The following is a 112301-nucleotide window of genomic DNA, read 5'->3' as shown; positions in this document are numbered from 1 at the left end:
ATATATTATCGATAATATAATATCATATACTCGCAAATTGATATGACTGTGGCCTAAAATTCAAATCAGTACTGTTTAAATTTCCACGTGAAATAAGTGAGTTAAACCGTAAACGCTGCAATGGTGATCATCACAGAGGGCCTATATATTGTAGTATTTGAATGGGGTGGAACCAGTGCGGGCCTGATTGATTCTCTGCTAAGCACCACTCTTCCCCCTGTGGGTACACACACACACACACACACACACACACACACACACACACACACACACACACACACACACACACACACACACACACACACACACACACACACACACACACACACACACACACACACACACACACACACACACACACACACACACACACACACACACACACACACACACACACACACACACACACACACACACACACACACACACACACACACACACACTGATGCTGTGGACGTGGCTGAGGCACCAAGCAGCAGCTCTGGACAGATCCAAATCGATAGGAAATTCCTCTTCTTACATTTTTCTCTCTTTGTGTTTTTTTTTTTTGGCCGTTTGCAGACAGTGGAAAATACACTAGAGAGAGCCAGTCAGGAAATAGATGAAATGGATAACTTGACTTTTAGGGGGGAACAGAGACACACACACACACACACACACACACACACACACACACACACACACACACACACACACACACACACACACACACACACACACACACACACACACACACACACACACACACACACACACACACTGAATAGGGTTTGGATGGCTAAAGGGATTATTGATGCTCCCTCACTGGCTGTTAACTCCTTCAAACTTCTCTCAGCCCACTGTCAGCAGATGCAACACACACACACACACACACACGCACACACATTACTGTTGACAAGTGTGTGTTTTAATGCTTTTGCTTCAGGCACATTTACCTTTGCACTACATAATGGCATGTCCAACATCCGTAAAATATCTTTAGTAGCGCTTCTGTCAGTTTATATGGAAACTTTGAAAACAGCTCCTTGTCTGCCTGTCTGTCTGTCTGCACCTTAAAGTGATTAGAGAGTGACTTCTGTTAATCCTGTTTATTCCATTCTTTTCCACTTAAACAGGACTCCATGAACTGATAAGCTTCTCCCCAACAACTCCATCTGAAGCTAATGGTTTACAGGCAAACAGTCGCGATCAAAGCACGGGAAAGAATCCTTATCTCTCGCTTTTAAAGGAATAGTTCAATATGTTTGAAGTGGGGTTGAATGAGGTACTTAGGCATAGTTAGTGTGTTACTTTATGGAGATGGCGACCAGTGCAGTCATTTTAAGGAGTTTGGGTCAGACAGACTCTAGCACAAGTCATCATTGAACTGTTGCGAGGGAGGCAGAATTTTTTTTTCTCCGCCACATATATAAAAGCTTACCTAAAAATAGATATCCATTCAATTGTACACTTAAATGTAGGATTTTTTCACTGCTCATTTGCGGACTGATAAGCTGCACTGCAACTGCGCAAGTTGACGAAGTAATACATGGCTGAACTCGATTGAAAAAAAAGTGCAAAAATAAAACGGCTGTCGTAAGCAGTTTCTTTAAAAAATTCTGAATTACAATTTTGAACCTGAAAAATGAGGGAATATTGAGCAATATCAATGGCATGAAAACACACCGACAGACACATAGTAGTTAAGTTCCACAACAAGGTATCATGTCTCTGCCATGCTGCTGCCCCTGAACCCCTCCCCCCTCTCCTTCCATCCCCCCCCCCCCCCCCCCAAAAAAATAGTTCCGTCATCACAAGTGGTCGTCCGGGCAACACAACAACGCCGCCAATTGACACTCTTTGTTCAGCCGATTGCAGCCTCGCTGAGACGTTGAATGAATGAGTGGAGGAGAGTTGAAATGAAAGAGTCGCAGAGAGAGAGAGAGAGAGAGAGAGAGAGAGAGAGAGAGAGAGAGAGAGAGAGAGAGAGAGAGAGAGAGAGAGAGAGAGAGAGAGAGAGAGAGAGAGAGAGAGAGAGAGAGAGAGAGAGAGAGAGAGAGAGAGAGAGAGAGAGAGAGAGAGAGAGAGAGAGAGAGAGAGAGAGAGAGAGAGAGAGAGAGAGAGAGAGAGAGAGAGAGAGAGAGAGAGAGAGAGAGAATGCAGCGACCCCAGACAAACCTCTTCCAGCTTTGTTCCCCTCACACAATGGCCGAGCACTGAGAGAGAGAGAGAGAGACTCATCTGACACATGAACTCCCCGCGCTCAGCTGTGTTCAACAGGCTGAGAGAGAGAGGATAGTTTATTACTCACTAAGCCATCCCTAGTCTTGGTCTTTCATCTGCAAAACAATTCAATCTTCATGAATATTGGCTGATTAGATAAAAATACATTGGTGTAATCAAAATGGCATCACATACAGTATTTGTCATTTTAAGGATTTTTTTTTCCATTTAAAAGTGGAAATCCCTGTAAAAGCCCGTTCCTCCACCCACCTGTTATCTTGTTTTAATCTAAAAGGAGACCCACATACGCTAGCAGAACTAACACAGTAAAACCTGTTTTTTTCAAAGCGGCGTCCCATCTCTAAATACCAGCCACTGTCTGCTGCCATTCATTAAAGTTTCAGAGGTCTGTGGTGTGTGTGTGCAGCCAACAGCCACACAGCTGCTGCCCCGAAGACGCCTGCTCCTCACCTGTCACCGACACTTGAGAACCCACGCAAACAGTTGTGGTAGTTGAGCTGTTAGCTTGACTTTGGCTGCTCTAATTACTCTGGGCAGTATCTGTTTGTCGTGTCTCACCTTTACTGTCGATTCGGCCCTTACTGTGTGTGTGTGTGTGTGTGTGTGTGGGGGGGGGGTCATTTCAGTTTTGGTTTCGCAGTAAAATATGTGTTAAGGAGGAAACCTTAACTAACGGTATTCCTACATGCTTTGTCTGAGTGCTGTACACATTTTCTTCTATTTTGTGTGTGTGTGTGTGTGTGTGTGTGTGTGTCTGTCTGTCTGTCTGTCTGTCTGTCTGTCTTCTGGACGTGGGCTCAAGGAGCTCAGACAGTAATCTCCAGAGTAGACATTACTGGTAAGATGCAGCACTACAGGGGGTCATACATCTAGATTGTTTTTTTTACTCTTTGTTTTGGCTCTAAGCGATATGTCTCGCTCATTTGACAGAGATGTGACACACTTGGATATTAGGGCAACTGGGCTGCCTCATCCATCAAACAGGAATACTCTCATGTTTCTGGTTTACAAAGTTCAGTGTGAATGAACACAGCCAGGTGTACTCTACAAGTTCATATAGTGTAGTGAGTGAGTGAGTACACAGTCTGTTTGTTGTGTAATGTCCCATGTACATCTGGAGGAACTCGTTTTGTAGAAAGTCACAGGCGACTCAAATTAAATTTTTTCTTGGGAGACTACTATAAATAGCCAGTTACTCGTAGTAGCACCGTCAAAAAATATGAACAATACCATCCACAGGAATTACAGTAATGAAACAAACTAACCCTTATTCTAAAGCTTTTAATTTGAACCGAACAATAGTGTTTAATTGGCTGTGCTGACATTAGTGCAGTCTTTATGAATCAAGTGTGCTTCAGTGACATCATGTGAAATTGTAAAATCAAGGCTGTCTGTTGCTCGATAAAGGTTAAAGAGAGACACGCGGCGCCTGCAGTCAGAATCTTTTAATTTTTAATTTTTATCATTTGTACCTGAAGGAACCAAATGACCTTATATCCCAATCCCTTTGAGTTTTTCAGCTCCTGCACATATATAAGGCCGTATCATGTACGTGCAGATCATATTCCCAGTGTTGCTGTCAGCGTCGTTGTCTTATCAGTGTAATAGCAGTATCCAAACACGTTACCTCAGGCAGCAGATGTCCCTGGTAGCAAAAACTGGAAGAGGCTTATGCGGCATGCTGTAATAGCTCTGCCAGCCCAATGCCCAATACCCTAGTGTGTGTGTGTGTGTGTGTGTGTGTGTGTGTGTGTGTGTGTGTGTGTGTGTGTGTGTGTGTGTGTGTGTGTGTGTGTGTGTGTGTGTGTGTGTGTGTGTGTGTGTGTGTGTGTGTGTGTGTGTGTGTGTGTGTGTGTGTGTGTGTGTGTGTGTGTGTTGATCCAGTCCAGACTAGATGGTCTCTCCCTCCTCTCTCACTCACCGAGCCGAGAACCTTTCTGTGCCACTGCCAAATGTTGAAGCATGCTGCCTTGCTTGTATAAGTGTGTGTGGCTGACCGTGTGTGTGTGTGTGTGTGTGTGTGTGTGGGGCTGACTGTGTGAACCAATGGGTGGGCCTGTGTGATGGGATGCTATGATTGTGGTTTAAGGTAAGCCAAGTGTCTGGGTGTAAATGTGTGTGAAGAGGAGAGACAGGTGGCTGCTCTGTTTGTCCATCTGTCCCCTCTTCCCCAGCAGCTGTCTGTCCTCTATCCTTTCTCCTGTGTGTGTGTGTGTGTGTGTGTGTGTGTGTGTGTGTGTGTGTGTGTGTGTGTGTGTGTGTGTGTGTGTGTGTGTGTGTGTGTGTGTGTGTGTTGTCTCTGCTCAGGTCGAGGGTCACAACTACAGTCTGTACAAGTCGGTAGTAAAACACACTAACTGGTGTTAGGCTGCCTAGTCGTAGTAAAAGCCTTGTGTCTTCTGGTGGTAGCAGTGAAGCAGTAATGTGCTTTTGGGTTTGTGAGTGTTTAAGGAGCACGAGTGGATGTAGCGAGTTTATGTACAGCTGCTGTGCCAGGTTTACTATAGCCATGGTGCCACTTAAAGGTGCAGTCAGAAAAATTAAGAGAATCCTTGTTGACAAAATAACTTCGTCATCAAGCAGTGAAATGAATGAATATCTCCTCATGATCCGATACCTTTCCCCACTGTGTGTGTGTGTGCTAAAAAAGAATGTATTTTGTAATACAGGGCCTAGGCTCTGTAGCCATATTATATTAATTTCCTTTTTGTTAAAGGTCAATGAAATACCAAAATTATCATACGAATGCATCCTACTAATAAGTATTGTGTGTGTGTGTGTTCCCAGTAAATGAACTATTCCCTGCTGAGCAATGTTTGCTAGAAAAACTAGTGCCCAGCTGATATAATAATGAAGTGATATATGTGTGACTGGGCTTGAGTGCTACTGATAAGGACAGGGAGCTGGGGAGTATTGAGACCTAGAGCAGTGTCTGTCCTACATCACCCACTGTGTGTGAGCCCAGTCTGCTCTTATCAGCTCAAGATAAAGAGAAACAATTCACTTTCGCCTCACAGCTAATGTCTCTCTCTCTCTCTCTCTCTCTCTCTCTCTCTGTCTCTCTGTCTCTGTCTCTCTTCCTCCATCCCTCATTCTCTTAGTGTTATTCTCTGTCGTTCACTATCTCTCAATTTCAGTATTTTGTCATTTTCTCCATTTGTTGTAAACAGTTAAATATATCAGCTTTGTTGGTGTTAAAATGTAGATTTTTGTTACCGCCCCAGTCTCTTCACATTAGGAAAAGTCTCCCTTCCTGAAAATCATTGCTATTAAAATGATTTAAGCGAATATTCCACCTTTTTTTATCGTGTTATTTATCTTCATCAAAATGTGTGTATTCATCGAGCAGGATGCATTATAAGCTCTTCGGGAGATTTTTGAAAGTTGAATTATGTTTTCAGCTTGTAAAAATACAATCCGTTGTTCCCTCTCTCCCTCCTCTTTTCCACTGCCATTCTCTCCATTCATTCATGTGTTGTCGTTCCTCTGTCATCTTTTCCTATTCTGGCGCTGCACATCTCGATCGATCGCCTCCCTCAGTTTTCTCTGTCTTTCTCACGCCCACACTAACAGATGGACCGTAGCTATTGTTTCACACAGCTAACGTGGCCAATTCATCAGGCCCCTGACAACTGTTATGACGACTGTTAATATCTCTAAATGTTCATGTTTATTGGAGCCTGAAATAATTTCCTCAGCCCGGTGTTTGTTTATTGTCAAAATCAGTAAATATCTCGTCACGTTCTGCTACCTGTCTGTATTGTGTGTGCCCTGAAAATAAATATGGTTTTAAATACACAGCCTAATCTCTGTAAACTGTTGCTACTAGCTATGGTGGGTCCCCTTTATTTACATACCCTTTGTTTACGCACCAGTTTACAGAGCCTAGGCTGTGTATGGACAGAGAGGAGATATTCACTGACATTGACAAAAAGTGGTTTTGACAACAAGCTTTCTCCAGAATCACTGACTCCATCCTTAAAACAACAGCGCTGATAAATGCAAACGATGTAATCAACCATGACTAGGGCCAAGATCCACCCACGTAGTTTAATTCCCTCCATTGTGAAATTGGAAAGTGGCGCGTTAATCTATTTGTGAAACAGTCTGCTCTACTTTGACTCTTTGTTTATTTATTTACCGTTAATTTAGTGCCTGGAATTTGGGCCCAATTAGAGAACAGTTTATTTTGCGCATCACAACATGTGTCCACCAAAACACAAGGCGGTATGCACCATTGTAACAAATTGGTCCCTGATTCGTATCGCAACGATAGATGGGAAAGTGCCCTGAAATGACACACCAAAGCTCACAGACACATTCTAACACACACACCCAGGCTTAAAAATGTCTGGATGCTTAGCAGCGCTGTCTGAATATTAACACTGTTGTCCCACTTGTCTTCTGTTTCCTTCTCTGTGGATGGGTTATTATTATTCTATTGATAAAATGGCCGCCTCAAAACATTAAAAACTCCCACCCCAGCCGCTCATTATGTCCCATAAAATCAAGGGCAGGATCAATGCCGTTACAAGTCTTTAATAGGCTGAGTCAATTTATTGGCAAGTTAGCCAAATTAAACAGCTGTAATTGTGCACTGCAAACCGCTCTGTACCGTTTTAATAAATTGGCAAGGATTATATTTTTTTGGATCTTCTAACAGAGTAATGAGTCTGTTGGTCAATAAACAACTTAGTATTACCTTTTGGATGGCACTACAAGTCCATCTCTGGCCCAGGAGAAGTACAGTGGCCAGGCTCTAGATTAGTTCTTAGCAGATATGTTTGTACATATAGGTTGGTTGGCCCATAAGTTACAAGAAATTGCTCCGACAACATTGTTCATCTGTAAAATCTTCTGCTTAGTAGAAAACACACAAGAAGATCACAAGAAAATCAAAGGGTGTCCAGACTATCCAAGTTATAATTTTTTTTATATATATAATTTTGAATCAGTCAGTACAATGTTTTCAGAATAACTCCCAGATATATCAATATCATTAAAACTCCTCATACTGCCTGTAGGCTACTGGACTTAAGAGCATATCCACATTAGAGACTTCTCAAGCTGAGCTGGATGACATTGTGCCGGCTCTCTGCGCACATGATTGGCATAAAAAACACTGACATCAACACATTCAAATTTAATTGGACCTAAGGGATCAAACCACCCGTTTCAATGTACTGATCTTGTTTGGAACTACATGGTGTGCCCACTAAACCAAAATCAACTCAGAGCCCAGAGTTGTTTAGGGAGCTTGTTATCGGCCAAGCTTATGTAAAATATGATATGTCTATTATTTTTTCACACTCAATTGGTGCACACTGTTTTCATAGTATTGCTTGTGTCCACTGTAGAAACAGCAGTGAGCTCCTAGACCTAGAATGATGTATCAGAAGGGGAGGGTTGGCAGTACAGGGTTTATAATAGACTAAATGGGGTTTTCTTAACACGGGAGCGATGGGGAGGCTAACAGCTACTCCACTACTCCCATAAATATTTTCACTAATTGAGAAAATGCAAAGCCAGGGGAGGGGAGGGCGAGCTGGCAGCTTCATCAGGGATTCTTGTGTGTTTTGCTGATGCTTTGGCTGAGCTCCTGTTGTCATTGAGACATTCCTTGCTGAGTCAAGACCGACTAAACACACAAATACGGCCAGCGCACTTTCACTCTTATCGGCTGTTTTGTAAGACTTGAGAGGGGAATAAAACATACAGAATAGAAACAAAGAATCCAGTTACTCACGTTACGGAAGCCTCATAATACTTTGGTGTGAGTGTTGTTTTGAGTGGAAATGTACGGTTTCTGCTCTCTGCAATGTACAACATTGCAGAGAGCAATTTTAACATTTCAAAAAACACAACAAATTTACAGAAAACGGGGCGCTCTGGTGGCGTAGTGGATAGAGCGCGTATCATATTGGCTCCGGCCTTCGTTGCAGTGGTTGCGGATTTGAGTCCGACCCGTGGACCTTTACTGCAGGTCACCCCCCCGTCCCCTCTCTCTCTCTGTCTCCCCATTTCAACTCTGAACTATCTAATAAAGATTGAAAATGCCCAAATCTAGAAATAAATAAATTAAAAAAAATTACAGAAAACACAACATTTAAAAAAAAAAATTGTTTTGGGAAATGTTGTTTTTTTCTGATCTTCCGTGTTAGCTCCATGAAACACTGTACCGTCAGTTGACAGTGCACAGTGCAGAGGATGGGATTTGTGATGATGCATGTCAAAGATAACCAGTTTGTTTTTCGATTCCCAGTATTCTCCCCACTATATACACTGTTACCTAACATGGAGGATTCAGCTTGTTAAAAGGGGCCTTTTTTTAATCAACCCACTACTTATGTAACATTCTTTTTATTCTTAATCCCATTCTATAACAAAAAAAAAAATGTATGCACATGCTCTGTTATCGTTCAGAATGTGGCTTCGCAAACAGCAGATGTTAAATTTGGAACCAAAATGTTTAGCTGCGTGCTTTTTCTCTTGATACCGCGGAAAGCACACAGTATTACAAACCCAAACATTGAAAGCTATTACTTTATTTTTTTTACTTTCACCCGTTTTGTGTTTTCAATTCAGTTTCTCCAGAATCTGTCCGCTGGATATCTCAAACACTTGTGAGCCCGACTGATGTGGCAGCAATCAGACATTTCTGCCAAAAGAAGCTAGTGGAGTTTTTTATTGATCTTTTTTATTTTATTTTTTTCGAAGCCACAATTCCTTTCAAACGGATCTGTAACACATCACAAGTTTCTTTCAAAATGAGAATGTGGCAGTGATAAATGGGATTGGAAAGTAAAAAGCAGAAAGCATTCCTTTGACTACTTTGTTGTGTGGTTAGCTGGTATATTATGTTGCAGCTAGCTAGAAAACTGCTGTGGCTTTTCCATCCGATCCTGGGCCTCACTGACTCACTGGGAAAACCCATAAAGAATGTGTTTGTTGTCACATGGATCTTCATGTGAGCCGATGGCCCAAGTCGATTATATTTCAACTGTCGGTAATAGTTTAAAAAAAATCTTTTCACATGGGCTTTAAAGGTGCACTATGCAGTTTCTGGGTAGGGGAATTTGTTTACATTGGCAGAGCCTGCAGTTAGTTTACAAAACATGTCATTCTTAGTGTTGAACAATTATATCATCATAAATCAAAAGAAAACTATTTTTGAGGCACCTGGAACCAAATAAGACTAGAATAAGACAATCATTTTTCAAGTAGCTTTCTTACTTCAGTCAGTGTTCCAGGGATCCAATATTCCTGTTAGTAAAGTTTGATTATTCAGATATGACAATATACCATTGAAAAAAAATTCACTTCTTTGACACCCCCAAAGTTACATAGTGCCCCTTTTAAGGTCCTACAGTACCTGCACACATGTTCTGTCAAGGCTTTGTAAAGGAAGCAGGAACAAGATATGTGCACACACACACACACACACACACACACACACACACACACACACACACACACACACACACACACACACACACACATGTACACTCTGTCAGCCTACCAGTAAGTTTAATAACCCCCCAGATGATTTATATTTGTGTGTGTGTAAGGTCGCTCTCATCTCATCTGGACCTAATCTCACCACTGTAAACCCCAGCGGGTACGGAGGCCTGGCACAATCAATCTGGTTTTCACCTGTTCGCCTCAAGGTTGATTGCAACATGGATTGTGCAACTCAGAGTTTCTCCTTCCAATGTCTTCCTCAGTGCTGTAAAACATCCCCGAAACAAACAGGCACGGTGACGGGGTTCAAAAATACTTATAGTTTTCTCTTTTTCTAGAGACACAGCAGCAAAACAACAACACACAATTAAAACCAAGTTAAATAGCAGCCTCTTAATTATAATATTTTGTTTGTGTAACACTTTTTCCACAAGTGTCAAAGTCTGAATGAAATGAGGGTTACGAAGCAGTCAGGTAAAATAAAAGGACTAAGAAGATTATTAATGAGGGCTTGCACTGCTGGCTGTTTACAGTCTTTAAAAATGAGACAGTGCAGTTAAATGTTTGAATAAATATGCAATTTGGAAGCAAAATGTTATGGAAGCAAAATAGCCCAGAAAATGAATCTCAAAATGTACCGGTGCTTGACTAAATGTGTTTGCCTCCAGTATCTCGCTTGATTTGAAAATAATTATCGTTTTTTTTTTTTTCTCCACGGTGTGTGACAGTCAGTTGCCTTAGGAAAAATAGCAACAACAACAACACATTAATAAGACCAAGTGAAATAGTAACATCCAATACTTTTCTGCTGTAATTATAACATTGTTTGTGTTACACTTTTTCTACAAGCGTGACGCGTCAAAGTATGAATGAAATGAAAGTGATGAAGCAGTCAGGCGAAATAAAAGGACTAAAACGATTACACCCGGTACAATATAACTCGGTATATTTTTTCATTTGTTGTACATTTTTCCAAATGTCCAGATATTACTGGTCAGTAGCTTTTTTAAAAACAGAGCTGAACTTGTCATGTGGTATTATATTATTGATCTCTCTGAACTATGCTGCTGTATATGAACCAAAATGACTTGTGTATATGTTTGTCGAAGCAAACTTAGTCTTGTAATACAGTTGTGGGCAATGCCTGTGCACTGTCTTAACACTTTTCTTACGGTCCCTTTGGTAAAACAGAAAGATGGCAAAGTAACTCACACTAGATGTTGGCATAGCGACCTGTTCTTCTTCTTGTATTCTATTAATTATAACCTTTGGCCTAGTTTTTTGGCTTGTGTGTGTGTCTGTGGATTGTAGGATGCAAGACTGTGGAGTCTCCGTGGTTGAGCTCTCATCTGGTCATCATCAAGTCGTTGCGAAACTATTGAGACCGTCTCCGATTCTGATGAGTGTCTCCATTTTGTGTCACGGAGCTTATACTTCCTGTAGCTGGTTGTCTTCCACGTCTGCAGAAGCCTTCAGCCTTTACAGCCTTGTTATGGGGATGGGGGGGGGGGGGGGGGGGGGGCAGGGGGGGCTGGCAGCAGAAACAGCGTAACAAAACACAGACGGCACTCACACTCGCAAACCCCAGGAAACGGCCCGTGGAAGTCCTAAATAAACCACCAACACACTCGCAAACACACTCACCCCTGTGTGAGTGCTGGAATTCCACAGGCTCAGCACTAACTGGGCCAGGCAGAGGGGGAATGGTCCCAAACAAATCTTTACACAAACTGCTTTCCCTTCATACATTTTTTTTTAAAAAGCACATCAGTTGGAAAGTTGACACACGTTTTTGTTAAATGATGCTTGAGGGAATATTTTTGAAAAGCTGTGCCTGTCAGTAAACACAACCATGTTCTTGCCCTCCTCATCTGATGTACAGAAAAGACATACAGTCAGTGGTGTGTTTTGATATTGAGAAATGGAACATGGCTTTGTATGCATTGTTCCCTGTCTGAATTTTATTGGTAAAGAGGCAATATCTGTATGCAAACTGGATGAGATTTTTTTTTGGTGGAATATTACGCTCACTGCGGTTTATCTTTATCACCATGCAGGCTCTCTGTAGCTGCATGTCCCTCCAGCGCTATTTGACCTCAGCATTTTTCCTATGAGATAGAATCCTGCTGATATTCAGAGGCGCTTATTATTGTGTAAAATTGTGCGACTGATGTGGCAGAAGTCTGTGAAGATAATTTCTGTCAGCAAAGCAGCGGTAATGCTGTGGATTTCTTCAGGTAGAAAACAATGAAAGCTCCCGTTATCTTTCAATTTGCTTGCAGGAGCCGCCTGAGAAACCTTTTGTGTCCGATAGAGAAGCTGAGAGAGGCATTAAAGCCGCTTAGCTACTTTTTATGAATAAAACTATTCTAAATTCAATTTAACTAAATAATTGAGGTTTGGGTTTAGTGAGATAACGTGTCCAATTCTCCTTATCTTGATCAGATACTACATCTGCATTCAAACAAGCTCTGTGTGCTTCTGCTATTGGATCAATCTTCCTGAATAACTGTTCACTGTAATGACATCATAAGGGGAGAAGCCACGCCCCCTCATTACAAACCTAAGTTAGCCCTACCTCCACGTTGGATAAGAAAACCCCCCAGATACCCCTGAATCTAACTGGCAGTGAGATTCAAACCCGCAGTTGGATACAGGGCCAATCAAAGCAGACTGGACTTTTTGGAAGGCGGGGCTTAAAGAGAGAGGCTCTAAAATTGAGCGTTTCAGACAGAGGCTGAAAAGAGGAGATTCAGGAATGGCACTGTGACTATAAGGGATATAAAGAGTTTTGTGAACACTTCACCAGGAAAACAGTTTCTAGTAGAAAACCAATTTACAATTTTGAAAATGAGCATAATATGTGACCTTTAAAATAATTCCACATCTCATTCATGGTTAGCAAAGTATTATCCAGTTTAATACTTTTAATATTCATTGCTTTCACATTGATGCATTATTGCAGGACAGGAAATTCTTTCACTCTATTTTGTCATTCTTTCGCCCACTCATATTCTCGAGTGTGTCCACAATGTAACCACACTGGAGTTTGATAGATGGGAGTCTTGGAGCTTACTGTGGCAACAGAGTGTTGCTACCAAACACAGCTAACGCTTGTTGTCCTGCAGACAGATAGCCGAGTCAGCACCACCATGCTGGCAGAGCTATGTTTTTCATATACACACACACACACATGCTCAAAGTGTTGGCGAAACTTTCAGCAGGTTTCACTTGTCAGACTGTTACTGTCATATGTTCTATATGACTGTGTGTGTGTGTGTGTGTGTGTGTGTGTGTGTGTGTGTGTGTGTGTGTGTGTGTGTGCGCGTGTGTGCTTACGGGGATAAAAAGGTTGTTAACAGAAACTGGCTTTTGTGTAGTGAGATCATTGATTGAACTATCAGTTGACTTCACAGATAAGTGGAAGAGGAAGTTGTTTTGAACTAAGTATTGAATCACAATTACACAGAAGCTTAGCTCACTGATTTAAATGGGAGAACCTGGAATAATTGTTTTCTCACTAAGTGTAGCTCAGAGCCTCTTACACAATCATGCCCCCCCTCCCCCCCCCCGACACACACACACACACACACACACACACACACACACACACACACACACACACACACACACACACACACACACACACACACACACACACACACACACACACACACACACACACACACACACACACACACACACACACACACACGTTCCTCTCCAATGCAACCAAAAGCACATCACCATAGAGACCAAATCAATGGCCTATTAGCATGGGAGGTGAGCTGAGGAGAGGAGAGGAGAGATAGTGAATGAGGGACGGAGAGAGAGAGAGTGCAGAGTTTAGGACGGACCGAGTGGGAAAAGGGGAGATTCTGAGGGAAAAAGGGAGCAAAAGAATGGGCCGGAGGGAAAGAGGGAGGGATGAATGAATGGAGAGTGTGTTTGAGAACGGGAGAGAGGAGGAGGGAGTGGGGGAACTTTAAAAGAAGTGATACATTGGCTCTCTCTCGGTTTAGTCAAGGAGGAGGTTTGTTGGCATGGATAATGGTTGTTTCCGTGCCACGGCCTATCTGCCTTCCTTTCTGACTGTTCTTTCTCCACTGGTTGTGTGTAGTAATTGCTCCTGTAAAACTATGGGTTCACAGTTCCTACCTCTTATTTCCTAAAATATATCAGGGAGTTGTATGCATTTAAAATTATATTAGTCAACCTAACTTAATGAAGTGAGAATCATAGTTTACCATTGCATTGATATGAATATAAATCCGATTTACAAACTCCTGTTTAAGAGAGTATTGATGGATAAAACAAGGACTACCTTGAAAAGCTTCCATTTCAAGGTTAGAATGCTGTTTAGTAATATTTATCCTCGCCCAGAAATGCTTCCCAGAAATGGTGTCAGATGAAGGTCTTGCAAATGAGGACTTGATCAATACATGGCCTTGTTCTGTACATCAAATAACCTAAGATTGTTCAGTGTTGGGGCGGGGTTTCCAAAGCAATTTGACCATCTGGCAATCAGTCCTCATAGACTACACTGCTGACAGCATACAAACCTCACGTCCAGTTAGGAGTGTCCTTGTAAATGTATGTACAGCATATGCCTTCAGCCTGTGTTAGATTTTATGTGGAAAGGGGAGAAACCTCATGCATTTTGTTTTTCCACTTTAACAGCAAATGAAAACACATTTATTGACAGTAAAAGGACAAGGCCAGGACTTCATTACCACATCAAGAGATGGGAAAGAACTGGAGGCAGGAGAGGGCAGACTTCAGAAGGCAAGAAGCCAACAGTGTTCCATAAATCAATGGGATCATATTTCATCAGGTTTCATTTAGGATATCCTTGGTTAAATCCACATAATGTGTTGAGAGGATGATTCTGCAAATTTTTACTTTGAGTTCTGAATTGGAATGGCATAAATTGGTCACGATGAAAGACATACTGTTTCTATTTGGGTCTTTGGTGATGGATAGATGAGGAATCCATACACAGCCCGGTCTATTTAAGAGCTGACATACTGTAGCAGTGGGTCACACCAGCCAACCTGGCTGACTAGGGTTTGTCCTGAAAGACGGACATGGATACATTTGACCTTTGACCTCTGTGGTGTGTTTTACAGGAACCCCATGACTTACATATCCTATTAGGGTCAAGGCCATATGCAACCGTGAGATAGACCTATAAATCATGTGTTTGCCGTTCATCTGGAGAATATATCCATGTCATTTGAAACTCAAATGATGAAAAGTCAGTGATGGCTCTTCACTGCCGGATCATGCCCCCCGCAGGCACCCTCCGCCTCTGCACCCACAATCCACTGGCACCCACTTAATGACAGTGTAGAGAGTTTGTATTGAGCTGAAACACCTTGGAGTGCGATGTATAGAATGTGCCTAAGAGTTATGTGTTATTGAGTCCCTGTGGGATGCCTGAAAGCCTGACATTTCTATTCCTGCCTTTCCATTGATCAAGTGGGCTTCACATTGATCCTGAACTTGAGTGCAGCCCGGCTATTTACAGTGGACACCGCTGTGCTGTAACTATAACTCAGGGCTGAGAGCACTTGTAAACATACCGTCATCTCAAAAGCACTCTGGCTGAGCATTATCAACTGAGCCATATTTTCACATTGAACAATACACATTAGTTGAACCTAATTGATTGAAACTATTCACTTTCTTGGCAGCTTCCGTTTCAGTACTTCTAACTTCAATGCAGTGAAAGCGTCCATATTATTGAAACAAGCTAGGTTGTACAACTGTCGTCAATCACTTCAACAAAACAGGTCTTAAGGCAAAAGCTTTATTCCTCTTCTGATTGGCTCAAATAGAAGCCTGCCTTGTTGTCATCGCACTGCCTTCCCAAGCACAGTCTAAAACTTTGGTGTCTTTTTGTATCTCCTGTCGCCGAACGCAATACATTGTAGTATGGGTGTGTACTTTAAGACCCTTGCAGGCATTCTTGGTCTTGAACCCAATTGTACAAACCAAACAGGAGGCAAGTAGTTGTGAGAAAAGTGAAGTTTGAGAACTTAAGAATGAAGTTCACACCTGTCACTTCATCGATTGGCCGTGTTAGTGGGATTGTCTGTATTGCAAAGCTTCTAGATAGATGGTTCGACACGCACTTGGTTTGGAGAATACTGAAGCCTTCTGTGCACACACACTGCTGTCCTCATGGGGCAAAAACACACAGCTGTTTGGATTAGGGGGGAAACAATTACACTTTCTATTAACAAATGAGCACATTGCCTCCTGTTCAGTGTTTGAAAGACGATGACTACATCACTGCAGCCGGACATCTGCAGAACTTCCAAAACTGAAAGGAAAAATGGACTCCCATCATCCCATTACAAATGTTTATTGTTCTGTGAAATGTGAGTGAAGTGTGAGCTGTTACGTTGCATGTGAACCTTATGATGTCATCAAACCCCGCCCATTACCAACCTAACTTGGCACTAGACCTACACCTGTGATAAGCACAACCCCAGATATCCCTGCATCTAACTGGCAGTTAGATTCAAATTCAATTAGATTAGGGATTCAATGCTGAGTACATCCCAAAACTGGTGAAGTAACCTTTATATGGAAAGGTGGAGTTCAGGTTAACACTCTAAAGACCATCACTGCTACAATACGGGCCAGGTTTTGTTTACTGCAACTTGCACGGATTATGTCACTGATATAAATATTGTTCCATCTGTTTTGTATGGCGTGCTTCCTTCTTTGGTAACCGAGGGTAACATCTGTAACGGGGTGAGTCATCCTTGTAATGGTGGGGGCTCCAAGTACCCCCCCCCCCCCACATAATCCAGGCTGATGACGTGTGGAGGTCGGAATAGCTATTTCTGGTCAGAGCAGAGAGACATTCTTTTGGGGGGGGGGGGGGGGGGGGGGGCGGTAGTTGGCTGCCCTCTCCGATGACCCCCAACTGTAGATTAACTCCAAACCTCCCCCCACATCCACTCCACAGCTGATCCACTTTTAGCCCTGGCTCCAGTGAGGTGAGTGAGTGTGGGTAGGGGGATTGGGGAGGGGGGATTGGGGGGGGGCTTCCAGCAGGCCTTGCGGTTTAGTTGGTGGGTGGGTGTGAGCCTCGCCACTGTCCCTGTCCGTCTTGACGTCGGTTCACTTTCCCCGTCTCTGAAGTCAGCCATTGGGTCGTGGAGCCAGCCAAGCAGCTGTCAGTCCGTGGTGGAGAAAGTGGACACTTGAAGAATTAGACCAAGCGCTTCCAACAGCAGACTTTACTTTGAGGTGGAGGTGCCGGATTCACCCCTTTACCGACGCCAAGATGACTCGGGACTCGTAAGTTTCTTCGGGCGCTTGAGAAGCTGTGGAGCTACTGTAGGATTTAGGGGTCAGAAGATTGCATTAACTCACACTGTCGAATAAAGGGAGGCTTAATCGTCTGGGTTCTACATTTTAGCTCTTCTTACCTTCAGCATTAGCACCTCTAAAGCAGGTTTAGAACTCATTAAACGGGCCCTGAGGTGATCTTAGAAGCCACCTGATGAGGATTTAGCCCTGTCTTTCTTTATGTCTTTGTCAGTCTATTCGTACCGTCTATTGTTCGTCTCTTTGGCCACTCAGATGAAAGTGCTAGCTGTAGCTTTTAGCGCCATCCACCTTTTCATTCATTATTTGGGAGGCTCTCAGATGAGAAGCGTCTGTATTTATAGAACGGCATGGGCTGTTGAACCCTGTCGTAACAGGGTATTCCTCTTTCCGTGAGGTGACAGGGCACTTTTCCCCTTCGCTGCCTCGAGAGCAGCTGTTTTCACAGGTCTTGTACAGAAGCAGAAATGTACATAAACAAACAAACAAACTTTGTGGCCTTTCTCCCTTGGGTGATGATGAGGAAAGTGTGTGTTTTTGTTGTGGTGTTTGCTGTCTCTGCGATGGTAATTTGCGTTTTGCAAAATGAGCATCAGCTGTCGTGTCTGTCGGTGTGAGCGCTGGAGTGGAGACGCTGCTGATTTGTGCCTTTGGGTCCATTTGCTACGAATTGAGGCATTTTGTTTTTTATGTGTGAATGAGTGACAGTGACCTGTAAATATATGCGTCCCATCATGTCCGTAGCTATCTGCATCGGTGCAGTTTCGACAGTTGGCGTTTTGAGCTTTAGTGGAGTATTTACATCTTTTCCATGAGCCCTCTAATGGCGCTTTTCCACCGCATGGTATCAGCTCGACTCGACTCGACTCAACTCGCATTTTTGGCTTTTCCACCGCAATTTCATGGTACCTGGTACCACGTAGCGGCTGCTTTTTTGGTATCGCCTCGCTCTAGGGTCCAAGCGAGCTGAGCCGATGCTAAAAGGTGACGTCGGCAGACGGCCGGCCACTGATTGGCCAGAGACTATTGTCTGGCCAATCAGTGGCCAGAGACTACCGGCTTCATTCTGTTGTTTATTCTCCCCAACTCTCCGGGACTTTTGAGTGTATTTACGCCGCGTGCAGCCTTCCCTGGCTCTCTTTCATTTGATTTGCATCACAGATCTGAATTTATTTTCCATATATTCGCTAAGCTCACCCAGTGTTGGTTGTTGGGGAAGTTACTTATCATACGAGAGGAGACATGTAGGGCAGCTAGCAGCTAGGCTAATAGTAGCCAGCTGGGACAGACATGATAGCGAGCGATTACATTACAAGCCTCGGACTGAACTGATTACCTCAATAAAATATTCAGGCTGAGACACGGCTTGCATTTGAAAACACGTATCCTGAAACAAGCACTAAACAGTCAACTTTATCATGCCCGTGTTTACGTGCATGATGTACGTGACGCATCCCTACAGCTGACTCTGCCACACAGTCACACATCGGGACAACAACCATCCTTTTTAATGGCCCGTAGCAATATTCTTCTACTTCTTTTAGCAAACAGATACAAGGGGGGTATTTCTTAAACATTTTTCATCCATGTTTTTGGCGGTTGGTTCAGTTAATAGTGCAACAACTGCTCGCAATTTCTGCTCTGCTACTTTGCTCCGGAGTAGGCTTTCAGCCCCTTACGACGACCCCGCCCACGTTCAGCAGGTACTATTTGCGGTGGAAAACGACCCGTGCTGCTACCAAACCAAGTTGAGTCGAGTCGAGCTACATTTGCGGTGGAAAAGCGCCATAAAATGCCCTCTCACTCTGCAATATGTTTAAAGGTGCACTGTGTCATTTTGGGTTTGTCAGAGAAATTAAGCATTTCTGAGGTTTACTCTGATATCTGTATAAACAAACTTTCCTTATGGGAACATTGAATCCCTTGAACACTGTTTGAAGTTAGAAAGCTAGCTCAAAAATAACTGTTTCACTGTTATTGTCTACAGCAGCAGGGCCCACTGTTTTGTTTACAGTCATCTTCTAGTCTTACATTTTTTTTTCAGGTACCATTTATAATGATACAAATATTTAATAATAAGAATTACATGTAGAGTAAATATGTTTTGTAAACTAACTGCAGGCTTTGCAAATGTAAACAAATCCCCTCCCCTCCCCTGAAACTTCCTAGAGCACCTTTACCAGTATCTGAGCTGAAGTAGTTATTTATGTTTTCATTGATTGATTGCTCGGAGTGTTGTCACCTCCATTTCTTAAAGCTGCAGTGTTGACTTGGCATCTGTTTACATGTCACCTGTTGTCGCCCTTCTTCACCCAGCAACAATGACATCATTGTCCAGAATGGACAACAGTAGCAGACAGTGCAGGTCGAATGACAGCAACACTGAGTTATTCCCCTGACTGTCCCGCAGAGGGTTGGCGCGCCCCGCTGTCTGTGCCCTCTGGCCTTGAAAAGTGATTTGGGTCTGATACTTCCGATAAACTGTCTTTGTTCAGTGTAAGACTATTTAGATACAATTTTAAACTATGATCTTAATTTGTCGAGCACAAGGAACTCACTATACAAAGTGTTAAAAGGATAGTCTGATACTCATATATATATTTTTTTTGCTACATTTCATGTTGTTAGAGTGTATTGATTTTTATGTTGGATCTCTTTCTGTTAGTTCAGGCCATATAAAATTAGGGTCAAGATTTGTTTGAAATGTTTTAACTGCAGCCCGGTTACCATCTTAAGTGACCACGGTCACTTAAGATGGTAACTGTTAACCACCTAGTGCAGATATTTGTGTAAATTCTGCTTTTATCAAGTCCTTTGTGAATCATATTTTTGTCGGCGTGTAAAATGAAAATTCTTCTTATCCAACAAAATCCCTGCTTTCCAAATCACATACTCTTTCTTTTTACTACACTACATACTAAAGTACAGAAGAGTTTTAGGGCCACAGGAGAGAAAAACAAATCAGATAAGGAAGATTTATTTTCATTATGTCGAGAAATGTCAAGAATAAAGACGAATACTCCAAAATGCTATTGGAGTTAGTGCGGCATTTATGTATTTTCTGCATACTACAAATGACGTGCATGTATTGGGACATCCTAATTCTTTTTCTGGCATACTATATAGTATGGAAGTATGGGGATTGGAACGCAGGGTATGTTTCTTTTTTCTCTCTATCGAGTTAGTCACCTGACACACCTGCCGTCTGCTGACATGATGTCACTGTTGGCAGAAGTGTTGATGATGTTTGGCCTCCGGTTGTATGGCCAAGGGGAACTATTTCATGGTAGAGATACAGAAGACACTAGGAAATGTTAGACCCCAGAGCTGAGAATCAAGGTTGCATTGTACTTCTCTTTATCTAAGATCTCTGTTGCCATTTCAGTATTTCATCAAATGTCAAGGTCTCCTTCACGCCTTTTGGTTTCAGGGTCAAGCTTTGGATGAGAAATAGAATGATGAGAAAAATACATCTGCTGTTTCATCACAGTTTCTGGTCTGTGTCGTCGTTTTCACATGTAAACTGATCCGTGAATGTTTCAGTCTACCTGAAATTTCCTGTGGGAGTTTCCTGCTTTTTTTTTTTTACCCTGTATTCCGGTCAGTTTTGCAACCTAGGCAGTAATAAGAAGCGCTGCGTCTATTGTACGAGAATGTTCTTCTCACGCCCTGTGTTTTGTGTGAGAACATAGTAGGTGTATTATGTATGGTCAGGATCCCTTTGTTGAGAATTAAGGTGACACACTGCAGGTGAATAGGGTAACATCTCAACCTATAGATATCATCCTGAAACATTGCTTACAATAAAACAATTATTTTCTTTATTACAATTTATTTTAGAAATGTTTGAATAAATATACAAAGGCAAAATCTAGCTCATTAAGTGTGAATCAAATCTTCTTCAACCAAGAAATGTAGAAGTTGGATAAATCCAGTGTCAAAATCATTTATACTAGTATCAAAGAAGACATGTTCTGGAACCAAAATAGCCAACAATCTCAAAATTGACCAGTGCTTGCAGTTCTTGACTGCACTGTGTCTCGCCCTTAAACACTTCACTGTTATATGAGCTGTCTTATGGACACACTTGCACCTGTCTGCCACTTGACAGGGAACTTATTAGTAGCAGTGTCTGTCCCATGAGAGAGGCACACGTCTGTGTTTGGGCCGCAGGGTTTGTCTGTGAGGGTCAGACAGTTTTTTGTAATTACCTGAGCAAACAGGGTTTCACTGCCCACTCAAGGACACTATGACAGCAATAGCAAACATATGGATTCAGCCTGGGACCTCGCTGTCACCTCGTCATCCATCTTGTTTTACAGTAGCTATCTATCTTTTCACTTTGCCACAATGTCTTTCTTTTCGTCTGTCTACCTTGTCCTGTCTAACCTACTCCTATGAACTTACCAGTCTCATTACAATATTTTCTAGGTTATGGCATCTCAAATTAATTAGGACTTCTGCTAGTAGCCTATGACAAATGTATTAACATAGGTATCAAAATTCCTATTGTATGGGTGCCCTTAGCTCAATTGGTAGGGCGTCCCCCCCCATGGGCCTCGGCCAGCAAGCGGACCTGGGTTCGATTCCAGCCCGCGGCCGTTCTCTGCATGTCACTCCCCTCTCTGCCCCATTTCACCTCTGTCTCTACACTATCAATAAAGCATAAAAATGCCAAAAAAAAAATCCTATTGTACCAGTATCGAAACAAACATTCTGTTATTGTGACAACACTAGTAGATGTTTAAATCATAGTTTCCTATATATCAACACTATTTTAAGTGGAACCTCAAACTATTTCCTACCTCTTTTGTTAGCATTGGACTTAGGACTTTCCAAACGGCACAGTAGACACCGCAGCCATAGCCAGTCATGATGTGTGATTTGTTGGATGTTACAAAGCCAAGTTTCAAACTTAGTACTGTGACTGTGACTGTAAATAAATGGAGCGTGCCCAGTGGTTAAGCTTCGGGACAAAACCGGCACTTATGCATCCAAAAAGACCGCCATGATGGAAATATCTGAGTGATCACCCCCTCCCCTCTTTCCTCTTTCTTCCTCCTCTCCTCCCTCGCATCGTCTGTGTTGCTAAAAGAGGCAGGCGCTCATTACAGGTACCCCACGCTGCTCTCTCATTTTCCCTCTGGGTGCCCGTCCCTCTGCGCCATTCTCTCTCCCCTCTAATTGATTGTAATAGCTCTTGATGTGTGCACAGTGTTTCGACAGCTTTTGACTGTGTGCTTAACCCCAGTGTGACAAACTGCTCTCGCTGTAGACCTTCCATCCATCACCGCCTCTTTCATCTGGGCAGACGCTTGCCTCTCCCTGCCTTTTTTAAAAAGTCATCTTAATGGTTCCGGCTTGTTAGTTTGGCAGCTCCAGTTATAGGACCTCACCGGTAATTACAAGTAATCATATGCCATCATTTCTTTTACAGAATCTAATGGTAGAATACGGATACATTAGCAGTCTACTTGTCTGTTCAAACAGTGCTTTAAGCAAGAAGACTGAGTGTATATGTGTGTGTGTGTGGGTTCACATGTGTCAGTCAGTGATGTGGTGTGTTGAAGGCTCCGTTAAGCTAAGAGCGTCAGCGTGCCGTGCGTGATAATGTGCTGAACAAAGGCACAAATGTATTTCTCTCCTCCAGCCCTTGTTGTTCCGACCTCGAAACTTTGGTACAGCCTTCCCTCGCAGCCCTGTGTGTGTGTGTGTGTGTGTGTGTGTGTGTGTGTGTGTGTGTGTGTGTGTGTGTGTGTGTGTGTGTGTGTGTGTGTGTGTGTGTGTGTGTGTGTGTGTGTGTGTGTGTGTGTGTGTGTGTGTGTGTGTGTGTGTGTGTGTGTGTGTGTGTGTGTGTGTGTGTGTGTGTGTGTGTGTGTGTGTGTGTGTGTGTGTGTGTGTGTGATTACCCTCCTATATTTTTGCTGTGCTTCGTGCCCTACCCTGAAAACATAGCACAGTACATGGCAGGCCCTCCGCATGCTGATAGCAATTCACTGCCTTATTGTGGCTGATTCCATGCCAGCTGTCCAATGGAAACATGGGGGAAAAGCCCTTTTTTATTTCCAATAATTGTAGTAATTACACCAAGCCTTGAATTAGTTGTGTAGCTTCGAGGGTGAGTCACAAGCATAATTCAAACCCTGTGTGAAACATGTGTGGAGCATGTATGTCGATCCGTTGTCGGTAACAGCGGAAGCCCCACGTAAATAGAACCTGTGCAATGAGCACCATTATTCTGGAATGACAGAAACAATCAGGTGCAGCACATTATCCTGGACTGAACTACCGGCATCCAAAAATAGCTGGAATTGCTTAATAGAGTGTATACATAAATATGAACTTTAGTTTTAAAAGATCATAAGCATGTTCCAGGTGTGTTCTAAGCTTAAGCACTTTTCCAGAATCTCCACTTTGACCGGACTTTTCACAAAGCTCCGGTTTACGAGAATACCCGTGTACGTGTGTGGACATCATGGCATCACACTAGAGAATAATCTCCCCTCTGTTGGCTACAGAAACATGATGCTGATGTTACCATGTTAAGTATCGACCAGGTTGGTAGGATCACACAGTGACAGTTGAGTGATTTAATACATTTCACCCTGTCATCACCTGGTAGCTTCAAGGCATTCTTGGCGCACGCCCAACAACGGCTTTGTTTTGAAACTGATCGACACTGGAAGCTCTGTCATCATCGCTGCTGTTGAATAATGCACAAAGCTAATGAATGGCGCTTGAAGTGTGAACCCTTTTGCTTCAGGAGTTCCTTACACAAAACCAAAAAAAACACAGCAGAGAAAATAGACGGTAACCGTAAGAGTTGGCATAGCAACCAGTTAAAACCCAGCGAGGGTTGCAGTACAGCACATAACAGCTCAGTGGGAAAGCCCAAATATTTGTCTGAGAACACTCTAAATATAGGCCACCGTCTAAAGATATCAGATGATATAACACTGTGCTTTTTATTAGGATTTCAGATGAAGCTGTTAGGCATAATGATGACTAATGTGCATATTATTAGGTAGCCTTATAGTTATATGATTGAGTTATTACTCATTGACTCCTTTCTGTTGTATCTTTGGTGCTCTGATGCATGACTTCCATAGATATACTGCACCTTTTTTACACTGCACAATGCCGGTGGACTGCAGCGTTGAAACGTTGATCACGGTAAGATATTAGATCGATTCATTGGACACCGATACAGTATTTGCCGATATCACAAAGTCTACTGTGATTCTACTTTGATTCGATTCAGGGTCCTGCCATCAATATGAGCCGATATCTAACGCCCATTTAACACAACTTGATACATTTATCAACTTACAAAAAACAGTTGCAATAACATTTTACCATTTAATTTCTGAGCTCTACCAGATATTTAAATGAAGAACAATCCATTCTTTGAGTGGAAATAGTGTCCCACACAGACATAGTGCAGAGAGACATTCATAAAAAAAGCATTAATTAAGGCGGTGATATGCATCGATGTTTAAGTGTTGCATCCATCTGTCGCCAATGAACGGTAGAACGATCTATATTATCGATGTATCGTCACACCCGTACCATAGACGGCAAACTCAAAGCCTTTCAATGCTGCCTTCAGTGTCTGTGCGCTGTGAAAAAAGGAGAATCCCTCCAGTCAGGACTGTGCGTTTGGCAAATGCTGGGAGATAAAGATAAAGAGAGAGAGCGCGTGGAGAGTCACACAGATAAAAGAGCCAGCCAGGATCTGGGAGGCAGGACGTGTGGGAGCCTCCACCAGCAGCTTAAAGTGGGGGAGATCAAGAGAGAGACACACAGGCTTGGAGATAGATGAAGCAGTAAGACTGACACAGAGCCATAGAGGAGAGGAGAAGGAAGGAACCCCCCTAACCCCACCCCTACTTGAACCATGCTGAGCTGAGCCGATAACCAGCGCAGTGATTTCCCCCCCAATAACATCTCCTCCAAGCAGCCACCGCAACGGAACTCCGAGAGCGGGGAAGCAGGAGCCTGTTGCCTGGATACCCGCGCTTGTCTGTCACCACGGCGGAAAAGCAAGGACCGAAGAGGCGTGTATGTGTGTATTTCCCTGCTATGGGAGAAACACAGCTGGGGTGAGCTTTTGGAAGGCTCCCCTCCTTCACTGACATCGAGCGTATATGAATTAGGAAGGAATCACCCCGACACTGAGTAGACGAAAGGCTGTGTGGGGGTGGTGGGGGATCGGGCACATCAACACTACTGCTGCTGCTGCTGCTTTGGAGGATGAAGAAAGACGTTTGCTAGAGATGGGAGAGAAACTATAGAGAGAGAGAGAGATTACCTCGATACCGGAGAGCACAGCAAGGCTGACGGGGGGAGGAGAGGAGCTGGCTGTGTGTGGAGCCATGCAGGTCCAGTCTTCTGCTCCACAGTCCAAAGCCTCCAGCTTCATCCTCAGTCAGAGATGTGCATTGCTGGCCTCCAAAATGGAAATCCATCGGTACGTATCTGATGTCACAACATTCTTCTTCTTCTTCTTCTTCTGTATTTATTTGGCAACTCCAGTCTTTATTGTTGCTCATTTATGACCAGCGAGCAGTGGAGGCTTTGTGTCATAAGAATGGGTGTTGATGTTTGTTTGAAGACACAGCTGCATAGAAAGTGGCTTTAGGCAAACTGTGTGGTAGAACCCTTTTTTACTCTTTGTGTATAGATCACATTTTATATTGAAATGTAAGGTACCAACCTGGTAACAGTCTCTATACTGTATGTCCTTCCTCTGCAGTGTGCTAAATTGTCAGAGTGGTGTTTGTCAGACGTTTAACTAGAATTGATCCTTGGGGGTATTCTCTGTTTCACAAACCTCAAAAAGCCCAGGCTCTGGTGAGAATCATTAAGTTCTTAAAAGTGACAATACCGGGGCGCTCCGGTGGCGTAGTGGATAGAGCGCGTACCATATCGGCTCCGGCCTTCGTTGCAGTGGTCGCGGGTTCGAATCCGACCCGTGGACCTTTACTGCAGGTCATCCCCCCTCTCTCTCTGTCTCCCCATTTCAACTCTGTACTATCCAATAGAGCTTGAAAATGCCAAAAAAAAAAAAAAAGTAACAATACCATCATGGACTTTCTGTGTTCTCAATACAAAAAATGACTTCCATCCACATGAATAATAGTCAGAGTGCTTAATTGAAGACTTGCCTTCAAATTTCAAATGCTGTGTTGTCATTCAGATGCTCATGTTTGGTTTCAGGGCATCAGTTTCATATTGAATCATGGTCTGTGAGAGCAGGATGCTCCGGTATGAGTCAACATTTGGAGCATTTCCCTTCTCTATCCCTTTGTGCTTGTCTCCCCAAGAGCTTGCTTAGGATTAAGCTACTGACAGCACTAACCTCTACATGTAGAACATGTTCAGCAAGAAGACATTGCTAAATAATTGAAACAGCTTGGTAAAATGTCGGGAAACATCTGTCTTTTGGCTGAGCGGACCGAATGTTGTGTTCACCTGGAGGAAGTGTTCCGTTTGAAGGATGGCAGGGAAGGATAATGGCAGGATTCAGGTGGTTTAGTATTTTCTTTTAATAATTTTTTTTTTAAATCAGAGAATGAAATAAACTTTTGTTGTAAAGTCATGATCAAAGCAGATCCGGGTTCCATTCAGAGTAACTTTGTTTGCACCATTTCTCAAGCATTTACATTTAGACTAGTCGACTAGTCTATTAAAAAAAACTGAGAAAACCAAGCTCAATGTTAACGCTTTTGGAGCCCTTCAGCCTTAACCTTCTTCTAGACAGTTACCACCACTTTAGCATTTACCAATGTAAATGCTGTTACAATGTGCGCTGCGCTGTTTAATATTAATAAAACGGCCCATCATCAGACACACCAGATGGATTTACACATCGATGGCTAATGTGTCTCAATGGCCTTATAGACATGACATGACATTTAGCAGACGTTTTTATCCAAAGCGACTTACAACTGGAGCACACATTGCAGCAGCTAACACACAGGGTTCAAGCTAACTACCGGGAGCAATTTAGGGTTCATTGTCTTGCCCAGGGACACTTGTACATGTGGCAGGGAGACGGGGGATTGAACCGCCGACCCTGCAGTTGTGGGTCGACCACCCTACCCACTGAGCTACATCCCCATAGACCAAGTGAGCTTCCTTAAAGGCCAGCAAGGATCTACACTGTCTCATTGTCCTTTAGCTCCTCACTGAATGCCCCAGCTCCAGGCATATGATATGGTCTATACCTGACCTATGACAAAGGCAAACCACACACACACACACACACATACACACACACACACACACACACACACACACACACACACACACACACACACACACACCCTGCAGCATCCGTCATGCACTGCATTACATCACAAGAGAATATTTTTTTTTATAGCAACTGCGTAGCGTTCAGAACGCTGACTAAACTCAGAGTGGGGGCTCGGCCAATTAGGAGGACAGAATTATTGGGATTGTTATTTTCCAAATCGTTTCACCAGCGATGTGTATCCCTTTTTGTATTAAGACTTAATGATTTTGTGATTAGCTTGATGGAGATTATCTAGTGATTCCAGTCTGTCTGTTTGTTTGTCTGTCTGCGTGAACAACACATTCTCTCAGTGTTGCTGTGTGTTTTTGTGTCTTGAGAAAGGATTGAGGCCCGACATTATAAGGTGATATACACATGGCATATAATGTGAAAATGTTTCCACTTGTGCCGATGTGTACACGTAAACCCAAGCACCTCTCGCTATACGTTTGACTCAAACTCATTAGTGCTCCTTAGAACATAGTCTTAGTTTAGTGATTTAAACAGAACACAGTGATTAAAAGCGACATTAAGTTAACGTCAGGCTTGTAAAGACACAATCAATTAAACCAAAGAAAAACATTATATTGTCTTATCACAATGACTGACTTAGTTGCAGATGTATTTTATTTTTTATTTTTTTTATTTAACTTGAATTCTGTCTTATGTGTCATTAATGAAAGGCATACATGATACATTCTTGGCCAGACATATTTATTGTTTGTCATGTTTGATTCTGAGCTAATAAGGGATGATCATTGGCCTGATCACAGCACACATCCTGACATGTCTCAGTAGGAACAGCTCAGGTGTTATAAAATGTGACATTAATGAATAATGGCTCTGTTGAATAATGAAGTGTGTTCCAGTGAGTCACGCCGGTGAGCCAGCATGAACAATACATGGGATTCAGCCCTCATCACTGATATATGATAAATCACACTTTTTCCTTCTTGGACATGTCAAAATAGATTGTGTAAAAAAAGAAGCCCATTTAATATGAGTTCAGGTGCCTCACAAAGGTTACCAGAAGTCACCTATGGTTGCCCATGAGGGACAAACGTCCTATTCACATGGGGATATTTGGCAGTGCAACAGAATTTAACAGGTATTTTTATGAACTTTAAACACCTCTTGGCCTCAATCCACCTTTGTGTTGAAACAGGCCGATACAGTTGTCCATCTGAAGGCTTTAATTGTTGGTTTCCATGGTTATATACTAGGAGTGAAAGAGAGTGCCACTAGGTCCAATCCAGACCTGCTCTGATGTCAATGTGTTCCCTGTCCCGGTGTGAATGGGGAACGTGATTGGACTCTGAAAAAAAAAAGTGCCAGTAAACACCCAGGCTGCACTCTTGCATACACTACCGTGTGTGTAAATGTAAAAGTCACACAGTTCACATGCTACATGAACACACAGTGACCCAACATGCTACATGAACACTTCCACACAGATGTTGTGTTAGGTAACACAGTCTGCGGTGTGCTGGCGTCCCATAGTCGTGCTGGAGTATGTATGGTACAGTGCTTATTGGCTTATTTTTTCAAGAGATTGTAAGAATGTTATCAAAATGTCTTAGTGATATAAGTGCATTTGGCATTTGTTTGATATAGTATGTCTCATCTTTCTCCCTCCTCACACTTTCTCTCACTTGGAGGATAGTTGCCAAAGAGTTGCTGCTCTATTTTACGGCCGCACTGGTAAATGGCAGCCAGATGCATCGTAAAGCCGTTGTTTTGCTCTGTTTGTTTGCGTCTCATTTGTAACAAAGTGTGGCAGTTTATTTAATGAAAGGTCAGTCGGGCCTGTCCAGGGGTTTCCCACCCCGCTCTCCAGGGGGCGATCAACAATGATGCCGGTTGCCATGGTGCTGAAAAGGGCAGAGTCATTATACAGAGGGAAGCCACCTGTGGATCATTCCTCTGCTTCTGCACTTAGCTAATGCTTTCTCTGTCTGAGCTTCTTATAGCCTCAGTGAATCCAATAGGGGTCTACTGTGTATTGGTCCCAGCTACATCTTAAACAAGCCTGGTGTTTGAATGTGCCAGTCCATAGTCTAGTCCTGTCCAGGTAATAACTTGGAAACAATGTTTTAAAATTTACACCATTATAAACTTGCATAATTTTTTTAGGGAATATACAGCAGCACTAATGTAGCAGTGATATTAGCTTACATGTTATTCTTGTTAAAATAGTCTTAAGAGTGTAAAAAGCTTTGAAGACCTTAGAGAAATAACATTTTCTATAATTATTGTTAAGAAAAATTCAGCTATGATTACAATGTAGACTAGAGGTGCATGTACTTTTAGTGTTAAATTTCCCATTTGTTTTTAGTTTTTTGTTGCAAAATGCAGATGGGTCTGTGCCTCAAAGCAGCACACACTTGAGTTGAATCTTCACTATATTTTATCACACTTCCTTTCTTAACATGAGGAACAATGCAGGAAGACTACCGCAATCTGTTCTGCTGCCTGTGCTCATGGAGTGTCCTTGCTGATAGTTGCATCTGATTACATTTAAATACTGTAGCAGAACGGACTCAGAATAGGCGCAGATTTATCCCTTGATCTTGCACTGGTATTGTGTTACCTTCTTCTCAGCATTTTTTCTCCCTGGCTGTTCCAGTTTAGATTAAGCGGAGATGTTGTTAGCTACCCAGTCAGGACTGTGTGTTGGCTACAAAATGAATTGGATAGTGTCACACCTAAATTAGGATTTATTTTGGAAGGGATTGCTGACAATGGTGATGATGCTCTCTCTCTCTCTCTCTCTCTCTCTCTCTCTCTCTCTCTCTCTCTCTCTCTCTCTCTCTCTCTCTCTCTCTCTCTCTCTCTCTCTCTCTCTCTCTCTCTCTCTCTCTCTCTCTCTCTCTCTCTCTCTCTCTCTCTCTCTCTACACCTGGCTTTAATGTGTGTTTGACTGCAATTGGACCCAGATGTGAACACGCATTAGACACTTTAAAACAGGATACACAGTTAACTGATGGTGTGTGGATCAAGTCTAAATGCCTCCATCCTGCTCACCCTGCAGCACCTGAACCTGAAGTACTCAAACAGAATGAAATCTGCCAAAGCACCACACACTTTCTTTTTTGCCATCTGTTATTTTGCCAATAGCTTTCCAGGCAATACAATATAACAATACACATGTCATTGTAGCAGTTTAAAATGACATTACTTTATAGAGGATTTTATCCACCGTGCTGTTATTTTTTATTTATTTTTGTTTAGTGAAGTTATAGCTGATATACACTCTCACCGGCCACTTTATTAGGTACACCTGTTCAATTGCTTATAAAAACAAAAAGTTAATCTTCCAATCACATGGCAGCAACTCAATGCATTTAGGCATGTAGACGTAGTCAAGACAACATGCTGAAGTTAAAACAGAGCATCATAATGGCGAAGAAAAGGGATTTAAGCGACTTTTAACATGGCATGGTTGATGGTGCAAGGCAGGATGGAGCCATGCTTTCATGTTTGTTTACGTCAAATTCTGACCCTACCATCTGACTACCGTTTTTTCCCTATTTCCCTGTGCCTAATAAGCTTTTACTCCTGGATCAGTTAATATAGTGAGTTGTCATTTTTAGTCACAGTTCCGGTGAGGAAGAGGGGGGGTTATGAAGCCCTTTTGAGACTGTGACTGATTGGGGCACTGCACCAACTATAAGCGACAAGTGTGAGTCCTTATTGAATCCTGCTGGAGCTATTGGCCACACTCTGACCTTTACTCACGGTAACAGAGCCGGGAATCATCACTTCATTTCTGAAAGGAGCTGTGTCTGTGCATCTGGCTGCTAAACACACACACACACACACACGCACACGCTCGCTGTGGGCTTGCTGTGGGCTGTGCTCGGTTATATATAGCCACTAGTGGTGATGGCTTCTTTGTCACTCCTCAGCTGTTTTTACTGCTATCATGCCACACACTGGTCGTCTCCTGCTCAATCTCTTTCCCTGCCACCTTCTGCGAGAGTGGATGACTCATTCTCATAAGTGGAGGGTATTCTCTCAAGGCTCCAGCTGTGTGTGTGTGTGTGTGTGTGTGTGTGTGTGTGTGTGTGTGTGTGTGTGTGTGTGTGTGTGTGTGTGTGTGTGTGTGTGTGTGTGTGTGTGTGTGTGTGTGTGTGTGTGTGTGTGTGTGTGTGTGTGTGTGTGTGTGTGTGTGTGTGTGTGTGTGTGTGTGTGTGTGTGAGTGAAAGAAGGTAACCGCTATGCAAACACACAGCTGTTAATTTCTATTTGTTATGCTTTATTAGACAGTGCGGAGAGACAGAGATGGAATGGGGCAGAGAGGGGGATGACATGCAGAGAACGACCACGGGCCGCATTCAAACACGTGGTCTGCTGCTTCTGAGGACTGAGCCTCTATTGTGGGGGGGGCTTTAAACCACTACACCTTGAGCGTCCTCGCACACAGCTGAATGTTGAACAGGCACATTTCTACACACCTGTACTCGTGCTCTCTTTTTAGCAGTCCACCAGCCTGCGCCCGTGCACGGCTGTGTTGCTACGGTGAATACTGGGTTTACACTCCCTATAAAATGGCAGCGGGGTTGGACAGGGGAGAAGATAGGGAGTCCAGTGTGGGACTGTTAATCACCATCTTACTGACACTGTGTCCATCTTTATTTAGAGGAAGGCTTTGTTTGTTTGCAAAGATGCTCTCAGGTGGTTTTCTTATGATTTGGGTCCCTTTTGTGGAAAGAAAATTATATTTTTATCAGCCCATATTAGGCCATGTTTTTAAATGGTGTCACTATCAATGGATCGTCCATCAAGTTCACTTTTCAAACCGTCATTCTTCTATCGATTCTGTCTTTGGGATTGAAAATACTGAAGTCAAGTGATTCTGAATGTTGTGAAGAAACAATCATCTGAAACCATTGGAAACTGAATCTGATGGTCTCTTGAGCCCACTTTGGAATCCCCGGTCTTAATTTACTGTGATTCAGACAAACCATTCGGCCCAATACCTCCAGGCAGCGCTTCACAACACACAGGGACTTTCTCTTGTCCGTGGGGCCTCTGCTGTTCCCTCCCTGCCCGCCCCTGATCACTTCCACATGGGCTGGAAACCCTCTGCATACTCTGTACTCTACATGAGGGACCGCTGATTAACGAGAGAGCAGACAGGAGGCAGGGAGAGAAAGATAAGGAATAATGGCTTTGAACTAAAGACGGCGACGGAAGGGCGAGTCAGTGAAGCGGAGTAATAAATAAGAATACAAAACATTGGGCTGTCCTGAGTACCATTTTACAGGCTTCAAATAGTCGTAAGCAATGTAAGACAACCTTGCAGAGAAAGGATGCAGATGTGGCCGGGATGCTCTCCAGAGTTCCTCCATCCTTCCGTCCAAAGCAGCTGCTCAAAGCCCCGGGTCAGCCCTCTAGTTCCCCCCTGTGCCTCTCCTCCTGACTCCCTCTCCTGTTGGTTCATAACATTAGGGACGCCCCCCCTCCACACCCAGGCTAGGAAAAGCCTTCTTTAACATCAATATTTATTAGGATTCTGCGTGCATGTTTGGTTCCAGCATCACGGGATTTATAGCCCTTCCTCCCCCGGAGCTTGGAAAGTGCTGACTGTGGCCTTTCAGAGGCAGAGCATCAGTTTATTGTGGGGACGGTCCCGAGCCAAAAAGAGCAAACTGCAGAAAACGAGTCAATTTGGAGAGAGAGAGAGAGAGAAGAGAAATACCTCCGAAATGAGTTTCTTACTAATGAATCTAGAAGCCGGTGGATGACAGGGAAATAGACCTGTGTGTGTGTGTGTGTGTGTGCACTGAGGGTTATAGATGAAATTAAATGGGAGAGGTGAAAGGGAGAATAGCGCCGTAATAGAAAGCAGCTGATTGAGTGAATGCGAGCAGCTGAAATGGTAACGGTCTCAGTGATTTCATAGGAAGCTATGTGAGAAAAATGTGCATCTGTTCAGGCCCAAAAGAATCCCCCAGAGAGTTCAATGAAATTGCCCCTGTAAGTGTGAAATGAATGAACGCTGTAAACAAACAGTTGCTCGTAAAGTGCCATTACACCAATGCTTTGATTGTGTTGTCAACGCTGTGTGAACTGGCATGTAAGCAAAGGAGGCCCACCGTAGCTAGAAAACATGCCCGTTGGCGTTTACAGAGCCTAGGCTGTGTATAAACACTAGATTTTTTTTCAGCACACACACACACACACGCACAGTATGGACAGGTAGCGGATCGTGAGGGGATATATACTGATTTTGCCAAAAAGTGATTTTGACAACAGGCGTTCTCCAGAATTGCTGACTCCACCTTTTAACTGACATAAAATGATTGAAATGAGCAGCAGCACTGAGTGAGGACACAAGAGAGGATCAGTGCTCTCAGTATTATTATCTGATACTCTGCGTAACATGAGGCCTCAAGCCCGGCCAGGTCAAGGTTGTTGGATTAGTCTGCCTGTCCTTCAGCATCTGGAAATGAGATGCTGGCATTGCTATGGCCCTCTAAATTCTTAGTATTTTGAGTATTGAATGAAAAGAGTTATTTTCTTGTCAGACAATCTATACCAGATCATCTACTGCACAGCGGAGTGGAGAGGAGAGAGGAGACTTAAGTCATCATTTACGGCCCGGGTTTGTCACATTGTGTTTGCAGACACAGCCAGTGAGATTTCAGTTATTCCCCCCTTTTTTGGTTTTGCTCCTATTTTTAGACTTGTCAGTTGGTTGGTTATGTAACTTTGGCCTATCATCAGCAGTGAAATTAGTCACCATTTCCTCCCATCCCATAGTAGTCAAATAGAGTGACATTAAGCGTCAGCTTCTATCTAGTTCATCTTCTCCACTGCGATCCATTGCTCTCTGCACACACACACACACACACACACACACACACACACACACACACACACACACACACACACACACACACACACACAGACAGCAGGATGTGACATCATAGCGGCCCCCCCAGAGCTGTTCTGTTCCTCCTTTGAAGTCAGAAGCGTTCCTAACTCGGGGAGCTTCATTAACATTAATGAACCAGATGAAAATATTCTCATCTCATATCACATTCACCATTCCTATTCTAGTCAGAACTGCAGATTTTTTCTTCTTTGTGTGTGTGTGTGTGTGTGTCCTTTCACTTCATAGGGGCCTCTCTTAGGTGCAGTGTGTAATATGGGAGTATTTAGCATCATCTAGTGGTGAAAAAAGGAGATGGCAATGCTCTGTTGCTATTGTAGAAAAATGGCGGTGCAACCTGGCTGCTCGCCCCGCTCCTATGTAAAGGCTCATTCTGGGCTCTTCCTTTACACACTGCAGCTTCTGCTTCTGAGGACTGAGCCTTTATGGGGCGGGGTGGGGTGGGAGGGTTAACCACTACACCTCGAGCGCCCGCTGTACTGCGCTGTTTTGATTTGTACATAGCTGCTATCAAGGCCACCACTCTGGAAAAACATAAACATATTTTTTATATTTACATACATCTGGGTGGAAGGTAGTAGTCATTTTGTAAATTGGCTCCCGGAGAGAAAGACAGAGTAATAGCTGGTGTTTTCAATGGTAGGGTTAACAAGGAGATGAGGGGGTGAGGGGGGAGGTCAACAGGACTAAATTACACCAGTCAATTACATAACAAGTGGACATTCACATTTCACTGGGATTTGTCTCTGACTTTATATCCCTAGAGTAGCTGCAGGTGCATAGGGGGCAACACACCAACTCATAATGTGCATTAATCCCAATGAGCAATGTTAATGATGCTGCCATTAACGTTAATGAAAGATAATTGTACACTCTGACTGTCTCTTGTGCGTTGTTTGTTTGTGTTTGTGGCTAAGCGAGGGAACCAAAGCATAAATGTCAAAGTCATTCAGTAACTGTGTCATGTCTGCTTTGCTCTGTACACAGATGCGTTTGAAGGATTTTGTAGTCGTGTCGCATGTTGTTGTTTTCTTGTTCTTTTAGTCGCCATGTTTTCCTCTTCATAAAAACACCTTCTGATGGTGGACTCCTCTGGCGCTAAGCCCGCAGTGATTATAAGGAAAATAGAGTAATGGGCCTTTTAGCTGAGTCACACAAGCTTATTACCACCCTCCACACACAGCAGAAATGTCTAGTCAAGAGGTGTGTGTGTGTGTGTGTGTGTGTGTGTGTGTGTGTGTGTGTGTGTGTGTGTGTGTGTGTGTGTGTGTGTGTGTGTGTGTGTGTGTGTGTGTGTGTGTGTGTGTGTGTGTGTGTGTGTGTGTGTGTGTGTGTGTGTGTGTGTGTGTGTGTGTGTGTGTGTGTGTGTGTGTGTGTGTGTGTGTGTGTGTAAATCCCATAGACACAGGCACACTGCGGTGAAGGTTTGGGACCTATACACCAGTGTTCCTGGAACTTGAATTTAGAATTTATTCCACGGTATCATGGAGGCACATAGAACACCAACCTCCCATCCGACCACAATCAACAAACAAGCACTCGGATGTCGTGCCCCTCTTTGATTGGCTGCATGCAATCAAGACAATTTCCCATGCAGTCTCTTTTGTTAGACAGTGGAAAAGGCTCCGGGATGTAAAATCATTCAGAACGTTTTCCAGCCCAGCTCACTCATTAGCCCAGGAGACTAGTAAGGGGCATTTTGACATGTTTATGGCATTTTGAAGACTTAACAATGAATGGAATCGAACAAAAAAACATATTTAGCATATTTTGTTCAAATAAAAAAAAAATGAAGTCATGGAATGTGGACTTTTTGGTACGTTGTAAAAACCAAACTATACTTCACTTCCATGGACAAAGACAAACTCAGCTGCCGAAGTCTCTACTGACTGACTGAGCCACGGCGAAAAAATAAATAGATGATTCTTAACCCACTCCGCTCCATGTTTAATAAAAATGAAAAGTTTAATCATGTAGAAAATTGTAATATCCTCGGCGTGAGCCATGAATTAATGTTCCTGCCTTCATTCCTTCCCTCCTCTCTCTCTACATTGCCGGCTGCAGTGTGCTTGTGATCTGGGCTCAGGTGTTCTCAATGTAGCATGTTGGGAGATTTTCGATCGTAGCGCGAGTTCACAGGCTGCTGTAGTAGAGTGTGAGCGGCACAGCTCAGCTCCTGTTGTCCGAATGGGAACACATTAGCAGAGGTGTGACTGTGTTACTAGTGAAGGCAGGGTGTGTGAAGGGGATGTTCACATGGATACATCTGGTTCTTGTGTGTGTGCCGCCCCGTCAGCTTGACTCAACTCTTTTGTTTTTACTTCCACAAGTCATTTTGATTTACTCAATATTTTATGCTTTCTGCGTCTCAAACTATGCTTTTTTTCTGCTTACTTTATGTCTCTTTCTCTACGACATACAGCAGTTCTGAATAGCTTTCTTCTCCACGGCTTCCCCCCCTCTTTCGTTGTGTGGAAGTCTAGCGGTTATAATTGCACAATTCAAAATGAACTGTTTCTGTCCAGTTCTTTCACACAGTCACACACTCTGTGCACAGTGGGTGAGTGGAGCCGTTTGAAAGGATAGCACATTAATAGAGCACTCCACCAATTGTAAAGGTCAGTTGACTTGTCAGGAGGAAGAGTGCTACACAGCCTGTGAAAAAGTTCAGTACGTTTTTTTGTGTTTCAAAGTCTGAGGAAATTACTCACTAGGGTTATATATAATTCTTTCTCAGATTGGACTTTAAATAGTAGAATTGATCGCACAATACGCAGATTGTGACTGTCTATTCAAATATCTTAAATAATGTAACTGCCATGGCATCTTGGGAAATGTAGGATCACTGCTTTAGGAGTTTGAAAAAGCATTTAAAATGTTTGATAATTTTGAGAAAAAAAAAAAAATTTTGCTTAATCCTCCCAGCTTTATGAAAACCGCAGTACTAAATAGCCGGAGTGTCCCTTTAAACTCATGGCATGCTGCTAGGTGTCCAGCTATTAATTACTACTAAAGCATGTCACCGAACCCTCTGTGAGATCCTGTAGTTATTTAGTTGACGGCTACAAAACACAGCCAGACTCCCATGAAGAAGAGTTCATTATGTTTGTGCTCGAGGGCTGAAATGATTGTAAATGAAATCTCAAATGGATTCACTCCTGCTCGTGCTTGTATGCTAGTCCTCGCACTCTGTATACTGTAGAAAAATGCTAACGGCGATAGCAGCGATGTAGTGCAACCAAGCCAGTGTTTCTATCTTTTAAGTATTCCCCTGTTGTCTCGGTCTATTCTTCCCTTTTCATTAATCCCATCTTCTTTTACGGACATATTTATATATAAAGTGGGTGACTATCAAAATATGTCATTGTGGAAGCATCTGAAGTGCTAGCTGTGTAGTGGACTCTAGGTTTATGAATACTTTCTGTGTGAATACTCTATGATTGGCTGGAGAACATTCCATAGGTGTGGATTAACCCCTGATGTATGGACACCTAGATGGAACTGTTGAACATTGCTTGCTACATAGGAAAGTCAATATGTTGAGTTATGAATGTCGTTACTTCAGTTTAGTGGAAATCATGAAATCACGAGTGCCGTTTCAATAACAGAGGTAAACATGTGTCCAACAGAGAGACCAACACTGTGACCATACAGTTCCAAAAACAGAAAAAGGCTGAAAATAACAAACTCAGAAGTATCCACCATGATGTAGTTAAATGAAGTTAACGGGCATTCATCTGCAGTGTGTCTTGTTTGTTTGTGTGTAGCAGGGTCACACTGACCGGAGGTTAAGATGTCGGCTGTGTGTTCTCAGTTACAGCAGTATAGTCCTGTCTCTCACATGACTCGTCTGCATACCTGCTCTATCACCATCATCATACCAGTAACACCCACAGAGCAAAACGTCCCTCAGGCTATTACCACTTGAATACAACTTGTGTACGATTTAAAAAAAAAAAAAAAAAAAAAAAAAAAAAAAAGTTTACTTCAAAGAGAAAAAAACAGGAGAAAGCACGGTTTGTTAACATGCTCCTCAAGGCCACATTGGGTCGGCTTCAGTAAACCACAGTACATTATCAGATGAATAGCATTGGTTGACCATCATATAGGATTGTATAATGAATTGTTCTTCTGTGTGTGTCTTGTTGTTGCAGTGAACAGAGTATCTGCCAGGCGCGAGCAGCGGTCATGGTCTATGACGATGCCAATAAGAAGTGGGTCCCCGCCGGAGGCTCCACGGGCTTCAGCAGGGTCCACATCTACCATCACACGGGCAACAACGCCTTCAGAGTGGTGGGCCGCAAGATACAAGATCACCAGGTCAGTGGATGATTAGACCACTATGGCTGATTGCCCTCCTAAGACCTGTACAGGCTTGGGTGGGTAAATCCTTAAAGGGGTAGTTCGGAATTTTGGACATTGGACCTCATTTCCAAGTTACCCTGGGTGTCATTGGAGACAGCTGTCAACACATTTCATTTAGTCCTTCTTGTTGCAGAGTTTGCTGCTGCTAGGCTAGTGCAAGGCAACAAGCAATGCTAGCCTGCTTATAAAACAGTCTTACCCACTCCACAGTACACACCCAAATCAATTATAACGCCAGACTATCGATGTAAATGTCTGTGTTGATAGAATAATGTTAAATAAGTGTGTCCGTATCCAGCAGCTGCACCGATGCCTCTGTTTAAAGATGCTATAAAAGTGATGACGGAGCTCCTTTAAATGATTGATGCCTAATTTGTCAAATAAAGAAACCCATCAAAAAAGGACAAAGCTATTCAGACAAAGCACTCACAGTCGCTTTATGGCACGTGACAGCCTCATCTCAGAAGGGGTAATAAGAAAGAAAAGATGGCCAACGTAAACTGAGTGGGTCCAAAAAACAATCTTCATCATAGCATCTTTAATGGAAGATTGCAGCCTAAAACACTTTACATGATGTAAGTGACATGCAGTGTTTTAGTTTGTTACTGTATTGGGTTACATTGGGATGTGTTCGAGTGCTGTTCGATAAAAATCTGTATTTCGCGAGGGTAACTGTCTTCATCTTGAAGTGTTCAATGTAATCTTGTAATAATTCTACATGTAAAATGTAGAAACTGAACCAAATGGGCTAATCAGTAGCAATGGGTATCAGCTGACCTTAATACCATGTTCTGGGGTGTAATTTAGGAAAGGTTTAAAGGGATCAAAAATTGGATACTGGCCGACCCTAGACCTCTAGCACACACATGGAACCTTTCGTCATTACGTGCATGAAGTCAGTTGGTCTGATGTATGGACTAATGATATGCAGCTGCAGAACAAGCTTGGCTCTATTCCTAACATTTCAAATCTTTTTAAATATGTCATAGAACATACGTAGTAATAGGTCCCATGTGGTTACAATCCAATGGCCACCCATACAGCAGACTGGACCATGTCTGAGTGTGAATGCCCACCAATCAAACAGTGGGCTTTAAAGATCATAGTGACCGTTAGATCTGAGAGGACCATGGAAAAGTGGACTGCTTACCAAACATGGTCTATGAAAATATTCAGTCATAGGTACCTGTCTGTACTGTTTGTGTGCTGAGAAAATTGTTGATATACACAGCCTAGTAAACGGGCATGTTGCAAGCTATGGTGCCCCCCCCCCCTTTTTTTTCTACTGAATCGCTGTCCCCACATGACTACATGAACAGACTGAAGATCTTGTGGTCTTCATGTGTCACATGTAAAGCTTGTAAAGCTGCAGAGTGCCTTATTTTGAATTCTTAGTTTAAACTTATATATAGGGACAGCTCTTAATGAAATGATCTCTGAATGTATACTTGTAGTGTGTATGTATGGTGCATGCAAATGTATTCTGTATGCTTACAATATGAACCTTTAGGCATCTAATGTGGGTAAGCGGGTGTGTGTATGCACACGGTATGATGTAGGCTATGATTTGAGTTTCTTCTTTTTTATGAGAAAAATGTAATTGCTTTTTTCAGATTTTTTTTGTGTATGTGATTCCTATTTTGGGAAAACTGTATAGGAATTGTTTTGCTTTTTAGGGACCCCAGGAAAAATAGCTGTCACAATGGTGACAACTAATGGGGATCCAACAAACAATAAACAAACAATAAACATAATACAAGATATTACGTGTATAGCCTCAGTATGCGCGTTGTGGACAAGTTATACAGTTTAAAGAAGGTGAAGTTGTCAGCAGGTATGGGTATGTGGGTCTCATATGTCATATGGGGTCCCAGGAGCCAAACACTAACTTTAAAGGTGGAGTCAGCGATTCTGGAGAAAGTTTGTTGACATTGACAACATCACTTTTTGTCAAAATCAGTGAATATCCCCTCATGATCTGCTATCTGTCTGTGTGTGCGCGCTAAAAAAAGAACTTGTGAATACACAGCCTAGGCTCTATAAACGGGCATCTTGGCCCCTTTGTTTACATACCTGCTTACAAAGCCTATTTTTTTTTTTTTTTTTTTTTTTTTTTAGGGATTTTGTCAACAAACATATTCCAGAATCACTGCCTCCACCTTTAAGGGCCAGGAAATGGATACAGTGTTCCATGTATCTTTGTGTGTTGCCATTTTATCTATTGTAAAAGGCTTTGTTCCCCCCAGCTGATCGCAAAGATCCTTGAGAGGAACGAGTGTGTGTTTAGTTGCCATCTGCTCGCTGGAGTACACAGACAGACAGACAGTGTTTTCCTCACACTGCGCTGGAGCTTTGCTACTGTGTGAAATAGAGACATGATGGAAGGCGCTTCTGACATGGAAATTGAAATTAATAGTAGCCATATTAGACATGGACACACACACACACACACACACACACACACACACACACACACACACACACACACACACACACACACACACACACACACACACACACACACACACACACACACACACACACACACACACACACACACACACACACACACACACACACACACACACACACACACACACACACATCGGCCTTACCACTGAATCATTTTCCAGAGTCTTCTATTTGACTTTCCGACTCTCAGTCCAGTGGATGTCAGCACATCTCACGGACTGCTAAACTATATCTGCTGCACATATACGTGAGAGCATGAGCACACGCACACACACACACACACACACACACACACACACACTGAAGCTCATATGAATACATACATATACATTGACAGGATCCTGGAAGACGGAGGAGAAGGATCGGATCAGCTCACAGCTTAATCCTCCATTTATATAGGAGACTCTCTGGCAGGACTGATACACTGTGGGTCCATCCGTTGTGTGTCTATACAGTATACCCCCTCCCGTGTGTGTGTCTGTGTCTGTTTGTCTGTTTGTCTGTCTGTCTGTCTGTCTGTCTGTCTGTCTGTCTGTCTGTCTGTCTGTCTGTCTGTCTGTCTGTCTGTCTGTCTGTCTGTCTGTCTGTCTGTCTATCTACATTTTCCGGTACAACTCCACCTACTTCCAAAGTAGATGGAAAAGCGAAATGTGAAGTACATTTAAAGATGCTCTAAATTCTCTGTGATGTTTTTCATGGCGACCCTGATTAAGTACTCACGCTGAAAGACATTATTCTCACAGCTCTTTCTTTTGTGTGGAGTTCTGAGCACTTCAAACATCATCTCAACTCAAAAGCAGATTCCATCCACTAATCAACTCCAATCTCTTTGCATTTTTTAAAAAATCATTGTGGAGCTGATTGAAACTCAGCTCTTCATGTGGATGTTTTACAGACAAAATGAACTGGGAGAGGGATTTGATTCAGCCCATTGTTCCCGTGGAGAGCTTTCAATTTGAAATTACTGTGCAGAAAAAGTTCCATTTTCCTGGCAGTAGAATAGATTTTTACACTAGTCCAAAAAGTGTTCGAGTGGAACTGAGTGGAATTATTTAAGAATTACTAAATGGAACTCGCACTCAACTGTATTCCTTTTAAAAGCTGAAAGTGATGGGAGTATATATAATGGCTCTGTCCTTGCACTGAGGGAGTTCTAGTCTGGGTAATTGACATACTAAATGAATATGGACATGAGCATCAACAGCCAATTACAATGATAAGAGATCAGAAAATAGGGAGATGTTCTGTTAAAATCTGATTAAATATACTTATACATTATACTATATAAAGGTGGATATAAAGGTGGATATAAAGGCACCAACCTACCCGAGAGTTGACTTGCACTGACACTGGAATGTATGTATTATATTTCACATGTAATCATTTGAAATACTGGTCGACTGTGATTTATTTACTGGACATTTAATAAAAGTGAATTTGGGAGTAAGCGGTCGGACCGGCTGTGTTTTGTGTCGCAATTCCCACTCTGAGTATCAGTGTGTGTGTGTGTGTGTGTGTGTGTGTGTGTGTGTGTGTGTGTCAGTGTGTGTGTGTGTGTGTGGCAGCGCTCTCATAAGATGCACATCTCCTCCGTTTGTTTTACTCACTGCCACCTATAATAATCATCTAGTGTTACAGCAGCTCAGCTCCTTGTTTTATTACCCGGCCCTTCAACAATAAAAGACCGGTTATGTGAATCCCTTCCCTGGCTGCTACAGACTCAATATAATAACCACAGAAATTGACAGTAGATTATTTCTTGCCGGGATAAAATAAATTCTGCCGGCACCGGAGCTAGTCCTTGTTTTTTCATAAGCTAGCGGATCGGTTACAGGCTTTAGTGCTAGGAGAGCTATTTATTGGCCAAAGCCATATTTTCCTCTCAGGAGAAAATATCACCTTTTTTTAAAAAGAAAAGCTGGTCTCAGTACAGTTTAATCTCCCATTTTCAACATTGGCTTTTCTCACAAAGGGGCCCAGAAGATAAGCTTTGGGCAAACTGCAACGGAATGTTTTGGATTCATTCATAATTGTTAGGACATTAGATAATGCAGTAAATATTACACTATCTCCTGTCCACCCATGTTATTGTCACTGTCTTGTATGTTTCTTGGAGAGGTGTGTACTGAAAAGGCAAATTTCATTGTGCTGTAACGGTGCATATGACAATAAAGCTATCTATCTATCTATCTATGAGATTGAGTCAAATTAAATCAAATTCTTTTTTTTGTTGTTGGCGTATTTCAACTATATCAGACCAAAAGTCACACAATAATGCACTTGTGTGTGTTTACACCATCCCCACGTTTCAAGGTGCCAAAAATGCAGTGGTTAGACTGCAGATTTAAATCCTTTAGTTTAAAAAAATATTTTCACACTCGGATATCAGAAGAAATAAACAGCCACATCCAATATGATCCATTACCCTAAATCAAAATAATGCTTATCTAGGCTACTAACTTAGCTTTGAGCGACATGCCGTTAATTCCTAAACCAGAGCTTGACATATATGACAAACTATGTAGTTGTATTAGTTATTCAATAACTTGTTATGGGTAAACTTTTACGTAGATGCATAGGTGGAGGGAGGAGGATCTGTTGTGGTTGCAGTCCCTATAACAGTCCTGAGGTTGCCAGTTTGAAAGTCACTTCTCTGTCTCAGTAACACATTCAGGAGTACCACCTGGCGTTTTCTGCCTGGCCCTGTGCCCAAAAGCACCTGGAACACAGAGTCAGTGCTTCATACAGTCACTTTACAAGCAGCTAAAAATGCCCTATTAAGTATTAACACAATACGGCGGTTACATAGCCTTGTCCCATTTTGTTTAATGAGATTGCGGGTTCTCAATGGGAAAACATCAAGGAGTGTGTGTGAGTGTTTGAATCAACTTTGTGATTTGTTCAGTTGCTTTACTCATTGGCAGTGAGACAAAGGTAGTGTCATGAAACACATAGTGATGAATAGACTTTGACTCCTTGTTTTCATGTATATTGTACTAAGCCGTAGAGCTGGGAATCGGAGTTCAATACTTTTTTTGGCACCGACCGAAATGCGTTAATCTCAGGGCTTGATCTCATCAACGTCAGTGAGCCAATAAGCGTGCAGCATACTAAATGTGCCAAGATCTAAAAGGGCTGGTGATTGGCTGTGTGGAGGAATCCAGGGAAAATACATTAGGTTACAACATGGGTTACGCAGTATGCATCAGTGAGCCTTACATTCTGACCGTCGCCTTTTCATTTTGCACTGAAAACTCTTTGTACTGATTCATTGTATGGTTTCCATTTTGACTCTTTTTGCTCATATCAGCCATTTGTGCCAATCTGAAATGATGTGAAAATGCGAAGGAGCTAAAGAATAAAGAGGTATTATCTTCTTCACTATAATGTGTAATGTTATCTTGTTAAAACCGGATTTCATGAAATTGCTATCAAAAAACTGTATCGTTCAGGAACTGGTTTTGGACTTTTCAAGTCAATGTATCGGTATCCGTCTTGATATCGAAAATGGTTGAACATCATCCAGCCCTACTAAGCCATACATCTCTAGTCAGCCTTGAAACACTGTCACTATCAAGTTCTCAAAATTAGGGTTAATACCATTGCTAGTTATCTCATTAATTTTTCATTTCCCTCTTTCCCCCCAGGTGGTGATAAACTGTGCCATTCCCAAAGGGCTGAAGTACAACCAGGCCACGCAGACCTTCCACCAGTGGCGTGACGCCCGCCAGGTCTACGGACTCAACTTCGGCAGCAAGGAGGACGCCAACGTGTTCGCTAGTGCCATGATGCACGCCCTGGAGGTGCTCAACTCCCAGGACACAGGTAATCCTGCTTTCCCTCTCTCTGTGTGTGTGTGTGTGTGTGTGTGTGTGTGTGTGTGTGTGTGTGTGTGTGTGTGTGTGTGTGTGTGTGTGTGTGTGTGTGTGTGTGTGTGTGTGTGTGTGTGTGTGTGTGTGTGTGTGTGTGTGTGTGTGTGTGTGTGTGTGTGTGTGTGTGTGTGTGTGTGTGTGTGTGTGTGTGTGGTGCTGAGGCAAGTCATCAGGCGAGTCAGCAATCCTTAATTGCTGCAGTAGGCAAGAAACAGCAACTGCAGCTGACTAAATAGAGATAGATTGCATATAGATTGAGATATTTTATTTTCTGGTCTTTTCCTCTAGTCTGTTCAGCCATGGTGTTTTTGAATACTTTCATCCGGCCAAATATGCAGAAAACTCCTGCATTAGACCAACACGAACCCTTGTGCAAAAATGTTTAACAACCGCTAGTGTGAGTGCTCCCATAGAGATAAAGCCTGTTTTGATTATCCTGGTTTGCAAAATATCCAACTATCCAATCCCTACCCCAACTAAAATAACAGATCAGAGCTGTATTTGTTTTCAGTTGCCTAGTAAGAAGCTAACACAAGCAGAGATGATAATAGCTTTATAACATAACAACTTAATGTACTCTACAGGCACGAGGGACTGACATTAAAAGCAACTGCAGTTCCAAACAGATATACTGTGGCTGAATTAGCTGTGTTCATCATAGTTACTGTGAGGTGCTCAGGCAGGAAGCTTGTACCACATGGGACCAGGCCACGGTATGAAAAAAATGCAACCTAACTAAAGACACATGTCAACAATAAAACAGTTTTTGGAAGTGAGCAAGAGATGCTAATGACTTTACCAGAAAAGCACGATTACAGTGAAACGTCCCTAATTCCTCCCGGGGAGCTTGCCACAAAGAAAAGAATGGCCGCAGGTCTTTACTGGCAGTTCAACGGCTCTTCCACTCGTCTCAATCCAACTTCCATTCAGACGCCCGCAGTCTGAAAGCTCAGCGGGCAACTGATGACAGCCGACTCCCGCTAATGGCGTCAGTTAACGTGCCGATGTATTCTTAGCATTGTTGAGCGTGATAAGTGCTCGTTGCTACCAATGTATTCAACCTTTTGAATGACAACAGGGCCAAACACAGGAAGCGGATAATGTCACAGGGGCAGAGAATTCATACACACAGACAGTGTTGTCACAATACACCAAAATATCCGATACTAGTACAGATAGGAACTTTGTCACTTGTTGGCACTTGTCCATATTAAAAAAAATATTAGAACATTTATTGTGATACTTTTGTTATACTAGCAGAAGCCCTTATTAATTTGAGATACCATAACCTTTAATATGTTGATGAGACTGATTAGATAAAGCCTATCATATAGGACGAAGTTCTGTCTTATTTTTGGCATATATTTAACAAAAATTAAGTTAAGTTCAGCGCTTTTTTCCCCTTATCATTACCTCATATTTTATAGCTTTGATTACGGCAACGTCACAGCTGACAGTTTTGTGCTCCAATAGCAAGGCATTTGCATAACAAAATTATAATTGATAATAAATATAAATATATATTGTTTTTACAAATGCAGTATAGTACCTTTTTGAATATGTTAGTACTGTGGCAGTACCGTTATGTTATGCCGTATGGGACTACAGACACCCATACAATTATGCCACAAACGCTGTAACTTCAGTGGTTACCCGCCACCTTTGTTTCCTGAAACAGATCTTCTAAGTGTCAGTGTTAGTGCTCAGATTTACACTCCCAAAGTGAAGGCTAATCTTTAGCTGACATAACTCAGGCCAAAAGTTGCTGCTGATTCCTCTCACTGAGTCTCTATTGTAACTGTGTGATCTCAGTATCCAGAAGCCGCTTCTCTCTCCCCTAAGCCATGCGTCTCATCACACTCTAATCCCATCCACTAATTAACCTGATAGTGTTGCGCCTCATTATGCTAATCGACCTACTGTGTGTGTGCGTGTGTGACTGTGTGTGTGACTGTTTGTGTGTGTGTGTGCGTGTAAATGCTTTAAATAGCTTTGGTGTTGGGTCACATCACAGAACGTGGCCGTGTTAATAGTCCGTTAAAAAGATCTGAAGCTTTCAAAGGAATATGCGTTAACTTAGTCAGCCCTAAAAGCCATCCAGCCCTATGGAGTCTGACATGAATCTATATATCAGGGACAGCTGCTCTGCTGAACACTCTAGTATTAAATAGTGAGAGAACCTCTCTTAGAAGGACAGTCTTCATAATGAGCAGCACAGCCAAAGACTGATGCCTCGGGCTCCTTACTCCACACTTCCTTTTTACTTTTCATTTTTCTCTATATCTCACATCCCCCCCTCCTCTCCAAATTTCACTTCATCTCTCCAGCCTCTCTCTCTCTCTCTCTCTCTCTCTCTCTCTCTCTGTCTAATCTTGGTCCCAAACTCCCAGCAGCCCCTATGTGCGCTCGCTGCATACAGAAGCCAGAGTTAGGCTACACGGTTTTTCGCCCCCTCTTTTTGTGCTTCTGTATTTCTGTCCTGACAGCTGCTCTCTCTCCGGCGCCCTATTCCAGTCGCACTGGTCCGTGGACATGACAATCCCCTCTCTTTACTGGGCTATCCATCCATCCATCCATCCATCCATCCATCCATCACTCACACACTTGTGCTTGTTTTAGACCAACGTTTGTTGTGTGTGTGTGGTTCTGTGCTGCGTAAGCCACTCAGCAGAAGCTTTTAATGATGGCTTTAATGTCTTATGCCTGATTTATACTTGTGCGGCTTTGCGCCTCTGCGTTCTCTGCTGGGTAGCATGGACACCGAACGTTCTCTTGAACAGTTGGTAGTAGTTTCGCCCGTGTCGCAGATTGCACACTGCACTTTTGATGTAAATCGGCGAAATCCATTGCTAAACAAATGAAAACTGGACGATTTTGAGTTTGATGACAATGAGGAAGAGCTCCTGTGCTGTTGAAATCCCTCCTTGTTGCTTTGATGCCCAGCCAAACCTCTGCGGCGTCTGCGGCATCTGGCGCATAGTCACAATTTTCAGTTGGTACGCGACCCGGCTCTGCGGGGGTCTGAGGCCACCGCACAGGCTCTCTGCGGCTCCGCGGAGGCTCTGCGCACGCGGTACCGCACAAGTATAAATCAGGCTTTAGCCTTTCGTGGGCCTTTCTGGCTTATATTAATATCTGACTATATGAAGGTGGAAATAAAGGCATATGCTATTTCTAATAATGACCATGTTCCATTTGAGTGGGTGATGGAGGCAACTGTCATCTGTCATACCTAAAACACAGCCTAGGATCTGTAAATGGGCATTATGCTAGCCAAGGTGGGTCCCCTTTGTTTACACCCTTTATTTACCAGTTTACAGAGCATAGGCTGTGTGTATTAACATGATGACACATGACGGAGCGGAGGAATCACTCATTTTAGACCTCTGTTGTGTGTGTGGTTCTGTGCTCAGCGGAAGCTTTTAATGATGGCTTTAATGTCTTAGCCTTTGGGGCCCTTTCTGGCTCAAGGCCAACATCTTTACTGTATTCCGCCGACATGTTCCATGTAAAGGAATATGGAGCGCATGCACACACACACACAAACACACACACACACACACACACACACACACACACACACACACACACACACACACACACACACACACTGAATACATACAGTAGCTGCTGCCGTCTGGGTGACTTGTTTCGTGGGTGATTTACGGTGTATGAGTGCTTGGGACCGGCCATCTAAAGCTCTTATCTAAATTGCTTGAGAGTAGCAGTAAATATGAGTGACCTTAAACCAGGCCGAGTTCACACTATGCAGGAGCAGCTCAACAATGAGAGCAAATGTAAATCATAAGGTATGCAGGTTTATGCAGCGGCTTCAACATTCACACTATAATCACTTAATAGGCATTACACTATATATATATACAGTATCTCACAAAAGTGAGTACACCCCTAACATTTCTTCAAATATTTCATTATATCTTTCCATGCGACAGCACTGAATAAATGACACTTTGATACAATGTCAAGTAGTCAGTGTACAGCTTGTATAACAGTGTAAATTTACTGTCCCCTCAAAATAACTCGACACACAGCCATTAATGTCTAAACTGCTGGCAACAAAAGTGAGTACACCCCTAAGAAAAAATTTCCAAATTGGGCCCAAAGTGTCAATATTTTGTTTTGCCATCATTATTTTCTAGCACTGCCTTAACCCTCTTGGGCATGTAGTTCACTAGAGCTTCACAGGTTGCAACTGGAACCCTCTTCTACCCATTCACGACGACATCAAGGAGCTGGTGGATATTAGAGTCCTTGCGCTCCTCCATCTCCCGTTTTAGGATGCCCCAAAGATGCTCAATAGGGTTTAAGACTGGAGACATGCTTGGCCAGTCCATAACCTTTACCCTCAGCTTCTTTAGCAAGCCAGTGGTCGTTCGGAGGGGTGTTTGGGGTCGTTATCATGTTGCAGTACTGCCCTGCGGCCCAGTTTATGAAGGGAGGGGATCATGCTCTGCTTCAGTATGTCACAGTACATGTTAGAATTCAATGAACTGTAGATCCCCAGTGCTGGCAGCACTCATGCAGCCCCAGACCATGACACTCCAACCACCATGCTTGACTCTAGGCAAGACACACTTGTCTTTGTACTCCTCACCTGGTTGCCGCTCCACACTCTTAACACCATCTGAACCAAATAAATGTATTTTGGTCTCATCAGACCACAGGACATGGTTTCAGTAATTCATGTCCGTAGTCTGTTTGTCTTCAGCAAACTTTTTGTGGGGTTTCTTGTGCATCATCTTTAGAATAGGCTTCCTTCTGGTATGACAGCCATGCAGACCAGTATGATGCAGAGTGCGGCGTATGGTATGAGCACTGACAGGTTGACCCCCCACCCCTTCAAGCCCTTCAGCAATGCTGGCAGCACTCATACGTCTATTTTCCAAAGCCAACCTCTGTGTACGACGCTGACCATGTGCACTCAAACTTCGTAAACTGGGCCGCAGGGTGGTATTGCAACATGATAACGACCCCAAACACACCTCCAAGACGACCAGTGGCTTGCTAAAAAAGCTGAGGGTAAAGGTTATGGCCTGGCCAAGCATGTCTCCAGACCTAAACCCTATTGAGCATCTTTGGGGCATCCTCAAACGGAAGGTGGAGGAGCGCAAGGTCTTTAATATCCACCAGCTCTATGATGCTGTCATAAATGGATGGAAGAGGGTTCCAGTTGCAACCTGTGAAGCTCTAGTGAACTCCATGCCCAAGAGGGTTAAGGCAGTGCTGGAAAATAATGGTGGCCACACAAAATATTGACACTTTGGGCCCAATTTGTAAATTTTTTCTAAGGGGTGTACTCACTTTTGTTGCCAGCAGTTTAGACATTAATGGCTGTGGGTCAAGTTATTTTGAGGGGACAGTAAATTTACACTGTTATACAAGCTGTACACTGACTACTTTACATTGTATCAAAATGTAATTTATTCAGTGTTGTCCCATGGAAAGATATAAAGAAAAATGTGAAGAAATGTGTGGGGTGTACTCACTTTTGTGAGATACTGTATATAGTATATACTTGGTCTGTTCGACTCCCCTTCTGTTATCCTACGCCTGAGAGCACTTCAACACGCACCAGCCTTCCCACAGTTAGAAGACTTTAAAAGAAATGTTCACAGTGGAAAGATATGGAGACATACTGTATCTCTTCCTAACAACAGGGTCTCTGTGACTGACTGAGTGAATGTTCATTTTTCCGTTTTACTGCACTTTAGGAATGTCGTTTCTTTTCCCTCGTCCTTTTTTGACCGTACCTCTAGCTTTTTGCTTATTAAGTCCCAAAAAACAAATCCACTACAACACTTGGATAAAAAAAGGTTTTAAATGAAGTGCACCATCCTCTACTCTATTCCTATCAAGAGTATATTTACAGCAGCAAATTAAATTGTAGCTTAGGTGGTTCACCTACTTTGTCAAGCAACATTTTTCAGCTCCAGATGACTCCATTCACTTCTGTTTTTAAGAGCTGATTTGACCAAACTAACTAACAACCAGCGGGGAGTTAATCTGTCCTAGCAAAGCTTTAATGGTGAGGGAAATGTTTTGGTTGTTGAACGTGTGCAAAAAAAAACCACGAAGCTCAGGCACTGGCACGTGGGAGTATTTAGAGTTTTAATAAAAGCCTTTATTGGTTGGGAGCCTCGTTCATTACCGTTTAATTAAAACGCCCAGGTCTGACCCCCGACAGGCTTTTAATCAGCACCACAAATGAAGAGACAATACCTGACCTGGCCCTTTTCATACATTCATTATATATTTTAGACATTGATTTAATTTGATTTGTCCCTTGTGCCATGTTTGTGTGTGTGTGTGTGTGTGAGTGTGTGTGTGTGTGAGTGTGCTCATCTAAGGCACCAAGGAATGTGTGAGTAAGCCATTGAACAAAGCACAGCATAGTTGACTGCTGACATGTGGAAAGTTTGTGTGTGTGTGTGTGTGTGTGTGTGTGTGTGTGTGTGTGTGTGTGTGTGTGTGTGTGTGTGTGCACGCACATCTACAGTCATGGCAAACACTCATAGCTTTGATGACTCTCAGCCCGTTAACTATGCATACAGTACGTGTGGGCACTTATGATAACACACACACACACACACACACACACACACACACTTCATCACCTGGTCTGACATACAACTTAATTGAATCCAGCTGTGTCCTCACTTCGTTGCTATGTGTGAAGCAGTAGTTGGATCAGAAGGGGAGCCGACATTCACACACACACACACTATGTGTTTATCTACGTTTCTCTTTTCTCCTAAAAAGGCTACAGCGGAGCGGGACGGGTGGAGAGGGAGGGACGGGTCACAGGCCGTCTGTCTGACCAGTTATCCACTGCTGTCAGCTAGGGACAGGGAGGAAAGAAACCAGATAAAAAAAGAGTGATGGATGGATCGTGGTCGTGTAAACATGTGACACATCTCATCCCTAATTCTCAAATAAATAGTTCAACATTTTTACATCAATATGAATCAAATACATACTGTATGTGACCGTCACAGGCACTTCCTGGTTCCCTCTCAGTATGTATTTTTTTTTAAATGACATAAAGTGTAAAAACGTAGAGCTCAACATACGGTGGTAAATAAAGAAATCACAGGAGCTTTTAGTGATGTTGCCAAGTTTATCTTTTGACCTGCTCCCCTTAACTAGCAGAGTTTGAGCTAAGCTAACCTGGCTGGATGATCAACCTTTGCCCATTTCTATATAAATAAATGCACGCTGAGTTACAGGAAAGGTTTCTGTCACACCTTTTTTCTTGAGCCTGAGAGTAACGCAAAAAGTGTTGAACTATTCCTTTAAAGGCAACAAAGTGAAAATGATTTGTCAAATGTAACTTGATATGATAACACGTAGTCTCGTTGTACAAAAGGGTCAGAAAAACAGACCCGGGTCCTCGTATTAGACGTGTGGACAGCTGAGGCTCCCAGCCTATAAAAGCACTTTGGTGTTGAAAAGGCTCCGGGAGGAATGTGAGTAGCAGCATGATGATTGCCTCATCTATCGGTGGGAAGTGCAGCAACAAGCCCGCAGCTAAATATTTATGCCTGCTTCTGTTTTTTCCCCCTCCGTGTGCCTTTTGTTTATTTGGCTGATGCGTGAACACACACGTACACACAGTCACACACAGTCACACACAGTCACACACAGTCACACACAGTCACACACAGTCACACACACACACACACACACACACACACACACACACACACACACACACACACACACACACACACTAGATAAAACTGTACAGAGTCTTTTAGTTCTGACATTTAGTGAATGTTTATTTTCGCTAGCCCTAACCACTGTAGCTTTGATTTAACATTTTATTTATATATCAGTGACATATATAAGTGACATTTTCAATTGTGTGTCAGTTCTGTGAAAAGAAAATGACTCTCGGAGAACCAGAGAATGTTTTGCTGTTTTTTTTGCCTGAGAAATGTCTGATGCTTCTGGCATAAACAAACCACTATCACAATGATTTAAGCCAAACTTTGACATATCGGAGGGTTTGAATCCAAATATTTCAGTTTTTAAATGCGCTTCCTAAACGATTGATTGATGCCTTTGAGCCAACCATGCCTCCAAGAATTGCACTCAGACTTGCTAAATGAATAAAAGACAAAAAGGCTGCATTCTACAGTGTTGCCAGTCCATGTCAAGTATTTCACATTGGGTAGAAAGCAGCGATAAGACCACAGTACTCATATTCTTAAGAATGTTAAAATGTAAAAAAAAATATTTCTCGCAAGTAAAAGTTTAGCATTCAAATACGCACCAAAGTTAAAATAATATAGAACGTTCCCTTCCAAAATGGTATATAATATTATATGTATATTGTATCGTTGCTATTGCTAAAATATTGTGCAGCATTTTAGTGTTAAAGCTAGAAAAAGCAGTAGCATTTCACCAAACAGGTGAGCAGAGGTATGGATGAGTCATGAATGAGGTATTGGAGTCTTTACTATCGGGTCTGTTTGTCTGGACAGTCAGACTCAGACTGCTGCCAAGCCCGACGTCTCCACAGAGACACTGTAAAAACTAAGTAATTTTTTATTTTGGGTCTGTATGCTCCCTGCCAACAGCACGCCATGGGGTCCACTATCGTGTGTGTGTGTGTGTGTGTGTGTGTGTGTGGGTGTGTGTGTGTGTGTGTGTGTGTGTGTGTGTGTGTGTGTGTGTGTGTGTGTGTGTGTGTGTGTGTGTGTGTGTGTGTGTGTGTGTGTGTGTGTGTGTGTGTGTGTGTGTGTGTGTGTGTGTGTGATGGAAACCTGAGAGAGTTATAGTTGGGACACTTCACCCCGGTCCCACAGAGACAGCCTACGTCCCGACCACCAAAATGAGTTTGTTTTTGCAGCAGGTCAGGGTGATGAAAGCTCGGTGTAAACATGTGAGAGGTTACTGCACCACATCAGTCTGGCATGTGTTTGGCCTCTGGATGGGTCGCGTGACCGGCCGCTCTGGCACCAAGACACACACACACACACACTCCCCCAAATATGTCCGCCCGACACACTTTTGCTTTTCTTGATGAGCTCATGGTCTCTGGCATCAAAACCCTGGGATGGAAATGTGTCTGACTTCACACTGACATAGACATTGGAAGGGGAAGAGAAAGGAATACCAGTGAGAGAGAGAGAGAGGCTGCGGAGAGAGTGAGAGAGAGAGAGAATAGCAAAAGCTTAGTTAAGTGGACAAGACAGAAAGACAAAGAGAAAGATCCAACAAGTCGACTGGAAGGATAGATTTAAAGAGAGAAGTGGAGGACCCCCCCTAAAGCCCTGTCCCTGAGGTGTCCACAGACATGCCTGCTATCACAAGAGTTCACCAACTTCACCAGGGTCGACAGAAAATCAGCTGCGCTCAAATCATCCTCAGGAGTGAGTAGTCAATCTGGCAGAAGGGTTTGATAATAGTGGGTTGTTTGGATTGTTTGTTCATTTTCCAACGTTGTATTCTATCTTCTTCGTAAAGGCAAGTGTATGTTTGTATCTGTTTCCAATTGTATGAATGACATGACTCGGAAACACATCTGATTTTACTGTGGTGTTGTTTTTTTGTCTAAGTTCCATCATTATGTGTCATCTTTTAATGGAAATATGCCAAACATTCTCTGGTTCATTGTAAGTATAGTGTACAGTGTATGTGAGGATTTTGCTACTTGGCTATCTCTGAATATTATTCGTTGAATATCTTTCCGGACTGGGTCAGACAAAATCTGCAATATGAAGGCATTGCTTTGGCCTTTTCCTTTTTTTGTAAGACATTTTTTTTTAATTGAAACATTAATTAACAATGAAGATTATAATGTATGAAGAGCAGTCAGTTGTCAGTGATGAAACAATCGGATTGCCTTTACTGATACCCCATTCTCTATTAAAGGGACCAGGACCCATCAGAATAAATACTGAGTTTTTATTCTTTTTGCGTGAAGATAAAACAGTTATTTTATGGTCAAGTATCAGATTATAACTTACTATCGGCCCATACGGTCATGTGCAGTCCGGTGACATAAAGTAGAATGAGTTCATCCCTGCACAGTGTCATGCAGTTAAATTGAATATCACACATGGATGTAGAGTCTTCCATCCATACACCATAGATTGATTTCCATCGCCACTTTCTCATACAAGAAAAGATATGTGTGAAAAATCCACGAGTGTATGATGTGTCGGTGTGTGTTTCAACGTGTAACCACAATGTCCCATGAGCCTCGGGCACATTTCAGCCGGAAGCGAGGCCTCCGTGGACTCTCACCTCGATAGCCAATCCAGATGAGTCTCTACGGAGCCCTTCTGTCATTTCATTGGTTAAGGCTGCACGCTGGTTGTCATCTAGCAACAGTGTGTGAATGCAGGAGGGAGGCCTTGACCACAGTTGCTATGGCCTCCTGATCTTTCTGAGGGTTAACTTTAATTTCACATATGAGCCACAGCACAAATATGTCTTTGTTTATAAATAGTGTGTACTGTGTGTGTGTGTGTGTGTGTGTGTGTGTGTGTGTGTGTGTGTGTGTGTGTGTGTGTGTGTGTGTGTGTGTGTGTGTGTGTGTGTGTGTGTGTGTGTGTGTGTGTGTGTGTGTGTGTGTGTGTGTGTGTGTGTGTGTGTGTGTGTGTGTGTAGATTTATTTGGCAGGCCATTAAAGTGTATGCTGCAGTCAGGAATATACAGACGCAAAATGCCTTAAACAAAAATATAAGCCCAATGGAGCGACATGACGCTCTCTGGAATTCTGCTGAATAAACACAACCATCACCATTCCATTACAATCTAAACAGTTTAAAACACATTACGAAGTGTATTAATACAGTGATACATGGCGAGGCACTAGCCTGGTTCCAAACCTCAGAACAGCTGCCTGCTTTTTTTTTTTTTTTTAGTTTTTCAAATAGGCCGTGTGTGTGTGTGTGTGTGTGTGTGTGTGTGTGTGTGTGTGTGTGTGTGTGTGTGTGTGTGTGCTCATTGACAGCTGTCAAAAGAGCTAACCAATCAGAGCTTTGTAGACAGCATTAAGAAGGCCGACATCTCCTTCCTGTGCAAAAAGACAGGAATATCAAGACAGAGATTCCAACATACATACAAAGTGGCATATTTTAGATTGTAGAAATCCACTTGACTGTGCTCTCTGGGGGGACCAACTATGTATTGGAAACACTTTAAAAAATGTGTGAAACCTAGTTTGGCCAACAGATACGATATATCTTCAATATATAGCAAGCAACTTAGTGATGCAAAAGTTCCCTTATGTAATCAGTTAGTTCAGAATATGGAAGACAAATTGCTAACGAAAAAAGTGCCTTCATGTGCAGGACCAAAAAGTAAGTGATGTCAAGACCATTATAACTTAAAGAGACACTTACCAAACCAAAAAGCTCCACAACCTTTCCAAAGCAATTTGAGCATTCAGTCTTAGCTGAAAATGATCTTACATAATCTAAGGAAATGATTGCTGAGTCATCGTCTAGTTAGCGCATCCTCCACTGAACAGACTCCAAGCATAAGTTGTTTGTTTATGCTCCAGATGCTGTAGGTGGCAGCATACGAATAGCAACTAACAACACTGAAAAATGGCTGATTCCCAGGCTTTGTAATATAATATCCATGATACACCAAAAGTCCCTTAGTGTATCTACATGCATGTCACGGCACTGATCATAATTATGCACGTGGAGACCTTTTTAGAAGGTCGAGGCAGGCTTGAAAAATGTGCTGAAGGATTAATATAAAAAATGTTTTAGCTCTGGTGATAAATTACTGTATATTCCAACGGCGGCACACTCCTTCCTCTCCATCTAAATTGCTCTGCTGCTTATAATTTAGCGCTGACAAAATGAGCCTCCTAGTATCCATTGATTCATTGAGCGTTCAGTGGCAGTTGTGAATGATCGCAGAAGTATTTCACCAGAGAAGCTGATAGGGCGGATTAGTGCACCGCCGCCTCCTGCCCTCCTCATTTCCTGGTCATTTCATCATGTTCTTGAACGCTTGTAGAAAGAGATGCCCTGCGTTCCAAATCTTTTTACTACACTGCATACTAAAGTACAGAAGAGTTTTATGGCCACATGAGAGAAAAAAAATCAGATAAGGAAGTTTTTTTTCTTTTCGTTATGTCGCGAAATGTCCAGAATAAAGACAAATACTCCAAAATGCTATTGGAGTTAGTTGGGCATTCATGTATTTTCAGCATACTACAATTGACATGCATGTATTGGGACATCCTAAATCTTTTTCTGGCATACTAAAAAGTAGGGAATTGTGGGTATTGGAACGCAGGACTGATGTAAAGCTAAAGTATTTAGTCTGCAGTGTTCCTCCTCTCTGTTGCTTTCTGACCTGGCTGTGTTTGTAATCTCACACACAAAGTATTTTGTTCCTTTTTGTTGCCGTTAGCCCGGCTAGCTCGTGATGAGTCATGCACTGATATATAATTCATGGCAGTATCGTTTGTGTGTGTCTGGAAGATGTTTATGTGCGAGGTGGACGTAGCAGCTAAACAGCCAGCCCCCCTCCCTGCCTTTACTAAAGAGTGCCAAGTCTGATTCAGCAATATGGACAGATAGCATAAAAATATTATGAGTACTTTGTCTTTTAGAGCTCAAGACTATTTGGATGCAAACCGATATATAAACGGACATTATAAAGCATTTTTGTTTTCTTGCATAAAAATATTCAGCAGTTTCTTAAAGCTATTGCATCTAAGTATGTCCCTGGTTAATACAGCCCATTTATTCCCCGATACCAAAAGCCTAGTTTCCACTTAACAGTTACATTTGGTTTGGTTCAGTACGGCTAAAAGTTAGTAAAGGTATAATGGCCGACATAATGGTGTGGGCAGCTTTTGGCACCAATTCTTAGAATCTTTACGTAGCCCTTATTGATATTTATTTGAGTTGCTCTAGATACTTTTGACCCAGTTTTTGTTTTCGCCCATGTCCATGATGACAAACACATCATTTGGAGCATTGTAACTCTAGCCCCCCTCTGTGCTAATACCCCAGGGATTACCTTAACCCTTGAAGGCCATCTCATCTGATAGACTGTCCAACAGCTTGTTGCTGGGCAAATCTAAAACTATAATAAGTACATATTTGCAGGTTGTTTTCACTCTTGATATATGATCTTCCTTGCCTGACACTGGTTTGAGGATCCTCCATGCCATGTCACTGAGATATTCCACCAGGGACAGGGGGCTGGATTCAAATGTCCATCCATAGGACATGGGGGACGGCAGAGGTGTTGATGTCAGTATCCCAATGGACCACTAGACATCCTGACTCCCCCTAGCCCTAAAATAGTCCCCTAACATGTAGGACAGTGAAGTAGTGAAGGCCTCGAAGATATAGAAACAGACACAAAATAGTATTAAGACTATCCAGACATCAAAATCCATCAGGACATTGGTGGTTTGCTGTTTAGTTTTTTTCTTCACATTACAATGTAACACCTAAGATATAAAATATTTGAGCCATTGAATCCAACGAAACTAGACCTTGATAGCCATTAAATAGCCATTGGGTTTATAGCCCCTTCCTACTGTAACATCATATATCATAAGGGTAAAGAAGGTATGGCTGAGTACAGAGGTACACAGATAACAATTGATCAGGAGAGCAGGAAGCCAAATGGAGAATTGGAAGTGGGCTGTTGTGTGCCAGCCAGGTAGCCAATTTTCGTTCTTCGGTCCTCTGATGTAATGGTTATTGATGGAGCGTCTTGGAGTCGGACCTCAAAGAACCATTTCACAAACTTCTGCTGAAAACTTCGATGTCAGCAGGATGCAAGAGAGGGAGACAAAGCAGAGCCATTAGGCTTCAGCCATTAGGCCCCTTTCTGTTACAGACAAAAGTACAAGTCTGCCTGCTGTGCACAAGTTTGATCTCAACTCTAATAGCAAGATATTTTCTTTCATCTTGGGCTCTTAGCACATATTCATAAGTTTCTCAGAGTAGGAAATCAGTAGTAACTAGTGGCCAGAAAGGGGGGTATTGGGAAGGCTTTTTGACAATAAGATTCTCATTGAAAGATATGGAGAAAGAAAAAGGAACTGAATCATTTTTGGGACTGAGTTTGTAATGGTGGAGGCTTTCAGCAGTGACCAGCATCCTCACAACGTTTTGCTTTGTTTCAATGAGGAGAATTCAGCTCTTCAACTTTAAGGATCAGTGTTCATGAAGACAATATGTCCGACAAGGTTTCTCAATCATTTGAATACCATTATGTCGTCTTAACTGGATGTCTCCTGATTCATTGTGATAAGGGATATCTCATATTAATTTCAATAGATACCATCTTATCTTATTCATCCCATTATAGTATATGTATTATATTCATTAATTTTATGTCATAGTAAAGTTATCTCTTAAGCATAATGTTTTCATATTCATACCAGTGTATTTTACAGTAGTGGTTGACATGACATGAATACATTTTTATAAGTGGTGGATTGTAAAAGGGCAACTGGACAGTGCAAGGAAAGATTGCATGTTCTCCATGTTGACTAGGCTTTGTGGGATGGCCCTGATACAGTTGGATGACGTAATGCTTTTTGAGGTCATTTGATCCATGATTTAATTCTGTTTGTAAATTGTATTTGCCCTTTACATAAACCCTTCACTGGTGTTTTTACCTTGACAAATACGAGCCAAGATCTAATCCTGGCCCGTGGCCCACATGTCGTTGTGTTTAATAGGCCAATATATTTCTATGGACCAGGTCTCGTTTTCATTTCCTCCTTAGCCTGGGCTGTAGCCAATCAAAAGACGCTGTTACGGATACAGTAGCTGCCGTCATTTGTTACCCTTTGGACGATGTCATCATGAGCTAAAAGTGATACTGTATGTGCATTCATTAGCTTTTAAAAAATGCATCCGCCCTGTGATCCCGTGATATATGCTCTCACCAGACGGTCTAAATAAACCTGGATGGGTACATACGTCTTACAGTCAGGTTAGCTTTGACAGTGAGTGAAGGCAGTTGGGATATCCTTTTGCATTTGTCCAGACCAGCCGGTATGTGATTGCAGAGTGAGTGCGTCACTTAGCTATGAGCGTGTAGTGTTCCAACGGGGAGCCACACATGCTAAAAATGTACACACTCATGATACTGTAAGGCGCTTTGGATCAAAGAGTCCACCATAAAAGAGTCTGAGCTTCATATAATATTCATAAGCCCTGTGTGCTGTTTGTCTCCCAACACAATGATGGATGGACATGTAACTGTAATGCAACGCACTGAACAAATCCTCATCAAGAACATACACACACACACACACACACACACACACACACACACACACACACACACACACACACACACACACACACAAACACCTTGACCTTCTGACATGTGACAGCTCTTTACTTATTCTAACAGTAGCCTTGATGACGGGTTGTCTCCCTGCTGTTGTAATGGTGACGGATGGGAAGGTAAAACAAAGGAGAGCGGTCCTATCCTCCTCCTATTCCCTTCATCCTGACAAACACTCAGTCTCTGTTTGATCTCCCTCATGTCACCTTTTTTTTGTTCCTCTTGGTTTTTTGGATTATTATTTTTTGTGTGTACTTTTAGCATGGTCTGTGTATATTTGAACAGCTTCACTTCTTTCCCGGTGAACTGGGAGCTTCTGTATTTCACATAAGTGACTCTGAGACACTGTGGGAAGAAGTGGCTGCCATTAATTTTTCATAGATTGGTGATTCAAACCATTTTTCTCTACCTAACAGTGTTTTAGAATGTGCTTGAGGGTGTTGACCTGTAGCGGATTTTTGCCCATTGAGGCAGTGGAGGTATGAATTTCTTGAATTGGAAAAAAAAAACCCTGCTAAGACTAGAATATAGAGTGGATACTTGACAGTAACTTAAGCACCATATTGTGGAACTATGTGGTGACATGTGGTAGTTTTTTTTAATAGTTTTTTCACTCAAGATTGTTATTATAATGGAAATACAGTTTTTCTAGTAGCAATTTCATAATAAAATATCATATCCACCCACCTAGCAGATAACATAAATAACACGATTGCAGCTGCGGTAACTTTCCAGAGATGTACAAATCATGTCACATTGTTTTCTAAACAGCAGTGCAGTGTTTTGGTGACTTGTAAGCCTGTATTGACTCCTTGCTGTGGGTCGAATTTCATTGTCTTACCAGTACCTGTCGCATGGCGCCCACACCCGCACATCCCCCTGTGTGATTCATTGCGCTGCTATTTTGGTTGTGTACCACCTGCTGAGTCCACTTGGAACTTGGAAAAGTGATACTGAAAATTCCGGAGCGACTTTCCTTTCCTAGAAAACATTTTCCTGGTTACTTTAGATGACACCCAAACCTCGTGGTGAAGTCGTAGTTGGAACTACTTTGAAAACTTCCCTCTTTGCATATTGTGTGGAAATACCAAGGATGGCTAATTTTACATCAGTTCCATTTATTTGACGGTGCATGGGTGCTCTAGTAAATGTACCTGAGTGTCAACAGTCTGCTGCAGCCGAGGTTTGCTACATTGGAGCGTAGGCACCAAGCTCTCTGAAAACCCAAACTGTCTGCATGGCTACAGAACATCTTTTCTTCTAATTTTAGTGGCCCCGCCCTTCATGTTTCATTCTACACCCTGGGATCTAAATGAATAATTCAGGTAGAACACATTTATATGGAACGCCAAACTAAACACACACACACACACACACATTTGTTATGATATTGAGGGCAGCAGCGTTATGTCCTTCTCTGTATCCAGCGTATGAATAATAGATTGGATCCAGGAAGTACAAACTGGCCGACCAACCCATCAGGTGGGGAGTCCTACCACATCCTTTACACAAGCTCTCTCTCTCTCTCTCTCTCTCTCAGTATTTCTGCCGTTTGTGTTTTCCTCAGTTTGTTTTCTCCCCATTCTCTGTCTCTTGTCCCGCTCTCTCATTCTCCACCTCTTTCTCTCTTGTGTCTCTCCCTCCCTTTCTCCATTCATCCCTCCCTCCCTCCCTCTCCTCTTCCATTGTTTCCATCAATTATAATCCATCTGTGAACCGGCACAAAGAACAGCCACGCCAGGCATTGCGTTTGCTCCTTTTAAAACGTTGTACCTTCGGGATATCAGGGCGTCAGGTTACAGAGGATAAGAGGAATTGACCGACTCCCGCAACAGCAACAGAAGACTCAGGCTCGTCATTTTGTTTATTAAAAACACTGGCTTGTTATCTCTTTCTCTTTTTTTTTCTCTCTCCGTGGAGCTGAAGTTCATAAGCGTCACTCTGCGCTCTGCAAAGCCCCAACAGGGTGCCTGATTTGGGGCTAAGACTCAGGGAATTGAAAGGAGAAACCCTCTGGAGCTCCCTATAGCCATGGTATTGTACGTGACCTCCCAGGACTGTGGTGTGGGAGCGGGCAGCGGGGTGGAGGTCGCACTCAGGCCTGGCAACGGGTCAGACGGCGCCACACACGGACTGTGGCGCTACGTCTGCTGCCAGAAGAGGCCCACACTGACGCTGGCTACATGTAGGTACACAGGAGGGGATGGGAAGAGGCGTTTAGCTGTCTTATACTAGGGTGGGACTTTAAAGGGATAGTTCAGTATTTTTGAAGTGCGGTTGTATGAGGTACTTATGCATAGTTTGTCTGTTACCTTATGGAGATGGCTGTCAATGCAGTCGCTTTAAGGAGTTTGGGGGAGACGTAGCTGTAGCAAAAGTCAGAATTGTAGTAATGCAGAAGGGGTCGTCAGAAAAACGTTTTTTTCACCACAAATATGAATGATTTCCCTTATGGCAGATGTCCATATTTAGAGAACGGGTTGGCTGATGTATAATGCTGATATCACATTGTTGTTGTTGTTGTTTTTTTGCATTTGATCAAATACAAACAATTTATTAATAATAGTTACAAATGAGAAACAAAATTGAACTTGATACTTAAATAAATGTAGACACAGAAAATGATTTCCTTTGTACTTTGCCTTCCCTGGTGTTGGCTCTGTAAAATATTGCCATTTCATCTGGATTTCTCTCCACCCGTCTGTAATTCTCAAAAATGTCAAAACAAAACAGCCGCATCACTGACTACGCTGCTGGCAGTATCAAGAGACAGTATCTGTTCATTTTATTAATCGGCCTCATGAGCGCAGGTATCAGCTTTATGCCAATGATCTCAAAATGCCTTTACTGATGCCAATTAATCAGCCAACAGATAAATCGACATATCTTTCATGATTATTCTTTTGAACAATCTTTACCTCACCTCAGAAACTCATTTTGTCCTCTTTAGTGCTTAGTGCCATTATCATCCCTGTCCCACTGCCAAAGGAGATGAGATATTACAATCCCTCTCCCTGCCCGAGGTGTATTTTAGTATCAGCTAATGATCTCATGGCTGCCTAATATCAGTCTGTCTGTTCTGTCCATCCGTGTAATAGCTATCTACCTCTCTTTTAGCTTCACTTTGTGTCTCCTCTGTGCGCCCTGTCGCTCTCATCTTTTTTCCCTCTTTCCCAGTATTGTGTCAGATAGTGTTTTTGGAAGCGGGCCAAGCCCCTAAGTGCTGTTTTCATGGGTCAGTGAATCAATTCAGATCTCTTAAGGCCTTCCATTTGGCAAGAAGAGTAGATGACTGAATGTCTGTTTGGAGAAGGCACCTTGAGTGTCAGTGTGTGTGTGTGTGTGTGTGTGGGGGGGGGGGGGGGGGGAGGGGGGGGGGTCAAGCAGGTGTATACATGGTACATACTGTTGTTTGTAGGGAAACAGTTAAAGGTGCACTATTCGCTTTTGGGGGAGGGGGATTTGTTTACATTTGCTGAGCCTGCAGTGAGTTAACAAAACTTTATTGACTCTACATGTCATTCTTACTATTGAATAATTCTATCAGCATGAATCAAAACAAAATTATTGTCTGGCACCTGGAACCGAAAGTAAGACTAGAATATGTTTTTAAAGAGGACCTATTATACTACTTTTCTGGTCTTAATTTCTTGTTTTACACTGCTATAGAGCAACCTGACACGAATCACATCACAAAAAACTATGTAGATTTTCGGGAAGCTCTTTCTCTTATTTTGGCGATCCAGCACATCCTGTCAACACTTGAGTGTGTGTGCTTCGGCAATCTCCGCTCCCTCCGCCTGTGCATCGGCCATCTCCGCTACCCTCCCCCCCCCCCCTCCTGCAAACCCCACTCCGTTGTGATTGGTTACCTTCCTTCCGGAACACTTTCAGTGGCGGGAAGCGCGAGCATGGACCTATAAGGGCGCGAGGCAGACGCGAACAGGGAAGTGACAGCATTACCATACATGGAAACATCCGCGTGGTCACGTCACAAATTTTTATGCGACGTCACAAATTATGAAAGGGTAGACCGCTTTGAAGACGTGACTTCTCGACTGGCTAGAATAGTGTTTAGTGCTCTGCACAGACACCCCAGACGGTCAGCAGGGAATACGTCGAAATGCATGTAAGTCATTATTTGATAATTTAGTATGGTTAAGCATGACTATGAATCATCATAACAACGTTTATAGGTCATAAAAGTCAAAAAGCATCATAGGTCCTCTTTAAACTAAACTGTGGGCCCTGCTGCCGTAAACAAGGTATGAAACAGTAGCTTTTCAGGTAGCTTTCTAACTTCAGACAGCGTTCCATGTAGGGGTCAACTTTGCAAGTTTAAGTTTGTTTATTCGGATATGAATAAATGAATAGAATATACCCAAGAAAATCTTAACTTCTCTTACACCCTCAAAGTTACATAGTGCACCTTTTAAATAATAAAACAAAAGCTGTGGCCTAGTGAGGAAATGAGGCTTAAATGAAAGTGGTATCTAAAGAGCAGCTTCCAGGCTCCGCTATAGGCCTCTGTCTGTGTTCTGTCATTAGCACATCAGCTCTATTAGATCAGACAGTAACTCAATTACACCCACAGGCAGCGGAAGACTGAGACGGGAGACCATGACAGCAATTACAGCCACATACATTGACTGTCCATACGAGAAGGAAACCATCAAGATGTCAATAGGATGAGATGATTTGGATAATCATGGCACTTTTAAAGAGCTGGAGAAATGGTTCTTCTGTGACCAGCGCTGGACATCATTCTCTTTCTGTTTCCTTCAATGCCAGTGTGAAACGTCCAGAAGGTTTTTCTAGCAGAGGACCGATTGTTTCACATACTTTCAGCGGGTCTTTGCTTGTAATTTAGTAAACAAGATTATCCCTGTAAAGTCTAAAATGAACTACATGATTTTAATGGTGCATTGACTATCTTCCTACATTGTTCAGTTGTTCATAATTTTTTGCTATTACCTGTTTAGTCAATTAAAATGTGACGAGTCGGACTGAGGACTAGAATCCCTCAAAAGGAATCCAAATTATATATTGTTATCAAATCTGAATCAAGAATGTAATCCTGTTCGTCATGTGCTAGTCACTAAAAGCTAACATAAGTATTGGACTCACTGATAGTTAGTTGCTTATTTCAGCCTGAAACCCAAAGTGAATCATGTATGCTGACTCATCAGTCAGGAGTTTCTGTGCTGACATTCACTGCTGGCCAGTAGGCTGGTTTCCAGTAACTCTGGTCATGGTCAGGGTGAACTCATTGTGAGCCAAGGTCACACCAAAGGACCACACACACACAGGGCTTCTCTATTGTTGTTCTTTCTATGTTGCTATCCCAGATAACTTTAAGTACGTCTTTGTATCTTTTCATGTTTTTTTCTGGACAGTCACAGTGATTTCCAGAACATTGGTTTGCCTGCTTTTACTGTCCTTGGAGGGCACATTTTTTCCATGGTTTCAATTTCTAATCTCAGTTTTCAGTTCTTGTGTGTCTTAATTTGCTGGTGTCAGAAATGTGTCGACACTGCAGGGTTCCAAAGGTCTTAAATTCAACAAAGCAGCTACAGTAGATAATTAATGTCAAATAATTGGAAATCCACAGAGCAGTTGTTAGAGTACTCTTAATTGTTTTGACTCAGAAGTGTTAAACCCTCCTTTCTTTTGTTGTAGAAAAAGGAGCTAAAGCCAATATCAATGACAGTGTTAAGTGGGATAATGTATGTCGGCACGTTGGTATTCAGAAGCAGTCGTCACACTGGCCTCAGCCCAGATCCTGCCTGTTATCGGCTGCCTGTCTCCTCTCGTCTGAATACCAATTGCAGTCAAATCTGATCCTTTTCTGTGTGTGTGTGTGTGTGTGTGTGTGTGTGTGTGTGTGTGTGTGTGTGTGTGTGTGTGTGTGTGTGTGTGTGTGTGTGTGTGTGTGTGTGTGTGTGTGTGTGTGTGTGTGTGTGTGTGTGTGTGTGTGTGTGTGTGTGTGTGTGCGCGCGCGTGCATGTGCGTTTTGATCCATCTGGCCCTGCTCAGGTTTTGCATCAACGTTAGCTCATTAGCAAGTGTGAATTAGACAGTGATGTCTGAGTGTCTCTTGTTCTTGGTGCCAAAGGCTACTGAGGGTATGTCACTGTGTGTGTCGTCAGAGTTTATGCTAGGACTGGACAACTTCCATAAATAAATGTGCCTGCTTTAATGTGTCCTTTGTAAAGGTGGAGTCTGCGATTCTGGAGAAAGCTTGGTGTCCAAATAACGAAATATTATTCACTTATATGAACTGATTTTGACTGAGTGATTCTGACAAGAAGCGTTCTCCTGTATCGCTGACTTTTAAAGTGACAACACAGAACACATAAGTGACAGGTGTGACGTCAGAGGAAGTGAAGACAGGAGAACTCTCTATAACCTTTTTGCTCCTGAGACTTTACACACAGGATAAATAACCTGCATATATTCTGCCATATATTGTGTTTCCATGACAACCAGCTGTACATATCCCCGTTTTCCTCCTTGCGGCTTTCCCACACGCAGCTCTCGGCACCGCTGGCTTGATAGAACTTTGTCTTTTGAGAATTGTCTCTCAGCGACTTGTAGCCAAATATGGATTTCATTTTCATTAAATTTTTTTCATATATATTTTTTTAGACCATTTGGAGAGACAGAATAGAAATGGGGCAAGGAGGGGAAGACATGCAGAGAACTGACCCGGGTTGGATTCGAACCCGGGTCCATCGGAGGACTGAGGGGGACGCTCTGACCACTGAGCCACGAGTGCCCTAACCCCCCCCCCCCCCGGTTTTATGTGTTTTGACCGTGGATCTGTTTTTTTTTTATAACTGTATAAAAATAGTGTATTAAAATAGTAAAATTATGAGTTGCGTGTCAGTCAGAATGGTGATAATGTCAGCCGAATTTTAACATGTGCTGTGTGTGTCTCCCCCTACAGGCCCCACATTACCCCGACAGAGCCCCCAGGTCCAGAATGGCCCCACACCAGAGGAAATGGAGCTGCAGAGAAGGTAAGGACCACACACACATACACACACTCACAAGGTCACATGTGTTTACCTTAACTCTAGAGACAAGAGCTTGAACTTTGTCTCTGGATTTATATAGTAAGTGTGTTCACCTTGGGAAACATCCATTGTTTCGGTCTCTTACACACACACACACACACACACACACACACACACACACACACACACACACACACACACACATGCACATGCATTCAGAAAAATTCTTGCGGGCTCACCGTTGTTTTTCTTCTCCATACAAGGCCACTCTTTCCCTCAGGTAATAATGAGGCTCTGGAACAGATAGAAAACACACACACACACACACACACACACACACACACACACACACACACACACACACACACACACACACACACACACACACACACACAGGGCTGTATTTAATGGAGGCCAGCTGTTGGCCTAGGTTTGGAAAACCTGTACACCAGAAAACCCATTCAGGGATTAAATTAGAATAAATTGCCCACACACGCGCCATCACATGCAAACACAGGAACATGGACACACACTGAAGTGAACGGACATGCACACACACACACACACACACACACACACACACACACACACACACACACACACACACACTCACACACACACACACACACACACACATCTCTCTTTGCAAACAGGGCCATACACAGTGACGGCTGTACACCCAGAAATGAGCTCGTCGTGAACATTTTGACCACAATGGCGATATGTGTGGAGCGTTTTATTTTCACCCACACACCTGGTCCCAATACACAACAACACACACAGGCGTAAACATCTAACTTTAGTATCAGTGACCGAGAGCCAAACAATGACGATGGCTTTGGTAACCGGTTCAGACAAAGGGCAGCTGCTGCACTCCACAACATGATGACATAGAGGACAGCTGGACACTGTGTAAACATACAAACACACAGGTGACGAGGGAAAGACCTGAATAAGTTGTATGTGTAGAAACATATTGAATACAGATGCTTCTATGTGTGGCAAGGGTAGGAGTTTGTATCTAGCTACGGTGGGCCACTTTGTTTGAATACGCTTTGTTTATATACCCCTTTACAGAGACTAGGCTGTGTATAAACCCAGTCTTTTTTTTTAGCAGGTAGCGGATCGTGAGTAGATATGCATTGATTTTGCCAAAAGAGTAATCTTAACAACGTGTGCTGACCTCATTGAGGTCTGATTGGACATGGTGGAGTGAATCCCAGCTGATCTGGAGCAAGGCACTAACACTGCCAGGTTTAGAGGTTAGATTCCCGATCGGTTGAGGAGCCATGCTAAAATACATGTTCATTGTGTCATCTTTCAGACACGCACTGCTGAGTTTGTGCCCCCCCCCCCCTTCTGTCTGACATACACACACACACACACACACACACACACACACACACACACACACACACACACACACACACACACACACACACACACACACACACACACACACACACACACAGCAGTAGCAAAGCATTCTTCAGGTGTGACTCAATGGGTCTTTTAATCCTGTTTTGAGGTGAACCTGGATCTGCCAGGAATTTCAAAGCCTCTGTAGTTCTGACAGTTCTGGATTTTGGCTGTCAGCTCTCCCCTGCCCTTCTTCTTCTTCTTCTCCTCCGGTTTCTTTCCATTTCTGCCCCCACCCCCCCTTCTCTCTCTCCCCCTCGGTTACGGTAGCGCTCCACATTTAGCAGCGGATGACAGACGGCCGGCGAGCGGATCACAGGCTGAGGTCATGTGCCCACACAGAGGCCAAACGGCAGCCCGGTGGGAGAGAGCCAGTGATGGAGAGAATAGGATGAAAGAAGTCAGGAGAATGGTGATGGAGGGAGGGAGAGAGAGAGGAGAAGGAGGAGTGTAGCAGTGAACTGGCAGCACACTCTCACATCGAGCCTCCTGCTTCTTTAAAAAGGGAAGGCTACATATTAGCTTTGGGAAGATGTTGAAGGTCTGTTTGGCCTACAAACACTGTCAGGTATTTATGAGTAGTCGTTTCACAATCGCTACGCCGCTGTGGGTAACCTAATCTGTTTTTGTCCATGGATGTTTATGGACGGAGAAAAGCATTTTGCACATTAGCATATGGTTAAAATCAATACAACTTTCTTATAAGCATTTTAAAGCTATAGTGAGTAACTCTTTAATGTCAATTAATGTTGGTTACATTCAAGCCATCGCCAAATGAGTTGATTAAGCCCTATCAGATCCACAAAACTATCTCTGTATTTCTCACAGGGCTGTACAGTGCGACTGTTTTGATCGCATTTGCTACTGAAATTGATCACGTGCGATGATGAATACAAGTACACTCGCACGAGTGCTAATGAGCAGATGCTGTCTGTTTGAGACACAGAGGAGTGCTGCTCAACACTGCTTAGAGGGCTCTACATTAACACTCTCCAAATTCGGGTAAATGTAGTCTTAGGCAAGTAAGTTATTGAGCCCACCCTCCACTTTGGCTGGTGAAAGATGTGTGCTCGGGACCTGTGCTTGTGCGGCGATTCTAGCGTCTAATACACTTTACCAACGGTAATAACCGGAAGGAGACGACATGCAGTTAAGTTAGCGCGTGTGCAAACAGAACATTTCCTGTGCGCCTTCACATTAAAAGCATGTTACTAGCCAGACTTTTTTGAAGCCGGTAAGAACAGGAAGTTCGCACTTCACAGCCCTGCAGTGCGCTAGCTTGAAAATCAACTGCTTCAGCTGCGGAGAGCAGTCAACAACAGTAGTCTATGTAAACAAAGTTTGAAATAACTGATAAGCCACTGAAGAACTACTCCCAACACATTCACAACAACCTATTTAACTTATCCTAAATTGTACCAATATGTATTCTTATTTATTTAATAGGCTATATGTTTTAAAGTTATAGGTTTTAATTAACAGAAGGACATTTACCAAAAATGTTTATTATTATGAATATAATAATGATATGTATATACAAAAAATATATAGATATTAATTTTATGGGGAGAAATAATTCTGAATCAGCAAAAAATTGCAATTGGCAGGCAGGTTAGATTATTTTGTCTAAATTACAATCAGTGCACCCCTATTCATTTTTCTACAATTATTACTGCACACACTAGGATATGACATTAATTGAGAATTTCAAATGAGACCAAGATGACAGGCTAAAAGGTAATTAGAGCTAAATGCATGGTTTAAGGTTATGCAAGTTTTCGATCATACTTTGTGTGCTACTGAATTTATTTTTGTGCTACTGATTTTTTTTGCTTGCTAGCACCAGTGCTACCACCTAAAAAAATAAGCGTACAGCCCTGATTTCTCAGTATGGCAGAGTTTACAAACTGGTGTAGCCCCAAACCCCGGCACTGGCACAGAAGAACTCAGAACAATCCCAAGAATCGTCCAAGAAATCTTTTAGTTGTTGTTTCTATTCTACCACCATTATGTTTTGGCCGTGTCTTACGTAATGTAGTGACAATGCTTTTCAGAGAGAATGTATATCACACCCTGAGACAGATGAAGAAAGAGAGAGTGTTTACAAATGGCCGTGAGAGTGATTGCCTCTCTGCCTCATTAAATAAAATCAACTAAACCAACGAGCGGACCATGCACCTCCTTCCACACATGTCCAATCAAACACATTCCACCCGTGTGAGTGTGGCCTCCATGTGGGTGTCCCCTCCGCGTGAGCAGTAAACATTGAGATCAGTCATCCATGCAGGGGCTGGAAAATTCAAATGTCTCTGGAATGGTATTTTCCAACCGGCTCACTTGACTTGACAGCAGGGGCAATAGGAATGACATCATCTCTTCCTTCTCACATTCTTATCGGTCCTCCATCGATCTTAAAGGTGCAGTCAGCAATTCTGGTTCACTTTTTTGATATTCAATGATTTGTCAACATCAGTGAATATCTCCGCTATCTGTCCATACTGTGTGCATGCTGAAAGAAAGAAAATCCAGTGTTAATACACAGCCTAGGCTCTGTAAATGGGCATGTTGTTCACATAGCCTTTGTTAACATACCAGTTTACAAAACCTAGGCTGTGTATTAACACAGGATTTTCTTTAAGCTCACACACAGTACACACAGTTAGTGGATGTAGAGCAGATATTCACTGTTTTTGACAACAAGCATTCTCCAGAATCACTGACTGCACCTTTTAAATCATCCACTTCCTCCTCTATCTCCTTCCTTTTCACGGAGACATAGATGAATGGAGAAGAGGTGGAGAGGCCGTTGATTGATGGATAGCTGGAAACATTCGCTGCATGTTTGAGTGGAATTCACGGAAAAACCACCTGTTCAGAAATGCAGGGTGCTATACCCTCGGATTAAAAAGGCATGAGCTGGAAATAATAGGCTGTGGTATAAATAGCTGTGCTGTGCGTGGGCGAGAGGGAGTGTGTGTTGGGAGAGAGAGAGAGAGAGAGGGAGGGAGAGAGAAGAGAGAGAGAGAATGTGTTGCATCGTCTTGAATGAAATAAGACGATGGAGAAATGGTGAGGAAGAGAGAAAAAGGGATGTGTGAAGAGAGTAATGCACAAAGCCATCACCTGTTTAAAGCCTTCCTAAGGGCATTATCGTGACACAAGAGAGCCATGACATTACATATGCCACATACAGTCATCAGATTTATACATTTTTATATGTTTCATAAGTCTTAATATCATAATCCTAACCTAAAATATATATCTTGTAGGCCAACAAAAGCTCTAAATATTGCTCCACTAGTCACAGTTTTGGATACGAACAAACACGTACGCAAGCGAACAGACACACGCGCGCACACGCTTCTAAGACCGAAATCGACATGCACGAAAGCTTGGCTTTGATTAAAAGTTTGGGGTCGTATGTTAGTGGGACACGCAGTGTGTGTGTGTATATATCCCACACTTGGACTGGATTCTCACTAGAAGAAGGTCCATATGGTCCATCTGGGCTCCCATCCATTCAGACTAACATTTCCTGGTTCTGTGAGCCAATCAGGCGAGCCGCTGAGTCCAGCTGGCCAACTGATTTCGCCCAGACTTCGGGGTCCCTGGAGATTTAGCACAGTTGTCACTTGTGGCGAAACCAGAATGTGACATAATCTTTGCTCAAGGAAGAAATAAACCTACTTACAAGTGAAGACTATAAAACGATCGTGGCACATTACTGCAGTGAAAAGCCTGCTGGACTTATCAAGCCTCACATTTTCATTGTGAGCGTGTCAATGTGCGGACATTAGCATTCTTTTCAAAGTAGCGCTGTGCCAATGTACAGTATATCCTCACATAGTAGATGACATTACTTTAGAATTTCCTACATTAACCCAGCACAGCACTTCATTTGAATGGCCCAAAGTGTGGTATGAATGAGTTATATAGTCCCCTCAAGATCTCCTTGAATGGAATGAGATAGTGTTGTCCGTGGAACAGAGAGCGTATTGTGTGTCATGGTCTTTCATGAGGAGCTGTGGATAAGTGTTACAGCTGGTTGGCTTGTGGAAGTAAAAAAAAAAAAGAAGCTATTATGTCTCCATTGAGGAATCTGTTGTGATTTGATCTCACTTCCTGTGTAGTTTTGATTTCATTCTATGTGGCGTTTCACTTTAGTTTTGTGATATTTATTTCTCCCTTGTAGAGTTTAGCAATTCCGTTGCTCATATCCAATATGGTGTTATTGTGTTGTTTTTTTTAGGTGTTTAAACCTTTATTTGATAGCTGAAGACAGAGTGGAAATGGGGATTGGGAAGACGTGCAGTAAATGGCCACGGGTTAGGATTGGAATTGGTCCGCTAATGCAAGGACTGAGCCTATATGGTACACACTAAAAAATCCCTCTGGTTCATCTTTACTGCAGACTCTGCACTTGTATAGCTAATGTACACACTGCTAACTAAAAATACTTACTGGTATTGAGTTCCTCTGCGATGCTTTGATGTTCTTTCCCCTTTGAATGCAGATCCTATTGTAACCTTATTTGCATTCTGTCTACGTAGCTGTCCTCCTTCACGTTTTCTTAACTCTTAATTTCAACAATAGGCCCACGTGATGTTTCCAATATTCCACACATCTTGAACTCGAACTCGGCTTGTAGTAAGATGCTTGAAGCAGGAAAGGAGAGATGTGTGAATGTATGTATGTGTGAATGTATGTATGTGTATGTATTTGTGTGTCTTATGGAACTAGGATTCATGCCGAGCTGCCGAAAGCCACCCACACTCCCTTAGCAACGGTTTCCCCGGCAACTCTTGTCAGGAGGCGAGTGAGACGCCAGTTGAACGGCGCAGGAGGCTTTTTCTTCAGCTTTTGAATTCGGTGGCGTTTTTTATTCCCCCTTCGAGGCAGAAAGGGAAGTGAAGGAAAGAGAGGAACCCCATTTAGTTTAAGAGGAAATATGTGTATGTGTGGACAGGGAGAAGTTTAATGTGGGAGTCATTGCACTGGCCATATGGAAATGCAAACATACATTAAAGCAATATACTGTACATACTTCATATTACATTTTTTTTGTTTAATATATAATAATAATAAAATAATAATTTGTCATTGCATAAAAAATCTCTCGTAGATTTGAAAGGGAGCTCGTTGTAGAAAGCTTGGATACTTTTATTTACAGTGCATTCCAATGGCAACAGTTGCCAAAATCTGCCCTTAATCGTGTGTCTTAAACTTCCCCCGTCGTTCCCTTGTTTGGAATCAGAAAAAAAATCTCCCCTTCGACCCTTAAATAGTTTTTTTTTTATAACCGTGACGATGGAGGTTTTCTCACATGACTGTGTGTTGAACTAGTGAAGTGTGCTCTCACTATGCAGGAACGCGGGCCCTGAGAAGGTGAACGTTACTATCGCATGACATCGCCTCAAAAGCTACGCGCTGTAGTAAACTCTCAGGAACAACAGGCTCACACACACACACACACACACACACACACACACACACACACACACACACACACACACACACAAGTCTCCCCAGACAGGTTATTCTAAGTGTGTGTGCGCACATTGTTCAGGAATGTCATGATGTCCTGCTTATGGGAATGCTGTGTGTGTGTGTTACATTAATAAATCACATTGCGTGTGTGTGTGTGTGTGTGTGTGTGTGTGTTTGTGTGTCACATTCATAAATTACATGATGATGATGTGTGTGTGTGTGTTAAAAAAAGGACCAGCCATCGCTAAGTTTATTCTAGCAGGAATCCCAAAACAACTCATTTGCAACTCAATCGTCCTTCCAGGGTAAATGTATCCAACAGTCGACAGTTTAAAAAAAGCCTTTTAGCTAAAAAGACATTTATCAACGCCAGCAGCAGCGCGGCCATTTCTCTACATCAAAGCAACCAACAGAGCAACTAGACACCAGTACAACTGAGCTTTGCCTCTGTAGTCCAATTAGGAACCCATTCAGCAAGTGCACCGTGTCACCAACGGGCTGTAATGAGTACAGCAGAAAGTCCCTCTGGAAACACATGGCACTTGGGTCGGAGCTTAAATGTTAAGAGGGCTCAAAAGGTAACCGTTTGGCAAGTGTGTCCTGTAGAAATATCCCCCCCCATCCCCCCACACGGGATGCTAAGACTTCCACAGTAGCCCGAAAATTCTGCTTATCTAGCTGCATTAAGCCTTCCCCTTTTCACGGCTGGAATAAAAATATATGATATGTGGAGACACGCTCTTTATATTTTTACCACCGTCGTTAAAATACTTTGCTTCAACTCTTCCACTAGTAGGAAATGAACTGTGGCAGTGTAGCCTACTATATAAATCACTGAAGATGTTGAAGCAAAGGTTGAGATGTAGCCCTAAACGAGGTGTCACATCTATTCTTTGCTAAATAATGAGGCTATGTTGCCTGTAGGTTACATCAGCACCAGCCACCCGTGACCCGCTGTTCAACTCATATTTACTGCGTGGAAATACAATGTTTGTCTCCTTGTCTGCCTTACATTTAGTGGACATAATACTTTCTCGAAGTTTAACACATCATATGCTGCGTTCTGATTGGTCAGCCTGGATATCAGAGGCGGGGCTTAGCGAAGGGTCGATGGTGGATTGAACTCCTCCAGATTCTGTCGCTGTTGAACACACCACATAATGGATGTACTGTGGTGACCTGCCAACGTTACTGGTATAGACAAAACTACCCCCAGCTGTATGAGCGGACACCCTGCCAGCATTTGGCTACAGTTCAGACATCTTTGCACAGAAAAGAGCCAGAGGAAAATGTGGAACCCCTTCTGATGTGCTTGATTAGACTGATTTCCACAAAGTACATCATGAGCTGTAGTTAATTGTGAAGACTCGAGTGCACAGAATCCCACGGAGACTCATTTGCTCTCACAGAGAGAGTATATATTATTGAGGAGAAGATTGTTAAACCCTCAGAGGCATGACTCTGCCACTCTTCCAGCAGACATAAATCCAGGTTATTCGTGTGTGTCTGTAATTACACTAGTGGAACATTGAAGCACCGTGAGAACTGGAGCAGTGTGCGTGTGCGTGTGCGTGTGTGTGTGTGTGCGTGTGTGCGTGTGTGCGTGTGTGCGTGTGCGCGTGTGCGTGTGTGCGTGTGTGCGTGTGTGCGTGTGTGCGTGTGTGCGTGTGTGTGTGTGTGTGTGTGTGTGTGTGTGTGTGTGTGTGTGTGTGTGTGTGTGTGTGTGTGTGTGTGTGTGTGTGTGTGTGTGTGTGTGTGTTATGAGGGAGCAGCCATCCATTGGGACTGTAGTATATTGGGTCATGTGTGTTTTTAACAACAAAAAAAAAAACTTGTCCACACCTCTACCTTACATTTGATTGGTCAGGATAATTCCATGGAGCAGACAGGTGGATCATTCTGAACCCCCCGAGATCGCTGCAGCCATGTCACAGCTGAGCTCCGCTAGGGGGAATTAGCTTGGAGTGAGGCTTATACTCACTTTAATCAGTCATAATGCAGCCCAACACTGGTCAATTCACTGATTGGACCCTCCACTCCGGGTTAGGTGTTATGAAGCAGGGCACAGTGAAGGGGTTTTACATGTATCTCAGTGTAACAAATGTAATGACTGACTTTTGCAGGTTATTCATCTTTGTTGATATTTCTATTATTAACCACCTCATAAAACCAATAACATTTGGTTTAGCCTGGTCCTGGATTCAATAATCAGTTAGCAGGGCTGGATATTTTTGATTCTTTTCGATAGTGTTGACAGTAAGGTACCTTAGTTTTAGTACCAATACCAACTGGAATATTTTGTAGCAGTTTTTTTTGGGTGGGGGGATAGTCATCTTTATGAATGAAGTAGCTGATCTAACTAAAATGTTGCCATCTGATCAAATAATAAGTTAACAATCGTAGGAGTGTGCAAAAGACACCCCTGCCCTATGAATAAGCAACTCCTGAAAAAAATTCATAAGTGATACAGAAAGATACTTCTTAAACCAAATATAATGAACTGAACGATTAACATCTAAAACTATATTTACTGTTTCTTTAATAAGTACATCCTAATGCTTATTTATTTTACACCGTGCCAGTTGGAACCCGCCTACGATCTTAAAAATCTAAATCTTACCAAATGTAGGATCAAAACTGGGCTTTAAACCTGTTATGCCCTCCTTCATTCAGTGAAGTCAGGTACAGTGTGTGCAAAGTGCCTGTGTGTATCTCACATAGAGTTGAAGACAGTGAACACGCTTGGTTGTCTGTTGTTGAGTGTCTCAGAAGCAGGAAGGTTTCTCACAGCAGCCTGATATTTGAGAGCAACTATTCCCAGGGCATTGCATGGGTAAACAATGACAACCATTACATCTGTGTGTGTGTGTGTGTGTGTGTGTGTGTGTGTGTGTGTGTGTGTGTGTGTGTGTGTGTGTGTGTGTGTGTGTGTGTGTGTGTGTGTGTGTGTGTGTGTGTGTGTGTGTGTGTGTGTGTGTGTGTGTGTGTGTGTGTGTGTGTGTGTGTGTGTGTGTGTGTGTGTGTGTGTGTGTGTACTTGTCACCAATGCAGATGGAAGGCAAAGGAATGATGTTTTGCCATTATGCAATATTTATGCTGATGACTGACTTTTAGCTGAGTCACCTGTCAGCAGAACAGGATGAGTGAGGGCACACAACCAGACAGATTTGTGTGTGTGTGTGTATGTGTGTGTGTACGTCCGTGTGTGTCTGTTATAGAGAGAGAGAGAGAGAAAGAAGGAGAGAAAGATAAAGTGCATGATGACATTTAGCCTCCAGTTCCCACCGTCTCTCCGCTTGCAGGTGATATTTATGAATGTAACACTCGCTCATTTATAGCCAATGCAGTTTACGACCAAGTAAATCATAGAATGTGACATGGCATTTTGTGTGTGTGTGTGTGTGTGTGAGACAGCTCTCTCATTCCCCTCATTTCTACCTAAAGACAAACCCTCTCTGTACTGTTCCTTTGTGTCCTGTCATCTTGTAAGCTGACTTCGTCACTGTTCAAAAATGATAAACTACATATTTTGCATGCTTTTCCCATAAAGCACTCCTAGTAAACACTGCTGCTTTTTATCTTTGCTTTTGCATAAACTGTTTTTCACAACAGCCCAGTTTCCCCACAGGGCTCAATATATGAAATAGCTTTAAGTCATTTCAAATGCATCCATGCTCACACACACACACAGCTTCAACATTGTACTGTTCCGCTCCAATACTGCCTCAGTCTCACACATGCGTCACTTCTTCTGCTGCCTTCTGCTGTCCCTTAGAGGCCAAGCCTGGATCTGCAGGCTATCGTTTGCCTTACACACCTTCAGAACATCCTCCCTGATGCCACCATAATTAACCATTGTTAAAATTCACGTGTGGCGATTTAGCATCAAATGAAAAAGGTTTTATCTTTAGCCTCTGTTGACTTGTATTCCCTCTGACACGCTGTGGGCTCTGCAGCAGTGTGCAGCCAAGGGAGGCTTGTTTTAGCCACAGGCGCTGCTTAACTCAATGAGCGTGTTTTTTAATGTGCCCAAATATAAGCAAAAGCTGGCAGGGGTTGCATAAGAGCATGGTTATTGTGCCTTACAGCAATTATTATGTAATGTCTTATGTAATGACAACAGTAATTTGCCTTTGGGTCAGTGGGGTCAAGCCAGGCTTCACACCAATTTGCTGCCTGCATTTTAACACAAATCTATGTCTCTTTTGCAGGTGCACAAAGACTGAAACAAGAATAAATAATTAATAAAAAAATGTATAAAATACCAAATTAACAATTAAAATAACAAATACATGTAAATATATCAAATAAAATAAATTGGACAATGAAAAAATAAATAGCTAAAAGGCAAGGGTCAATAATTTCATGTTTCATTTCCTTTTCAGTCACTATTACATGTGTTGTCGTTGGCCAAAAGGACATACATGTGTATAAAAGACTAGTGAATTTTATTAATAAAATAAAATAAATTAATGAATTAAAAATGAAAAAATAAAATAAATAAATAAATAAAATAACAAAAAAAGAATTATAAAATTAATTGGACAATGACATTTTTTTTAAAAAAAAGGCAGGGTCAATAATGTCACGTATCATTTCCTTTCCAATCGGTTTCGGGCTACATTTCATTTCATTGACCAAGAAGGACATAAATACATCAGAAACCATAGTGAATTTAGCAGTAACATGACCTGTCCTCTCCTCTTCCAGGCAGCTTCAGGAGCTCCAGAGGCAGAAAGAGATGGAGCGTGAACGTGTGGAGAGAGAGCAGCAGGAGAGGGAGCGCTTGGAGCAGGAGATGCTGGCTGAGCAACGCGAGAGGCAGGAGCGGGAGGCGCGCGAGGCCGAGCGAGAACGCCAAGAGCGCGAGCGCCAGGAACAGCAGGAGCGCGCCGAGAGGGAGATGGTGATGATGATGATGGAGAGAGAGAAGGAGGAGAGAGAACGCGTGGAGAGAGAGAGAGAGACGCAGGAGACGCTGGACAGAGAGCAGCAGGACTGGGAGAGAGGGAGACGCATCTCCAACGCCGGTGAGTGACACGCACACACACACACACATGCATGCACACACACACACACACACACACACACACACACACACACACACATATTCACACACAAACACACACACTTAACTTAGAGGGCCATTATTGAGACTTTAAGACTGAAAATGTCCATGATGTTGCTTATTTATAACATCATGAAATTTTAAAATGTTCTGGCAACCCTACACAATAGATGAGTATAGGTTGAATGCAGAAGAGTCCATTCTTACGAGGTCCTATAAGAGCAGTAGCTTTACTAGTGTACCCCGCAAAGGCAACGCAAGCTCCATTGAGACAACACTTAGTGAATATTGAAGATTTTATATACACGAATGAAGAGTTTTTTTTACCTTCTTGTATTTCTCTCATGCAGAAGGTTGGACTTGTTCAGTTGAATTTCAGTGTGTCCCGGTTCCATACTACATACTTATTGTTTATACTACTATACAGTATACGACTCATTGGTTGTCAGTTTGATGCTAACAGGAAATGATCCAGCATGTCAATCAAACGGTGACCTTAGAACGACACTGTCAAATACAAGCAGACATCAAAAGTGGAACGGAATGTTGTTTTAACACCATCCACAATTTAGTCTCCACTTTAGTCTCTGTAGCTGTGAGCATCCCTTCCATTACCTTTTGTGTTTTGGGCATAGTGCGGGAATATTGTGTGATTATCAGTAGGATTACTATTATATTATGTCCCTACCGGTGTGAACTGTGAACACACCGCACCCTCAAAACCTGCTTAGAATTCACTATGTAGGATGGAGTTTCCAGATGCAGCATTATTTTCAACATGGTAGAATGACATGATGCACTATTGGAGGAAACTATGATTCCAAATCCTTTAAAAAAAAACTAAATTCCAGCTAATTAATGAACTTTGATAATAAAACTGGTCATTGAACTTAGAATATCAGAAGCTTTCAAATATTAAAGAACTATATTTTGAATGAACAAACATGTTAGGCTTATGACTCAGATCAGGCTCAGTCAAGTTTACAAACTAGGTTGAAAGTGTCAGTCCAATGTAACGGCCGATGTGATGAATCAGGGTTTGGTCGTGTGATAGGAGGGGAATGTGCTGCATTTAAGGACTGGGTCAGTGTGACACGCTCCAGTGCCATGCTGGGCCTGTTAGCATATGCATGCATAAACACACACACACACACACACACACACACAAAGTTCAGTGTTACTCGGAAGCTAAAAATACCTCATCAGGGAGAATGCTAGTGAGACCCCCGGGGGTCAATGTGTGTGTGCGTACATGCATGTAAACGCCCCAGGATAGGAGGGAGGAACTAGAGTATTTCATATGTCATACACAACAACACACACACACACACACACACACACACACACATACACACACACACACACACACACACACACACACACACACACACTGAAAACCAGCACAGCAGATGACACAGGAATGTACACACTGATCTGTTTGAACATATGAGTCTGTTGGGTTTGATGTGTGCTTTTAACATTTAACACTTTCTAGATGTTTTTCTCTTACAGGATAACTGTGTGTGTGTTTGTGTTTGGGTTGCCGTTCATTTTTTTTTAAATATTCAGTGCAGTTTTAACTTTTTTTTTATGATGCATATTTGTTATAGCGTTCCATATTTGGTGCTCTAATTGGCTCAAAATGGCTTCTTGGCTTTGTTAGCATTAGTCATCGGAGACGCCGCTCACTCACTCACTCACTCACTCACTCACTCACTCCAATTCAGAATGTGAACAACAAACACACACTCTCAACTCATCTGAGCAGCATTGTGTTTGTACATTGTTTTTGATGTTTTAGTGTAGGCTACATTAAGTGTATATTCTGTGAATTCTTTTCAGAGTATAAGTCGAGGATATTGGTGGCACACAGATGCATATTTCTTTTATTTCTGATTTTTTTTGATTTTTTTTTAAAAAGATAGCTTGGTATATCTGCTCAACCATTAGGTTTTTACTTTGTCGCATATACTGCTTCTTCTATGTTGTCTCTTATGTGTTTTGGTAGAGAGGAGCTTGGCTGCACTACGGCTGCTCTTGTCTCAGCGTGTGTGTGCATGGACGCTTAATATTCTTGTGTGCACGCCACGTGTCCAGCTCTCCGTGTGATAATCGCTGTGTTTTCTGATCATGTGTTAATTATCGTGGAGTGGCTGAGCAAAGCCGGGGTCTCTCTCTCTCTCTCTCTCTTTCTCTCAGTCACATGATAGAGAGAGAGATAGAAAAGGTCAAAGTTTGGTGGAAGAAGTGACAATAAAAGGGGGTAGTGGTATAATGTAGGGCTGCACCATATATCGGTTATGTGCGATATATCGATACAATTTTTGAAAGGGATACAGGGTGGTTCAATATCGTTTATATGACATGGTATGCTGAGTTAAAATAATCAGTTTTTGCCACGAGCATCGGAGTTGGTTGACTCGCTTGATAAGTGTGCGTGACACTCTCCCTATGTGACCCAGTGTCTCCAATGTATTCCAAAAAGGATTACAAGACGGGACACACCTCTTGAAATTGGATTTAAATTATTATGTTGTAAAAATCCATGTATTTTTCTTCAATAACTTCCATGTTAAGTGACCCAAGATACATATCGTATACTGTATCTCTATTCTGCCTTAAAAAAAATATTGGGATGTGATTTATTTTTTATCCATATGGTGCAGCCCTAGTATAATGTAGTGGTGTAGAAAAAGCAAGAAGTAGAAGTAAATCATTAAAAAAGAATCTGGGCTACCGAAAAAGAAATGTGGCAGAGAAATTCAGTGTTCAGCGGAGTGGACGTGGGAATGAGCATGGACTCTAAATAGAACAGGATAAATTGTGAGTTCACTCAGCTGAACCAAGCAAAGACAACTCACTGAGATGAGGAGGAACTGGGAAAGAAGCCAGACCGTCTCCCAAATCCATTACTTTACTTTATGTCTTGTGACGGCTTGTCAGGTGTTCACGTGAAATCCGAAAGTATTCCTGATGTGGTGTCTATGTGAAAGAGAGGGTTGTGTGTGTCATGTCTGATTATGCATGCATTTGGAAAATGGTTGGAATTGAAGAAACCCCACCCCACCCCCCAAAAAAAAAGAATACGTATTAACTTCAATACAAATTATATTCAATCAATATAACGCCAGTGTTATTGCTTAGTTTGCTAATGTAAAAATGAATATATAGCATCCGACTGACTGAGCCAAACATTTGAAACATAGGAGCGAGAATAGGGACTGCAGGAAATTGTGGAATGACATCATTAGGAAGGGGAAGTGGAGCAGAAGGTGAACTGAGGATTAACAACTTGACATCATCCTACGCTCACACACACACACACACACACACACACACACACACACACACACACACACACACACACACACACACACACACACACACACACACACACACACACAGAAAACATATGGCAGCTCCAAACAACACTGTCCAGGCTATGCTAAGCGCTATAAACAAACACGGTCAAGGTAATTAGTTAGAGTGGGCTCTGTTCGGCTGGTATGGCCACAGAGTTACGTAAGACAAAATCACCACATTTAAAAGATTGGAGACAGTACAACCACCCTGTACGAATGTAGAATGATGTCTTAAAGTATCATTCAGATATAGTAGGATTTATTTAGATATAGTAGGAAATAGTAAGGATTTCAAATAGCATCTTGCTCAAAGACACTACGGCAGAGACCAGGCAGCTATGTACACGCTCAGTTGATTTTACGTGCAATGTTTGTTTTCAGGGTTGAATGTGAAATTGGTTCCAGGATGAAGCTTCTTTGTCTCTGCACAGTTTTACTGTTAAATGTGTTTACCTTGCTTTGATCAGTGTTATATGATGTTATTGGTGTTTAAGTTCTATAAATGTCTTGGTGTCCCTCTGCTCATTCAACAGACTTAGTTGAATCTATTCTATGGCTGTGTGCGACATGGCAAACTAACTCGTGCTCATCTGAATGATTTCTCCTCAGTTTCTGTTTCCCTCTCTTCTCTCATGACCAAGGCTATTATAAGGAAGCGTTGTGTTTCTGGCTCTGTTTAATAGCGCTAACACCTGTCCACTAACACAGTAGTAAACAACTCAGCCCAAATAAAAGTACATACAGTACTTTACAACCTGGATAAAAAAAATCAAACTTTGGTTTAGCTTCTGTGCTGGTTTTTCCTGCTTCATCTGCCCCCTTCTCTTTTTCCCTCCTCCCTCCCTTCTTCCTTCTCTCTTTCCCTCCTGTATGTGCATGACGGCTGCTTCCTTCCGTTCTTCTCTCCTTCCCCCTTCTGTCCTGTCCTGTCCTGTCTTGTCCATCGTTTATTGTCCCATTCGCGTTGCGTGTGCGTTGCGTGTGCGTTGCGTCTATAGCCTTCGAGAGCACCCTGTACACCCCCCAGCCCCAGGAGTACGGCAGGACGTCCTCCACGCCCGTGTCTCCGTCCACGCCCAACTACCCAGCTCCCGGGACGCCCACGTTGACCTCACCATCGTCCACCGCTCCCCCCACCCCCCCTCTGAGGCACTCTGCCTCCCGATTCGCCACCTCGCTGGGCTCTGCCTTCCACCCGGTGCTGCCTCACTACGCCACGGTCCCCCGGAGACAGCCGGCCTTTCCCCAGGCCCCGCACCCTGCTCCAGCCCCCAGCACCACCAGCCAGCCTCCTGCGGCCAAGTCCGTGGTGTGGTCGGCGTGTAACTTCACCCCTCTGCCTCCGTCGCCCCCCGTCATGATCAGCAGCCCACCGGGGAAGGCGGCCGGTCCGCGCCCGCTCCTCCCCCTCGCCGCGCCCTCCCCGCTCACCCACAAGCCCCCGTCGCCGTGCCAACACCACAACGGGCCGCCGATGTTCCCCGCGCCCTCTCCGGTGACCATCCCGCACGGCCACGCCCCCGTCCTGGGCATGGCCTGCCCCACGCCGCCGCCCCCGCCAACCCCTCCCCCACTCCCCTCTTCCTCCTCCCCCTTCGTCTCGTCTCCCCCCTCCTCATCCCAGGCTGCTGGTGTGCCCTCTCCCTCCACAGCGCCCCCTGCTGCCGCTGCTGCTGCTGCTGTTGCTGCCTCCGCCGAGCACCTCTCCCTGCCTGTCGGGGAGCGGACGGACACTGAGCCCCACCCGCCACAGTGGGGCTCCACCTGTCAACCCCAGCCCCAGGGTAAGGCTTCAATCCTCCAGTGCGGACTTTACTTTTAACGGCTCACTCTCACCCCCCTCTCGCCTTTTAACTGCTCTCTGACTCACACACTAACTTACTATAGAGAGAGGGGCTTTTGAACACTGTTGTTCTACTGAACTGGCCACAGCACAAAGTGAGTCCAACAATGCAGGCTGAAACAATGCAAAGAACTTTGACTTTTCTGTTGAGGAAAGTGTAAGTCCTGGGCTGGCTGCTTTAACCTGACAACAGATTTAAAGGTGGAGTCAGTGATTCTGGAGAAAGCTTGTTGTCCAAATAATTTTTTTTTTTTCTCAAAATCTGAGAATCCGCTACCTGCCCATACTGTGTGAGCACTGATTTAAAAAAAATTATGTTAATAATACACAGCCTAGGCTCTGTAAACTGATATAAAAACAAACGGTACGTAGACAAAGGGCGTCCACCATAGCTAGCAACATGCCCCTTTTACAGAGCCTAGGCTGTGAATTGATACTGGATTTATTTTTAAACTGATTTTGCCAGAAAGTAATTTTTTAACAAGTGTTCTCCAGAACTACTAAATCCACCTTTCATCTCTCAATTAACTTCTCAACAATTCAGGCTGTGGTTTCTCATATCAAAACGGCTGCTATGATGATTATTGTGGAACTCTTGCTGTTGCAGTCACCACTGTTCATCAGGCCTGTCTAACTCCTTTTCCAGTCTCATATACTGTATATACTGTATGTCCATGTGCTTGCTGCTTCTAGGTCTGGCTGACTGTTTGTTGGATATGAAATATGTATAGTGTTTCAGCGTGGCATGTGCGTCTGTCTGTTATGTGGACACAGATCACTGAGGCAAAGTCTTTCACAACCTTTGTCTTTATTTCTCGCTCGATGTTTTTTTCCTTTAACAGTCCATTTCTCAGGCAAAGTTTAGGATATTATTTCCACATCTGTGCTGAACTCATGATTTTGTCATTATATTTGTCCACATTTGACTCTTCACTGTGTGTCTGGTAGTGAGCGTGCAGCCAGTCTAAACTAGAAAGCCCTCTCTCTGTATCTAGCCACTGCTCTCTCTAGATGAGACATTAGTGGATCACTGACTGTCATATGACCATTCAAATAATCATTGCCGTCGAGCAGTTGTACAATATTCTCAATGATGAAGTGATGTTTCAGTGGGCTTCATTCATAAGAATGTCTGCCATGACAACACTTCTCCTCGTTGTTTAATTTGTCATGGCACCAAATATGGAAGCAAAAACAAACATTTCACCTGAAATTTTTATTAGCTAGTTTCGTAGTATTTCATAAATATTGTATGTGGCAGAACAATTTCAGATCAGTGGTTTTCTAAATTTGTCTTTTGAATTTTGAAATACAACTATAAATGAGTCTTAAGATAAAACATTAGACTATCAGCATTTGAAGGCCTATACACCAGTATTCCACTGACCTTTATCCTTTGGCATTTGGCCCAAGAGATAGGGCTTCTATTGACCCTTGACCTCAGAGGTCATCCATTGATTGGCTGGAATGGACTGCTTTAATATTGATCACAGCAGCTCGGCATGTTCACATTCCATGATAGATTATGGATCATAGTCTGTGACGAGAACTGTCATTACATGCGAACATAATTCCATTGTATTTTGTATTTGTATTCGATTTCACATTAATTTGATTACACATTTGCTCATCTCTTGGCAGTCTGTCAACAAGGACTTCTATTATATTTAGACTGATGGCATATAGTCCCTGCTGAAATTGTTTATTGGTCATTGACTGTGTCATTATCAGTGTGTGTGACTGAAAGTGTGTATTGTTGATTGAATGTTGTCCATTGAATGGAATGCTTATTCTAATACAATCAACAGGTCTAACTTAGCACTGTTAATGTTGCCCAACCCTACTACTTCTTAGTACCCTGTCACTACTAACTAACGCTGCATGCTGATAACATTACATTTTCCAAGTGTGATATGATGTGTCATGCTCTCATACCATGTTCAATTTTATTTCCACCATTATTGTCCTACACTTTTAGTTACTGTTGTGTTACCTTAAAAGGACTTATTCAGGCTGGAACACTGTTTAAAACTTCTTTTTAGGTTTAAGCAGGTTTGTCAAATACAGTGATGTTAGCCACAACAGCATTATATATATAGGAAGTCAGTTAGATTGCTTGACAGTTGTGGATTGATCATAATAAGAAGCATTTACTTTAAAGGAATATTTAAAAAAAATATATTTAAGCTTTTTGCCTCTCTCTCCGGCTCAAGAAAAGCCGACAGAAACTGCTCCTATAACTGTGCGTGCATTTTTTATATAGAAATGAGCAAAAGTGGCTCATCCAGGTTAGCTTAGCTGTAACACTGGTAGTCAAGGCAAGGGGAGCAGGTCAAAAGATAGACTTGACAACATCACTAAACGCTCCTGTGTGGTTGTTGGCACTTGTTTATTTACCACGTCATGTCGCACTTTATATTATGACATTTTAGAATCAAATACGTAAGGAAACCAGGAGGTGCCCTTGACGGCTTGTTTCCTTTCAGCTTGTACTGTATTTAAAAAGTTAAACAGGAAAGGCTTATGTCACCTTTTCATGAGCCGCAGAGTGAGGCAAAAGCAAAAAATTAGATCTAACACTGAGAAGTTTGACCCTGTATATATTTCAAAAGTCCAAAATGAGCCGGAAATCAAAAGGTGCTTGTTCTGTCTTCTTCTTCCAAAAAGAAAATGACAGTTTGAACTTAACTCTCTATCCCTGTGTCTTGACCCGCCCCCACCCTATCCTACAGACGTGGTGCAGCAGCAGACCCCCGGGTTGACCCCCCCTACCCCTCCCCCTCCTCCCCCCCTGCCCCCGGGCTCCACTGTGACGTCGCCGGCCGGCCACCCTCCACCTCCTCCTCCTCCCCCCCTCCCCCCCACGCTGACTCCAGGAGGGACCCCCCCTCCTCCACCGGGCCCCCCTCCCCCTCCAGGAGCCCCCCTGCCTCCCCCCGCCCCTCCCCTCCCCATAGGGCTCTTCTCCCCCACAGAGGACCGCCCCCTCTCAGGTCTGGCCGCCGCCCTCTCCGGAGCCAAGCTGCGCAAAGTGCCAAGGGTGAGCCGCTCGCTTGGTTGGTTATTTTTGATTAACAGACGGCTTGACAACTGGTGTCCACACTCATATCATGCTTTGTGCATCAAGCAGACTTGGGTTAAGGAACATGGAAGCGTCATTAAGGCGAGACACAGCAGGCCAAAAAAAGTTGCGTTTTCAACCACTGGTCAAGTTATGAGATTTGCATTGCAACTTGTAGCTTCCATTTTTTAAGACCTATACATTGTTCTTTTGATTTATAAAATTTAAAAAAGCTGTAATTAAAATCTGGTCCGTAAAAACTTAGGACACTTATATGTTGTAAAATCAAAATAAAGATTTAAACTTTGGTGTATATCCAACATCTAGATTTCATGTAGGCATAATTAGTCAGATATTGCCACATTACATTTGCATATTTATTCAAAAAATGTTTTACCTTTATTTATCCTCGAGAGATCATTGAGGTGTGACCCCCATTTACAATGACAGTCAAAAAAGAAAGATATATTATAAAAAAGAATTGGTCTGATGTAAGTAATCATCTGGTAAAGTTTCACGATTCTATCTATACGTTTTAAAACATTTACTCTATTCACCTGCTGTGTCACGCCTTATTCTTTTACTTTCTCGTTATTTTCTATCAATCTTTTTGTCTTTTGTTTTCAGTGAACACACACACACACAAGCGAGCAGCCCTCGCATAAATGTATTCATACATAATCACTGTCGCTGAAACACACACACACACACACACACACACACACACACACACACACACACACACACACACACACTCACTCTGCGTTAACGCATGATCGCACATACACACAGTCGCCATCTGCCAGGTCTCATCTCAGACTCCTGGGAGGCTTACACGTAATGCCACAAAACTCTGCATGTCTGCTCGTGTGTACTGTATAACAAGACAAAATGCACAAATCAGACAAATGTTACAAACAACACAGAACATTTATGCACTTTCGAATATAAAATGAACATTAAAATAAGACTAAAATTCAATTCTTGAATTATTCTCATGATACGTGTTATTCGAGTACAGAGAACCCATTACATTGATATGTGTTTAACTAAAGATGCGCGTGTGTGTGTGTGTGTGTGTGTGTGTGTGTGTGTGTGTGTGTGTGTGTGTGTGTGTGTGTGTGTGTGTGTGTGTGTGTGTGTGTGTGTGTGTGTGTGTGTGTGTGTGTGTGTGTGTGTGTGTGTGTGTGTGTGTGTGTGTGTGTGTGTGTGTGTGTGTGTGTGTGTGTGTGTGTGTGTGTGTGTGTCTGTCCCTTCAGAGTGACGATCCAGCAGCAGCTCTGGCAGCGGCCATGTCGGGGGCCGCGGGGGCCAAGTCTGGTAACGGGCCTCTGCCGGGGCCGGGAGGGGGCGGGCTCATGGAGGAGATGAGCGCCCTATTGGCTAGGAGGTAGAGAGGCACAGAATTCCAGTTAACATTCAGAATATGACATTTTTTTTCCTGATCACAAAGTTGTATAATGCAACCTTAAAAAAGAAAGCGCCACCCTGTTACCCAGTATTTTGGAAAATTCTGAGTTGATCTGTAGTAGATTCTTACTTTAACTTTATTGTATTGCCAAAGTCAAATAAATAAATGGTTGCATAAAGGTAGATTTGAAGGTAAGGCCATACTATGAACCTTAATATCAGAAAGAAAATTATTTGAGCTGTGGACAAAGATACTAAAAATAAAAAAGGCATCTGACTATATTATTCAGCATTAAACTGAACCTTTTGCTTTGTGTCTCACAGGAGAAGAATTGCAGACAAGGGCTCGTCACCTGAACCCGACCAGAGATCGGTGAGTATCTGGGAGCCTGTGTGTGTTTGATATGGGGCCAAATAGTATCATTACTCACACAGTGGCCCCTCTGTGTGAGAGCCCACATGCTTTCCTCACCTGTGTCCAGACTGGACAAGGTGTACTACATTCACTACATTCCTTTCTGGACTTCAATCACTCACTGCTTTATCTGTGTGATATAGTCTGCATGCCATGTGTGGGTATCATGTCACACATTCCAATCTGTAGCCACTACTTTCATATTTCATAAAGTCCCAAATTCTTCAATAAACTGCAGAGGAAAAACTTTATTTTCAACAGGGTTATATCAGCCTTCACTTGCAATGTCGCTATCATATTATAGAGATCCCTGTTTTTTGGGTATATTTGCTTTGCCTCAATAAATTCAGTATAATGTACATTTATGCAAAACTAATTCCATCAGTACAACACGTCATAATCACCATCATTTTCTATATTATTCTAGAAAGTTTTTTCATTTGTGGAGTAATTACTTGAACCTTCACTTTGATGTCTTTTGTTTGTTTTTTGCTCAGCTTTAGGTTAATATCAAAACATCCTGCACAGATGTTTCACATTAATAGTCTCTCCCAGCAGCAAAGATCCCTTATCCCCGTAGGCTTTTAATTTGAAACATCTGCAGGAGGTATTGACTTTTATAACATATCTTAACCATAAAACAATTGCAAAATAACCCCTTTAAGGTCTTTTCCATTATTTTAAGCTGCATATTTTGTATATTTTTTTAAATGAATATATTCCTTACTGTTTGGTCTTCACAAATCACCAATGCACTACACAGGGTGCTCTCACCTACAGACAACATAGCCAAAGTATCAATTGCACATTTCAACCAAACTAAAAATAAGTCAATGTACAGATAAATGTAGTTGTGTTATTAGGCAAGGCAAGTTTACGTATATAAGTACAATTCAGACACAAGGCCTTTTTAAAGTGCTTTTTTATTTTATTAGAGACAAAGTAAGCTTCACTCCCTCCCCCTGACTGTCTTAACAGAAATCTATTAATCCATTCTGTGTAGAAACTCTTGCTGGTTATCACCACTTAGTAACATGTGTGACCCTGTGATCTTTGACCTTTGACCCTGTCTGTCTTTCAAACAGGAGGAGGGCGACATCAACACGACCCCTAAAGTAGTGTCGGCCTGTAGCACGCCAGGTGAGTGTTAGAGGGGGAGCAGCATTCAACATCAACCACTACAGCAGGAGTTAATATGCATCTCCCTAACACAGGAGACCAGGACCTAAGTCAGCATTCATTTACAAACTATCTCCCCTGTTTAAGTTACTGGAAGAAGTGCACTTGTTTTTGTGATTGCCAGCTTTATGTCATGTGGTAAGAGGAGTTTGGTTTTCATATTTTTGCTGTGCTCATGTTTTTTTCCCCCCCCAGACATGCCCAGGAAGCCATGGGAAAGAACCAACACCATGAACGGTAGCAAATCGCCAGTAATCGGAAGGTACGCTGTCTGTCTCCGCGATGCTCTGTTGAACATATACTTTACCTCATTTCTTCTTTGTTGCTGCTGTACTTAAAAGTAACATTTTATATCCTCAAAATGGTTCAGATGTTTAGTTTTTTCCATCGTACATTTCATCTTCCACATTATTCATATCATGTCTATTGCCTTTGACTAGCAGAAACACTTACTAATGTCATTTTCCAAGTAGACAGAGAACACTGGCTCATTAGCGCTTTAGCATCAGCTAGCTTTAGCATGATGGGGCCGCTCAACACTGGCTAACATCACTAAAGCTTATGTCGCCTTTGTTTGCAGGCTGGATGTGCGTCAGATACCCGACTTAAAGCTGAGGTGTCTTTGTGTGAATGGAAAAGAATAGGGTAGTTTCAAATGTACTTTAGCTGTTTTCAAGGCTACGTTTTTTTATGAATGTTTTTTGGTTTGGATGAATGCATCTCGACAACACATGTATTCAATACACAGAACAGTATGAACTGTGGTTCACTAGTGTCGCTGCTGAGTTTGGGTGACATTCAGCAATGATGAGCAAGTTTCTTTTTTCACAAGTCAATCACAAGTTTTTGGCAGGGGAATTTTTGCTTATTATGAAAAGGTTATGGTAATAAGTGCATTCATATTTTTAATAATATTCAGTATGAATATTTACTTATTGAAGCACCTTTAACATATTAAACTTATTTAATGGTAAAACTACGCATTATTACACATTTGGTACGCATTAAGTAGGAATAATTCCATATTGCATTTGCTGCTCACACAGACGGGAGTCTCCGTGGAGAAATCCCATGGGAGCAGATTCCTCCAACAGGTAGAGAGAACAAGGGCCCGGAGAGTTTGAGAAATCCTTTTCTTTAAAACGATCTCCTTTTCTTTATTCACTGAGGTTTGCTGTGATGGAGGTGCCTTTTGGAGGGTGGGGTATTTTTTGGATGAAAAAGTTTGGAATGAATCCTGTGTTGTCTTTGTGTGCTTTTGCAAATTGACTAACCTGCAGGAGTCAGCTCTGTTCATCTGACGTTTAATATGTCGAGATGTTTTCTAAATCAATCATTGTCTTTGTATTATAGATTTTCTAATGTCATATACTTATTGCTTTTTGCATGCTGCTCTGCTCGCTGCTTTTCAAAAAAGGAAATCCATATGTGTGTGTCACATACTGTACACCCACCCTATCAAACACACCGACACACACACACACACACACACAGTAATGAGTGACCGCCCAGACCAGACTTGGCACGGTATTATCATAACAGAGCCAGGGCAGATCCAGCAGGAACCCTCAGATAAGAACCCCGCTGTGTGTGGATGTGTGCGGGTGTGCACGCAGCCACGCACGTGCACGACAGAGCTGACCAGACCAGATGGGCGTTTTTGATTCCAGCTTTTTATTAAAAGTGACTTCAATATGAGAGAGCGGAGAGCTGAACACACCTAGACTTGTTGGACCACATGAACCCATATCATTGCATATGTTTCAGAATATTTTTTACTATTGGCTTAAATCCTAAAAATCTAAACAGAAATTACATTTTTTCCACTGTTTTAACTAATTTACAGAAAGGATGCCAAAACACATTTAAAGCATTTATTCAGCATGAAGCAAGTTAAAGTTCAGAGCCGGCCCAAGCCTTCAGGGGGCCCTAAGCGAAATATGATTAGGGGGCCCCTCTCCAATGTTAGCGCTGCTGAAAACTATAGATCTTTGTTAAATATCATTCACACACCCAGTGTTTTCCGCTAGTGCCTCCACTGTGCGGCTGTGCGAAAATATTATACAGCCGAGATTCAGACCCTCCTAGGGAGGTCCGGGGGTATGCCCCCCCGGGAGATTTTTTTAACCTTTTTAAAGTGAAATGCATGAATCTGGTGCACTTTGAGGAAAATTAAGAGGCTAAATCTGAGGAATTTTGTGTGAACAAATTATTTGGAGACACTGGGTCAGATGAATTAGAAGCTATTGAAGAAGGACACATGGATTTTCCATAAAAATATTAATATAAAATAAAATATTATGGAGGGTCCTCTGGGTTGGGCTTGGAGCTCTTTTTCTTTTACGGGACATATTTCTCTGTAATATAATGAATGCATTTAAATGCAGTGTGAGGAACTAAGCAGAAGAACTCTGTTGTCCAGCTACTGTATCTTTTTTGCACAGACAAGGCTGAAATAGGCTATAGACTATACACAGTGCATGGGCAACTGAGGGCAGCCCCATTTCCAATTGTTTTTAAATAAACTCAATACACACTGTGCATGGATGTGAACGTGACATGATCAGATAATTTCGGATTTCCTCCCAGATGAACTGATTACATTTTTAGGCTATTAATTATCTAGACCAAAACATTTTATTCCTTTTTTTGTATAACTCACATTTGCATAATATGATGTTAATATCAAACACACAAACTAAAAAAAAAAAAAAAAAAAAAAAAATTTTTTTTTTTTTTTTTTTTAGGGGGCCCCCCAGGCATTCGGGGGCCCTAAGCGGCCGCTTAGTTCGCTTATGCCTCGGGCCGGCTCTGTTAAAGTTAAAGGAAGTTAAAGGCAACACTATATTTCACTTAATATAGCTGACTATCTAATGCTATCTTTGACATACACATGAGACTGGATGAAATATATTATAGTGTTTCCCAGTTTAACTATTTTTCAAAGTAGTAGACAAGTTTTATTGGACCAGTCTAAACTGTGCAGTGACCGAATCTGTTTCTCAACTCCTCCTGTTTATTTTCGTTGTCTTCCACATGTGTTATCTTTACTATGGAAACACCCTGAAAACTAAAACTAAAGGGACGCAAACTTCATTTCCGTGTTCCAGTGTGAAGTATGTTCAGCCCATAGCAACCAAATGACTCACAGCCAAGCTCATTTCCTTTTCTTTTCACTTCTCTTCCTGTCTCTCACGTCTGTACTGCTAAAGTCTTTCCCCTCATAGAGACAGACGCTCGCTAACTTTCTCACTAGCATTCTTCCGGCTTATTGCTTTTCTTGTTAGAAGGAAAAGGTCCCAGCCAGCTAATAGTATGCACCTAGCAAAGGGAACTAAACATATTGTTAGGTCTGTCCCACATTATATTATCTATATACAGGTGCATCAAAAATAAATAAGAATATCAATGAAAAGTTCAAGCCGTAATCATCTAAATTAAAACATTACAAAGACCTTTTTGCAAATAATCTAGAATATATGAAAGTTTCAGTTTTTGAATGGACTTTTCCCTTGATATTCAAATTGTAGATGCACCTGTAAGTCTGTTTGAGGAACATCTAAAATACACAACACACGGACACTCATAGCATTATAGGGTTCCTTTGTACTCATGGTGTGTGATCATTATGGCTTTTGATTGTGTTTACATGCATGTCTTTCTGAGTGAGTGCTCTTCGCCTGTGTGTGTGTGTGTGTGTGTGTGTGTGTGTGTGTGTGTGTGTGTGTGTGTGTGTGTGTGTGTGTGTGTGTGTGTGTGTGTGTGTGTGTGTGTGTGTGTGTGTGTGTGTGTGTGTGTGTGTGTGTGTGTGTGTGTGTGTGTGTGTGTGTGTGTGTGTGTGTGTGTGTGTGTGTGTGTGTGTGTGTGTGTGTGTGTGTGTGTGTGTGTGTGTGTGTGCATGCTATGACCAGGATTGGGTTCCTACCTGCAGTTTTTGTGCACATTTCTTATATCGAATTCTTCACGAAACAAATGAATAAAATTCAATAGTGTTTTGCCATCAGATAACACAGCAACGGATAGTTTTATCTGAAGATCATATGGCTTTACATTAGACAGAATCTGGTAATGTTTTACTATGTCTCCTGTTCGTGAAAGAATATAACAAGGTTCATATGAACATTAGATGCAGTGTGTGTCATAGTTATCATACTTCTAGCTGAGCTGTTTGCCATCAGTCACACACCTGTGAGCCTTTCACACCTATAACACTGTATAACGTTAAGACAGTGCCAAGTCCCATGCTGTGGTTTGAGTCCAAAATGACTACTTGATATAAATGATAATAACGTTATAACTATCTATGGTTATAACCAGTGCTGTTCGTCTTGTATCCTCTTTTCATTGGTTTGAATTCTTTCCCTCGTCTCTCCACACAGACCTAAATCCACTCCTACACCCACTGGATCCTTAAGTGCCAACGGTGTGCCAACAGAAACGGTTGACTACGACAGATTGAAACAGGTATGTAAAGTGGAGCCAGCGATTCTAGACAGTGGCTGTTATGGCAAAATCTGAGAATATCTCTTTCACGATATGATACCTATATGTGCTGTGTGTGTGTGTGTGTCCTGAAAAAAAATCCAGCGTTTATATATACTTCCTAGGCTCTGTAAACGGGGCATGTTGCAAGCTATGGTGGGGGCGCCATTTCTTTACATACCACTGTATTAACACTTGCTGACTCCACCTTTTAATTTTGAAGTCGCTTTGGATTCAATCGACAGCAAACGAAATGTAACGTAAAAATGAAAGAAAGAAACGTCATGCTGTCAATTGTAACTGAGATGGTTAAATACAAGCAACAATTAGTAATAATAAATATATAATATATAGTGATTATGGTAGGAGGTGGTGTCTCTTGTTTGGTATTGGGGGTTCGGCCCCTGCTTATCCCAGGCATAGCTTCCACTGACACATGGATTTCCATTGGTCTCTTGGTGTCTTTGTTATAACTAATTATTCAGCTCTGTTAGTAGTAGGAGTAGTGTGGGTGTGTGTGCAGTAAGGCCTTCCCGCTATAAGGCCGCTCCTCCCTCCTGCCTCTGTGAATGAGCCTGTTAGATAAGTGCATAGAGTGTGTCAGAGTGCTGCCTATCTGTCACTACAACTGGCCACAGCAGCGGGACAGGGAGACTGATGACACCATACTAACCCACTACTGTTACTCATGTCCGTTATCGCTTTCTCATTCAGTGGGATTGAGTACACATATACTCTCAATGACTTTGTTTACGTTTTGTTGACTAGGCGAGTCTTCACAAGGGATTAGCTGCTTTGTAAAAAAATAATAATAATCCACCATAACTCTTTATCCATCATAACCCTTTCAGTTAAAGTCTCCTGTTAAAGATGGACGGGTAGCAGGTTGTCTTACTTGAGATACTTACTTATTTTGACAAAGTGCTCTCTGCAGTATCGCTGACTCCACCTTTATAGCCATGTGATCTATCAGGCAGTTGAAGGTGGAAGTGAAAGCTGGAAGAGGCCACAGAACAGTTTCTGCTCTTCTCTGAGGTCTAATATCCATCCCTCTCTCGTATGGAAAGGTGACTCTGTTTGGTTTGTGTTTTTCCAGGACATTCTGGACGAGATGAGGAAGGAGCTGTCGAAGCTAAAAGAAGAACTCATTGATGGTAAATATCACACACACACACACAGAAAGCAGTAAGACCAACAGTGCTGGCAGATGTCGCTGCCCCCATTTTATTTTTTATTTTTTTTACCAATGCTTTCCCAGAGCACACAAGTTATTTCATAATGATTAGCATGAAGGGCAAAACTAAATTGCAGTAAACTACAATTATGGAAGAAAATTCTAAATGCATCTTTGTTAGAATATGACATATTTCACAGGCATTGTATCTCTTTTAAGTTCTGTCTTGGTTCCATAAAATACCCCACGCACATTGCTTCAACAGGCCCACTAAAGAGATGAGAATCCCCCCTTCATAAGTGGAGTCCAGCTCTGGTCAAAAGTCACTCACTGAGTCTTTTGTCTTTGTGTCCTCAGCAATCAGGGAGGAGCTGGGCAAGTCCAGCACAGCATAGAGAGGATCCCCCCCCCCCACACACACCTCCCTCCTCACTATTTCTACATCCACGTGACAACCACAGACAAACCACAGACAGTTTTTAAAGACATGATGACACTACAACAGCTGGAAAACAGAAAAAAAATCAACAAAGATACGGTTGATACGGCGATGATGACAATAATCCTAATAATACTGAGAGAGGGCAACGCAGCACGGGACGGATCCACGATGGAGCGGGTGTTTGTAACTCTAGAATAGCTTTGACTCCGAGAATCAATTTCTACAAAGGCCGGTGTTCCTTTGAGCCTGGAGGACAATGCACCGTCTGAAAGAGAAGCCAGTGTCTTGATATGCAAAGAGGATTTCTCTCTCTCTTTGTTTCTATAGTGACAACAGAGACACACACACACACACACACACACACACACACACACACACACACACACACACATACACACACACACACACACAGACACAACAACAACAAAAAACTCTTGGATGATGCTGTATTAATCATTGACAACGCTGATGAGAATCCCAACTCTTGTGATTTACTATAAAAAAAGGCACGTTTTATTAAGAGAGTGTTGAGACCGAAAGTAAGGTGGGGATTGGAAACTTAAAAACTTTTTTTTTTCCCATAATGCCATAGGGGTAGCGTGCGCGCCTGCCTGCGTGGGTGTGTGAGTGTGAGTGTGTATGTATGGGGGACTTACAGGTCTCTGGTGAGGTCCACCACTGCAGGACACTGTAAAGCTTGTCTTCCTCAAATGACTATTTTAACCCTGAATATGTACAAAAGAGAAAGAAAAAAAAAATATTTAGTAAAAAACAAAAAAGTATCTTATCAACCAAGTCTGTTTCCGTGTAGATCCATGGCCATATCAAGGTAGCTCAACAATCCAATCTTCACACGATCATAACCCCAAATTGTTATTGTCTATTTTACTGTCTTTTCTTTGTTCATATACTGTTGAGTTGCGGGTGCACTGCAGAACATTGTAGCTCTCTACCGAACTTTATCCAGACATGTAGATAGAACCGCCTTTTACCTTCCAGTATGTTTTGAATTGAAGAATCTCTCTCCTCCATTTCTCTATCGTCATATACTGAGTTACTCTGTTTGGTGCATGTGGGTTGTTTTTCTCTTTATACGGCGAGGGTCGCAAGTCTGCCACGAAATCGCATTATTACCCTATCAGACGTTTTCTTACAAGCAATAAGTGTAGCATCTATTTCAAGGCCCGCCCCTCAATCCCCCTCATTGTCACACACACTCTCTTCGCATTTTTCAATGTCAGTCTGTCCCTTTTGGCCCTTCTGTGCCACCGTACGAAAACACACCCCTTGTCAACTTCACCGCAAAGTTTGCTGTGAAACTGAAGGAAAGGCATGGAAGTGTATCAGAGCAACACTGTAGGACATCATTTCATGGATTATCACTATTTCTAAATACCAAGACTCTCCTGTTTTTATACAATCCAAGGATACTGCATCTTTAGCTACATTTGGAGCTGAACCTTTTTTTTTTTTTTTTTTTTTTTTTAAACTGTACTGCATTTATAAAGTCAAACTTTTTGAAATGTGCACAGGACAACCCAGATGTGTAAGAGCTATTTATGAGACGGATATGAGGACATGCATGTGCCATTTACTCTCTCACCAGTGCTTGATGGGATGACATGTTTGTTTCATCTGTCATTTTTTGGCCTTTTTTTTTTCCTCCTGTCGCTGTTAAATCCTTAAAATGATTATCTTGTATTTTACATAATTGAGTAACTGTCACTTTATTCTGAAAACACTTTGGTTTCAACACTTCAGTGCTGAGTTTGGCAAAAAAAAACGTATAGCACAAGAATCCTCAGAAAGATATGGTGGGAGCTGAGAGACTGCTTTCCAAATACTATAGCTGTAGTTCTGTCTAAGATCAAGGTAACAGTTTCATGTCTGTGTTAGAATTCTGTGCTCTTGTTGTCTGAATGAGATCCTGAGAAAGTGGGACGGCTTCACGGATACACTTAATCCTTATGACTGGGCTCTGCAGGATTAAGCTTGGCACATGAAAACAACCATTTTAACTTTCTAAAGGATTGCAATGTAATAGGACATCCTATACACTATACACAGTGGGAATTTTGTAATATCTGAAGTGTAACAAATTGAGGAGTGGTGCAACAGTCACAGTAGTGATTTAATGTTGCTCTTGATTACTTGCAGTAAGTCACATTTTGAAGGAGTCTCAATGAAGGCCAAAATATTCCATCTTTTAGTCCCATGACTCCCATAATGCAACTCAACAGCATGTTTTGATTAGACACTCCCATTTTGAAAAAATATTTTCGACTCTACGCTCCAAGCCAAGGTGAAGGTCGAGATAACTGGTGAAATCACTATGACATCATATGGGTTTTGGAGTGGCCCTTTACATAAGGTTTGTTAATGAGTGGCTGTTGGATCTCATACATATTGTAGCTATTAAGGCATTTACTATTCATACAACACGATTGTGTTCAAGGGCTCAGATGTTATCGCTTTTCCACAAGACGAACAATAAGTGATGACATTATATTTCCCCCCCCCAGTTTCTATCATTTTGCTTTGGATTGGGTATGATATGTTAAAAATACTGAGATGGGAAATGTACCGTAGACATACAGATGTCATGATAACTCTTTGGTCTGGAGTTTTTAGCATCCTGTTTTGACATTCTAAGTTTGAAGTTATTTCATCTTCTCATCCACTTCTTCTAAAATGGAAACACCCGGCCAAGAGGCGGCATGTACCGGGTGTTTACACAGCATTGATTGCACTTTATGACAAAACCCCCTCAGAGCAATCCACCTTACACTGACAACAGTTGCTTAGGGCCTTGGTCACCAACAGCGTGGCTATATCTCACCAAAGGATTCAAACGCGGCAGTCTCCTGTTAATCATAATCACTCTCAACAAAGTCGCCTTTTTTCTTTAAATGTATCATTTTGTCAAGAAACCTAAAATTTAAAAAAAGGGAGATGTGAGTCTCTTGATGTTCAGTCCTTTGGAGTTGACGGCAGGTGAAATATTATTGATGGAGAGAGAAGTGTATCTCTTTGTGAAGCTATGTGGTTTGTGCCTTGTTCCGAAGTTGCATTTAATATGTCAAAGATATATAAAGATGACTAGTAATAATATCTAGGGACTGTCAGTATGATCACATGCAGTTTTATTTTTCTGTGTCTTTTCTTTCCTCCATCGTGGTCTTGTTGATTTTAACGGGAGAGTGTACTCTTCCCACTAAGAAAACATCTTTGTTTGCTAATACTTTTTTTTTTTTTTTACATGTGATTTATTTCCATACAGTTGTGAGGTTGCTTTCCCCACAGCTCAAGAAGTACAATCAAACCTGGGAGACATGAGACCTGTAAAGTAAGGGCTTCAAAGATGGCCTTGTCCTGTTTGGAAGCCCATACAGATGAGTCTTGGCTGCAGTTGTTCTGCGTTCCCCCTCATATGCCATTTAAATGTCACAGAGACTGTTTTTTCTTCTTTTTCTTTACACGCTTGGAAATCTGTGCCGTCCTCTGCAGTGAGGTCTGCTCCGTGTTAATATCGGATCGCTGATGATATAACGTTTATCTTTGTCTGTGAAGCCAGGTTTTTCTGCTGAAGGAACTGAAAAGAATTGTGAATTTTTGCGGGGGCAATTCAATTTGCAGAGATGAATTTGGCTGAAGCAAGTTTCACGGATTGGGTTTCCAGACTTTATTTTTTTTTCTCATCTGCACTGTACCATACTGTTCTCATGTTAATTAGTCTTTTCTTACATGCTAACATATTGTTTTGTTTGAGCAAATTAAATAAAAATTGCAATACAAGACTAGAAGTTGTTTCTTTTTAAATGATTTTCACTGTCACATGTTTCACACTGTTATACATTCATTTAGAAAAATCAAGCATCACAACATTGTAGGCTAATGTGTCTCATTATCCCTTTTCCAATTCCAATTGTGACGTGTGTGTGTGTGTGTGTGTGATCTATCATTTTAACTCACAAAGGAATGGATTTAATTTGCTTTAATTTAACCCTAATGTTAGTGTTTATCTAAAGTTAAGCTTATTGTCAAACCGGACCAAGTGAGACTTGACTGTATAGTAGCAAAAGCTGAGTGAATTGCATTGAGTTTGGCACTAATGACTTCAACTTTAACCTTTTTTTTCTTCAGTGGTGCTTGATGCAGGAGATGCATGCCTTATATAGTCCTTCCTCCTTGCACTGCAGTCAGTCTGTGAACTGTTGCTGCAGATGGGGCGAGATGAACCTACAATACTGCAGCTTGTGGTTTGCCCTTCAAGTGTGCACACAACTACACCTCTCATAAGGGTTTGAACTGAACCCTTCCCGCCAGAATCAGAGGCCTATTGGGGGTTTTCTCATGCAAAATTAGACCTTTGTAATTTCTACCATTAAAAAAAAAAAAAACTATTAAACTTAATGTACCCATTTTCTTTGTGTGTACTTGCAGAAGCCTCCATTTCCAGCTCAGATGTCAAGCCAGTGTGGCTCTACTTTTCTGTTTTGGCTAAACTTGGTTAATCCACTACATGGTTGGTGATGTATGACATGTGAGTGAAACGGCCTAAAACACAGATATGGGCTTTAATTTATTATTTAGTGACAACTGTAGTCACCACAAATGCTTGTGGTTTTGCAGAATAAGAATAAAACCTGTGATTGAAAGATTGAAGGAGACTTCCCACTTTCTATTGATTGTGAAAACATTTCCGTAGTCACAGCTTGACTTTACAACACTTCCTATGGGCGGGGGCAGCAAGGCATCTACACAGTTCATCTGAGGTTGTGTTTGTCTTGTAGCATGAGAGGGGCTGTGCTGTGGCCCAAGCTGCACTTAGACAGGATGACACACAGAGAGAGAGAGAGAGAGAGAGAGAGAGAGAGAGAGAGAGAGAGAGAGAGAGAGAGAGAGAGAGAGAGAGAGAGAGAGAGAGAGAGAGAGAGAGAGAGAGAGAGAGAGAGAGAGAGAGAGAGAGAGAGAGAGAGAGAGAGAGAGAGAGAGAGAGAGAGAGAGAGAGAGAGAGAGAGAGAGAGAGAGAGAGAGAGAGAGAGAGAGAGAGAGAGAGAGAGATGGTGTGATGAGGAAGCCGAGAATACATTGATGCTGTTATCGGATTGGAGTGTTTGAATTTTCAAAATCCTTTTTTTTTTCTCTTCCTGTTTTTATGAGTTTTGGATATGAGCGGCAGGTGTGTGCATAATGTGACACAACAGTTAGGTCCCCCCACAAGCGATGGCCTATGCAAAATAGACGCAGCACGCAGCTGTTGGAGTCAGTTACAGTTCTGACTTCATGACTGAAAGGGCCTTGGTTGGTTCACTTCATGGGGTAGTTTTCAATTTCAGCTGCACTTCCTTGCAGAAATGCTACCTATTCATAGTAACCAATAAAAATGAATCCATGATAATGAAATACAGGAAGTTTATGACTAGAGAAATGAGATAAACGCAAACGGTATAACTCACAGAAACTTGTTTGAGGAAGACACATTTCATCTTTACTTTATCTTTAATTTTTTGAAGGAGTGAATAGTGGATTGAGACGTCTACATGATTTGATTTTAAGTTAAAAAAAAGTTATGCAGTGTCCCTATACTAAATTTTGCAACACATGTCAACACAAACAAAAGTGCAGCCTGTAATATACTGACTCCAGCAAGTGATTTTATTGGAATACATCTGTCCCCAGAGGGTGTTTACCACACAATGAAAACAATAAGTCTTGCAGTTTTACCATTCTATTTTATTTATTTATTTTTTATCAGGGACAAAAAAAAATATTTAAACAGTACAGAAGTTCAAGTGGAACGGGAACAATGCACATTGTCTCTGCATTGAAGGATAATAGAAGTAGGCTAAGTTATTCAAATCCGGTTAAATATTTTTCTAAATAAAACAATAAAATAATGTGTACACAGTCTGGTTGCAAGTAAACCGATAGAGTAAACTCCACTAAGTAGAAAGTAAATACGTAACAAAATAAATAAGGATCATTTAAATCAACACAAATCAGTTTAATTTTTAAATAATTTGAGAAATAGAGAGCATATAATAGGCTATCCTCCTCTCTGTGTGCCAATTTGTATAAGCCTAGAAAACACTTTGCACCATAAGCATGATGTAAGAATGGCTGTAAAAATTCAAAATGTTAAAAAGAAGAAAGAAAAGCATACATTCAGTTGATAACAATCAAATTTCAGCATCACTTAGTTTTTGTAGCCGACAATATTGTTGAATTGTTATATATATATTTTTTTACATATAAAATGTAATGTTAGTATGTGTTTTTTCTCCTAATTTTAACGTTTGTGTTAGTGACTTGTATTTTTATTTGGCGAACTCAGAAGTACAGGGGGTTTCTGTCATTCATATATGGATATGATCTGTTTTTTGCCAACTCTACCATTTTGTCAGAGTGACACCAGTAAACAAAGTAGTCGTGACTCGACCAAAACCAATCCCAACTCAGTTAAAATCCACCGGTAACCAATCAGATTTCAGCACTGTTTGAAATGAACGTTGAGACAGCCAATGAGAGGGCTTGGCGCCTTTCTGGTCACTGGTGGGTTTTGCCCGGAGAGGGAGGGAGAACGAGCTCTACGTCAAACGTTAGCAAAGTCCGTTTTAAAACTATTAGGATTTGTTTATACATTTTTCTTCTTGTTAAGGAATATTTCACCAGGTTTAATCACAGAAAGTGTTCGCGAAATAATAAGGTAAGTGCACCAGTCCAATGCATATGTCTGTGGCTCAAAATAGCAAAGCGCTTTACGTTTCTCTTTGTCGGGAAATTGAGACTTAGCTGAAGCTAACTCAAGCTAGCTGAATAGCGGTGCCCCAGGCTCCGTCTAGTCCCTGGAATCTTAAGTTGTTGCTACAGGTCTAAAGCAAAATGCTTGAGAAGCTGTTGGGTTATACATATATGTGACGCAACCTTTCTCCTATTAATAAATAAGGTTTATTACATAATGTATCATAGTTCTGGCTGGGCAGCACTTGTTGTTATGGACGTGCGCTTCACTAATATAGTATTGACACGCACCGATACGACTGTCAGAAAATAAATCGTGTCTGCTCAGTCAAAAACATATTTTACCACATTGTAATGCTAACACTAGACCAGTCGACTTTTCGTTTGCATGCGCACAGTATGTTTTATTATCTATAACCAGGATACCGATGCTGAATTGAATTCACTCAGTGCAACTTTTTCGTGTGTGCGCGGGGGGTTGATTGTTTGGCGGAGCAAGGCTGCGTTGTTCGCCAACAGCGTTTGAATGCATGACGTTTTCCCTCCTTTCCTTGCTGTCGCTCGGAGCTGCCTCGCGACTATCTCGAAGTTGGGCGCAGTTCGTTAAAGAAACAGCCCCTAGAAATGACAATGAAGTAGTGGAATAAAGAATTTAACCATTTCAATAAGTCGGGCATACTGCATAGATATTATGCGCACTTACAATACGGAGTGTAAACTAGCGGTAGTGGATTTTGCGACGTCACAGTTTATTAACTTGACATCTGGTCGGAGTAGAGCGTGTGTTTCAGGGAGGGACGGGACCTATCCGGCTCTTGTATCCACAGAGGACCCAAATAAAGCCTGCAGAATGATCCTACCACTAGTAAAGATAAATAACACGTCACACTGTCATTTTAACACAACGCGGCTCTTTGGAAGGATTTTACACGGTTCATACGCAGCATGTAAAAGTATTTCCAGGTCCGGATATGTATGGGCGGAAAAAAGTCTCCAACATAAAGGAAGGCATAATTAGGGCCAAAAGCACTGTCGACTTGTCAAAGCATCCTAATCTGCGCCCAGAGTTAGTCAGACCGACACATCGTTTTTGGCCCTACCAAATTAATTCCATTCACAGTTAGAATTGAACATACGTGTTAACAGTTGGATTTTAAAAAACATTCACGTACACATTAAGCATGTAACGATTAGTATTCAAATATGGATTGAAAAATCTACAGAGAAATGTCTGGAAAACAGGAAAAGTATGGAATTTTGAAATGAAAAATGTGGGAACCCTGAGGTTACAACCAGAACACATTCCATTTCAAAGAGGGGCTGCATACCAGGTGGAGCCAAACAGCAGTTTTCAGCACAAATGTGTTAGCCTGACATGTATTTAAAACTCCACCCCCGCCACCGCGCGAGCCCTTTCATCAGCCCAGCCCCAGAATCTGAACTCTGTTCAGTCAACGTTCAGCCCAGGCTTCCTCATGCCATATGGAACTCGGCAGGCGAGCCAGGAGATCAGCGCAGGGACTTACCTCGGGTGTGTCATATTGAGATGGTTTCCCCCTCACTCGCATGTTGTGGAATTTTGTGTTTTTACAAGATTAAGGCACTAACCTGTGGATTAGGGGGTTTGGCTGGCTGCAGCATATGTTTATATTCATCCTGGTGTGAGGTGCAACTTCTGAATGGACTTGAGTTGTAGATCAGAGTTATTTTGTGTTTATAATAATGGCTCACAATAGATTCAATGGAACGTATGGTCAAGTTTAACAATAAGGAGTTAATTTATTTGTGTATGATGATTAAATTTTCCTGAGCACTTAATGCTACCTGGGTTTGTTGAAGCATGGTGAAGTGTTGAGCGCTGGAATTTTAATTGGCTAGTAGTGTGTTGAAAGGGCGGAAGCTGTCTGTGTTTAATTAGCGTATGTGGCTAAGGTTTTCACCAGGAAAGAACTAGCAGTAAAATACCTACATTTGCTTTGAGGAATGCAAAGCCTGTTCTGAATATTTCTAAAGTCTGTGTCTTCCCTACAGTAACTTGATGTTGTTCTTGTTTATGGTGCGACTAATCAAACATTTGTTCCATATAGAGTAGAGTATGCAAAGCCTCCTCATGTGTCCCTATGCTGGCAATGGCAAAGGGAGATCTAAAAGGGATTTGGAGTAACAGAAACACCCGTATGCTTTCATTTGTCTGACCTTGATTTGGCTTTTTATTTAATTTTTTAAGCTTGGTATTTTCTAGGGATGCACTGATTGCAAACTTGTCAACCGATACCGAAGTGTACCATTTTTATTTGGCTGATGACGATAACGATGTTTTTTTTATTCTTATGCGCCAGGTAAACGGATAAAGCTTGTCATAAAAAAAGGAACGATCATTATAACACTAACTTGCATTATGGCATCCAGGAGTTCCAATCAATTTGCCTTTTTGGAAGCTGGGTAGGCCACTGTTGTATGAGTCAGACCCAATCAACAGTTCAACATCAGCTACTGCCATTAGCAGATGTCACCTTAAGCCCCGTTTCCACGAAGAGGTTCGGTGGTTATTTGCGTTTCCACCTTCAAAAGTTGGAAATAGATAGATAGGGTACCAAAATAAGCGAGCTGTGCTGCACCTATTTTTGGGACCCTTTCGAGCACAGCCAGTGGCATCAAGTGTAAAAACAGGACGTATCTGCTGTCTTTGTGCTTAAAGCTAGCGTCAGCCGGGAGAGCGTCGACATCAGGCGACGTACACAGACGTTTACAGTGATGTCATGACGCTCTCTAGCCTGTGGAACAACAAACTGGTTCTCAATAGGTTCCTAAGTTGAACCACAGTGTTGGGAATAACGCCGTTTAAAATAACGGCGTTAGGTAACGCCGTTCTTTTTTCAGTAACGGCGTAATCTAACTAATTACTTTTTCCGTCGTTACAACGCCGTTATCGTTACTGAACGTTAAATGCGGTGCGTTACTATGAATTGATTGAATAAACTGTGTAATCCGAACGCACCCTTGGCTCCATAGCCTACTACACAAACTGCTAGAAAGGAGACCGGTGGGTTAACAACAAGACAAGCGATTGTTATTTCTTATACTGTTTTAAGATGTGTTTTATTCAGTGTGGATGACATTATAACCGTCAATTAGCGCCGTCACGTCAGTCAGCCGGAGCGCCTGCTTAGTGAAGTTTATTTTTCTTTCTCTCTCTGTTGTGTGAGTGCGTGTGTGTTGCCGCAGTAACCACCTATCAATCCACGGTTGAAACGTGCTCTCCCTGAGTTTGTTTGCATCGCCCTTGTGAGTAAGTGCATGGAGTTTCCCGATCTCTATAAATTATAATTTATGCACGTTATTAAACAGCCGCGATTCGCCGGTTGCAACAGCTGTTTAGCGTGTCATCATTAGCCGAATATTGCTACTGTTATTTTCCTGGCATCTGTATGCTGCTGTGCATGTTAAAGAAGGAAATAAACATAGGATAAATCCTTACTCCTCCTCTCATCGTCTCATGCTTCATAGTCTGGCGTTTTTGGCCTTCAGTGATAGCAGATCAGCACGGTACATTCAGCAGTTTCCTCTACTACTTTTGTTGAGAACGAAATAGGCTAGGCCTACTTGAAGTGCAGGATAAACCTCTTGCTGTCTGTTGATGTGCAATAAATATTGAAGGTTATGTAGCCTACAAGTAGGCCTTCCTGTCTGTTCTACTCATTTCGACTTGTGAAAACTGCTCAGAAAAATCAAAATTTGTTGACATACAACAACTTTTTTTTTTTTTTTACAGTAGGCTAACGCAAATAGTTACTTTCCCTGGTAACTAGTTACTTCTATTATAAAATAATTCAGTTACTAACTCAGTTACTTTTTGGAAAAAGTAGTAAGTAACTATAACTAATTACTTTTTTAAAGTAACGTTCCCAACACTGTTGAACCAGCTGCAAACTGGCTCTAGCACCGGCCAGGAGCTGGAACTTGGTTCACGTTGGAGATTGAAGGACATCAAACTGGGACGACTTGAGACATTTATCGACACAATAGTCTAATTGTAACTGTTGTGGAAGCAAATTTTATATTGATTAGCTTACTTTTACTCTACATTGTCCCTGCATTCATTATTTGATCATTGTACAAAGTCTATTCCCTCTCACTGATGTGTCCTGTCTGGACTTTAGCTGTGACTAAATCAGCCTGATGGGGGCTTAATGAGTCATCAAGAGCCAGACTTGATTGTTTCATTGTTAGTCTACCTACCATCTGACCATGTCAACCATTAGGGATAAAGCAGCTCATTTTGGGTGTACAACTCAGACAAGACCCTGGCACTTATCTGAGCAGGATGCTCTAGTCTTCTCTCCATGCATGAATACTGATCATAATCATCTGGATTGTCTTTTCAAACTTAGTGAAGATTTGTTTTCATATTGGACTTAAGTGAAGTTTTCTTCAACTAAAAACAAACTTCTTCCACACTGTCCAGCCATTCAGTATTTTATGAGCAGAGTTAGATTGTATTGTTGTTGTCAAACTGGCTAAGAGATTTGGTAAACTTACCATCCCCAACCACTGATTCCTATCCTAGCATATAGTGGCTGGTGCAACACTTCTTGCCTGGTGGATGTAAGTTGAATGGCCCGACTCTTTCAGACAGCCAGCTTTGGGTAAAGCTAGCAGCGACGGGCCTGTCAGCAGTTCTACAGTAGTGTGCTGCTGCTCTTTCTACACACTGAGCCTCCCTCTCACTCATGTTGCATAATGCTGAGCTGGCCCCTGTCTCATTGTGTCCAGTAGCACTGCACACTACAGTAGGGTGAAGTGGGACCTCGAAATGTTTGGCTGTTTTTTGTTTGTTTAGGGGATGCACATAATTTGCTCAGGTGTACACACACAGTCAGACAGGCACAGCATTTAACCCTAAACATGAAATTCAAATTGTCATTCAATGAGTCCAATACCTGAGAATACTAGCGTGCTTAATCTGTATGAGATTATTCTAGTTTGTGAATGATTTGACTAAACAATAATGTCTTTGCGATTGTTGTGTCAGTAGTTGTTACTGGAATGATATTACATTGTAACACTGAACCATTACCCAGACATAGTCGCAGCACTGTATTGATAATGCAGTGGGCAGACTGTGTTGGATGTCAAAAGTGTAACTGCCAAAGCAGTGTGAGTGACAATGAGCCCATTGAGATTTGAAGATGCTGCTGTAGCTGTCAGTCAAGCAGACTGTTGAAGTTTGAGTTCAAGCTGTGAAAGGGCAGGAGGCTGCAATGACAATGCCTGTCTTTGTATCAAATTGTCCTTTGCTGTACTTACCAATGAGACATTTTCTTTGCAATGCATCTTATAAATCATTCCATATACATTTAATGCCAAATGTTAGTGGCTTTCCAAAATGTATTTATTTAACTAATAAAAATATATAAACACCCGTCATCACTGTTTGGATGGGAATGGACATTTCTTCAGTCAATCATAATAATGAAATAATAATTATCTTTTATCTATTCCTCTGTTTTCCTTTCCAACTTGTTGCCTCTCACATCCCCTGGAAACGCATTTCTTCTCCTTCACTTTCTTAATGGTCTCTTGTTAATACGTTGTTCTTCTCTCTCTCAGGTCAATCATGCCTTCTGTGAAGTACCAGACAGGCGACATGGTGATGGGCCGTTGGCCCGGCAGCAACCTGTACTATGAGGTCAAGGTTCTGGACTTTGACGCCAAGACTCAGTTCTACACCGTCATCTATAAGGACGGGACGGAGCTGGAGCTCAGGGAACAAGACATCAAGGTACAGCTTCACTCTGTCTGTGCACAGTAACATGGAACAGTTATTCCTGAAGTATCTGGTTGTAAATCATTTTTCAAATAGTTAGGTTAAAGAGCAGAGAATTGCTGTGATTGGTTCAAAATACTTATTGTGTCATAAGAAGAACTAGAGCATAGCCCGCCTCATCGTAGAATTTCTGTAAAGTTTATCAAACTGAAATGACCAAGTCTTATATTCTGATTGAAAATGTGCCTTACTCTTTACTATCATGCAACTTACTCCCCAACTTACATAGAAGGATTTGGGTTGATTTGGGTTTACATGGGCTTTAACTATCTACAGTGTCAGTAATACTTGAGCTGCTGTAAGATACTGGCCCTCATGATGATCAATCTCACTTTAGCTTTTAAACTCTCTATTCTGGCCGATAAAGGAATTTCTCATTTTGGTTTTCTATTCTGCTATAATAAAAACTAATCCATGTCTTTGTTGTTTTTCTCCCTCAGAATGCCGCTGGTTTCCAGACACGTCCTCGCTCCCGCTCTCGCTCCCGGTCCCCAGGCCGCCGTCGCAGTCGCTCGCGCTCCCCGGGGAGGCCAGCTCGCCGCTCGTCCTCACGCACCATCGCCACGGCTAAGACGGAGAGCGCCCTGTCCGCACGCAAAGAGATCAAGATGAAGGACACGCTAGAAGTCAGGCTCAGTCCCATTGTAAGTGTCACAGCTGCCCATAACACTCTATTGTACCATATACAGGATCGTGTCACCTCAGAGAACGCTTGTCAAAATCACTTTTTGTCAAAATCAGCATGTTGCTAGCTACGGTGGCCCCCCCTTTGTGTACATGCCCATTTACATAGCCCCGGGCTATTCACTCATTTTGACACAAAAAGTGATTTTGACATCAAGCGTTCTCCAGAATTGCTTACTCCACCTTTTTAAACGTCAAGTAGAAAAAAAGGAAAATCAGAAATGGGAACGTTATAAGCTTTGGTCAAATACTAATGATGACTGAATTTAGGTCATGACAGTCATTGATTTTAAATAGGATCACTAGTGTCTGTCAATATCCAGTCCATCCTCATGTGTCCTATTATCAGTACCTTGTCATTGTGGGGGAAATGTGTCACTTTCTGTCTCACTGTCATTCGGAATTTCGACCATTACATCGCCACATTCCCTCTGCCTATTTCTCACTTTGCTTTTTTCCCCTTTTGTGTCTCTCCATCAATCTCCCTCCATTGTGTCATCACAGAGAAAGGAACCTGAGAACAATAGCAACAATAAGCATGAAAAGACAGAGGAGAATAACACAGCTAACAAAGTCATCGAGGTGAGTTTTATCTTGGTGTGTGGAACTCTTATTCAACAATACATTACAAGTGGACGGCTTCACTTTGCCCAGCTACTGTCAGTACACATGTGAACCTGAACACATTAAATACAGTCAAGACAACATGCAAAGACTGAAATGTTGTCTGAAAAACATCTAATCACATCATGTCCTTGTTGCTTTTGCACTACAAAGCATTTAAAGCATTAAGCACTTTTTTTATTGAGGCACTGCTGGACTGTTGCATCTCTTCAGTTGAAATGAGATTTTTCACATTGACGGTATCACACAAAAAACATCCACTGATGTTCCAGGCACTAGTTTCTTTCTAACAGTGAATGGGCTTTGAGTTTAGTTAGCGCTGTTGGAATGTCATGATGAATGCGCGTTGGGGCCGTGTGTGTTTGTGTTTTTTCCAGCCGAGAGAGGCTCCCCTCACAAGATCATGTAGCCAGTCACATGGCATACCAGCATGTGCCACCTCTTTACTTTCCTGGCCTCAACAAGTTAAATAGACAGCTTAGCGTGGGCCTACTACGCATAGACAAAGTGTGGAATGTAAGAAAAATCTACAATAGGACTGGGTATTTTAGTTCAGTTCTCTGTTGTCTTTGTTTAGCCATGTTTTGTTATTGTCTGAATCAGATCCCTGAGTAGAATACCTGACCTCAGACCAGTTAGCCTCTGAAGTCAATGTTAATCTGTATGGCTATGTAACCTAGTCATAATCCTAGTTAGCTATAACTACTGTTAGAAGCTTTCTCAGAAAACTAGGAGCTCAGTCCTAGCTTTGAAAAAGTATTTTAGAATCAACAGAGAAAGTAAAGTCTGAAGGTCGCTTGGTGAACCGGTTGAAAACTACCAGGATTTAGTTAAGGAACCTTTGGGAATGTTTTCAATTAGACTGAAAACTGTACAATATTAATACAGGAATCAATTTCTGCAATTCAGAACTGTGAATCTCAATTAATATGTGAATCCTGTTTTTAAAATGTTATACTCACACCTGGTTTTGTGGCTTTGATCCACTTAATTTTTCCAGAAGTCAGAATCTAAGGCAGAAGCAGACACAGAGAAGAGCCAAGGCCGGTACAATCTACGACGTAGGAAAGACGACGGAGAAGCCAAACCAGCGGAGACGGAACCAGAGAAACCAGAGGAGGAGGAGGAGGCTGCTCCTGCTGCCACAGCATCCACACCACTGGACTTTGGAGGGAAGATAGGTCGGTTACAGGATAGGAATGGAGTGTGACAAACTGGAAACAATTAAAAATGGCACTTTTACAGTTTTGATAAATACAGTTTTCATTATAGGGCGGGTGAATTGTAGTGGTTTGTCACTTGGCCTATTATAGATATCTAGATAGATAGATGGATGGATGGATGGAAATATATGTTGTGAACCAAACTAGATCCATCTGAACTCATTCCTATCCCTGCTGTTCGGGTTCCTTCCTACAGGAGCGTACCTCTGGCTGCTCTTCCTGCCGGCCTGGGTTCTCTTTGTGGTTCTCCAGGTGAACCTGGACGACCCCAGCCTGGTGAACTTCCCCCCTCCTCTGCCCCCTCTGGAGGCCTTCTGGGACGCCCAGGCTCTGGGCTTCGTCCTGCTCTGGATCCTCTTCCAGGTCCTGCTCTACGTCCTGCCTGTTGGAAAGGTCAGAAAACACTACACAACAATGCATGTGTGAGGACATTACAGGTGGAGTCAGCAATTGTGGAGTACCGTAGGCTTGTAGACAAAATCACTTTTTGTGAAAGTCAGTGAATATCTCATCATGACATGCTACCTTTCCGTAATCTGTGTGTGTGAAAAAATCCAGTGTTAATACACAGCATGT

The 112301-nt window shown here is 42.3% G+C and overlaps 2 protein-coding genes across 2 annotated transcripts in view; both read left to right on the top strand.

Moving 5' to 3' along the window:
* Positions 1–25406: 25406 nt before the first annotated feature.
* enah (ENAH actin regulator) lies at positions 25407–100387 on the top strand (the record flags this gene model as incomplete). Its single annotated transcript, XM_080048376.1, has 14 exons — positions 25407–25501; positions 38384–38549; positions 44714–44891; positions 67212–67284; positions 78898–79217; positions 83616–84401; positions 87193–87500; positions 88781–88911; positions 89256–89304; positions 90432–90486; positions 90721–90787; positions 94905–94989; positions 96104–96161; positions 96539–100387. The coding sequence occupies 14 exons, from the start codon at positions 25407–25409 to the stop codon at positions 96574–96576; spliced, it is 2409 nt and encodes an 802-aa protein (XP_079904502.1). The 3' UTR covers positions 96577–100387.
* Positions 100388–103205: 2818 nt separating this feature from the next.
* Positions 103206–112301, top strand: part of lbr (lamin B receptor) — a 14966-nt gene continuing 5870 nt past the window's right edge. The window contains exons 1-6 of the mRNA XM_080048299.1: positions 103206–103332; positions 108978–109149; positions 109635–109838; positions 110383–110460; positions 111503–111683; positions 111922–112118. Coding sequence (XP_079904425.1) covers positions 108985–109149; positions 109635–109838; positions 110383–110460; positions 111503–111683; positions 111922–112118 — 825 coding nt within the window. The 5' untranslated portion in view covers positions 103206–103332; positions 108978–108984. The remainder of the gene's footprint in view (positions 103333–108977; positions 109150–109634; positions 109839–110382; positions 110461–111502; positions 111684–111921; positions 112119–112301) is intronic.

The sequence above is a fragment of the Ammodytes marinus genome (assembly GCF_949987685.1).
Source record: "Ammodytes marinus genome assembly, chromosome: 19".
Taxonomy (NCBI): Eukaryota; Metazoa; Chordata; class Actinopteri; order Uranoscopiformes; family Ammodytidae; genus Ammodytes; species Ammodytes marinus.
This window is presented reverse-complemented; position numbering and strand designations above follow the sequence as displayed.